The 141,134-nt window shown below is 53.1% G+C and overlaps 3 protein-coding genes across 3 annotated transcripts in view; all 3 read right to left on the bottom strand.

The window, feature by feature from the left end:
* Positions 1 to 36,485: 36,485 nt before the first annotated feature.
* Positions 36,486 to 96,958, bottom strand: SLIT1 (slit guidance ligand 1; the record flags this gene model as incomplete). Its single annotated transcript, XM_080348161.1, has 37 exons — positions 36,486 to 36,730; positions 36,809 to 37,020; positions 37,899 to 38,187; positions 38,253 to 38,407; positions 38,503 to 38,633; positions 38,721 to 38,958; positions 39,307 to 39,444; positions 39,606 to 39,699; positions 40,064 to 40,203; positions 41,008 to 41,105; positions 41,324 to 41,448; positions 41,835 to 41,998; positions 43,350 to 43,421; positions 43,730 to 43,801; positions 43,972 to 44,043; positions 44,431 to 44,499; positions 45,552 to 45,684; positions 46,759 to 46,925; positions 47,049 to 47,192; positions 47,445 to 47,588; positions 47,819 to 47,893; positions 48,006 to 48,150; positions 48,621 to 48,644; positions 48,757 to 48,920; positions 49,056 to 49,199; positions 49,321 to 49,392; positions 49,493 to 49,564; positions 49,822 to 49,893; positions 50,400 to 50,547; positions 50,953 to 51,116; positions 51,426 to 51,497; positions 51,894 to 51,965; positions 52,108 to 52,179; positions 83,271 to 83,342; positions 83,980 to 84,051; positions 84,357 to 84,428; positions 96,756 to 96,958. 37 exons carry the CDS (start codon positions 96,956 to 96,958, stop codon positions 36,486 to 36,488), a joined length of 4,617 nt encoding a protein of 1,538 aa, XP_080204287.1.
* A 10,928-nt stretch (positions 96,959 to 107,886) lies between these two features.
* Positions 107,887 to 131,662, bottom strand: ARHGAP19 (Rho GTPase activating protein 19; the record flags this gene model as incomplete). Its single annotated transcript, XM_080348075.1, has 12 exons — positions 107,887 to 107,943; positions 108,430 to 108,498; positions 108,889 to 108,981; positions 109,571 to 109,669; positions 110,400 to 110,588; positions 111,309 to 111,374; positions 112,277 to 112,363; positions 112,903 to 113,129; positions 113,715 to 113,924; positions 114,268 to 114,348; positions 118,545 to 118,810; positions 131,604 to 131,662. 12 exons carry the CDS (start codon positions 131,660 to 131,662, stop codon positions 107,887 to 107,889), a joined length of 1,503 nt encoding a protein of 500 aa, XP_080204201.1.
* A 3,608-nt stretch (positions 131,663 to 135,270) lies between these two features.
* Positions 135,271 to 141,134, bottom strand: part of RRP12 (ribosomal RNA processing 12 homolog) — a gene marked incomplete at its 3' end in the record, with an annotated part of 10,898 nt that continues 5,034 nt past the window's right edge. Inside the window, exons 15-34 of the mRNA XM_080347778.1 lie at positions 141,095 to 141,134; positions 140,887 to 140,951; positions 140,614 to 140,776; positions 140,361 to 140,515; positions 139,916 to 139,983; positions 139,625 to 139,718; positions 139,261 to 139,419; positions 139,080 to 139,160; positions 138,892 to 138,997; positions 138,627 to 138,734; positions 138,368 to 138,525; positions 137,914 to 138,005; positions 137,643 to 137,801; positions 137,350 to 137,522; positions 137,095 to 137,211; positions 136,723 to 136,772; positions 136,376 to 136,454; positions 136,052 to 136,119; positions 135,576 to 135,658; positions 135,271 to 135,373 (exon numbers count right to left, since the gene is read on the bottom strand). The exon at positions 141,095 to 141,134 is cut by the window's right edge and continues 82 nt beyond it. Coding sequence (XP_080203904.1) covers positions 135,271 to 135,373; positions 135,576 to 135,658; positions 136,052 to 136,119; positions 136,376 to 136,454; positions 136,723 to 136,772; positions 137,095 to 137,211; positions 137,350 to 137,522; positions 137,643 to 137,801; positions 137,914 to 138,005; positions 138,368 to 138,525; positions 138,627 to 138,734; positions 138,892 to 138,997; positions 139,080 to 139,160; positions 139,261 to 139,419; positions 139,625 to 139,718; positions 139,916 to 139,983; positions 140,361 to 140,515; positions 140,614 to 140,776; positions 140,887 to 140,951; positions 141,095 to 141,134 — 2,121 coding nt within the window. The remainder of the gene's footprint in view (positions 135,374 to 135,575; positions 135,659 to 136,051; positions 136,120 to 136,375; positions 136,455 to 136,722; positions 136,773 to 137,094; positions 137,212 to 137,349; positions 137,523 to 137,642; positions 137,802 to 137,913; positions 138,006 to 138,367; positions 138,526 to 138,626; positions 138,735 to 138,891; positions 138,998 to 139,079; positions 139,161 to 139,260; positions 139,420 to 139,624; positions 139,719 to 139,915; positions 139,984 to 140,360; positions 140,516 to 140,613; positions 140,777 to 140,886; positions 140,952 to 141,094) is intronic.

Here is a 141,134-nt window from a genome sequence, read left to right as displayed (position 1 = left end):
ATTAAGCGATGTCAGTGATTGAAAGTGGTTTCTCAAAGCTCATGGGAGGGTGGCCTAGATTAGCCCTGGGGATGCTGAATTACTCTGAAACAGCTGATCCTATTCACCTCCCCCCCTCCCCAGCAACTTCATATTTTCAAAGGTTAGGCACACCATTGCTGTCATTTTAAATATGCACTGTTCATTCTTGAAATGGACTGGGCACTTGGCCCCAGTTACGCTTTTTGTTTACTTAATAGATTTTTAGTACTCAAAATCCTGGTTCCTCGTAGCTCTCTAGTTGTCATCTTGGCATTTAAGGCAGTTTAAGCTCAGTAGCAGTATATAAACTCTGCAATACGTTCCAGTTTAGCTGGTGATTGCAATAAAGCTGCAGTTAAACGCGTGGTTTCATCTGCTGTTGGAGGTTATGGTAGAAAGTTTGCTGCAAGTTTAAAAAAAGAATAACACAGTTTTGCTGTTCAGAGAGGTTTAACCTTTTGCAGTTGTCTTTATTTAAGCAACATGAGTTGAGTTTTATAAAACTTGTCATTGTAGTGTTTGTGGAGTGCTCATTTTACTAACCTAAATATTTTGTATGTGTATGTTTAAGTGGGTGACAATCGTGCAGCAGAAGAATGGTGTGCCTACCCTTTAATGCTGCAGTTTTAAAAGAGAATTTGTCTTGTCATTTCAGGCTGTAGGCTAAGAATTGTAAATAGATAGTGAGAAGTTGAGTACTCTTTATTTGCTTTGGTTAGAAAGTGGATTTAAAAGAAAAAAAAAAAGAAAAAGAAAAAAAAAAAGAACAACAAACAACAAACCAAACGTGTAACTTTCTCAGTTTAAATGTCCTGAGACCTGAAGATTGTAATACTCACGTCTGCAAAGCTTTTAAACACAACACTTGATCTGTGATATCTTAATATTCAGGTAATCTTTCTTTTTCGAGAAGCTTTTGAACAACTGCATTTCCTCCAAAGGTCTCTGTTGAAAAAGGAAAAAAAAGAAAAAAGTGTAGATTATTTTTAAGCACTAATTGCATTACGTTGGTAATTGCAATATAAAATAGCCATTATTGTTTTGTGAAGCATGGTTGAGATTAGTTAGTTGTCCCTTTTTAAAATTTCATGAGCCTCTCAAAAAATAAAAACAAGTTTAAAAAAAAAGCTGCTGAATATTCAAAAGATATATATTTTACCTTATTGTAGGTTTTGTAAACTTAGTCTGTAATATTCAGGTGCACCTTTTAACGTTAACTTTTTGTTTCAAAGTCCCATCTAATGTATTTTCTCTGAGGTGATTCATCACGTAAGACTAGTATCACTCTGAGTGCTGCAGTGATCACTGATGTTTTGTTTCATTTTTCACTACATATTTTTTGCAGGCGCTTTCAGTGTAGCTAACTAGTAGTATTTGGGATCATTTAAAATATATTATTGGGATTAATGTTTGTCCATTAGCATGCTTAATTTCCTGCTGACCAGCAGTTTGCATGGCCAAAATCCCTGATTGACCATATTTTGGTGTGGGAAGGTGTGGTTCACTGCTGTCTGTGTAACAAAAGCCTCGTTTCTCATGTTATTTCTGATAAGTGGATGCTTATGTTACTTGGATCACTTGGACAGGAGAGAAGGTTTAAAATCTTTCTCCTGCTGCTCTTTTGAGATCACATTAACGTGTAACATAGACAAACTGCAACCCTGTAAAAATCGAGACGTCGTTAGGAGGAGGCCTTTCGGGTATTTTTCGTCACTAGTTTTCTCTTATTCCCGAGAACGTCCACCCGATGTAGTTATTGGACTTAACAGTATTGTTGTGTACTACGTTGATGTAGCTGAAAAAGCCTGACAGCAAGAAACTGTGAATAATATTTGTGGCAGTCTCTGAAAACTAGTTTTTCAGTCCAAGTATCATGAAGGAGAATCCCTCTCCCCTACCCCATCCTAGAAAAGTAATTTTATATTTTGTGTGTATAAAGTTTTAAGAATCAAGTTTCATATTGTACTGAAGTTTAGGTGTCGCTTGGTAAATCTTTGCTGCAGCATATAATTGAAGATGAGTAAGGCTTAGTGTGGTAGGGGTCCTGGTGTGGAGTTAATTATCGTACAGTTCTGGTGAGAAAGCCCAACATGTATGAAGTGTGTCCTTTTTTTTATTTGGACTTGTAAGATGTAAAAGTGCTTTTTTAGAACTCTGACCTATTACAAACTATTACCTCACTTTCAGCCAGCTGGATCCTCATTCCACAGTGTTGTAGGCATTATCGTGGCCGTAATGCTTGAGCACAGCTATAGAGTTGGACGTTTCCAGTTAGATATTGTAGGGACGCGTTTCTGGACTCGTTTTTATTTCTGTCTAAGTATATTTTATTTTCCAGTCATTCCCCCCCACCTTGTTTTTTTAAAGGCTGAAGACAGCGCTCTTTAGAATTTCTCATTTTTCCCTGTTACGCAGAAGTTGCTGCCTAAGCAATACAGGTTTGCCTTTCTTTTTGTTGCAGAACTCGTGGCTTGTTGGTTGCATTACCAACCCTATTGCTAGACCTGAAGTTGAACTCTGAATTTTCATGGCAATTGGAAAACGTTATTTTTAACAAATGCAGATGTTCAGGTAGAATAGTGCCTCTGGTAAGGGAACACATTCAGCTTCTGCCTTCTCAAGCAACTCCTATATCACCTTTTCTGTAGAGCTTTCCAGTGCTCAAGGATATTCCTAAACATGGAAGGGAGCTGCACGTGTGTTTAGCAGACAAGCCACGGTCTGTGCTTTGTCTTGTGGCAGCCCGACATTTGAGTGTAAATATTTCCTTCATGAGAACCTCAGAGTATGTTGCCTTCCCCTGGAAATTCACAGGAACTGGCAAAGTGATTCAGGGGATTCAGGGATGAGTAAGCTTTGTATAGATTGAAACAACTTTTTAGTTCTGGTTGAATTGCTTTTTATATCATCTGCAACAATTGCGGTACAGGCAAAACTGGGATTATCATGTGGGGTTTTTTCCCATTTACTTTGAAGTAATGCTCTTAGGATGTCCTTGAGTCTTAGGAGAGCAACACAATGTCCAAGGAGTGAAGGGAACATTGTGCTGTTCCCTTGTTTCTCATAAACAATGTGGCTACATCTGTAACATAAAGAGCTCTTTCTTCAGTGAAGACCAAATTTTAACTCTTCAGTGTAAGATTGCATATACTTGTTGCAGTCCAAGCTCTTACGAAGGCAAATGTATTAACCTGTACCGAAAGCTTTGTCACAATATTTGAAATATCTTAAATTCTCTGCCAGATGTTAGAGGTAGAACAGGAAGGGCTGTTTCCCTCTTTTTCATGAAGCTCAGAAACTTCTAGGTTTACCCCACAAATGTTTCAGAAACTAAATGTGATTTCAGTCTAGGTCAATGCTGCTTTTCCTTGGCACCAGTAGATAATATTGACTAAGTATGGCTTTAAAAAGCTGTACCTAAAAAAATTTTGAGACTAGTTTTGGTTTTCACTTGATCTCAAGTTACATAAAAAAACTTTGTAACGAGAACCTTCAGAAACCTCAAAATCGCACTGCTGGTTATATGCGGTTCTGTTGGATGTGGTAAATACAATAGCCGCTACAGCTAATCATTTCTAATCATCCCGTGTATAAACACGATACACTGGTGGTCACTAAGCAGAGAGATATTGTGGACTTCAAATGATCTGTAGATGCATTCTGCATATACCAGAAAAAAACCTGCAAGTAGTTAGTGTTCTGGTGTCCATCTCTCTCCCTCTCTCCTGTTCTTGCTTTGACTGTGGCCAAGTTTCTACACCAGTATTACAGCAGCAGTTTTGGACTTCGTGTCCTGTTGAATTATGCCTAAATTCAGGTATTGTCATGAAAACTTTTGTATTAAGAGAGATTTATTTGATCCTCACAGAAATCTCTTGGCCTGGTCACAAAATCAGTTTTCCTGGGTGAAGTACTAAGAGGAAGGATTTTTTTTTTTGTCTTTTTTGGTCCTGTCCAGGGCATTTAATTCATCTTAAAAATAAACATCCCTGCCCTGTGCTTGTCTCTACTGAATTGGTAAGTATAATGTAGAAGGACTCAACTCTACCCGATGTAACAGGGATTAGGACACAGACTTTATTCTGGCTGGAGCAGGAGAAGTTGGTTAGAAAACAGTTTCTATAGTCATCACCTAGTACAGTCTAACAATGTTTTTTCCTACTCAGAAATAATGAAGACACTACTACAGCTACTAATACAGTTTATCAACTCCTTGGTGCTACATTTCTCAAATATTTTTGCAGATAATATTTTTTATGCCTGCGTGAAAGCATGTAAACTTTATCATCACTATAAAAAGCACTTGTCTGACCTATTCTAAAGTACCAGAAAAGGGATGAATAACTGCAGCACTTTTTCTGTTACAATGCCAGAGTCTTAATTAAATCTGGTCTTCAGGTTATAAGATATTTTAAATGTACAATCTGGGATCATTTACGGCTTTTCAGGTCAGATCACAAGTTCTCTTGGGATAATAATCTGTCTTTTAAAGACTAATACAACAAAATATTCTGGAGTTCAGGCAGGGGATGTATATAGACATGCCTGATATTTTTAACTGATCATTTCAATCGGCCATTTCAGGGCTTGACTCTTGGAATCTGGGATGATGGGTAGGGAAAGGGAAGTTTCCCAAACTGAAAAATCATTTCGGACCATTGCTTAATGTTCAGTTTGAAAACTGTATCACAAGAAAAATGGGTAGGGATTCTTTCTCCCTTATGCCTTCAGGGAATGAGTAGTATTTAGAATCTCTGGCTGAAATTCAAGCCTTTTTACCGTGTAAATTTTTAATATAAACTCATTGACATGCTTTTTACATCTGAGGACTGAAAATGGATCTTAATGTTTAAGTTGTGGAATGGTATATTTCTTAAATGAAGGGGGAACATTTAAAAAAAAAATAGATTAGAATACCAGCATTAGTGAGCTTAAGGAATTTTAGTATGTAATAGCAAAGTATAGCAAAGTATTTGATTAAAAAAATAATCTTGAATTGCTAGTCTGTAACTAGGTGCATTCTAATTTAGCAGGTGAATATTCTTTACTTATTGATATATGATGGGCTTTTTGCAAATAGAAACCTTTATCTGAGTCCCACGTGTTGCTTGTACTGATGGGATGTATGCTTACAGCAGCTTACTGCTGCTTTAAAATGTATAAAATATGTTTTGAGTGTTTGCTCATAACTCTTTCTAACCTCCACTTGTTAAATTGTCAGACATTGGTATTTTATCAGTCCGCAATGTAAGTTTAAACTAATGTTCTTAGGAATCCAACTTGTACACACACTGTTTAAAAACCCTCAGGGACAGTTTACACACTATCCTCACTCAATTCAGGTACTTGTACTCTCTTCTTAAACCTAGCAGTGACTTGTATTTTGTTTTGCTTTTCTTTTGACGTGCTGATAGCACATCCTTGATGAATGTCAACTTAAAACTCAGTTCAGGTATCCAGGTATAACTCAGCCAAACGGATTTTAAAGCTGCATATTTACTCTCCAGCACACAGTGCCTCAGACACTTATAGTGGCATTCTGTATATTCAGTTATTACTACTGAGCAGATCGCGTGGGGGTTCCTGGTATGTATTGTAAGAAATTCCTATGTATATTATATAATATGTATTATATTATATACATATATAGTATATATGTTATCTTAAACTTATATATTTTAAAATGCCACTACTAGCCAGCGCAGCTAAAAATGAATTACATTCCCAACTGCTTCTGTGAAGGGCAGGGGCAGCTTCTCAACGTGGCTCTTGCTTCTCTCTCACCGTAACTACTTCTAACCTCAAGCACGGGCCCTTGGCTGTCTGACCTCTACACTCTAGTTATGCAATGTCCTTCGAGAATTCTGTGCACTGGCCACTGTGATGGAAACCAATGGGCCGGGAGTGCTTTGAGCTTATGAGTAATTGTTCTGCCAAAGTTGGTGTTTGTACGACAAGCGTTGTAAACCTGTCAGATAACGGGCAGAGGTGCAAGCGGGTGACGCTGCACGTGGCCGCTTCCCCCTGCGGGGCAGCACCGCGGCCTCGCCGGTGTCTCCTCTCTGATGCTGAGCACTAAATTCGGGGCGCGTTGGCACTTAACATCTGCAGCGACGGGCCCCGCGCTGCGCGCGAGGAGGCGAAACCTTAACAGTGAAATCTGCTGCTCTGCCCTCGCAGTGATCTGTTGGCAGTCACGAGTCAGCAACGCCTCTGCTTCATTATCTGACACTTTACAGCTCAAAAGTCTTCTCTTTCTATTTATGTAACCCATAGTCTTTGAAGAGTATGGAAAATGGCATTTCTCTCTGACCTCTAGAAGTTCAAGTGTCATGGGAAAAAAAAAAACAGGAACCCCCCCCTTTACTCTTATGGACCTCATTTCAATATACTGTTTACAGTTTGACGGAATTGTATAATTTAATATTTCTCTTGTACTGTAGTTTATATTTATTTACAGATTTTTTTTGTACTGTGTGATTTGAATTTTTTGTTCCTTGCTATGATCAATGTTTTATGTAGTAGAGCACTTATGATCACAAATTAAGGTTTTTGGTTTGATTGCACTACATTAATTTTTTTTAATGCAGTTCTGATTTTTTGACTGGACTAAATAAGCTGTGTCTTAATGTATGTGATAAGTACTTTTAAATTTTTATTTCATGTGGTCCATTTATTTTTTGCATTGTATGTCAAAGCGCTAATTCTCTTGTTGTGCATGTGTAAGATTTAATAGCTCCATTGTATTATTTGACCATGTCATTTTGGAAACACATTCCCAGCTGTAACGTTGTGTATGGTAGTTTTCACTGGATGCTAGACTTTTCAAAACCACTATTCTTCTAATAAATTTTGTTGTGAAAAACTTTAAGGGGTTCCAATTCTGTTGTTCTTAGCGTGCTTTCTAAATGCCGCCACTAATCACCCGGGGTTGTGAGCTGCAAACTCTCAGAAATTGAGAGAAGCAGGGGAGGAAGTGAAAACAGAAGGTAAAACTAATGCCAGCTGAAGGATCGAGCTTTGGGGAGGGTCTTTTTTTTTGTCCTAAATAGGGCTGGTGATGAAGCTGCTTTAGCAGCGGGGTAGGGAGGACCTGTGAAAGCCGAAACGCTGCCTGGTAGCAGCCCGGTCTCCTGAATGCCTGTACGCTAATTTGCTCTTTCCTACCGGCCACCTTCATTTCTTTAATGGTAAATAATTTATCCGGTGAAGAACGAACAGTCTCTCGGGGCAGGGGGTGAAAGAAAAGTGATGTAGTCTTGTTCATGGAGCACTCGGTAACGAGTCACGGCAGGAAAGGCTGTCCTGCCGTCCCCCTGCGTGGGGGCACGCGGCGAATTCGGCGCTGCGCCCTGCTTCCCCGGCCCTCGCTCGAGACCCGCGGCTCTCTTTCTCCCGACTGTACTTTGGGTTGAACTACTTTTGACGTTATGCATTATTGATACTGAAATGCTGAATACTAAAAAGTAGGTTACAGTAAGTGGTGTGTAATGGAACCCACGTGAGTTTCGGCGTTTCTGTGAACCTTCGTGTTCAGTCCTAGGATGATTTTGAGAGTGGTGCATAGGGATTTCCCAGTGTTACGAAAATTTATGGTGGTGTACGCTGTCTAGCCCAGGTTTCTTTTCTCCTGAGAAATTGCCCCTCTCAGCTTGTGCTGTTGAAAAGTAGGTGATTGAGGGTTTGCATTTGCTAACGTGATTTTTTCAGTGTGGTTTTGTGTTTTGATGGGTTTTTGTTTTGTGTTTTTAAGATACTTAACTGTTACATTGCGAACTAACAACTGTGTACTAATACTGGTATTAAAAAGCAAAACAGTCAGGTAGCTGGGTGTTGCCGTTGGTTTAGCTACATTGGGCAAATGTCTTTTGAATAAACTTGGTTTGACTAGAAGCTACATCTTACACTTTTTCAGGAATATTAAACTTGAAAGCCTTGTGCTGTAAACTTGCATTTATCATATTTTTCTGTATGTCGGAATACATCTGTCAAATCTATGAAAATAGCCTTTGAAAGTGATGAACTATATTCCCATCTGCCATTCTTTAGGATATTACATTCTGCAAGCTTTTCCCAGAACATTTTTAATTGACACTCTTAGTCCTGCGATTATGAGAAATACTGAGTTTTTCAGGTTTTCCTGGAGGACTTGCCAATGGTCTCGCACTATTAAGCTGAAGTTGTTCAGACTTAAAGGAACGCAGCCTTGAATTTTTCTTTTAAAGCTGTTTTCTATAATACAAATACATATTGTGACGAGAGTGCACAAAGTGTTACACTCAGAAAAAAGAACCCATGCTGTTGTTGTGGTAGGAAAGAAATCTAATTAACTGTTAGGCAGCTTAAAAACTCTTCTGCTAATTTGCTTCAGCTCATTTCGACTCGGGACGGGTTTTGAGCTGCTCCATTTGTTATTGGAAGAGGCGGCTGCCTCTTGCGAACCTGCAGGAGAGTATCTGGTCACCTTCTGAAGGACCAGTGGACTGTGCCCCTACACAGACCTGGGTGACTTTCTGTGATCCAAATCCTCCAGCAGGTGTGAGACAAGAGGCTCTGCTGGTGGCCGCTTTGCAAACCGTGCGCTGCTGTGAGGGGAAGAGCGGAAAGCGCCGGGTCGCTGCCTGCAGGTGCTGGATTAATAGCAGCCGATGGGCACCTACCTGGAAGCAAGTGACTCCCTGACCTCAGCGTGAGGGATCTGAAACGCTTTTGTGTTGGAAATCAACTGAAGTTTTCTGAGTGAAGCTGATTTTATTAAGGAAGATCCTGAGCTTTATCACAGTTTCACCTTCAGCCAGAACCGAGCCCTCGTGTCGTGGCTGCCCGGGGCACTCTTGGTCAGCCTTGGCGAGGCGGCTCTTCGGCTTTCCTGCCCCAGCCCACGGAGCGCTCTGGTGTCCTAGAGGCCTGGAAAAGTGCGCCTGGAGGAGGAGGGGGATTTAATCCCGATTCAGATATTTCAGCAAATGACTGATTTCTTAACCTGCACACTCTGCTCTGGCGGGTGCCCAGGCACTGGTACTTGCTGAGCTGTGGTTTTGACTGAGGGTGAGTAGCAGAGGCTTGGTTAGGAATTGATTGGACATGGCACTTAGTGCCATGATCTAATAAACGGACTAGAGTTGGACCAAGGGTTGGACTTGATGATCTCTGAGGTCTTTTCCAGCCCAGTCGATTCTGTGATTCTGTGAATGTGATTCACATACAGAGTGTCAGAAGTACAGACCAAAAGCAATCATCTCAAAAACAGAGCTTGAAGTGTTAGCAGCAAATCCAGGATATGGAATTTGATACAATGAAGATGGCAGGGAGATTAAAGTAAAATTTGATATTTCTAATATGGTTATTCTCCATACACTTTGTTACAGTGCTGGAGGGATCCCAGATAACACTGTTTGTGACTTAAAATCCAAGATGTTCTCAATTGTCAAGCAGGAAATTCAGAAGAGGTCTGAATGACTTCACACTTGTGAATTATTAATCAATTAAGTTTCTTCTTGCCTGCCTCCCCAAAAACCCCAGACAATACAACCTTTAGAAGTGCTTTTTTTAGTATTGTGAAGAGAGAGCACAAAACAGTTGCATCTTACTTTTACAGGTCACTTTTAAAGTATCAGAATTTACAGGTCGTGTTTGAAAGAAAACTTGTGAAGTCTTCTCTTGCCTCCTCCTCCTCTGCAGGTGTCGCGCGGCTCCGCAGGAGCTCTGCTGGGTACACGCTTCACTAAAAGGCAGATTTTCCTGTGAGGTGGCTACAGCTCTGATCTCCAGGAACTGTTTAAAAGCTCAGCTAAAAGTAGGAATGCTTAAGGTATATTTCAGAGTGTAGAAGCATAAGCCCTGCTGCCCAAATATGCAAAGGCTGCCTGTATAAAAATACAGCTGGAGTTGTGACCCACCGAGTGCCCATGGGAATGCAGGGAAGGATGGGGCAGAGGCTTCGGCTGCAGCCTGTGTGATCCTGTACTGGATCCGGCTGTATCTCCCTTCTGCCATTACCTGGGCAGTTCTGTGGCTGCCGGCCCGCTGCCTGCCCGCTGCCTGCTGCCTGCCCTCCCAGGGCTCCTGCCTGCAGGTGCTGGTCAGACCTTGTGTTGAAAGGAAGAGTGGTCTGTAAAAATTATGGTGCTAAATAGGCAGTTTTGTTACACCTGCTAAGGTATGGGTTTTGTTTTCTCTTCCTGACATGCACCAATATCCCACCTGTCCAGCTTGTAAAGTGTAGGGCTTGCTCAACTCGTTTTGGAATGACATTCCTAACTTTGAAAGGGGCTTTTATGGTTTCCTTTCTTAAAGCCAAGCCTTTGACTGTGCTTTTCTTCTCACTGAGCATTAGAGAAAGGCCCTGACATTGATTGTTGGAAGTTACTCTGGCTCTGCAGGGGGAAAACTGACACTAGGAGCAGCTGAAGAGCTTCTCCACGTATGTGCAGGGGTTTTCATACACACAGCTGATGGGTGTGCTGGGACCTGCTGGAAACCAAGCTTGAGGTGCTTGCTTGGAGACTCCAGTAGTTTCTACCATGTTCCCCCTTACGTGAAGGTGATAGTATATTTTTCCTTGTTTTCAGATGTGCTGTGGTCACACGTCGTATCTTTGCTGGATTCCTTTCAGGTCTTTAAAGCAAGTAGCCGCTTGGGAGGTGTTAGCAGTGGCTTAAAACAAACTGACTTTGAAAGGAGACTGTAAGAAAAGATACTGTAGGATTCTAGTTTTGCATAAGAAGCTTTTGTATCAAATGTACTCTGCTGGTACATAAATACAAATTTTCTTCTGCTTTCTAGCCATCAAACAGCCCTTTCTCATTGAAGATGAGAAAGCTAAACCTGCTCGCTCTGTACCCAAAGTGTTTGCTAACAACAAAGTTCTCGTTGGCCCATGGTGACAGATGCCTAACTTGACTGCTCGCTAGGAACCTGCATAGCTGTAAGTCAGTGAGCTTTTCTGCTGGTGCATCAAAAGAGTAGATTTTTGCTCCTGTTTCAGGACCTGTGTTGGCTTTTCTCCAATAGGCAGACACAAGTGTGTACAGTAAGGGTGACTGCTCAACTGTTCTTTAATTCCAATCTTCTTGCCTATATCTGTCCTTATGGCAGTGCCTTTACTTTTGTTTGAGTGTAGACTGGATTGCTAATTGATAAAACCAAAACTAACATAACTCAGGATTTAAAAGAAATACACCTTGTGGCTCCTTTAATGAGTTTATTATTAAATTAGGAATAGTAATTTGTAATAAAGCTTAAAATCAACGTAACCTAGCACAAAGTGATGAATATCCTGGTTTAGTGCTGGCAAAGAGCACACTGATGACATTTGGATTTTGGCTGTTTAATCTGTTCTTTTATAGCTCCTGCCCAAAATAAATAAATTTGAAAAATCAAAAAAGGTCTTTCCTTGTGAGATTAATACGTATAGCTAGGGCTCAGCAGGACAACAGGGAATCTATCTGGCACTCAGCCTTTTGTGAGTCAAAAATCCCCACGGCGAATGTCGTTTGGGTTTTGGTGTTGCCACCTGAATGTGCGAGTTGGTCTGAGGAAGATTTTTCGGAGATGGCTTTGCTGTGATTTCTGGGGACGGTCCTATTCTGTATTTCTCTGGTCATACAGCATGTAGTAGAAATGCCAACATCGCGTTAGTGCCGTATTCTCGTTACCACTGTATGGTTAAGCGTCGGTTCATTTCTCTGAGCTTTCAGGGTTTGCGTAGTGCACTTACTGTTAATGCAATAAAAAATGTCTGTGGCGGGGGAGCTCCGTGAGCGCCTGATGGGCAGCGTGTGCTAATGGGTCATTATCGCATTCACTTCCCTTGCGAAGGCTGGGGACTCGTTCTCCTGCTGGTGGGAGCAGATCTGTGAAGGCATCTCGGGGGGATCTGCATCTGTGGTGCTCGCTCCGTCCTCGCCGCGCCTGAGGAGTGATGAGTCACGTCAGCTTTAGCCAAAGGATCTGTTCCTTTGCAGCCATAAGCTGTGGTTCATACATTTTTTTTTCCTCTTTTTTTTATCTTTATGGCAAACCAGCAATTGATGGGTTTTGTCCCCAGTATAAAGAAACAAACAATACCTATCGTTATGCTGCGGGAAGGAAAATTGCACAGATATAAAGCACATTTTAACTGCAGCATCCAATTACAAAGGGGAAACCACCAAAATCAAGGATGCTTTAAATATGGTAAATAGCTCTAAAGAAAACTGGGTCTGTTGGTGATGACATGTTGCGTCCTAAGCAAGGTGTAGTTCCCTGCCTCAGTTTGCCATGTAGCTGGACAAGTACTGGATGTGTGGGGAGATGGGACCATTTTTAGCAGACATTTGCCGTGGTCAGACAAGCTTTATTTGTTAGTCTTCCTTTAGCACTGAGATGTGTGATGATCCAAATGAAGGAGGAAAATAACTGTGGGCCAGGATACCAAGGTGAATTTTTGATAGGAGAATCGACTGTCTTAAGAGAAGGAGGAAGGACAATAGTGTGTAATGACAAGGGTTAAAAAAAGAAGAGAGATGTGATGTGAGAGATGTGCAGAAATGGAAGGATGAGAGGTTTGAGCTGAAGGGGAGGATGTGCATTAGCGCAGAGGAAACCTCTCCCCCCCGGCACGCATACAGACATTTCCTGCCTTGTGTTTTGGTTTCTTAATAGTTATCTGACTATAAAATTAACCTCCATCATTTAATGGTAGTTGAATGGCAGTTAAATTAACCCACTTTCAAAATAGAGCCTACCTAGCCCGTCAGCTCTGAGACAGCCTGGTCCCAGGCGTGTGGGGCTGCCAGCCTCCCTCCCTCTGCCTTAGCCCAGTTCGCAGGTAGGCGGCCCAAGCGCTGCCTCGGCAGCGGGTTTGCTGCTCAGCCCGGCTGTGGCAGAGGACACAGACACAAATCACACCGCTAATTCTTATTTCACCAGGCATTTTTGTGTGAGGAGGTACAGCATCGGCACGTGGGGAACGCTGCCGTTAGGAGTTGCGGTACTGTTTCTATTAACAGCATGGCCTTAATTATCTGAGGCCCAATTATCTGTATCTCCAGGTTATCTGAAATGGGGTCATATCCCCCAATGTCTGTTAATTATACCCAAGATACCCTCTGCTCTCCAAATGTCTTCCACAGCCCACCCCCCAGCTCTGGCTTTTGGCTGACTGTGTTTGACTCTAGCAAGCGCTCTACCTAGTTGCTGGATTTGGTTTTTCATATCCACATTGGAAAAAAAAATAGCCTGGATATCTGCAGGCTTTTAAAAGCCTTGAAGACCTCTAGAAGTAGACAGTGTCTGTCTGCGTGTGGCAATGTGGCTGTTGGGGCTGGGACCAGCGATGTCTGCAGACAGGGCATCTGATGCATTTGGGTTTTCTTCCCCCTGCGGTGTGGGTACAGGTGGGATTTGTCACAGCGCAGCACGAACCTGCACGTGTGTGCATTTCCGCGGGGTTCGCCTGGCGCTGAACCTCTGCGGTTGCAGTGGCTGCAGCTGACCCATGGATGTGTGCCCTAGGGCTGGGCAGGGAGAGCTTTGGTTTACTGTGGGGTGGACGGGAACCAACAGCGACGGGCTTGGGAGCGGGAGAGGCCACGCACACCTGGCTCACCGCGGGTCCGGAGCAGCGTGTGCTCCCAACTCGTGCCCGGAATGCTGTAATAAAGACACTCAGGGCAGCCCTCCCCACTCAGACCGGTCCCTGCGGTTTGTCCTCCCTTGCCTTAGCTGGGTGCTGCTTCTTTTAAAACATGTGCAAAGCTGTGAAAATCCTTGTAAGAACTTCTTTCTTTCTATTTTCTTTTTTTTTTTTTTTTCCTCTCTGCATGCTTTGTTATCATTCCTGTGGTGCTGTCCGTTTTTCCATCTACTCTGGTCCTCCGGTGCTATCTGTTCTTCTGGAGCACCTGGCCCAGGGAAGATGCTGAGTCCCGTCTCAGAGACAAACACCTCTGGTAATTTTATATTTTCCTTAAAGGGAAGATCCCAGATGTCCTTGATAATTAGAAAAATTAGCAAGGACAATTCTGGAAAGGCTTTGAAAACTGGTATGTAGAATAATGTTTCCAACATGATAAATTTCCCTTGGTTTTAAAGCAATAGCTCAGTGGCAAGGTTTTTAATTAGTCATTAAATATTGTATTAGAAGTATCACAAGTGATGCTAAACTACTATAGGATATAGTTAGATTAGTTACTTGGGGAAGGTGGGAGTTGAGGAAGCTATGACAGGAATATAAAAAAGATAAACTTATTTGAGGTTGCTATTTTTTTTTTAATGTAAACTTCAGTTTGTTTGATTTTTATTTGGCTACAGGTGGGGAGAAGGTGATTTTTAATGTTTAACTACTTTAAAAATAAAGAAATAAAAGACACTACTCTGAAGGGTTAAAAGTGTGAATCTGTAATGGATGTCTGTTGTTTATCCAGTCAGTTGACTTATTGTACAACCTGGATACCTTGAGGAATACATGCGGCTGACAAAAACCCCAACCAAACAAACCCCATCTATAACTTGTTTCTTCCTGCTTTTCAGTTGAAATGCAAGTTCCATTCGTCTCCACGCACGTCACCAAGGACGGCGTAAATTCAGGGGCCTTGAGAACCCGGCAGCAATATTTCCATAGTTATTTTGGCTACGCTTTGCACAACTTCAGCTTTTAATTTAGAGAACAAAAATGCCTTTTCTCCTTCCTAGCTATTGTGTGAAGCCTCAGCTCTCTCTGTGCTGCTTTTCTGGGTTTTTTTCAGTGCAGCGAGAGAGAATTACTGTAGCACCCACAGAGGTGTGAAGGGACTCATTCATCTGTGTGGGGAGTGTTAGGTGCCAGGCATATTTCTGAGGATTGAAATGCAGGCATTTAAACTGGTACATCCAGTGTCAGCCTTTAACTCGGGCTTTGAGAGATGAGCTCCAGAAAATCCCGCTGCAGTGGCTTTATGTGATCCATGCCCAGGGCTGTTTTGCCCGTCCCCTGCGAGGGATGGCCGTGCCCCAGCGCGGGGCCAGCAGAAGGAAACGTGTCCCTGCAGCACCTCCGCTTCTCAAAGCCACGAGGTCTTTGCCACAGCTGTGAGCCGACATGAGTTTGAGCACAATACCATGTGTCAAACGGGGCAGGGAAGGTGCAACGTGGGTTGCCTTTGCTGCTCTGGGTTAATAATTTCTGGCGGTGAGCTGGTGATAGCCGCGGCTTCGTGTCCGCTGCGGTGACAGGTGTGGGCTGCCTCTGAAAGACACGCTGCCACCTCCTGCCTTGCTCCAGGGTCTTTCCCTGGTGGCGTTTGCTTTTGCACAGCCGGCCTGGGACGGGCAGAGAATTCACCCTGGTATGGCTCTGCATGCAGCCCCCCAGCACTGGGGCAAGCAAGCGTGCCCTTGGCAACCCACAGCTGCTTCCAAGCACACATATAGCACGCGGGATTGACAGCATCCCTAGGGCTGGGGTCGGCTCACCCAACTGCCGGCAGTGAATGAGCTACTTTTAAGAGGCTGCTCCTCCTTTGCAATCCCTCAAAATGGTATTTCCACTTGCCCTGAAAAATAAATTAAATGTCTGAAACCAGCAGGGCTGGAGGTGGCACCCAAGGGTGGCAAGACACGCTGCCTTGGACCTTGGCATCAGAGCAGGCTTTGAGTTCAGCTGATGGAGAGCATCACTTACAAGTTAGGCTTTCTTCTTAGTCATCCATGTTTCTCAAATCTTCTCTTTAGCCAGGTTTCCAAGGCACCCTTCAGCTGGGTGGGGTGCTCCAGGGGTACCTCTGGTTTTGGGTGGTGCGAGGCGGCTCCACGGTCTGGCACAGAGTCAGCTGTTTGGTAGCAGGAGAGGGAGGGGATAGGTCATCCCACATAAAAATACTAAATTGGATTTTATAAGTTTGTAGCTATGCTTTGTTTCTTTTACAGAACTATAATCCTGGTGCTTAAAGTGGTCTGAAAGGAACAGAAACACTTAGCCTTGAACTTTTGTTCTGCTGCTGCTTCTTGTGCCTCTGAGGCACAAAACATACCTGTAAACTTATAATCAATCATACCGCTGTTCAAGGGCTAAAAAAAAGAAACCCAAAAAGAGCACAGGCTTCATGTTCAATAGCGAGAAACTTGGGGTGGGCAAACCAGAAGATTGTAGTTGGCAATTGGTAGGTTTTCAGAGGCCAGCTTCCCAGGCAGGTTGGTGTGAACCAGTTGATTTCTTTCTCCCTCTCTTTCCTCTCCCCCTTACTCCCCAAACAAAATACACTCTTGAACCAGAGGTAGGCTGGGCTGTCCCTAAAGCTCTGCTTCTGGCATTCACAAGCAGAACAAGCACAGTGTCACGCTGGTGCAGCTGGAAAAGGGGAGATGTGGCAACCCCACCAGTGGGTTGGGGACACTGCAAAGCTCCTTGGGCTGCGTAAGCTGAAATCCAGATAACTTGGCCTTTCCTTCCCATACTGTAAATCTTATACCTGGGCAGTCTATAGGTGTTATCGACAGACAAACCCCTGCCTTCCCCCAGCCCCATCGTCCCCAGCCACGTGGCCTTTGTTGGAAGCCATGGGTCTCCCCCAGCAAGAGCTGGGGGAGGGTTGACTTCAAACTCCACTAAACAGTAGAGGCACAATGCAAACAAATGTGTTGCAGCACGCAGCTATGCAAATAGCTTTAGAGCACAGCACGTTTTCGCCAGCGTTAATTGCTGCACTGCCGGGGTTGCGTAGCAACAGCTCGGTTTGTGTCTCTGACAGCTCCTGCCCCTTGATGCCTCTGACACCTTCTTCAGCAGGCGGGGAAGGAGAAGAGAACAGGGCTGCCCTGGGAGAGCTAGAAGGGCCAGCAGGCAGCAAGGAGCTCAGGTGATAAGATTTGCTTAGGATGCTGGGGCGTCTTCTGGCATGGGGTGACACGTGCAGCAGGCCTGGATTGGCGGCACTGTGGCACAGGAGCAGAGGACCCCTGCAGCCACAGCCTTGTGTAGACAGATTTTGAGTTGGTGGCCAGAAAGGGCAGACTTGCCATCTCCCATACTCTGCAGGAAAGCGCCCTGGCAGGTGGGTTGTCTCTCTCACTGCAGCGAATCCTTCTGGGTACCCCATACGGGTTTGTGGCTGCACTTGCAGCTTGGCTCTAGGCATAGAAGGTCCCTGGTAAATCACCTCTCCCCAGCCATGGAGCTGCAGGAGGCTTGTGGCTCCTCTGGCCCTTGAGAGAGTTGACCTTGCTCATGCACATCCAAAGCTAAGACAAGGCCTGTGGGAAGGGGTGAGCATGGGCACAGGGGAGAGGCTGCAGACGGTATGGGATGCCCCGGGCTCCCTTGCTTGTCTGCTGAGCCCAGCTGCTTCTGTTTCTCCCAAAAGGCAGGCTCTTCAGCGACAGGGTGACTGCCTCGGGAGAGCAATTCTTCCTCCTGTTTAAAACCACGTTCCCAGTTCCCATCCTCTGTGTTCACCAGTCAGTCTTCAGCTCCTGCTGTGCCTTTGCCAGCAGGGTTGAGCAACCTGTTGGTAGCTGGTACCTTCCCCTGGGAAGGCACTTCAGCTCTGCAATCAGCTCACCTCTCCTCTCTGATAAGCCACATAAATAGTTTCTCTGCAGCAGTTGACACAAACCATAAGCAACCCCGCCTGAAGCCATGGGGCACTTGAAATAAACTCTTTTATTATACTTGAGCATGAAACAAGCTCTTCTCTGAAACTGCCTTAAGTAGTGAGGACCCAGGCAATCCTGCATCCATCACCCACCGGGCAAGAGAATGGCCATGGGCATGTTTTGTTTGGTACTAATAGCTTAGACAGACGGGAATGGTGGGAAATGCTGTGCAGGTACCACGGGGAGCAGATAACTGGGTCCCAGGGAGCACAGAGCTGTGTCTGGGAGATGTGGGGATGGAGAGGCACAGGCTGCGCCTCAGCACCCCGGGGCATGAGGAGAGGAAGGACCGAGGTGGGATCCAGCCATGCTCGAAGCTTGACTGCAGATGCCAGGGTGAGCTGTGCCTCGGGGTTACCCTTTGAAACCGAGAAAAAGGGGATATTGCCTGCAGGACCCAAATGGGGATGGGCTGGAGAAGGAACAGGTGAGCTCAAGGTGAGAAGTTGCAGCCTTTGAGCCAAAGTGATGTGGAAGCAGAAGATCTTGAATGCAGTGTGCCAACAGAAGGTGGTGAACTGTGTCACTGAGCATGAGATGGGTCTTCTAAGGACAAAGGGCATCAAGGCTGAATTGATTTATTTCCTTTATCAAGCAGGAGAAAGATTTATCTCTGTTTTTTAAATTTACAGCTTGACAAGGTGTGTATATCTCATATTGACTCCTTGGAGTACAGTGAGGCAAATAAGGTGAAAATGAGCACTGTAGCCTCAGATACACTTCAGAGGAAGAAACTAGTCAAAGGCAAGGCAGAGTGCTGCCAGGAGCCTTTAGTACCAGGGATCCCAGGTCCCCTCTGCCATACAAGCGGGACATGAGTCTTTTCCAGCCCTGTGCACCCATGCAAAGTAGGCATGACCTGCGGCCAGCTGTGTTCAGCATCCTTACTGCAAGGTGAGGAAGGACTGTGGCCGAGCACTTTGGTCCCTTCTCTCAAATCAGGGACTCTGTACACAGACCCACAATCTCCTCCCTCACCCAGCCTGTAGCTTACCTCTTCCTCCCCATCACCCACCGCGTTGCCCATGCCACGGGCTCTTCCTTCGCAGCTGTGTGTGTATGGCACCCAAAAGTGCCCTGGCAAGGAGGGACTAGGCTGTTTTGGCACCATAACCTTGCTGAGGTTGCCCTGGGGAGTGTGGCAGCAGAGTGGGCCGGGGCAGGGCCACACCTCTGCTGCCGCCCGTATAAATTCAGGCTGGCTGGGGAAAGATGGCTGCTGCTCTTAGGAGCTGCTCTGACGAGCAGGTAAGAGGAAAGCAACCACCCTCTTTGCAAAAGGTGGAGAAAAAAACCCCAACCTGTGCTGAGCTCTGCCTCTTTGCAAAGCCCCCTGCTCCAAGCTCTCCTCTTGCAGAGGGGGGGCAAAAGGTTTTTTTTAATCCCCTTTGTTATTCAGCAGGGCAAGGGGAGGAGCTGGGCTGTGTAAGAGATCCTGGCTGACAACCCTCCCCTACCGGGCTTTGGAGAGGGGCCAGGTTGTACCTGAGCATTTTTATTTGAATTAATCGCAGGCATGGCAAATCGAAAGTCATCACAGCGCTAGGTAGAAACAGAGACTGTTGCTGGAGGGTGTTTTTCTTGCCTGGGTGTAGTAAAGCAGTCTTGAGGTACGTTGTTTATCACTAGACCTGGGAGCATGTTCTGGAGGTGCTGGAGCACATTCAGCGAGCAGAGCTTGCTCAGCCTTCTTGGCCAGTTTTGGGAGAGCCTTGCCCAAGAAGCCTTTAAGGAAACTGAGCAGCTATGATTGAGAGGCAAAGCCTCATTACACTTAAATATTTGAGCAAACTGGAAAGCAAAGGGCTGGCTAGCAGGTGCTCAGGGCAGGCTTGGTTGCAGCCGAGCATTGCTGGGCGAAGGGGAGACCAGGTGCCACCTGGCCAGCCTGCAGCCTGAAGTGGCCCCTGGGCACCTTTTTCTGCCCTTTGCCGAGCCTGGGAGCAGACCCACGGCAGGGGGAAGCACTTGCCAGGCCAAAGCGAGCGGTAGGTGAGCAGCAGGTGAGGCTGCCTGGGCTGGCTCCGGCACAGCACCACCACCCAGCACGGCCGGCTCCGCTCCCCAGCTTTCCCTCCTCCTCCTCTCTGCCCAGGGCTCCTCCAAGCTGGGGCTCTCCCTCCTTGTCCACCCGTCGGTCCCTGCGCCTGGCAGTGTGGGGAGGGAAAACACACTCCAGAAAAAGCTGCTTTTCCTCACCCTGGACCAGAACCCTGCGATAAGCATTGCCGCCTTCAGTCCAGCTGAGTGAGAGAGGTCAACATGTGATGCTGGGGGAAAAGAGCAAGACTGTAGAGATGGGGGAAAGACTTTCACTCCTCCAGTACAAGGCCAGGAGGTGCAAAGTGCAACTGTTACTGCAAAGCAACCCGGTGTTGCTGGCAAAGGTCCCGTGCCAGGCAGTGTGGGTGCCATGGTGTGCAGCCCCCTCGGGGTGGCCAGGACTGAGTGGGAATCACCTGCGCTGCCGCTGGGAACAGATATGGTCTCGATAACAGCACCTGGCCTGGCACTCCTGAGGAGTCCATGCAAACACTGGGTCATTATCCCTTAGCCTCTCCACTAGTAAGTCCTGATTAATTGCCTCTGCCAAGGAGGTAAATGGTAATTGCCTCAGTTTGAGACCTAGCGAGTGGCAGTGCTCTGGTGCTGCAGAATCACACCCTTCTGAGTGACCATTGCTAGTTGACAGCCCTGCAGCTGCAGAGCTGCTTTATTAAATGGCAGTAAATCACGGGTCAGTGCAAATGGCAAGGCACCACACCACACAGGGCGCATTGCTGCCTGCATGTCCTGCAGGCTGGGAGCTCGCCAAAATTTCTGCACCTATTAGAGAGGAGGCTCGGATCTGCTCCGTTTGCCCTAGGCCCATCTTCTGCCACCGAGGCATAAGCAGGATTTGAAGACTTACAGTATTTCTGGCATGTGGCTGCCCAGCTGGGATGCTGCTCTGCTCCCAGCCAGCCTGGCTGTGCGGATGGAGCATGCAGAGGTGTGCAGTCGTCCTGGTGGGCCCCAGAAGTGCTGGGCCTTCTACACTGGAAAATTTAGGTTTGCTTTGAACATGTCACATGGTGCCCGCACACCTGGATGTCCAAGGCAGAAGGGTAATTATGGGTGCTCTGGCAGTGGGAGACAAACAAAACTACAGTCTGTGTCCTGCCAGCAGTATGCCTATATAAGTGTGCCTGCTGGGGACCGAGGGGATAGCTGCCAGCCCTGTGACAACAGAGGGCTTGATCTCACCTGGAAGTCGGGCAAGTGATAGGCCAGACTGGGAGGAGAAGGGTTATTCCAGTTTTGCAGCATAACCTTTTATTTCTTGGTACATGTTACTGATTGCTTCTCTCTTTGTCTCTCTAGTGAGGATGCAGCAGAGGCCTTAGCAATAGACTCTAACAATCAGCCGAAGTCTCCACTGGAGAAGTTTATGGTCAGACTGTGTACACATCACCAGAAGCAATTCATTCGTGTGCTAAACGACATATACACTGAAGTACAACCAGACTCTGAAGGCCAGCAGTTGTCTGAATCCGAGAGCATGGAGGCATCTACTTGTGGCTCTGGTTGTAGCCAACGAAGCACTGAAAATCAGGACAAGGGTGCTACTTGTACTGAATCAAAGCCCCCTTCTTCCTCGGACCCAGGACAGTCGGGGTCCGATGGCCTCCTGCATGTTATGGGACAAGGCCCGAAGCAGCCAGTGGAGCTGAAGTCTCTGGACAGAGCAGAGAGCTCCAGTCCTGCTTTGAGAAGGGACTTGTCTGAGCTCCCCATGACCAGGCTTCGTTCTGCTAGTCCAAAGGATAGTTCCACCCAAGGATACCTCAGCACATTGAATTCTTCCTCTTTGAATTTCCATCATGCTGCAAAGAGCCTGGAAGGGCAGCAAGCTGCTGGACACGAGCAAGAAGCTGGTGTCAGAAAGTGTGAGGACAATAAAGAGCAGCTAGCAGGTAAGACTCTCGTGGAAGGTTATATCTCGGTCAAAGTGGCAAACGTGAACAGCAGCGAGGACAGCTTAGACAGCTGTCTGGGGCCCCAAAAGAGCTCTTTCAGAGCTCTGCCAGAAGAGTCCTGGGATCCTGGCTTTGCGGTGACCCCGCCTCGCAGAGCTGACAAAGAGAACACTTTGCAATGCAGCTCAAAAGCATCTTTGCACCAGGACTTAGAGGCAAAAGAACAAGATGCGAGACCAAAGCAAGAAAACCACCTGCATGCCGTGGCCAAGGGCAAGGCAGGCTGCCCCCTGCTTCCGGCCGACAAGGGCCCGCTGGACAAGTCCAAAGAGGGCTGGCTGCCCACCGGCACCACGCCAACCACCCACCGGACCCCTGGCGGGCACCCCCGCGCCAAGGCAGCCACCCTCCGATCCACTCGGAAGAGCAAGAAGGCGTCAGGGCTGAGGATCAATGACTACGACAACCAGTGTGACGTGGTCTACATCAGCCAGCCCATCACCGAGTGCCATTTTGAGAGCCAGCGGTCGGTATCATCCCGCAAGACAGCGAGGAAGAGCACCCGGGGTTACTACTTCAACGGGGAGTGCTGCGAGCTCCCCACCGTCCGCACGCTGGTGAAGAGCTCCCGGGGAGAGGAGCTGGCCCTGCGGACAGAGACCCTCGTCAGTGCTAAGCCGCCCCTGGTGCTCTCCGTGGCGGGGTCTGCAGGGGCAGGACGGGAAGGTGAGAAAAGGGTTTCCCTGAGGCTGCTGGCTAAAGGGGCACCAACTGGCCGAGAAGTGAGAGAGAGAGCTGAGGTGGGCACTGTGCAGCCCCGGGATACCCGGGCGCTGCGGTCAAGGGAAGCTGCCATGGCTGTGCCCTTCTTCTCCCTCTCTGCTCCACCCAGCCCGCAGAAAGAGGACAGCTCCACCGGCTTGCTGCCCCCTGGCTCCCCTCCTGCTGAAGCAGGGAATACGAGAGGGGGAGGCACCGTTCCTGAGGAGGGTGGCAGCAGCCTGGGCTCCTCCAAGGACAGCAGCAGCGATGGGCAGGCTGCCGATATTGCTGCGCTTCCCATCTCAGAAGCACCCGGTGAGGAGGAAGGTTGCTCAGGCTGTGATGTACAAACTGATCCGGACCTTCCCACCAGCCCGGAGCCAAAGTCCTCCTCACACCCCCCTGCCACTGCGGACACGGCACTCCTGGCCCCTGATGGTGCTGACGATCCTGTCCAGCCTACAGGTGCGGGAGACACAGAGCCCTGCGGGCCGTGCCCGGCAGAGCCCTCCCCAAGCTCTTCAGATCAGCAGGCTCCTGATGAGCCACCTGCCACCACGGACAGGGAGAGCCCCCCAGAGCCACCTGCCGCCTTGCAGCGCATGGATGTGAACAAAAGCATCGATGCTGAACCAGAAGCTGAGTTATTGGGCGTGGCAGGTGAGCAAGAGGAGGCTGTGCCAGCCAGCACAGCCCTCCCTGAAATCTCAGAAGGGGAGACAGTGCAGAATAGCAGCCCAGCAGGTGAAAAAGAGCCTGTTGAAGGGGAAATGCCACCTGGACACCACAGCTCAGATGCTGCAGGGAAAGACTCCACCTCTTCCAAAGACAGTCTAGACAAGAAACGAAAGAAAGGCAGGAGAGTTCTTGTGGCATCGGACCGCCGTCTCCGAAGCCAGCAATCCCAGTCACCTGCCGAGGGCAATGCTGAGGATGCTCGTTCTTCCAGCTCTGTGCAGCTTCCGTGCCTGCAGATCAAATTCTCCAAGACCTCTGGCGCTAAGCGGTTCAAGAGAGAAGTGCAGCTGGATGGGGCAGCATCCGTGCACTTCCCAAACAACTGCTTCCCCAACGTACTGCTCAAATCCAGCAAGGGGCTGGACACCAGCCGGGCACCAGAGAGCATCACTGAGCAGCAGCCAGCCGAGGAGAATGGGGTCACTACCAGACAGACCCATAAAAGCATCTTAGCGGAAGAAACTGCAGCAGAGGGAGAAAATTCCTCTAAAGACGACCCCCCTGCTAATGGCAGCCAAAGTCAACTGGGTGAGATGCTGGAAATCTGCATCAAGGCTGATTCTGAGAAGCAAAGCATTCTCCTCCCTCTGGAGACCAGTGTACTTGCAAATGATGCCGAGCAAGTGGATGAGAAACCAGCCGATGGCAGTGCAAAAGATGAGAAGGGCTCTGACATGGGCAAGCTGGAGAACTCCGAGCTGGTGGCCAATTCACCTCCGTGTCCCAGCAGCAGAGGAGGAAGCAAGCATCTTCCAGCAAAGGCTGCGAAGCATAAAAAGGTTGCCCTGCAGTTTTATAACTTAAGACATGCACCTGCACCTGTAGACACTGCAAAAAAGAGCACACAAGGGAAGGAGTCTATGCAAGCGATCCCCAAACTGAGGGATGAATACAGTTCAGGGAAAGACAACTCCCCAGCACTGGAGGACATGGACATGGCTGACAGCAAACCAAAGTTCATGGAGTGGTGTGCTGAAGAGGACACCCAGGAGCTCATTGCTGAGTTCAATGCCCAGTACATGAAAGTTCAGAAGGGCTGGATTCAGCTGGAGAAGGAGGTGCAGCCAGCCCCCAAGGTAAAGAACAAAGCCGACAAGCTGAAAGAGATTTGGAAAAGCAAGAAAAGGACACGGAAAAGTAGAGGGTCGCTAGAAGTGCAAAAGCTTTCTCCTGTCCAGATGCTGTTTATGAAGGCCTTTAAGCTGTCTGACATCTGCCAGTGGTTTATGGAGACAACTGAAACCAGGTCTCTAGTGATCGTGAAGAAACTCAACACCCGCCTCCCGGGGGAGATCCCCCCCATCAAAGTCCCCATGCAGAAATACTCCTCCTCCAGTCTTTATCCCAGCTCACTGCAAGCCGAACGTTTGAAAAAACACCTCAAAAAGTTTGCTGCCACTACCCCGGCTCGGAATAACCTGAAGAACCAAAAGCTTTGGGCCAAAATTCGGGAGAATGCTGATAAAGTGGAGGCTGAAGAAGCCACCGCTCCCAGCCAGATGTCTCCGGTTGACGCCAGCACCGAGGACTTGAGTGAAGACAAAACCATCCAGCCTGCCCCCAGCTTGCCCACACAGGCCAGCACCAGGATCCTGCGCAAGTACTCCAACCTACGGGGCAAGCTGCGAGCCCAGCACCGCCTAGTGAAGGCGGAGAAGAAGAGCGATGGCTCAGGGGACCACCCACCCCTGGAGAGCAAGCAGAACCGGAAGAGCGTGTGCATCAACCCACTGATGTCTCCAAAACTGGCCTTGCAGATCAAAGCAGATGCCTTTCCTGCAAAGTCTCTGTCAGTGGATGGGATGGGAAAGGGCCGGAAGGGGAAGGGCAGGTCCCAGGAGGACCCCTCGCCCAAAGCTGACCTCCAGCTCAGCAGGAAGAAGAGGACGCTGAAGGAGAGCGGGAGCGCCCAGGAGCGGTCTGGCTGCTCCACCAAGGACAAGCTGCCTGCCAAGAAGGCCAGTAAAATAAAGCATTCAGAGGTCAGCACGAAAGCTCCTGCCACCCGAAAGCAGGCTGTCATGGAAAGGAGCAATAAACTGTCTAGAAAAATGTCTTTGAAAGAGAAGAGAGCCCCGAAAAGGCAGCTGGAGAAGCTGCGGCTCCCCACACGAAAGGGCAAGGAGAACACGAGCAGACGGGCCGTGCTGGCCCTCAGCCACGACGAGCTGGCCACGTCCCCGAAGCAGAAGCCCCTGGGGGAGTCCTCCACGCGGTCGCAAAAGATGGCCAACAAGAAACCGAGCGGTGGGAAGACCCTGACAAGGTCCATGAAGAAGATGCAGGAGAGCAACGGGTCTCAGGGCAAGAGGAAGCTGAGGGCGAAAGTGGACTGTTCGCACAGCAAGCGCTCGCGCCTGGACCCGAAATAGCAAAGAACCGGTAGCCATGTACAAAACTGATGTATAGTAGTAACCCTTTACCATGCATTAACTAAAGCTGCTTTTATAAGCTGTAGCAAGCCTTTAAAAATCCGCAGTTTTAAAGGATAACGCCCGTGATTTTAGGCATCGGCAGATGTGTCTTGGACAGAGAAGAGGTCGGCCTGTCTGGCTCTGCTGTTCAGAAGGAAGTTTCTGCAGCTGGAAAGTTCCTTGGGTTTTTTTAAACTTGGAACCAGGCAGTTTTAGTTAAAAGTACAGTGCCTTATTTATCACTTTAAAAATAAAAATAAGAAGCTCGTCTGTGTGATTTGGAGGCTTGCGTTTTATACTTGAGGCACAAGCACTTGTACTGTAGCAGAAAGAAAACCACCTTCGTGCACATGAAGTAGCTTTTGGCAGCCTTTGGGTGCACGCAAACATTTCCCTTTCCTTCAGAGTCCTCCTTCTGTCTGTCTTCTTAGTGGCATTTAAAGCAAAACCAAAACCATTTCCCATCAGTGAGGGAGAGAAAGGCAAATCTGTCTTTTGTCGGTTCGTTAGTAGCAGCTGCTGGTGTCCCATACCATTACCTGCACAAAAGTGTTAATTAGCTACTGGTGTGTGTACTGCTGATGGGGGGCTGTCCCGCTCCCCAGTTGCACAGCCCAAGGGGTGGGGAGGTCCCACTCAGGCAGAGGTGATGCTGCTGCAGGTTCCAGGCTGCTGCATCCACCGCTGCCGGGTGGGCACACTGGGCTGTATCTGTCTTTCTTTCTTGCTGGCTTCAGGGATGAATCGGTCCTGCCGTACCCTGCTTTTGGACAGACCTCCTGCTCCCATTGTGCTGTGCTCATGGTGATTTCTGTGGTCTCTGATGGCAAAGCAGTTTCCACAGCACTTCGCTGAAGGCTGAATCTCCTTTTTTACAGACTCGAGCTCCTGATGTTGGTGCTCTGCAGCAGGAGAGCCCTGGCCATTGCTCTGTGCTCTTGTACATGATGTCTTGTCTAGCACCCTCCTAAGCCAGGATTTGCAGTTGGAATAGAGTTAAGAGAAGGGACTGACTTAAGTTTATTATTTTACTGTAATTTGCATTTTGTCCTTTTACTAGCAGGTTGCGGTTGGTTTGTCCCTGCTTGTGCATGGTGCTGTGGAGTCTGAAAGTGGCCAAGCCTCTCCCCTGTCCTGCACGAGCCCTCTGCAGGGCTCCTCTGCAAGCCCCTGTGGCACATTTAAAAGCCAGCTGAGGGTCTGCAGTGGCAGAACAGGATCATAGTGCCCAGCAACTCTGAGAAAACCCTGTTAGAGGGGCAGAGAGCAGGTGGCTGTGCTGGCTGTGCTGGCTGTGCTGGGCAGGGATGCGTGTTGGCTGAGAAGGGACTGTTGGGTCTGTGGTCGGGGATGAGACTCTCCTCAGCCATTGCACCTCCATGATTTCACTTTCGTGTCACTGCACAAAGTCCGTGCGCGTGAATCCTGATGGTGCAGAAAGCACCGGTGCCCAAGAGGGCACTGTGTGGGCTCTGGGGTCACCCAGCCTTTAACAGCCACTTGCTGGTCTTTGCTCAGCTCCTTGTCCCTGCTCAGGGCCAGGCTGCAGGCCAGGCCACCGCTGGAGAGATGCCTGCCCTGGGGGCAGAGGCTCGAGAGGGCTCTGCTGCAATAGGAATTGCTTTTCGTGGTTGGCATTGAAGCCCAGATCCCAAAACCTGTGGACTGAAGGTGGAAAGCAGATAATTGTCTTTGAATCTTTCATTGTACTTATTTAGTACAGAGGATGAAAGAAGGCGGTTGAGGTTTGCACGCCCTTCACAGAGCACCTCTGGCTCTCTCGCAGGTATTCCCTTCCCCCAGCGCTGACGCACATGAAGCTGCAGCACATTTTTCTCTTACTATGAAATGGCTGATTTAAAAAAGAAAAATTCTTTACCTTTCCTTTGAATCATGCTAGAATAAGTTAACTCTCTGAACAGCTAGGAAGTGATTAAATCTAGCCTGTCAGTCCCTGTACAGATTAATATAAAGTTATCTATTACTTTAATTTTTACTGCATGCATTGAATATGTCAAACATTCCATCAGAAAAGATTTAAAAGCATTTCAGGAGAGGTGTGAGGCAGGAGGCCACTGATGGCAATTAAATGACTGAGCTGTACCTTTCCTACAGGTTGTCTTTCCCTGTTGTTTCTCCACCCATACTTTCGGTCCCCCCTCCTTCCTCTAGGCTGGAGCTCCTGATGCTGCTCCCCAGCAGCCAACCTCCTTTTTCCCATCCTTCCCAGCTTCACCAGTCCTTCACCATCGCTCCTGCAGCACGTGTGGGGCACCAGGTGCTCCTTGGGGCTTTGTCTCTCCCTTTCTCTCTAATTTTTTAGCTGCTGGTAAATGCAGGCTGCTCTGCCCTCCATCTTCTCCGCTTCTGGGAGTGGGAACCTAATTAGGATAAAGACCTAGACAAAGCAAGTGGAGAGAGGCTTTCTGTTTGGGGTGCGGCTGCTCCAGCCTCCCGCCTGTCTTCCCATGCCCTGGGGCTCCTCCAGCACCTGTTGGCCCATCGTGGCAAGGCTGGGAGACAGTGGGCACCACACTGGTGTGGGAGAGGAGCATCTGTTCCAGTTCGGTGTGCGCTGCTTGGCTTAGGTGGTTCCCGGCAGTGTCCCTGCCAGCTCCGGAGAGGAATGGCCAGGACCCGTCATGAGGAGGAATCAGAGATGCTTAAAGGGCAACTGCGTTCCTCCCACCCCTTTGAATTCCCGGGATCAGCCTGTAGTTTTCTGCCAAACTGCTGTGTTTCAGCTTGGTTGGATGGAGATCTCCTGTACTGAAGGCAGGTCCCTATGGGACTAAGCCCTGTCAGCAGACGCTGTAGGAATCGCAGGGCTTTGGGAGGGATTGAGGTGGTCTTGGCCACTCTGGGCAGCGTGAAGGCAACGTGGCCTGAGGCACAAAGCGCTTGCAGGTTGTCCCAGGCTCCCATCACCTTCAGCCAGCAGCTGTGTTCCTCCTGGGGCGATGCTAGGGGTGCTCAGCAATCTCTGACTTTCCCACATCAGCTCCAGTGTGCTCTGTGCAAAGAGTAACACTCGTGAAATCTGTGCAAGGAGCCTACTGACTTTTAATGGGAACTGGGCAGTGCCTCATAGATGTACATCTGATTTTCTGCTCCCTTTAATGAGAAAAGGTAGAAGGTGTGCTTTGTGTCAGGATGGGTTGAAACAAGGGGTCTAAGCTTGGCTGTTACTCTTATCTTTGGAAATCAAATGAAGAGAAAGCAAATAATTCTGAGGTTTTTTTTCAAAGAAAACCATTTTTAAATACAATTGCCTCGGACTACTGCCTGAGAGCAGCCCAGACCAGGTGTGTGCTGCATTGTCGCACGTGGGCGCTTGGCCCCGGTGGGCAGATGAGCAGCACTGTGGGCACCTGCAGGGACAGGGAGCAGGGGCTTGCAGGAGGTACCAAGGTGGGGGTGACTTGATCTGGGGTCTTGTCAGCAGGGACCCCTCCCAGCTCCCTGCTCAGAGCTGCTCTGTTCCCCACCTTCTCTTTTTCTCCCAAGAGCTCCCCTTTATTTAAAAATTACAGTTTTGAGGAGAACCGGAATGATCTGTCTCTCCATCGTGCTGCTTGCGAGGAGCCAGCAGGAACGTTTCCTCCCACAGCTGCTGCTCTGGGTGGTGGGTTTAATTCATGCAAGTGGTTTTTACAGAGAGGAGGCTTGTTTGTCAAGGGATGGGTAGGGTGAAGCCATCACCTGTGGCTGAGTTATTGCAGGGAGCACGTGGGGCATGCCCTCGCCAGCCCACCTCCCAGTGGGCATATTGGTGCTTTATTATAAATTCTCTGAATTTCAGATTTGTGCAGTCCTTTGGATCGCCCCAGGGGTGAGGTAGACCAGGGGTGGTCATCCTGTCTAGAAAAGCATTAAGAATTTCTGCTCTGAGGAAACCTCCAGCTCCTTGCCGGGCTGCTTTCCCTGCTGTCACTGCTCTGGGAGATGCTGTTTGTGGCCCCTTGGCCTCCCCTGTGTGCATTCTCCATTTAACACCAGTAGGAGCTGCCAGCAGCTGCTTTTAATGTGCTTCACACTTACTTTTGTGAGAGCTTTACTTTGGGACAGGAAGGAGGAATGCTGTAATTTGCTAATTAATTAAAGGGTCTGCATGTGAGGTGACTGCCTGGCAGGGTGGCATTTCCTGGGTAGCTCTGTTTTCTTTATCAGTGCTCAGATGTTTGAATTTTTTCCTTTTCTTCTTTTCCTAATCAGTCCTCATGTTGCATTACTCCCTTCCCAATTTACTTCTCAATTTTCCCTCTCCATGCAGCCATGTTTCAGCTAGAAGAGTACACAAGAGGCACAGAAATATGTAGAGGTAATAGCATATATAACCTGTTGCTCTTTGTTATTGACTTGGGACATACACTGCTTGTTTCTGTTTGTTCTGCAGCGAGGCAGTGGTGAGGTGTGCTGCTGGGGCACGGCCCCTGCTTCACAGCAGCCTGTTTGCAGTAAGTGCAGCTTCTACGCCATGCAAGGGATGCACAGGGAGCTGCAGCTGATCTTAATGAATGGAAGGAAATCAGCAACATGCTTTATTGCCTTGTTCCACATAGCCTTCAGAGCGTTTCTGCTTGCTGTGGTGCACTGCTGCCCACTGGCACTACCACAGTGCCATCATCAGCTCTGCAGCCTCATTGCGCTCCTCCTCTTCCTCCTTCTCCTCTTCCTCAGCCACCCCACAGCTCCCTGCTCTGCATCCTCAGCCCCCATTTCAGCACAAGTGCTGTGTCCCTCATAACAGTCCTCTCATTTTGCTGTTACTTTGGCTTTCCTTGCTGGCCACTTTCTCATCCTATTCTTGAAACTGTAATAGTCTCCATCCCAGCTCCTGTGGTCCATCTACCAGGAGCAGCATCTTTTTAGCTCTGCACCTCCACAGATGTCCTCACTGTCCCTTTGCTGCCAGACCTCCCCCCCTCATTTGCATGGTTACCTTTTCCTCTTTCACCTTGTCATTGGCAGCTCAGGGTCTTCTCGTGATCAGGAACCATCCATCTTATCTGACCTCCAGGAGGGGCTGGGTTTGCTGAGCTCAGAGTCAACATTTATCTGCCTGGGGGGTGAGGGCTACAGCAAGAGCAACTGGAGCCCAGGATGGCTGCTTCTATCTGCAGCTGTTTGGTTCTTGTCTAGCAATGCGTGCCCTGGAATGGGTGTGTTGGCTGATGGCGTGTGTGCAGTATATCCAAGGTGTGCATGTGTTTGTATTCATCACTAATAATTCATCACTGATGAGGTACTTGCTTGTGTTTGCTGTGTGTTGTGGTCTTTCTGTGTTCAGTTGCCCACATATCAGTGAGACGCATTTGAGGAAACGTCCTCCAAAGCGCTGGGTCGCTGGTGCTGACGCTTCCAGCTGCATTGCTGATCATCCTTCATGAGCTGGGACAGTGAGATGAACTTGTCTCCACTGCTCTCTGTGTCCCCGGCCCGGGAGGGGTGGGGAGAGCCGTGCGGTGCTGGACCTAGTGCGCTGACAGGCATCTGGAGCTGCTTCGTGCTGGTGCGTGGATGAGCAAAGCTGCAGCCCAGCCCGTGTCCCAGCCACTTGCACAGCACGTTTGGAAATGCTGATGTTTCTGAAAGCTCTGCTAGCCCCTTGTAACCTCCCGGGAAATAGACACGCGATCTCAGAAGGACGCAGATGTACTGCTGCCCTGCTTTTAAGAATTGTTGATGGACAGTTTCTCCCTCCAGTCTGTATTCTTTCAGCCTGACAACTGCATTCCCTGTTGAAGGTGACTGGGAAGGCTGTGGTGCTCAGCCTCCCATGGGCACCGGCAGTGCCTGGGGCAGCAGGGAGCTATGGGCTGTTGTCTGTCTGGCACGGGCTCTCGCCTTTGCACCGTCGGTTGTTGCACCAGGGGAAGAGGGCTGAGCCCCAGCCACGGCATCCTGGGGTCTGCATCCTCGGGCTGTGTGCCTGGACGGCCCGGGAGCAGGGTGGGGGAACCTCCCCCCTGCCAGGGAATGCCACTGCAGCTTTTCTTGTAGCAGTAGGTGTTTTTGAGCAAACCACAAGGCTACGACATCCCTGCATCACCCGTGTTTCCCCCCAACCCCATGTATCGTAGCATCCATTCAGCCCATCCTTTAGCTTGGTGGTTGTGAAATGAATCCATCTGTTCTAAGATGTTCTCAGGAGTTCTTGTTTGTATTAAGCTCACCCCTAGGCTTAGCAGAAATCACGGTCCCCGTCCCTCCTCCTCCCCTCCCTGTGGACAAGCCCTTTCTTTCACGAGCACTTCCACCCCCTCCCTGAAGGATGGCGGGGGGCAGCTGGCAGTTTCGATTCAGGGCAGGTTGGCAGCTTGGGGGCAGCCGGAGGAGCTGGGATGCAGCCGGCCGGCGTTCGCGGCGTGGCGTGGGTCCAGAGGCCGGGACAGCCAGTCCCTTGGGATATGTTGCTAACTAATGTTTTCTAAGTCTGTTTGTAAGAGTACCTAATTTTAAAATGAAATGTGAATATATATTATGTGTAGGTGCCATGTAAGATAGTGTTGTGCTAGGCGGCAGGATGCTAACCTACTTTTTAAGCTTTTTGGGGCAGGAAAAAGCATTTTTTCTCTCAATTCATGCTCACAGATCTAATATTGTAAATAGTCTTTTTTTAATATTTATTTCATGGGCTTTCCACAGATTCTTGTTCTGACTGGTATGTCGGTTGGTGGGACTGTATCACCCCAGCGTGCCGCAACCAAAGGGCTGGCTATGGCGTGGGGGGACGGGATGGGAATGGGGTGGGGGGCGGTGGTGGTGTTTGGTTTTTTATGTCATGTCGAAGTTGAAGCATTAACTCATCTCATTGTGATGATGTCAGACCTGGTCAATGGCCACGGTCCCCAGGGGGACAGTGATCTCCCGTGGCCAATGGGACGGCCATTCCCCAGGAGGGGGGCACTGCAAGCAATAAGATTTGTAGTAATAATGCCTGCCTTGATGGCAGGGGCTCTCGGGCTCAGGGCCAGCTGGGAATGACCCCACTCCCAGCAGGGGCTTGGTCCAGCGTGGGATGGGGGGGTCTCTTGACCTGGGGATGCCTAAGGAGGTGTCCCCAGGGATGTGGGAAGTGGGAGCTGCTGTGACCCGCAGGGAATCCCCGCTAAAATGGCCAGGGTAGGGTAGGTAGTTACTGATAGCAAACTCCCACTAGTGAATTACTGCAGCGAGCAGCTGCCTTTCGGGGCTCCTGCGCGTCCTGCGGGTCTAGGTGACCCCCAGGACAGCGCCACAGTCGCCCTTAAAACCCCAGTGCTGGTTCCAGAAGGTCGTTTGCTTACTTACTGTTCTGCAATTTCTATTCTTCTTCCAGGGGGTCTGAGGTAATTTGGTCGTTCTTTTTTCCTAGGTGTGTTTGCTTTTTTCTTCTGTGGTTTTGTTTGTTTGTTTGTTTCTATTGTGTGTGTGTCTTTTTGTGGGGTTTTTACCCCTTTTTTGCTGGAAGTGTTTGCTGGCTGTGCCCCCCACCCTGGCTGTCTATGTGGGGCAGTGTCAGCAGGATCATTGCTGCTTTTATGGTGATGGGTCCCCGATTTTGGAGGGTGGAGCAGGGAGTGCTGCTGGGTCCTGGCCCCACAGGACCCCTTGGCAGCCCCATGCTTCCCTCACCCTTGGAACAGGTGTGTAAAAAAGAAAAAAAAAAAAAAATAGAAAATAAAGACAGAAAAGGGAAAAAAGGCAACGACAACCCAGCAGTTTTTTTCTTAAGATGCTCAAGGTTTAAATATTATCTCCACCTTGATGGCCAATGTTTTTCCTTCATCTGTGTCTGCTTCCCTGGGAGAGTTTTGTTTCTCTGTTTGTTTCTATATGAATTGTAGACACTGAGCTGAAAAGTCCTCCTGTCCGGTACTGTATGTTTGAGCCTAAGCAATGTGAACTGTACAGACCAGCGGTGGGAACTGGGGGCCTGGGAGAGCCGTGGCTTGGGCCGGCATTCCCGGTTGCTCTGGGGAGCAGGACGCACTGCGTCACGAGTTGGGAAAATGAACTGTCTGCTGTGAATTCTCGGTTGGAAATGTGGAGAGGGGTTTCCATTAGATAATGTTTACATACCTCACCTGACGAACCTTTGAAAGTGTATATAAAAAAAAAAAAAAGAAAATAAAATTATATTAAGTTGCTTTAAATCAATATGTATAGCTATAAGAGCTGGGTCATTTGAACTTTGAATATGTATCGACTCTCTAAATGTTGACATTTTGTGAACTCTGTGCTCCTGTCTTTTATTTCATCTTAGCCTATGGAAGAATTTGTGTTCTTGTTCCAGGTAAAAGGTCCCTGACTCAGATCTGAACTCCTCAAGGATTCCCACCACCTTCTTTTCTTTTCTTTGCTGTCGATATTCACCCTATGAGCTTTCTAAAGGTCCGTATTTTATTGCAGCTTATTAAACATTTCTTTGATATCAACATTTGTTTGGTGCAATAACTGGGGAAGGGCGAAGGTGAGTGAGTGCACGAGGCGGGCAGTAAGCTGGCACCCTCCGGGTGGGATGGGACTCCCACTCTCTGGAGAGGGGGTGTAAATGCCCAGGTGGGATTTGAGTGCACCCACACCTGAGCTGGTGGTGCCACCTTCCATGGCACAAAAGGTGCAATCCTTTCATGCTAGCCAGGTCCCCTCTCCCATTCCCATAGTTACGCGTGTCCTGTTTCCCCTTCAGCCGTCTCATCCTCACAAGGGACACCTGGCCCTTTGCCTTCTCACGCTGCCCCACGCACGCCCCGGGCAGCAATGGTTCCTTCTGCAAGGTGGTGCAGAGATAACACCGGCTTTCCTGGGAGATGAGCCCTTAACCCCGGGGCTGCACGTCCCTGCACCGTGTGAGCGATGCTCTGGCCAGAAGAGGTGGCTGGGGCTGCTCCAGGAGTAGCAGGTCAGCACCCATGGTAAGACCAAGTATCATCTCCCCAGCAGCTCTTGAGCACCAGCTGGCCCCTTCTCCCCTCCAGGAAAGAAGAGGCCAAGCCTCTGACTGAATAAATGTCATGTTCACATGGAAGACAACATAGACAATACCAAACATCTCCTAGAACAATACAGCCTCTGCCAGCGGAAGGATGCTCAGTACCTCCCTCACCAGCCTAGTACAAACCAGCGTCTTCAACAGTGACACACACAAACCCCACGGGCCAAACAAAGCCACTGTCATTTTCCTGCCCAGTAGCATCTGTAAACAAAAAGAAAACATCATTTGTTGACCCCAAACATATAAAAATACTATAACAAAATGAAATACAAATATATATTAGAATCTGTAAGTATTCTGTATAAAGAGATACTTTAGCGGTTAGCTTACAGCAAGAACAGAAACACAACACAATCAAGCCTCGGCCAGGCCACGAGTAAAATGAGACACATCCCAGCTACTCTGTGCGGCAGAGGGGGCTCCCGTGGAGAGGACATTTGTGGCAGAAACACATTCCCGTGGTGGTGGGAATGTCCTGGGTGCCGGTGGTGAGCAGGGATGGCGATGGCACCCACGGAGCCAGGTGCACCCGGCAGAGATGCCCGGGGCCCGGCCACAGCTGGCAGTGCAGACCTGAAGCCGATGCGCTGGAATGGTGAGATGAAGGGACCTGGGGTTGCTGTCCTGGGGTGAGTTGGTCCACCTGGGTGATGTGGTGACACATTCTCCAGCTGCGCGTAGTGTCCCAGGTCGGGCCTCCACCATCCTTGGTGCCCACGGGCGTAGAAGTGATGCTGTGGAGGTCAGGTGTGTGCGGTTCCCCGGCACGGGCTCTTCTGTCTGCCCCTGCTCCTGTGCAGCCGCTGCAGGCTCTGAGGGGGCTGCCTGGGCGTCCACATCAAGTCCACGACCTCATAGTACCTGCCCTGGCAGCAGTGTCAGCTCCAGGCTTGCGTCTTCAAATAGGCGCCGGCACCCACAAGGCTGACGCCCTGGTGATGGTCACAGCAAACGCACACCCTGGCTGTCCCAGCAGCCTCCTGCCCCGGCTGGCTGGGCCAGTGGGACTTCGAGAACCCAGCTGCAGAGCTCCCCCAGGGTCAAGCCTGTAGGAAAGGGGTTCCCATGCAGCTCCCAGCTCTGGAACAGAGCCACCTGCCTGTCCTGGCAGCATTTGGGGCCCCCTCCAAATAAATAGCACAGTGCTGGACCTCATGGAACATGGCAGGGGTGGTGCTGGGACACTCCCCTCCCCAGATACCTGTGCCCCACTGCTTGCACCCTTGCTCAGCATGCCTGAGACCAGCCTGGCCCCGCTCCACCTGGCATGACCCTGATGCCACTGCAGTGTCTGGAGCTGTGTCCCATGCAACTCAGAGCCTAGCCAGTGAGCACAGCTCAGAAGTACCACCAGTGGATCAGGCTGCAGCTGTGGAGCTGGTTGCACTATTTAGGGCACTCTGGGCTCCAGCACCCCAGCCAGGGCACTGGGGAACCGCTCGCTGCAGGGAGCCAGTGTTTGGGCTTGCCGGGACCACGGGACACCAGCTGCACCATGCAGCCCTCTGCAAGCCCCTGCTTGCCACAGTCTGTGAGGCTCTGCAACCTCAGGTCCCCCTGCTCCAGCCCCAGGAGTTGGAAAAGCCCCCAGCTCACCTGGATGGATACAAGGAATTGGACTGCTGGGGAGGGGACACACAGAGGGACACAGGCGCTGCCCTCCATGGCTGCAGGGCTGTGCCAGGGAAAGGCAGAGTGCCACAGGGAGCAGGCAGGGAGCAGCTGGCCAGAGCGCCCACCCCATATCCACACATCTGTGCAGCTGCAGTTCTTAAAAATCCTCTATCTACACATTTGCTTTGTTTCTGGTTTTTTTGTTTGTTTGTTTTTTTCCCCAAACCTCTAGATGCAACAGCTCTACCCTCCGTCAGGCTTCCCCGATGCAGATGCAGTTCGGAAACACCCGGACAGTAGCACCACAGCTGCAGGGCAAAGCAAAGTCCTTGGCTCCGGGGGCGCTCCCCACCAGCCCCCAAGCTCTCCAGGGCCAGTGGCCGCTCAGAGGCACTGGCTGCAGCCGCACTTGCTGGGCTTCTCCACCTCCTCCACGAAGGTTGAGCCGTTGCTGCATTCGAAGGCGTATTTCCTGCGCCGGAGCCGCAGCCCAGTGCAGCAGCCAGTTCCAGGGCTGCTGCAGGCCCCCCGGCATTCCACCCAGGCCACCGGCCGTGTCGTCTGGCAGATGGCATAGCCCCGCTGCACCTGGTGGTAGTCCCGCACCGGCTCCCCATGGCACTCGGGCTCTGTGGGACAGCAATGCTCAGCCTCGTTGTCCCAGTGCGGGGCTGCTCCCCCTGGGCACCCACCTCCCCCGCACCTACCTTGGTCACAGAGGGCTCCGGTGTATCCGCTGTGGCACTCGCAGGTGGGTTGGCCCCCTGGGGCGAGGCGGCAGTGGCCATGGACACAGGGCCAGTGGTGACAGGGGTCAGGCGGCTCGGCAGGCTGGTTGCAGAGGGCACCCTGGTAGCCCTCGTGGCACTGGCAGCTGTAGGAGAGGGCGTCGAGGGGCAGGCACAGCCCATGCACACACCTGTGGGCACCCAGCACTGTCAGGCACATGCCAGCATGGCAACAACATGCATGGCCCACCAGCACAGAGCATGGCGGGGCTCAGCACCAGCGTGGCGCCAACACAGCATCGCACAGGGCACTGCCACAGTACAGCACTGCTATGGCACATCTCTAGTCACTACCACTTAAAAGAATGAACCCTGTCGGCAGTTGCTAACCTAAAGATATGTAAATCCTCTCAGTTTTAGGTCAGTCTGCTCCTCTAATGAAGATAAGAGTGACTTGCAAAACAGCTAATCAGAAACTACATAGACCACTGACCTTTGCAGCTTTAGAAATTCTGGAGCCCATACAATTAGTTGAGTCTTGTTTTAAGATATATGTCAAGACTGTTGGATAAAATGTCCTTGAGCTGAACATTGCTCATTATACGCTAAAATGACTATGTAACCAATATGCAAATATGTAAACAATTGGCTCTTTAGGGCTGCCCTGAGTCTGTGAATGTAGTGATAAGATTTCATATATAATAGTTGTTACTTTTCTTTCTGGTGTGCTCGCTTTATTCCAGCATCCAGACTTGCGCAACTCTGTAATAAGCAATATCTCGTTGCTGTGTGCTAAATTTGGCTCACATGCATGCACACCAGGCAGAAAGAACCCTGGCTTGGGGACAACACAGCCATGGTGGCACAGCACAGCCACAGCGCTGGTGCGGCTCTGGCACAGCACCACGGGCACAGTGCAACCCCGACACGACTGTGCTAGTGGCATGGCATGACACCACCACAGCACAGCGCAGCCACCACGGCACAGCACCGCCACGGCATGGCTGGACAGACAATGGGAGGAGCGGGCAGGGCCATTGCTGTGTGGCAGCGATGTGGGGACACTCACTTGTGCCCCTGGCAGGGGCCCCCGCGGGGCTGGTCACAGTGGGGCCCATCCCAGCCGGGCTCGCAATGGCAGACCGGGCCCTGGGCGCCGGCAGGCTGGCAGATGCCGTGCAGGCAGTAGAGCTTGCGGCAGGGCTCGCAGCCTGGCACCACCCCGGGCGTCATCCGCGTCTTGGTGAAGTCCTGCAGCTCATTGTTGATGTAGAGGTTGCGGATGCAGCCATGGAAGCTGGTGCCATTGAGGAGCTGCCAGAGGCGGAAGGCAGCTGAGTTGACGTCCACAGGCATCCCTGGGGAGAATAGGGCTGTCAGCATGTCTGGCTGCCACCCACCAGCCCCCCAGCCCCTCTCCTACCTCCCACATAGAGGGGGGCCTCGCTGTTCAGCGTGTAGTGCTTGCCCGAGTTGTCCATGGTCATGGGGCTGCCACCATCGATGGAGAGGTTCACCATCTGGTCAAAGGTCACGAGCTCCACGGTGTGGAACTGCCCGTCATTGATGGTCTCGGCGCTGGTGAGGAGCGCTGGTGAGGAGGGCTGAGGACCCCCCAAGCCCACACAATGGGGTTGGCAGTCCCCAGTGAGCAGGGAAGGGGTGGCAGGTACCTGTATATGGCCGAGCTGGGGTGAGTGCTGGGGTCATAGCTGACTCTGACATGACCCTGGTACAGCTCCACAGCCATGTGGTCACTGTCACCATTGTAAAGCAGGATGCCATTGCCTTCAGCTGTGGAGACCTGGCAGGGGGAGAAGGGAGAGCACAAATCCCTGGGGCTACACCCCTGATGCCATCCCCCAATGCCGCCACACCCCCCACCGCTCACCTGCAGCGTGATGTTGGCCCGCGGCCAGTCCTGCAGGTCGGTGAACTGCAGGTACGTGTCACGGTCCACAAAGTTGACACTCAGCAGCTTCTCACACTTGGGGCCACCAAAGCCAGGCAGGCACTGGCAGAGGGCACGGGTGCCCCGCTCCACACATGGGGCCCCATTCTGGCACTCAGCTCGCTCACAGAGACCAGGCTGGCCGGTGGCACGGGGTGGCATCTCGCAGAGCTGGCCACTGCAGGGTCAAGGGTGTTGCGAGGCACAGGGGTGGGATGGCACCCTACCTGCTGCCCACTGCCCCATGGGGCTCTGATAGCACTCCGCTTTGGGGTCCCCAGGGAGACTCTCCAGCCAGTGGTGTCAGAAGGATGCCTGGATGCTGAGTCCTGTCCTGGGGTCTCTCCCCAGGGTTGCTGGCTCCCTTCAGCCTTTACCCATGAGGACATACACCCCTAGCCCCACACCCTCCTCTTGCACTGGGATGGATGGATGGATGTGGTAGCCAGGGCTGGTCCCTCCTGCTCAGTGACATGTAACCTTCCCCATTATCCTCTCAGAGCACCCCCCATCTCCCTGGCAGTACCTGTAGCCCTCGGTGCAGAGGCAGGAGTAGCCATTCACCTCATCCAGGCAGCGGGCGTTATTCTGGCACCGGTGGTCCTGGCAGTCATTGAAGTCCTCACTGCAGTTGCTCCCCACGTAGCCAGGCGCACATTCACACCTGGAGCAGGTGAGAGGCTCACAGCCGCCTCTTCCCTTCCCACCTCTCCCTCCTGGTGTCACCCTCCCCGTGACCCTTGCCAGCCCATAACCTGCAGCTGCCCAGACCTAATCTTCCCCACCACACAGCTGGGAGAAAGCAGTGTGGGGAGGGGTTCTCACCTGGGCCCCTGGCTGGTGGAGATGCAGGTGGAGCCATGCTGGCATGGGCTGAGCTCAGCTGAGCAGAAATCCGGTGGCTGCTCACAGAAATCCCCTGCAGGGCAGACAAGGGGGTGCCAGGGGGTGTCCATCAGCTCTGGGACTGGAGGGACAGCCCTGGCCCCCGTGGGGCAGGGGAAGCCCCCGGGGCTCAGCTCAAGGCAGGGAGCTGTGGAGCCCGCGGCTCACACTGCCATGGGTGCAGGCCTTTGCCGGAGGCAGCTCTTGCCCCAGACAGGTAGTGAGGGCACCCCAGGGGATGGGGACTCAGCCAGATGTACCCAAACTTCAGGTGGCTGGTCCCAGAGGCTGTGGTGATGGGCACTGAGACAGCAGGCAGAGAAGCTATTAGCATTCATCAGTGGGAAGAGAGAAGCACTGGGCACATCCCCTTGACAGGCAGGTGTGTAGCGCCCTACCTGTGTAGCGGGCAGGGCACAGGCAGGTGTAGTTGGCGGCACCGGGCACGCAGGAGCCCCCGTTCTCACAGCTGTGTTCCCTGCAGGGGTCGCTGGCAGTGTGGCAGTTTGGGCCCTCGAAGCCCACTGGGCACAGGCACCTGCCGCAGGGCATAGGGCATCATCAGGGGTGGGAAATAGAGTGTTTTGGGGTGATCCCCCCCAAAATGGCAACACAGGACCTTGGCAAGGAGCACACAGGCATGCCGAGAGACTCTGGGAAGCAGACTCTGGTGCCCCCCTGCCGAACACCAGGCACAGAGAGGAGGGTGGCAGCACGCAGCCCCACACAGAGCACACAGTGAGGAGGATGCTGAGTTGCCACGACAACAGGCTGAGAGGCCACTCAGCCCAGGGGTCCAGGCAGTTGTGCAGCCCACGTCCTCGCCCCCAGCCTCCTGTCTATTTTCAGCCACTAATTGGGCCCTGGTTCCCAGAAAGGGCTGAAGCATTCAGGGTATAAAGGGTTGCATGGGGGCACGGCAGCCCCGCAGGGAGCAGCAGCAGCCCCAGGGCTGCATCCTGCCCTGTCCTGCACAGACCCCCCTGCTGTGGCAGCCAGACCCAGCCCAAATCCTCATTGCCCTCTGCCTCCCCACACCTCCTGTGGCAGTGGGACCCTCTCTGTCCCCTGCCCTCAGCACAGGAGTCTGCAGGGCTTGGAGGCGTGGGGAAGCAGAGCCAGTGCTCATCCCTGCTGGTGTTTGCTGGTAGGAGCTGCAGGCAGGGCTGCAGAGAGCAGGCACCACGGGCTGGAGCTGCTGCATGAATGCAACAGCCCAGCTATACACCCAAGGGAGCACATGGGCAGGGAAGGAAGCATCAGACTATGGCTCTGTGGGATGCCAGGGCTCCATGCCACTGCCCAAACACCCATCTTTCATGGGTCCCCATCCAGTACTCACCTGAACCCAAGTCCTTCCCCCTCCTGGGGCTGGCAGGTTCCCCCATTGGCACAGGGGTTGGAGGAGCAGCCACTGAGTGCCACCTCACAGTCCCTGCCCTGGGGATAGAGGGAGATGTGGGAGCGAGGAGGGTGCCACAGCACTGTGTCCTGCTCCCCCTGCCCTGTCCCACTCAGCAGGGCACTGAGGTGTGCAGGGAGGGGGAATGGTCCTGCAGGCAGCGAGCCCTGGGGGCATGGCAGACCCCCCCACACTGCCCCTTTCCCCTCTGCAGGGACAGGTCCTCCCACACTGGGAACCCCTAGAACCATGGTACCTTGTAGCCACTGGGGCAGGCACAGCGGTAGGAGCCGAGGGAGTCGTTTTGGCAGGTGCCCTGGTTCTGACAGGGGCTGGAGAGGCATGGGTTGCACTTCGCCTGGACACTCAGGGCCGGTGGGCCTGCAGGACAGGAGGTGAGGAGATGACCACCAGTGTGGGGAGTGATGGGGAAGTGTCCATTTGGGGGCACCAACACAGGAGGCAGAGCCTCAGCAGTGTCTGGGAGCAGAGCCTGCCCGACTGAGGGGCTGTGTGCCAGGCAATGGGACAGGCACGTGCTCCACTTGGTCATGAGGGACATGCCACCAGTCAGGTAAGGGGACAGAAGCATCCCGGTCCCCGTTTTCCACAAGGCAGCTCAACAGATGAAATGCTGGAGTCTGCCAGACTCACAGAGCATCTCTCTGCTGGGCATGGGGCAGGAGGCAGCCTGTTTCCCCATGACACCTGCTGCCCTGCCTGAGGAGCACACGGATGGCCAGACAGACAGCGCGGGCGCCTCTCACCTTGGCACTCGAACTTCTTGGCGGGGGTGGTGAGCAGCAGCTTGCCTTCCATGTCAGGGGGCCCAGCGCAGCGGGCAATGCCTGGCTCCTTGTATCCTGTCTTGACCCAGCTGGAGAGCCAGCGCAGGTTGCAGCTGCAGTACAGGGGGTTGGCCCCGATGGCTCTACAGGGGAAGAAAGGGCAAAACTGCACCTGCTGCCCTGCAGAGGGAGCTGGGTTTGCAGACCTTGGTACACGACAGGACTTGGTCTCTTGGCTGGGCTGCCACATGAGGGGGGAACCCAGTGTTTCTCTATTTCCAGACCAAACAGAGAAAACAGAAACAACAGGACTGTTGTACAAGAGCTGTGGGGCCAGCCTAGGCTCTGCCACACAAACCTGCAGAGCAGGAACATGGGAATGGGCTGCTGAGAACAACCAGAAGGTCATGGCTGGAGCTCGTGGGGACAGCATTGGGAGACAGCAAGTAATTGCTCTAAGAGAGGAGGAGGAGGGAGGGCTGCTCTGCTCCACAGCAGAGCGGGGCAGGGAGCAGCAGATGTGGTGGGAGGCTGAGGGGCTGGATGCCTCTTTGCATCCTCCGTCACTGTGAAGGTCAGCAGTGATGAAGGGCTGGCGTGACCGACGGCTGTGACGAAAGAAGGAGACAGCAGCCCAGAAGGCAGGCAGCAGGGACAGCAGATCCACTGGGGATGACAAAGCTGGTCCTACTGCACCAACAGCGCCGGCTGGTGACACAGCTCAGCCCTGCGGGAACTGGCAGCACTGGCTGGCAGCAGCAAAGGCAACAGCAAGGGAAATTGGTGAAGAGGCAGAGAAGACCAGACCAAATAGTGCTGCTCCCAAACACATAGAGAAGCCAAGACTGGAAATCAAGATGCTGGAGGAACAGCCTGAGACCCCTAGGATGCCAGGAGCAGGACCAGCTACCAGCAGGCAGGTGGGAACAGCTCAGCGGGGACAGGGAAGGGACTGAAAAGTCACCATGAACAAAGCTGAACTTCTGCCCTGGGCAGTGGGTACAGGACTGTGCTCCTGGGGTACAGGCTCCCTCAGAGAGGGGCTGAAACACCTCCACCATCAGGAGGATGCTTGATGTCAGATTTGGGGGAGCTGCTGCAGGGAAGCACCCTGGCAGGAGGCTAACGACACACTGGCATGGGTCAGAACAGCTCCTGCCAACCCATGGCCATGCCAACACCTTGCATGGCTTGACCTCTGTGCTAGGGGACCCCAGGGACCTGGTGGGGTGTGGGAGATGCCACACCACCTCCAGCAAGGACCACAAGGCTATCCCAGCAGCACTGGGGGCTCGGTTACACACCTAGACCTGAGGTCTGAGCACAAGGAGAGCAGGCACAGCACTACCCCACAAACACTGTTCCAAATATCAGCCCAGAGAAGAGGAGAGGAGGCTGCTCAGGTCCCAGAGAAGCTGAGCTCAGTCCTGTGGTTTTTAAAGGTTTCCTGAGCCTGCATCCAGCCCTGGGCCCTGCAGAGCAGGAGATACTCACAGGTGGGACAGGGAGGTGACATCTGCGAATATGCCCTCAGGGAGGCTGGAGATGTCATTGCCATGGAGAGACCTGCAGAGAACAGAGGGTCCTGTGATCTCTGCAGCTCCAAGGTGGGCAGCAAGGGCCATTGCCAGCTGGGCTGCACCCACGCCATGGATGCAGGCATGGGTGACAGAGCTGGACCCCACCGCACTGTCACTTTTGCAAATGCACCATCAGCTCCAAGAAGCCGATGCATCTCCCCTTGCTCCTGCAGCTTGTACCCTGCCTGCCTGTCTGCACCCCACTCCAAGCAGGCACAGGGGACACAGGGATACAGGCAGCAGCAGAGAAGCAGATGAGTGGGGCTGGGAGCAGGGCTACAGGCAGGTACTTACAGCAGCCGGAGGGAGCGGAGGCCCTCGAAGGCCAGAGGAGGGATGCACTGCAGGGAGTTGTAGCTGAGGATCCTGCAGAAGGGAAGCAGGAGGAAACACAGCACCGGCAGCAACGCCACAGGCATCACTGCACATCCCCTCAGCCAACCCCACAACCCCACACCACCTCCACCTTAGGAACAACACCCCACAGCTCAGCCGGGTGGCAGCCTGGTGTGGCATGCCGCAGGGACCACACTTACAGGGTGGTGAGCTGGCTCATGTTGGTGAAGGAGGAGTTGCTTAGGGAGCTGATCTTGTTGTTGCTCAGATCGCTGGAAAACAGAAACCCCAGGGATTGGAGCCAGCCAGGCCCTTTTTCCCCCTCACTGCTCCTCTACCTGCTCAGCTGCAACGGGGCACTAACAGCAGCATGGCACCAAGGGACCAGCAGGGCTGTCACACAGGGTGATGGTAGCAATACCACTGTCACCCCTTGGCCCTATGCCCAGCACCAGCAGAGGCTGTGAGCACCCAGGGGCTGAGCATCCCTGCCAGCCAGCTGTGTACTGGTATGGAGGGGGGACAGAGAGGGATGTTGGGGGTCCCTGCACACCGCCAGGCCCCTTTTTGGGATCATGCACCACAGGGGCAGCCCTGTTCTCATCCACAGGTCCCAGCAGCAGGACTCACTGCCTGGGCTCCTGCTCCCTTCTACTTACACAAGCTGCAGGTACTTGAAGGTGGAGAGCTGCCCTGGGACCTGAGTAAACTGGTTTCCATCCAGGTAGCTGCAAGGGAGAATGAAAATACCTCAAGGTGGCTGAGGAGCAGGAGGTTCCTACCTCCACTCTCCCATTTCTCCTGCACAGACACCCCTATGGACTTCAGGCTGTGAGGACCATCTCCAGCATCACATCCCTCCTGGCACTCAGGGCCCATGGGGCTCTTGGGGGACCCCTAGGTTGCTGTGGGAGCTGGCATGCACTAGCACACCCAGGGGCTCTGTGTGCGGGTCCCCAGGGACAGTCTCCCAGCAGCCTGCATGTGTGAGCACAGCCAGCCACGTGCTGTGTTTGCACATCTGATGTGAATGTGGGCAGCTGTAACCATTCCCAAGGCATGTGTGAGAGAGACCGCAGGATGCAGAGAGGAGGGGTGTGCGAGACAGCACAGGGGTATGAGGGGGTGGTTCACATATGTAGGTGCATAGCCAGTGCTGACACCCCCTGCATAGAATGTGCCCCCGTCCCCCATCCCAGACAGGTGCAGAGCCCATTTTGCAGTGAAGGGCATCACAGTGCCCACGCATCCAGACTTGGCACGGCTGCTTGGGTATCTCCCTGACACCCACAGTGACGGGTGGCTGAGCCCAGGCAAACTACATCCCGTGTGCTCAGAGCTGGGTCTGCCCAGAGCATCCCCACAGCTGTGATGAGAGGTGATGGCAAGAGGGGCTGGGGAGGTGGCAGTGGCAGGGTGGCCCCGTCCCTGTCACTGATGTCAGGCTGGTGGGCACTGCAGCTGCAGGAGGTGTCTGTCCTGCACTGTGCCCTCCCAAGGGCCAAAGAGCAGGGACCCAGCTGCTGTGATGACACCCCTTGCACGTCACTCTTGGCAGCCCAGAGTCAGCAGAAAGGCTCTTGCTGAGTCCCTTGCTGGGATCAGGGCTGGAGAGGGTCCCATGGCTGGGTGGGGGTCCTGTTTCCATTACTGGACTGGGGCTGGGATGCGTGCATGGGATGGCATGACACCTGCAACTCCACAGCAGAGACTCCCCCACCTAGAGCTGCAAAGTCGCTGGCAGTTGAGGGGAGATCCTGGGCACTCGCCCACCACTCACAGCTCTGTGACGTTCTTGGGGATCCCCTTTGGCAGGGCCTTGAGGTGCTTGTTGCTGCAGCGGACAACGGTGTCGAGGCAGGTGCACTCCTGCGGGCACTGGGGCCGGGGGATGCAGCTGGTCTCCTCCTGACCTGCATCGAGCATAGAGAGTCACAAAGTCACCGGGACCCGGCTCTTGGACACCATCTGTGCCTGGGCTCAATGCCTTGTGCCCACCTGCCATGCAGCCCGTCTCCTCTTGCACCCAGAGCAGGGTGCTGCAGGCAGCCTGCTTGTGGGCAACAGCCACAGTGCGGCTGAGAGCAGCGCAAGGATGGCTCCTGCACCCAGAAACTGCTTGTCCCACCAGGATGGATGCAATCAGTCGGCTCAAGGCTGCTCTGATTTTCACCATTTTCAAGTAAAAATGCAGTCCCAGGGACAGCATGGAAGAAGGAGCTCAGCCCTGCAAATCCTCCTGAAATATTCTCCTTCACTCATCTCTCAGACACGGGCTAGAAGGAGAGATGCCTGCACCGAGCAGACGGAGGAGCCAGTATTGCTCCCCTCTCCCTGCTGCGGCGCTGGGCTCCTGCAGGAGAGGCGTCCCTGGGACAACCGTATGTTATCTCGCACTGTCAGGAAAGGCGCAGGATGCAACCCTTCAGTCTTTGACGTGGTGGAGGAGGGAAAGCAGAAGAAACGATGATTTGTTTGTAAATATTTTCCAGAGGGCTCAAAAGCTGTTCTAAATTTAAAATTTTTTTTAAGAGGCTTTTCTCTCCAACATGCACGCTCCCCGCCTGCTCCGTCTGCCCAGCTCCAGTGCGTGTGTGGGGCTGAGAAGAGAAGGAACAGGATGAATCCTGGTGGCTTTTGCCCTCTCATCTTCTCTTGACAGCACCCAGGGCACAGCATTTGCCAGCATGGACCTGCCCACGTACAAAGGCCACCCAGTGCAGTGGGTGCAAATTCCTCCACTGGCTTCGGAGCAGCTCGTGGGTATTTGAGTGCAGCCCTAGGGCTGGGTACCAGGAAGAGAAACTTGTGCATCATTAGGGGAGGATGCTAATGGGCTCAGGGACCCCCTGAGCTACTGGCTTGCTGTGGGACACTGCCGAACATCCCAGGAGCAGGGATGGTGCTGGGACAGGGAGCGCAGTGCCAGCTTGGGAGGAGCAGCCTGGTCTCCCCTCACCCTCAGCATCGCAGGGCCCGTGAGTTACCTTCCTCACACCTGAAGTCGGGGAAAGCCACGTCCTGGAGTGGGATCTGCCGAAGGAAGTCAGGGTTTTGGCACCGTGGGTTTCCCGTCACAATCTTCCTCTTGCGCAGCCAGTCCCCCAGCCAGGCCAGCTGGCAGTTGCAGTTGAAGGGGTTGGCAAGCAGGTTCCTGCACATGGGAGGGAACACAAGGGCATCACTTGAGCAGCCCCTGGGCAAAGGGACTCCCTGCAGCCCGACAGTGCAACGGGGACAGCCTGGGAGCACCCTCCCCTGGGGCCCTGAGACATACAGCGTGGAGAGGGACTGCAGCGTGTCAAAGGCACCCGGTGCAATGGTGCTAATCTGGTTGTCGTACAGGGAGAGCAGGCGGACGTTGCGCAGCCCTGTGAAGCTGTCGTTGTGGATGCAGCTGATGCGGTTGTTCCTCAGCATCCTGCAGAGGGAAGGGGATGAGGGCATCTAACGACCCGGGTGGGTACCATGGGGGAAATGCACCTCAGCAGTGCCCAGGCTGTGCCCACCTCGCAGTAAAAACCTGTCCCCCAGCTCTGGATATGGCCAGCAGATGGGTAACGCACTCCTGAGCTGGCCCCATAGTGATGCAGACAGCACCAGCCTGGCAGCACAGGGGACCGAGGAGCAGGGATGTCCCTGTCCCTGTGCCTATGGTGGAGGGGGAACTCACAGGGTCCTCAGCCCGTCCAGGCCCCTGAACATGCCGCTCCGCACTGACTCCAGCTGATTGACGGTGAGGTGCAGCTCACTGACAGAGGATGCTCCCTCAAATGCCCCGTCCTCGATCTCTGACACTTTGTTGTTGCTGAGGTTGCTGCAGAGAGGGGAAAGCAGGCTGGGATGGGGGGGCTCTGCCCCGACCTCATCCTGAACCCCGCCTCCCCAGGTCCCACCAAATAACCTGTGATGCCCAGGCCCCTCGGGAACCCTTGTGTCAGGACATGGCCCCAGTTCCATGCCCCAGGCTGCCCTGGCATCAGGACCCCCACGTGCGTTCCCAGCTCCTGGGCACTTCTAACAGGTCTGTGCCTGCCCAATACTCACATTTTCTTCAGATGTGGGAGTTTCTTGAAGATACCAGTAGCTTCCAGGATGGTAATTTCATTGTTGTTCAGGCGCCTGGGGTGGGTAGCAGGGAAAAGAGCTCAGGAGATAGCTGTGAAGGGCCTGTCACAAACCCAACGCAGCACTGACAATGGTCTGGTTGCAGAAGGGAGGAGGAGGTTCTTACAGCTCAGCTGTGGACTGTGGGATGCGCTCCGGGATCTTGGTGAGCTTCAGGTTGGAGCACTCGACCACACCAGATTCGCAGCGGCACTTCGGGGGGCAGATCACGTCGCTGTTGCACTCGCTGTTCAACTGGTAATCCTCCGTCCCTGCACGCCGGTGAGGGCAGCGTGGGCTCCCATGGGCAGCTGCCCTCCCCTCCTCTGATCCTCCCACAACCCCAGCTGGGCTCCATCTCTTCCCCAGCTCCTCTCATCCCAGTCACTGAGCACATATTATTACTCTCCATGCCCAAAGCAGCTTTTCTACCGGGATATTTATCCTGAGTAAGTGGAATGCTGTGGCGTCCACCACCCTCTCCCCTCTTGCAGCCAGAGCTGAACCCTGGGGATGTCCCTGTGCTCGTCTGGGTAATGGCACAATGGGAGATAACTGCAACACACCCTGGTACCCAGCGCTTTATCACCGCAGCACCTGAGAACTCAGCAACCAGAAATGATGGGCAATGCAGGGTGTTCCTGCTGGGCCAGACTATGGGGCTCTGGCACAACCACCCATGGATGCAGCCTGGTCCAAAGGGCATCACACACCCACATACACATGTGGGTCTTCCTCTTACCTGGGATGAAATACTGCTCTTTGGCTGCAGAGAGAAAAGCACATCAGCACCCTGAGCACACAGCCACCAGGCTGGGGCAAGGCTGAGGACAGCTGTGCTGCAGGGTGCCTGTGGCAGGGACAGGGACGGCTCTCACCCGAGCAGCGGAACTTCTTGCTCTTGATCTGGCCGATGCGCTTGTTGGCCAGGCGCCGGGGGCTGGCGCAGCGGGCACCACTGGTCTCAATGGGGTTGGCACGGAGAAAATCTGCCAGCCACTTGAGGTTGCAGTCACAGACAAAGGGGTTCTGCGCCAGGTGCCTGTGCCGGGGACACTGGGTGACCCACCGCTGGGGACAGCGGGTGACAGCCAGCTCTAACCCTGTCTACTCGCTGAGATGATTTTTCCCCCAAGCACCCAACCATCCGGGTGTTGGAGGTGGCATGGGCACTCACAGGGTCTGGATGGCCCGTAGGGATGTGAAGGTGCCCTTAGCCAGGCTCTGGATCTTGTTGTCATAGAGTGAGAGCAGCGACAGGTTCTGCAGGTCCTGGAAGGTGTCTGCCCGCACACAGTTGATCTTGTTGGCATTGAGGAGCCTGGCAGGAAGGGAGGGAGGTGAGGCTGGGGATCCCCTTCACTGCACCATGGGCGCTGGGGACCTCTGCCCCACTTCCCGATGTCCCCACAGAGCATCCCACCCAGCCACCAGGGCCTTACAGCAGCTGCAGGGCGAAAAGTCCCCCAAAGACACCCTTGGGGAGGTCTGTGATCTTGTTGCCGTACAGCACCCTGGGAGAGAAAGGCTGGTGTGAGAGAGATAGAGGAGCAGTGGGGGACACGGTTCAGGAGGTGCAGTGTCCACCCCACACACCCCAGCGTGGGCACTTACAGGGAGTTCAGGGAGCGCAGTCCCTGGAAGGCATCAGGAGCAATTTCTGAGATCTGGTTGTTGCTCAGGTCTCTGAAAAACAAAGGGAGAAGGTGGCCTGGTCCCCTTTTCTCTTGCCCACACCCCTATCCTCCTGCTGGGTCCATGAGATGACCCCCAGCACCTAGCATACAGAGCTGGGAGTACCCAAGATCCCATCTCAGTGCTGCAGTGTGGGTCACCCCTGTGGCCTATGCCTGTTCTTGTGGGGGGCTACAGGCTCACAGCAGTGGCCAGCAGGGTGAAGGGTCCTGGAGTTTGGGGTGAGCTGGTAGGGGCTGCACACTTACATCCTCCGCAGCTTCTTGTAGGGGGAGAAGGCACCTGGGGGGATTGACTTGATACCATTGAGCTCCAGGCGTCTGCAAAGAGAAGGGGGAGAGATTAGGGCTGTAGGGTTGGCTGAGCCCCAGCACCCCATTGACAGCGTTGGAGGGCTGCAAAACCCCCAGGCTTGCAGTAAGTTACCCCACTGGAGTGGCACCATTCACCCCAGGGACAACTTGCAGCCTGTGCTCAGGGCTTTCTCCATCAGGGAGCGGTGGCATGTTTTGGGGAGGGCCGTGCTGGTTGGGGTGGGGGCATCACCTCCTTCGCCTCAGCACCCTGGGTCTGGGGGTGCCTGCTGCCTCCCATGTGCTTTGCATGCTGAGCCAACAGGGGCTTTGCAACATAATTGGATTTCTCTAAGGAGATTATTTCTCTATTTACATTTTTAATGCAGCTAAATCCAGGGCTAAATCTGGGCAACGTGGGAGAAGGGCAAGGAAGGCCTGCTGCCCCATGCAGTGGCTGAGCCCTGGGGCCTGCCCCCCATGTCCCCATTGCTTCAAGCCACCCAGCAGGGTCAGTGCTGGGCTGTACTCACATTTCTGTCATGGTCTCGGGCAGGTTGGCAGGGATGGCTGTCAGCCCCTTGCCCCGACAGTCCACGATGCCATTGCTGCAAGTGCACATGGCCGGGCAAGAGCCAGAGGACAAGCTGCAGAGCTGGGCACGTGCCAAGTCCGTTTGTCCTGCCAAGGAAACAGCCAGCATGGAGTTGCAAAGAGCTGGGCCAGGCGGGTGGGTAGCAGCACCCCAAGGAAGGGACCCTGGTGACAGCTTGGCGTGCCAGTACAGCCTGTGGCACCCTTGAGTGGGTGCACAAGGTCCTGGTGTGCCCCAACCCCATGCAAAAGACACATAGCTCCAAGGGCATTGACTGATGTGCCCTTTGTCACACTGATACGGTGGTGTTGTCCCCATGCTGTCCCTGCTGCATGGACGGTGTCATCCTGAGGCAAGCCCACAGTGTGCATCCAGGCTCTGAACTGTGGCTCACGGCAGGGAGTGGAGGTGGGCTGCCTCGATGGGACAGGCTTTGTCCCCCCTACCTTTATCCCTGCCCTGGCACCCATCGCCTCACCCATCCCACTCACCAGAGCAGCTGAACTCGTTCTTCTGGACCTCGGCCACGTTGAGGCCGCGGAGCTGGGCTGGAGCAGCACACTGGGTGAAGAGCCCGATGGTGGGACGCTGGCGCAGCCACTGTGAGAGCCAGGCCAGGTGGCAGTCGCAGAAGAGGTGGTTGGAATGCAGGCGGCTGTGGGCGGACAGGGCAGTTGGTGGCGAGGGGATGGCTCCTGCCCACCCCCTGCCCCCTGGCTGCCCCAGCCTGGCTCATCCCAATGGCTGTGGGTGTATAGCAGGGGACATGCAGGAGCCTGAGAGCTTCTGCACTGGTTGCTCAGGCTACCTTGCTTGGCAGTGCTTGCAGACACACTGAAAGGGTGTCCCCTCCATCCCCTCCCCATGGTGCTGTCCTGGCACTGCTGAGCCACCAGCACCAGAGCCGGGGACATCCCACTCCAGCCCAGGGGGTCCTTCCCATCCCTGCTGCCCTGGCACTCACAATGTCCGCAGCTTGGGCATGTGGTTGAAGCTGGACACAGGTATGGAAGTGATATTGTTGTTATTCAGGGTCCTGCAGGAAGGCAGAGGGGAGCAGATCAGGGCAGCCAGGCCGTAAATGGGAGCATGAGATGGTCCAGGTGGCATCAGACCCCTGAAAGCAACAGTACCCACCCACCCCCTGGCACAGGGTGGATAGATGGAGAGATGAGGGGTAGGGACAGCCCAAACCCCCGGTAGGGCCTGCTGCCCTTTCCAGGCTTCTCCCCCAGGGTCAGGATCAGGCCCTGGAGCACAGCTCCGCAACAGTGGTACCAGACCCCTGCTCGGCCTCTCCTCAGGGCCAGGGAGAGGTGGCACGCTGGGGATGTCCCTGCAGCACCTTGGTGAGTGGGGAGCACCCGGGGATACTCGCAGCCCCACATGGGGATTGCAGGCTGGAGGCTCCAGCCAGCCCCCAGCCACTTACAGGACCTCCAGCCCCCGCAGGGCGCGGAAAGCCCCATCCTCGATACAGCTGATCTGGTTCTTGTCCAGCTGCCTGTGGGAAAAAGTTGGAGGGAGCATTACTGGGACAGCCCAAGCGGAGAACAACTAGTTGCTCCTGATGCTCCTGCCACCAGACCCAACCCCAAATTCCCTCGGGCCACCCATGCCCATCCCTGCTGGGACTCACGACTCACAGATTCTTGAGGTCAGTGGCCCCACGGAAAGCTTTCCTGGGGATGGCCTGGATGAAGTTCTCACTCAGATCCCTGCAGAAGAAAGAGACAGGAAGGAAAATGAGCAGTGCCTGCAAAGCACAATGCTCCGTGGGACGAGGGCGTCCACAGGCAGAGGCACAGCCCAGCACTCAGCAATCCCCAAGAGGCTCTGGGAAGCTGTAATTTGGCAACCAAGGACTTGCAGCCCCAAGGCGAGTCTGGCTCCATCCATCCTGACTGCAAGTGGCTGGGGGTCCCCAGGCACTGGTGTCCCCAGCTTTGATAAGTACAGCAGCAGGACACAGCTCTGGAAAAACCCTCTGTACTTAAATACCCTGTGACTGCTATAATTACAGGTCCCTGCTGATTAACTGGTAATTACACTTAGTGGATCCAGTAGGCATTCCCATGGAGCCTGCCCTGCACTTTAGAGGGCACAAATAATTGGGTCATTAATTACTTCATCACTACACCGCACTGTCTGCACCACTCTGCACTGCCGGGGCATGCTGGGCCAGCATGGGCTCTGTGTTTGCAGGGCTGGCAGCACGTCAGATCCCGCACTGTGCCTGGGCTGGCTTTTAACAACCATGAAGGCAAAAAAATCTCACTGCAAAGTCTGGGTGGACTGGCTCAGCTCACCCTGTCCTCAGGGGACCTGCCTATTGTATTTGTGCCTCACAGCTCACACGCTGCCATTACCTCTCTCACCCCAAAAGCCAGAAGCTCCTCTGAGCTCAGCAGGCACCTACATTGCCAGCCCCCAGCCCCATGGTAGAACAGCCCTGCTCCAGCCACCCATGGGGCAGAAGGCCAAGTCCCAAGCTCCCTCCTGCAGCAGGGAAACTGAGGCACGTCAGAGCATTTGTCCTGTGCAGCAAGTCCATGGGTGAGTGAGGAGCTGGACCAGGGCAACCTGCATGGACTAAGCTCCCCACAGCATTACACAGGCCACGCAGACACCCGCATCCCATCCCTGAGAGGTGGCTTGGGTTGTCCCTGAATATCAACATTTCACACTCGGTTCTCACCAGCTCCATTTCAACATAATGAAGCCTTTTCACTACTGATATCCCAGGGCAGTTGGGCTGGGTCAGGATGGAGGCACAGCATCCACACTCTGCCCCATGCCCCAATTTCCTCCAGAAAATGGGCTCAGTGTGGCCCACCAACTGCTTGTAAAAGACCTAGAGGTCTCCGAATTTTTTCTTCACTCCAGCCAAAAACTTCACTGCCATGATGGGAAAAAGTTGCCAGAGGGAAGCACCAGCATTACTTGCACGGATGTATGAGGAGAAGGAAAACCCAAGGACAGTGGGCTTGCCTAGCCCTCTGGTGATATGCCAAGCCACCAAGGAGATGCCATATGGTGCTGGAGCAATGCACACTTTGTCTGCAGCAGGCAAGGGCTGGTGCATTGCTCTGGTACTGTATACAGGGAGCAGGGGCTTGTGCATCATGCTGGGTTGTTCCTGGGGAACCAAACCCAGCTGACAAAGTGCCGTTGCTGGGCAGAGGAAGGGAGATGCTGCTCCTGGAGGGGTCCAGCCTCACAGAGAGGATAAAGCCCAGCTCCCCGGCCAGCAGCCGGAGCGCAGCAGGCGCAGTTCCACCGCTCCCCGCACGGCGGCACTGCCAGGCTGCCCTGCCTGCGCTGCCCAGGCTGCTCAAGCTCTTCCCAGGGGTCCAGACCAACCCCCCGCGAAGGCATCGAGGTCGCCTGGCATTCTCTAGAGGGGAAGGACCCGACACCCCAGCACCCCTTCAGATGTAAATGCCCCCTCTTCATCCTCTGATGGGGATGCGATGATCCCGGGGACCTCTAGGAATTGCAATGAGCTTTCTGAAATGCAGCATTGACCCAAATCTCCTTTTCTCTTTTGGCTCCTAGAAGAAGGAATCCCCTAGAAAATCCTCCAGAAACCCCTAGACGAAGTTCACCACTCTTCCTAGCAATGCATTCAATGCATCTAGCTCTCCCCTGGCAGTTCCCTGTCCTCCAACGTTAAATCGGTCGCAGTGGGGCCAAACATGGGAGCACCCACCATGCTTCAGCGCCCTGTACCTGTCCCGCCAGCTCCGGCACTGCCTGCCCGGGCAGCCCTTCCTGCAGCTTGTTTGGTTCCCTCATGGAAACCTTGCTTGCGTTTCTCCACTCACAGCACATGGGACTCTCAGCGCGCCCGGGGAGCAAACCCAGGCGTCTGTCTGCAAGCTGCTCACTTACAGCTCGCGAGGGAAATGCTGCTAGAAGGTTGCAGCTGACTCTGCAAGGCTTCTCCCCTTCACAGCTTTTTGTGACAGTCACTGATGAAGTGCTGCCTTTGGGGGTACGGTACCAAAGCTAAGAGGGACAGACACTGGATGCGAAGCTTTCAGCGAGGTCCCAGCACTGGGCTTACATTGTTGGCACAGTTACACCGTTGACTGACACCAGGACAAACACATGCTTTGCCTGAGGGATACGTGGCCCGGGCATTGGAACAAGGCACGGCCCCTTCCCTCCTGGTGTTTCATAGCTCCCAGCTATGTTTGCTTTACACTTTGGCACCAAAGAAACAGCAGATGGCATGGCTTCTCCTCACTCCATCACATGGCTTGCAGCACCCTTGGTGGCTGTGTCGGTGCCACCTCGCACCACCAAACACAAATGTGTTGCTGCCATCACACGTGGAGCACCATCAGTGACCATGAGCATTGACATGTCCAACAACACTGTTGGGGACTGGCCAGCTGACAAACACGGACAAAAGAGGGGGAAAGAAGGCAACTCCCCTGCCATTGTCACTACCACCCTTTCTGCCTTTTTGCTTCCAGATATTTTCCTCCAGTTCCAAATCTCCTGGTTACTGAATCCGGGGGATGTCGAAGCAGTTATCCCACCCATGCCACTGTTCTCTTCCCGTCCCCATGCCGCAGGGACCATGCAGCTGGAGTTTCTCCCTGCATGTCACAGAGTGCAGAGGGCTCCAGTAGTCCTGGGGGTGCAAAAGGAGAAGGATGACGAAGGGTGAGCAGGTGACAGGGGACACACAGCCTCCTCCCTGTGAGTGCCAGAGGACAGCACCAGGCAGACCCTGCAGAGAGACTGTAGCACACCTGCATGCCCCAATGGGAAGCCCTCAGCAGCCTGTCTGCAAAGCAGGACCCCCACATGCTCCCCAGGAACCCACTGCATTTCCATCCCTTCCTGGCCTAAGGCTCCCCTCCCAGAGGGGTTTCTGGCCCAGCAGATGCCTATTAATTAGCAGCAGCCAGCTCCAACCCATAGCTGTGCCATGGGGAGAAGGAGGGCACTTGCTTTCCTTCAATGTCCCCCAAAAGCCTTATGGTCAAGCTACGTCCATGCAGTCCCCTCCAGACTGGGCAGCATGGAGGATGGCAATAGTCAGGGACTGGGATTTTTGAAACTCCCTTGCTCAGATCCTACGCCCCACTGTGTGCACTATCGTTGCCGGTGCAATCCGTATGGTGGGTCGGGAGGTGCTCCCGGCACTGGCTCTCCTGGCAGCCAGCAGCCCCTGCCCCACCGCCGCGGGTCCCCAGGGACCCTCGGCGAGGAGCCAGCCGCAGGGCACAGCTCCCTCGGGCTGGCAGGGACTTGGAGGCGGGAGCCAACCCCCCGGTGTGCCGCCCTGCCCGGCACTTAGCGGGGCATCCGAGCAAAACTGTTCGACATGGCTTCCCAGTGGGGAGCCCACTCAGGCAAACAAACTCCAGCAGTCTTAATCTCCCCAGCAAGAGCCCGGCGGGCTGGAGGGCGGCTGGGAGGGAGGGGGCCGCAGCGGGGCTGTGGCAGCCGGGCGGTGAGGCTGGGGCTATTACCACGCTCTCATTCTTTCGGCTAATCCTGACTTCACACTTTAACCTGATTGAGCCTTGTTTGGCGAGCCGGCTCCTGGCGCGCTGTGTGAGGGGATTAGGGCCGGACGCAGCAGGGAGGTAATTGCTTCCCAGCGGCGCTGGCGCTGGCCCCGCGTCCTCCCTCCGAGCCCCCCACTGCCTGCCAAGCGCACCAGGGCGGCCTGGCAGCCCTCCGGCATGGCACTCTCCTCACCAGGCAGCCTGGCTTGGCGGCGGCCGCGGGGCTGGCCCTGCTAGTGGTGCAGGGGTCCATCTCACCCAGCACCAGTGGTCACCGGGGCACCTCTGTCCAGGCAAAAGTTGCAGCCGGTGTCATGCCCCAGCCATGCCAGAAAAGGCTGGGGGACATAGCATGGCAGGTGAGTGGTTTTCTGCCCCAGCAGTGCCCATACACCCAGGAGATGCCACTGGCTCCAGGCAGGTGAAGCGAAGGGGGTTGCTCCTGTCTTAAATATGTTTTCTCCTCAGCTTTCACACTGGAAACTCGTTACCATCCAGTGGGCTCCCAGACTCTCGCACATCAAAGGCACTGACCTTTCTCAGCTGCTACCAGGCTGCTGCTCCCACGATGAAAATGCACTACAGGTCCCCCTGCTCACAGGTTGGACGCTTCCCCCAGTATCCCCACTCAGCCAGCATTGAAACCAGCCACTGCAGGCACCAGCTAGCCCACAATAGCCATCCACCAAGTCTCAAGCAGACAAGGCAGGTGCCTTCATAACCAAAGCCACACAGCCCTGGGCAGCACCAGCGTTTTGGGCTGGGACAGGTGGTCCCTGGATCCCAGCCTCACCTCACTGGCGCTGTGCCAGAGAAGGCTGTGCCAGGGTACAGCCAGCATTTGCCCAAGCCAAAGGGCCTGCCAGGGACTAAACAGCAAGGACCACAGTACCAGAAGCTATTAAGCAGCCTGGTGTACCTCGGGTCACTCTGCACATGCTGTTTGTCCCATCACAGCCTGCCCAAGGCAGAGGGACAGGCAGGGACGTGGCTACCCAGCCAGCACGGCTGTTCATGCTGTCAGCTCCGTTGCCTGACAGGTGACACTGGTAAGCACAAAGGGACAGTAAGACTCCTGCATTATGAGAGATCAATAGATTAATCAGCACTTGCATTAGCGATCGACGGCCCAGGGTCCCCCCGAGGGGTTTCGCATGCCTGTTTCTCGCTGCAGGGGAGGTGCGGCTGCATCCACTGCTTGTGCTGGCAGCAGCACCCACAGCCCTGCACTGGGGGAAACAAGTGTCACCCATATGTCCCAGCCACACAAGCCACTCAAGGTGATGGTCATGAGTCCCTGATGCTGCAAGGACGCTGTGTGTGAGGAGGGGTGTCCTGGAGGGCTCTGTCCTCCCCAGGCAAGGGCTTGCTGGAGGCTGAGGGCAGCTGCCTTGCTGCTGCATTAGCAGGGTGCTGGGTTAACAAGGCAGGGTTTCATTCACCACGTCACCTGCCCAGGCCCCCAGCGCGGGCAGGGACCTGCAGTCCCGTCTCAGGTTCAGGCTCCTGCCGCACACCCCCAGCATTACGTCAGGCTGTTTGATTTTTAATGGGCTTCGCTGGCCCAGCTGCTGTCACTGCTCCATCCTGACTGAGGGGGACGAGACAGACCTCCCACCCCCTCCACCCCTGCCTCACTTCGCCATCCCAAGGTCACCAGGAGCCCGCATGCTGCCTGCTGCTGCCTGCTACCCACTGTGACCCCGGCCCCTGGGGCTGATGGCATTTGCACAGGGCAAGGTGGGATGGCAGAGCTTGGTGTATACGTGCAAACAAGACAGGGTGGGCTTAGCGTGTCCCCTGCCACTCAGGGAGGAGATCATGGGGTCTCTGGAAATACCACCTTGGCAGAGGCCAGAAAGGGAAAAGGGACGGGATGGGACAGAGTCCAAAGCAGAATGGTGACAAGAGAGTGAACATTGTTTGCTGTTTTTCACAACACCAGAACAAGAGATGACCAGCACAACTACCAGGCTTAAAATCACAGGAAAGAGTGACTCCTCCAAATGAGGGACAGTTAGTCCATAGGACGCCCAGCTACAATCAGCTCAAAAGTGGAATAGAAGACACGCACAGAGATGCACCTGCAATGCCATGCTGCAGCGAGAAATACCTGCAGGTGGATGCTCAGGAGATGGCTCCTGCTGCCAGTAAGCTGGCTGGGCACATCCCAGTGGCCACTGTGCTGCCCGGTGCAGGCTGCCAGGCATGGCTGAGGGCACAGCCGGCAGGGACTGTCACCCACCAGGAGTCACTTCTCCTGTCAGCCTGTCTTAGCAGCAGGTGGAGACGCACAACCCTTCTGCTCCCAGAGCAGCATGGGGGATGTCAGCCTGGAGTCAGCCTGGTGCCAGCTGCGTGCCAGAGTCCCTGCTCAAATCTCTGCCTGCCACTCTTGTCCCTGACCCTCCTGGAGTGGGGGAAGGGAACCGTGAATGGGAGGGCTGCTCCTGCGGTGGTTCAAGGGGGAACAGCTGGTGCCTGTGAGGAGCATCCCAGGCTGGGCGGCACGGCACAGCCCTCCCCGCTGGCAGCCAGAGCGAGTGCTTCATCAGGCAGCCTCAGCCGCCAACAATTACGTGCTGAGTAAATCGATGGGATATAATTGGACTATTAAGATCTCATTATCCTCCTGGCTCCGGGTGCTGCAGCCCGCAGTGTTCTGGAGGAGACCACAGCCTGCAGCCACAGAAACTGCTTCGCATCCCAGACAGCCTTGGTGGATACTGGGGACAAGGTGCAAGGAGCAGGGATGGTACAGACAAAGGAGACAAGGATGGTGGCAGCAACCTGTTTTCAGCACAAGGAGACATCTCTGTGGCACAGTGAAGTGCTGTGTGAAGGCAGAGAGGTGTCTCTACAGGGGCCTTAGAAATGAGAAAGCCCAGGCATCCTTCTTCTAGCCACCACAGCAACCTGAAAGCCACTGCTGGCCTCTCCTGCCCTGTGTAGGGCTCTTTGCTCCTGGGTGGCATGGGGAGTTTGGACTCTATATGCACTTTCATGCATGCCTCTACCCCAGCCCAGCTGAACAGGGAGGCTCATGTCCCCACCTGTGAGTTGCAGTGTCCCCATGCTCTGAGTCACACGGGCTGCCTGGCCCTGGGGTCCCCCCTCCCCTGTGCAAGAGCCACATACCCATCACGTCCATCACCTGCTCGCACCTCAGCCATGGGGGGCAGGGGTGTGATTTCTGGCCATGGGACAGTCCTCCTGAAGTGACCAGAGTCCTCAGCACCTCTTGGCAGGCAGGATGGCACACCAGGTCACGTCCACCAAGGTCCAAGCAACAACAGGAGAGCTGCCCCCATCCCCACCTGAGGTTTTTGCTGTAATATTTCTTGTTATCTCAGCATCAGTGAAAGCAATGTGTCAGAGCTCATGTCTACCAGGCTCATTTATATAAGGACAAAACAACCCTTTGCTGGAGCAAGGCAACACACAGCTAGACATCATGATGTTGTGCCAAGTGTTTCAGACCACAGATCTCAGTGGCACAAGCCAAATCAACAAATTCTGCCTGTCCACTATGTACACATAGCAAAGAGTAAAGGTGAACACTGCCAGACCGGGCACAATTCTTCATACCACTCCTCTGCCAGGAAAGGCTTCCCGAAGTGCTGTGCTGACCCCAGGCTCTGGCCCGAGCCCCTTCTCTCCCCAGAGATGCAGATGCTTTCCCCAAACATAAGAGCTGGGGATGTTCGCTGCTTGTACAGCTGAGCAGAGCATGTGTAAATGCAACATATGCTCACGGCAACAGTTAGTGAGAAGAGTCCCAGCCCCAGAGCCATGGTGCTGACATAGCAAAACATTTCAGCGCACACATAAATCTCAGCGGGACACTTCAAAGGGACACTGCTGACCCACGTCATGACCCAGACCACTGTCCTCATGGGAGCATCAGTGACTGACACCAGCTGGTGTCGCCCAGTAGTGCCACTATGGTGCCTGTGTATGCCAAGGAGGTGCACTGGGGATGTTGAGGTACATGGGTGCATGCACCACAGGTGACACCAGCAGCCCCATGTTTGGGCATGGGAGTAGTCAGGGACATGTGATGCCTCTTGCAAGTGGGATGATCTGCACAAGGATGGCATTTGCAGGACGTAGGCTTTGCTGGGTGGCTCCCTGCACAGAGCAGCGCCTGTGCGGCAGCTCCAGTCCAGCTCTGGCAAGGAGCAGCTCCGTGTGGGCTGTGCTGCAGAGCCAGAGCCGGGGGACTCGGCCTCAGTGGGAAGGGGGATGCTGCGAGAACAAGGGGAGCTGGCCAAGGAAAAGAGGGGAGGGTGGGAAAGGAGGGGGAATAAAGCATCTGCCACCCACCCTGGAGCCTCTTCAGAGGCTGAAAAAAGTTAAAAGCAGCAGCTTTAATGGAAACACAAGTGAAATAACAAGCTGCAAACCCCGTGCGCCTGTCGCCACTCCCTCCCCACGCTGTCCCTTTGTTCCTGAAACCTGCAGTAAGGAAAGGCAAAGGCATTGCCACTCACTCCCCAGCATGCCAAAGTGCCTCCAGAGAGCCACAGCATGCACCATGCCCAGCGCCCTGTGGTCTAGCAGAGGCCGGGCTGGGCAGCGGGTGCCCTGCAGCACACACTGGTGAGCAGCCAACCTCCTGTCTGCAAAGGGACCCACTGTGTGGCTGTCACGTCTTCCTCAGCTCCCACAGCATGAGGGCTCGGCCCCTCCAGCAACTGTCTGGCTGGACACCTGGCTGCTAAAACTGCACCTTCCCAGCTCACAGCCTCATGTCTCACTGTCACCAGGAGCCAAGGCATGCCGCTGCACCCAGCCAGTGGCCCCATAGCTGCATGACTTCCTGCTTCTCTCCATCCCTGCTTTTCAACACCTTCAAGTCCCCTCCATTCTGGTATTCAGCAAGCTTGTTCTCTTCCCTCCTTTCATGTTTTTACTTCCGTCTTGCCCTAACGTAGCAGGAAATCCCTATGAAACCCTCCATGAAAGCATGTTTTCTTTCCAGCTCCCACACTGCCCTCCAGCCTCCACACCTACCTGCTTCACGTTTGCATCGCTCGGCTCATTTCCAGCATGTTCCTGACATGCTGCATCTAAAAGGTGAGGAGCTGTCCCAGTCCCCAGAGCTGCACACCAGGCCCCCCAGCCCCCCAGCCTCCTCCCATGCTCTCTTCTGGCTCACTGCCCACAGCAGAGCACCCAGCACTCACGGACCCGGCACATCCCGGAGTGCCCGGCAATCGGGTACTGCAGCCCGGCAGCTGCGGAGCTTGGGGCAGAGCAACCTGACAAGGAGGCAATGGGGATTTGCTGGACCACACGTGGTTGTATCTCTGGCAGACAGCAGAGTGCTGCTGTGAGACCCTCTCACACAGCCCTGTGATGGTTAAGGACAAGGTCAGTTTCCCCCTCAACCCACCATGACTGCATGCACGGAGAGCTCTGCTGGGTGACGGTGCTGTGCCATGCTGGGAGAGGTGCCAGGCTCCAGCCCTGCATGCTGGGAGCCCTTGCACCCTTCAGCACGCAGTGTCTGGTCCCTGCCCGGCAGCTCGCACCCAAGAAGACACCTTGAACTCCAGGTAGCAATACTCATCCAAGGTGCAAATGAAAAAGCAAATAGCTCTTCTGGCAAGGCAGCCCTGAGCCCTGTGGGGAGCTGGTTGTGCCTTCCAGGCTCTGAGGCTTTTAATTGCTAATAAGTGTGAAGCCAGGCCTGCCGGCCCTCCTGGATTCCGCTGAGGTGTGAATGAGGCTGAGCCAAGCTAAGAATTGCATCCTGGCTGTCCCAGATCTGGCACAGGCTGGTGAGCCAAGGGGCGATGCTGCGGATCTGCCACACTGCTTCTCAGCTTTACAGCCCTGGGATAGCGACTCTAAACCCTGATTCTAGCTTTGGGAAGGGCTAAGGCAAACTCCAGCCTGGACGGTGCTCTGAAACCAATGCTGAACCTTGCAAGACCCAGCTGGAATTATCTGGCAAGATGCTGTGGCATGACTGAGTCCTTCAGGCTGCTCATGCTCAGCCGTAGCACTAAGAGGGGCAAAACTCACCCCAGCAGTGGCTGCATTTCACAGCCTCGCTTTCTGAAAGCACCTGGGAGGCACCACAGAGCTGGTGGTGGGATGCAAGTTTGGAGACACATCACAGGGTGAAAAGCATCAGCCCCCATTGTCAGCCAGGGTGGAGCCAGCAGGGCATCTCAAATCCAGCCCAGCAGCTGCAAAAAGATATGTGATTTTACACAGGCCTGGAAGGAAACAGCACTGATAGAAGAAGGGTCCGAAGGGAAAGTAGCCTGGGAAATGGGATGCCCAAGCATAAGAACGAAGCGCAGCGGCGTGCAGCAGGGAAAACCCAACAGACAGATAAAAGAGACTCCATCCCGAGTGGTACACATCAAAGCCATGATAAAAAACTGCTGGCAGGGCAGCAAAGTCTTACCAGAAGGCTGGGTCCAAGCTGTAACATCACTCCTGAGAGGGTCTGGGTGAGCAGCACCCAGTCGTGTCCGTGCCACGGGGGAGCTGTACCCCTGCCCACGGGGCCGTGCCGGCTTTTCCCCGCAAAAGAGCTCTTTGAAGAACCCCCAGCACAAAACCACACCGCAAGTCTGGGGAAGCCTCTCCCCGTAGGCAGTTAGTACAGCTGCAGACCCACAGCCACAAAACACTGCCACCCACAGGCCTCGCCTGTGCTGGGGATCAACAGCTCCTCCTTGTTTTGGGGAAGCAGAAATGAGTTGCTAGAAGTGCGCCTGGGTGCTCCTCCTGCCCTTCTCTGACCTGTGCGTGGAGCCTCAGAGGAGCCGTGAGCTCAGCTGCAGTACCTGACTGTAGGGGACAGACTGGGGAGCCCTGACCCCGAGTGCATGGGTGCTTGGAGGTCTTGCACAGACCTTCAGCCTCCACATTAAAGCTCCAGCGATGGCACAGCCCCACATCCCTTTGCAAGCTGCCCTGAAGTTAATTACCTTTGATGTTAACAATGCACCTCCTGTCTCAGCTCCAAGCTCATCTCACATCAGGTGGGGACATCAGCTCTGTGACCCTGACATCCCACAGCTGATCTTGCCCTGTGGATATGCCTGAATATCCACAGGCTGTGTTATCCATGTGTCCACACATCTCCTGCCACAGCCTGGCTGAGCTGGGAAGGGGAGGTCATGCATTTCCCAGGAGGTAGCTACAGTCACAGGTGTTTTCACGAAGGCTGAGCATCTTGTCACAATCACCCACACTATGACAGAGGAAAAAACACGCACACCAGAAGCAGCTCAGCCCTGCGCCCTTCTCCCATGCTATGCTCTTCCATTTAAAACTCAGCTCAAGCCCAGCCAGTACTGCAGCAGGGATTCCCACTAAGGGAGAGCCAGGGTGCATCTGCGGAGAAGGGACAGGGCCCTGCACACTGTCCAGCTCGAGGTGACACTTCTCACAGCTCCAGGCTGGCCGGGGCTGGACCTGCCAACATTGCGGGCAGCCTCCAGCGCGGCTGCTTGGGTGGCTGGAGCTCTCAGCACGGCTGCAGCTCATGCTCTAGGACCCGGGGAGAGGAGCCGTCGAGGCTGATTACCCCCACCAAAGCAGGCCTGGCAGGTTTATTTTTAACAGTTCTGATTGAAGCTGGTTTCCTGCTGACATTTACACTCCTTCATCATTATCGGCTCCCCAGCTTCCAACTGCCAAGATTAAAGGGGGGATGAAATCTCCTGAACAGTGGAGTCCTGGTTGCAAATCCCACAAAGGGGGAGAGACCCACATAGGCGCAGCCGGGCAGATAACAGCCCCCTCGGAGGGAGGTGGCTGGCCAGGGAGCCTTGGCTCACAGTGGGGGGGGCATCACAGGATGGGACCACGCCATAGGAGGCAGCAGGAACCATCTCAGGGCGGCCTGGGGAGGGATGTGTGCCATCCGTCACTGGCATGTGTGCAAGAACATGGCAATGGTCAGGCTCCACGTGCAACTAGGGGTGCTGGTGTCTCCAGAGACAACCCTGCTCCTGGGAGTGCCCCAATTGTGACCAGCTCCAGGTGTCATTACCCTGAGCCATGGCTGCTGGACCAGGCCAGCAGAAGAGTGAGCAGCCAACCCCCAGTTGCATGCATGTGCACATCCCAGCACCCCAGATCTCCAGGGGGTGGGCACAGGGCAGGGCTCAGACCCCCAGCACAGTCCTCTGCAAAGGTGGGGACAAGCAGGGGCTGTGCAGCACAGCCTGACTCTCATCCTCCTTCCCACGCTGCTGGAAACCTTTATTTTCAAGGTGGACAACGCACTGCAGAGCTCGTAGCAGCATTCCCAGCATGGCCAGAACTAAGCACTCAGATCTGAAAAACCTCTTTTTTTTTTTTTTTTCCTAAGAAACAGTTGAATTCCAACACGTGCAGGCTAAAAATATACCCCAGTCTGCCAGGGACTCTGACACTCTTACATCGCTTGGATAATTCATATTTTGTCAGATCCCAACTCAGTTTCAAGTTTAAAAATACTAGGTTGGGTAGACACTATGTCATGGACCCAATATGTCAGAGCCCCGTGAGGGGTGGCCGGAGACCCAACTGTGATGGGAGATGTCCTGCTCCATTCCTTCACAGATGGAACAGGAGAGCCTAGCAGCAGCCCTGGATGGGCTCCAAGGTCTGCTCCAAGGTCAGACAACCAGCATCAACCCTTCTGCACCCCAGAGCAGCTCCAAATTGGGGTGGATGCACACATGGGATCTTGCCTCCCGCTTTTAAGTAACTTAATTATCTTCATGGGTATGAAATCGTCAATAACTAATTATACCAGTACCGTTTCTGTCTTGTATGTCAAAAGCTGTTTCCTAATTAAATATTATAGGAATTTTAAAGCATCACTGACAACATATTAAATATGTAAAATACTGCAAATTAGCCAGCTCCCCCACCGAAATCCTGCCTGGGAACAATGCAGCATCCTGGCTGAGCAGAAATCCGGAACATCTTTTCAAGTAAATTGGGAGAAGGGCCCATTCTTCTGGTAAGAAGGGTTTTTTCTGAGGGTCTGAGATTCCCCAAGCACAAAGGAGGCAGCCCAGAAATGCCTCTGCCAGGCTCACCGCCCCCACGAGCCCCACAACAAAGGCGGGTGGGATGTAAGAGGGCTCTCGGTTAGTTAAGTAAACGTTAATGCAAATTGTCAGTGAGCCCGGAGATGCGAGCCCCAAGATGTGATCCCAGGCACCACAGCTCAGAGGGGAGCAGGCGCTTCCTCATTTTATCAACACATCCACCCAGCGAGGGGGGAGCAGGAGTGGGGAGCTGCTCGGCACCAGAAGAAAGGAACTCTGAGAGCCAATTTCCACCCGACTGCAGCGCATTTGATGTCTTGTGAAGTCGAGTTCACACACGCTGTCTTGCCTCTGCTTCACGCAGGGAAGGGGCCAGATCCTCCCCGTGCACACACAGCCCCAGCTGAGTAGAAGAGCATCCCTGAGATCCAGGGTGGGATGAGGCATCCCCACTGCACCTCTCCAGGCAGAAGACCACTGGAGAGAAAAGACCTTGGGTTTGGTCTTGTCCTCATGTCTCAGCTCTGAATGGGCCAAAGCACGGCTGCCTTTTTTGCCCCCCCCGCACGGAAAGAATCTGTGCCTCCACCCTCGACACCTGCTTGGTGTAAGAGCCAAATTCTGTGCTGAGACGGAGCCATGGGGACCATGCAGCATCCCCCCCACCATAACTTGCAGGCAGGATCCCAGCCCGATGCAGCTCACGGCTGCTCCGGTGCCAGGCTCTTCCCCTCTTTACTGTGCCTTTAGCACAGTAAAGAGCAGGTGGTTTGCAGGGAGAAAGGCTGGGAGTGAAGGCAAGGAACACCACCAGGTAATTACCTGCAAACTCAACCCGGCTTGCAAGCAGGAGCCACACCACCGGGCTTTGAACAGGGCTGTTTCATGTGCCGGGTGCTCCTGCCACTCTCCTTGCCTCCCATCAAACACCAGAGAGGGGATGTGGACAGTGAGTGTTTGAAATTCACACTTCAAAGTTGATATCCAAGTGGCCAGGCCTGTATTTGCTGCACAACTGGCGGCACGTCAGGGAGCAGAAGGGTGAGCAGGGAGATGAGGGCTCACACTCCCAGAGCCTTTAATGCTGGGATCAATCATGTGCTCAGGGACGCTCTGCGATAGCAGAGGAACCCTACTCACCCCTTCCTTGCTACAGCTCCCGTCCTGTAGCTGTACATGGGGGTATTGCTGCCTGACCCTGAGGTCCCTTCCAATCCCAAACATACTGTGATACTGTGAGTACTCTGGGGAGGCTGGGCAGGGAGGAAGACAGAAATCAGCAACTGGGAGTAATTCTCCTACTGCAGTGTGCAACTAAAATCAGTATCCAAAACATTCAGGCCAGACAGAAAGGGACAGTGGCAGTGCCAACACTGAGGAACAGCATGAGTCATCCAGCTCCCCCACTAGTGCTCACAACCACCCTACACCACCACCTTCCCCAGGAGACCCAGCAAGGGAACCACAGAGATTGGTGGCTCATGGGAATCCTCCTAGCCCCAGAGCCACTACTGCAAGCCACAAATGGGGCAAGAAGTGGGTAGCAGTGCAGCCCAGGTAGCCCAGCCATGGCCCAGGCTGTGGCAGGTGATGGGCAGGGGCTGCTCTGCCTCCCAGGCACTGCTGTATCTTCAAAAATAACAGCACATCCTGCATCTCTGGAGTCTAGGACGTCAGATTCAGACACACTTTTGGGAAAGCAACACCTGATATCAGTGCGTGGCAGGTCTGGGCAGCCACTTCCTGGGCAGGGGTGGTGCTGCTGGAGTGGGTCTCTGTGCAAGGGAGGAGGGCTCCTCATCCCGGCTGGGCTCCCCCCAGACTCTCGCTGTCCCCAGGGTGGGTGCAGCACCCTGGTGCCCCATCACCCAGCCCAGGGACACAGATGTGTAGCCCCAAATTGAGACAGTCTTCACACACTAATGCCCTCTCCTGCTAATGCTCTCCCCGCAAAACACAGCAGGATTGAGTCTAAGTACCTCAAAGCCAGGCTTTAAACTGGCTTAAAGAGGCACCCTGATTTTAATCAGACTGCCAAAGCAACTGACAAGATCCCCCCAAGCCATCTGCACCCTCCTGTGTGGCATCCCAGAGCCTCGCAAAATGCAGCCGAAGCTCAGACGCAGCAGAGCTGGCGGAGCCAGGGGCTCTTTGGGACAGGCTCTCACCTCTGCAGCTCAGGGGATGGATGCACTGAGCTGCTCTGCTCAGCTCTCAACTAAAGGACAGCTCTGAACCAGGGGGACAGACCCCTTTCCAGGGCTGCCACCTGTTTTCCAGGGACTTATCAGCCTCACTGACAGATCAGAGCACAGGGACAGTGCATATCAGTGGCCATAAAGCCAAGGACCACTCTTCCTCCTCCCGTCCATGGAGACCTCCCAAGCCTCTCCCAGGCTAAACCCATCTGCTCACTGGAGCCACAGCGTCTGCAGGGCCCAGTGATACTTGCCCCTTCCCCACTACAGCACTGCAGGGCGGGCAGCTGTCCCGTAGAGCTGGGACATCCCTGCTCACCCTGCAGCCAGCTGCCGGAGCGAGCAACCCCTGCCCCAGGGAGGCTGCAGGCAGCACGGGGCTGGGGAGACAGGGCAGCTGCCCGCGTCCCCCGGGGAAGGCAGTGGGTAGGCAGGAGGGGACAGGCGCCAGGCAGACCCACGCCGAGAGAGGAGCCACTATGCACAAAGGCAGCCTGGTGTGGCCACACGCTGCTAAGGGCTGGCGTAGTCAGCTGGCAGATGGGGGGCACAGGAACCGGGTCCCACCACCCATTTTGCCCCTGGAGAAGAGGGCTTGCAGCAGCGCCTGCCCCACCAGGCTGCAAACAGCCTGTCCCCCTCATTATTTTTTCACTGCAAGAACTATCTTATACCTTATCAATAATTCACAGGTACAAACGATAACGTTCGCTGTCATGGTCCAGGAGCCACATGTTCCTGGCGAGGGGGAAGGGGCCGGTTGCCTTTGCTATTGTTAATGCCTGCGGAGTCGGGAGGGAGGCGAGGAGGATAAATATTTAACACTGCGTCTCCAAGCAAATGTCCATGACCGAGGGCTGAACATGGGTTTTACACAGAGTTGCTCCTGCCCTTGAGAGGGTCATTAGCATGTTAAAAGCCATCAGAGCGGGTCTGATGGAAGGGCTTCGCTGGAGGGACCCCCCCAGCGTTCTGCCCAGGAACATGAGGAGGCTTTTTTTGCTGCTGCGAGAACGTGGCAATCTCCATCCTGCCCAAATTTCCTCTTTTCCAAGCACAAAGACCGCACTCTTGGCTGACTAGTGAGGAGCATCCCCAGCTCTACCCGCTGCTGCATCAGGGAGCACAGCAGATGGGGCACCTGGGGTACCCCAGGGCTGGTGGGTGGCCTGGGCAGTTCATTGTGCAGAGGAATTACAAAGGGGACACAAAGAGCCACACACCACATTTTGTGTGTGCTTCCTCTCCCGGGCCGCCCAGGCCTTTCTTCTGCTGCGTTGAGGGTGAGCTTTCTGTGTAAATCCCTGGGGCGCAGAGGGAGAATAGGTGTCTTTGTGAAAGAGGCTGGAAAAAAAAGAAAAAAGGAAAAAAAAAAGAAGCAAAAGCACAAAACCCAAGCCCAGCAGCGGCAGGCTGCAAGGACAGGAGAACAGAGATTCCCAGAGCACGTAAAGACATTCCTACAACCAGGGGATCAGGGGTCAGCAGGCTGCAAGGATACATGTGTTTGTACACACCATCCCACTCACAGGAATAGTCAGCTTTTGCCTTCCCACTGTCCCAGGCACAATTTCAGGGGACTGGCAGCCAGGAAAACCCCATGGCTGGACAACCCGGCAGTGCTTTGTTTTGGACTTGCTGTTACAGTCACTGCTGGTGTCTCTGTGAAGGGATGGGAACAGGAGAGGGGCAGATCCTGCCCAGCTTCACAGAGATGGGGGCACTGGAGGAAGAGCAGTTGTGATGGGCGAGGGAGCGACATAGGGGAGAGACAGCATCTTCAACTGCCAGCACTATTTGTCCTCTGAACTCCAAACCAGAGCCCTTGCAAAGCTCAGCCAGCACCTCACCAGGCAAGGTACTTTGTAGCTCATAAATTAAAGCAAAGCCATCTTTCCCTTTTACTGCACTTGTAAAATATAACTCTGTCTAAGATGCTCAGACAGGATTGCAGCTCAGGGGTTGGGAAGGCCACGGCTGAGCATCCCCCAGGGAAAGTGTGGGAAGACCGGCGCCAGCAGATGGCCCCCAGACCACTGAGAGCAGTGGGGGCAGCCTGGGAGCACCCCCCAACAGTACCAGCCCCATCCCCACCAGCAGATGTGCCTGCTCAGATATCGCCTCACATCGTCTGGGATGGAGATGAGCGTCCAGAGATGGCTTTGCTCAGCCAGTTCTGGGGAGCAGGGGTGCTCAGGGGCTTTGTGAGCAATTAAGGTCCTGGCCTGGGATGGAGGAGCTGGACTGACTTCCCAAGTGCCCAGAGAAGGGCATCCATCACCCAGAAGGGGACATTTTATCACTGGGACACCTCTGTGCACTGGGTCAAGACACAGAGCCCTCCCAGGGGTTCCTGCTCCAACCCTGTCCCTTCCCGTTTTCACCATCTGGGAAAGAAGTACGGTCTCCTTCACAGCTTCAAAGGACATCCAGTCCACCTCTTCCCACCTGAGTGCTCAATGGTTAACTGCTCTCTGTGGTGAAAAAGCCACATTTAATTCTAGTCTGAATTTGTCTGGTTTCAGCCTCCAGCTATTGAATGATTTTATGCTTTTTCTCTTTTTCTTTTCTTTTTTTACAAAATTAATGAGGTGCCTACAATCAGGCTTCTCCCCATGCAGGTACACAGAGACAGGGATCAAATCCCTCCTAGCTTCCTCTTGCATACACTAAATAGGCTGAGCTTTTTAATTCTTTTCACTACAAGGCAGGTTTTCTAGATCTCCAATTATCCTGCATTTCCTCTCTGAGCACTTTCTAATTTCCCAGCGTCTCTCTAAACTGTGGGCTCTGAAGCAGAAACTATGCTCAGCAGAGGCTTTCCCCCTGCCCCCCAAAACAGCAACCCCGCCCAGCTGCTGGTACCCAGAGCTGCTCTGCTCATCCATCACCCCGAGCTGCAGCACTGGAAGCCCGCATCCCAAAGCGTGCTGCCGTGACGGCTGCTAAGTCCTTTTCAGTGTAACCACGTCCCCAGATGCTGTTCCCTGTCTTGTAGCTGTGACCTACATTTTTTTTCTCCCCAGCTGCATGACCTTGCATGAGGATGTGTTCCAGCGCAGGTGTTTCAGGCGGAGCATCCCGCCAGCAGCACCAGCCCCACTCTTTTTATCTATCAGTTTGTGTTTCCTTCCAAATTGTGCTCTGTGATGGTGCAGGTGGCTTTTTCCCCAGGTACATCACCTACACGACCCAGCTCACTGCTCACCCTTGGCTGGAGCACGGCAAGAGAAGGAGGCAATGAGAGGTCAGGAGGCTTGGGGGGGTTGGTAAAAGTCAATATTGCCACTAAAGATTCCAAGACGACCACGGCTCTGCGGACATGGTGAACATCAGTTCATCACTATCAGAGCGCCACTGCACCCTGCCAGAAAGGCGACCACGGCAGTTCCTGCAGGAAGTCTACCAGTGAAGCACATTGTCAGAAATGCTACAGTGATTTTTGCAGAATATTAATGTTTTCATGGCAATATCCTCCAGGCAAGAGTAAAATGACTTGCAGAAGTCTCAGTATATCATGTCACCACAGTTGCTACTTATCAACCCAATTTGTCAGCTCATAAAAAAAAATGATATCACATTTGTTTGACGAGAGCAATTTTCCATGTGGATTGGCATTAATTATCCTTTAATTCATCCCTGATTGCTGTCCATATCATTATTGGTAGCGGGGATCGCTGTCAAACTGGAGGCAGAGCAGTCGGCTGCTACCCGTGCGGAGGTGTCACAGAGACGCTCCATTTTCACTCATGGCAACTCAGCCCAGCCAGTGCTACAGGGGTTAACAACCTCGGTGTCACTCTGGAGGTGGCAATATGACAGATGCATGGGAAGTGTCACAGCCCTCCCTGCACAGCCCAAGTCCTGGCCAGGGGCAGTTGCTAAGAGACAAGACCAGGATGGAGAAAGTGAGGAAGGATGGGGGAGAGTGAGGACATGCCATGCTGGACCCTGCTGGGCTCAGATCCTGCCCTGGAGTGCTGAGGGCTCGTAAAGGCTCCCATCACCAACCGGCTCCCATTCCCTGTGCTTCATGGAGCAGCTCCTGGGCCACAAAGCCCCCTACATAGCTGATGGGGACCGGGAGCAGCTCAGCCGAAAGGCGCGGACACCAGCAGCGTGGAGCTCATGCCATCATCACTGCACAAGCTCCCCATGCCATGGGGCAGCCACGAGGCCTTTCCAGCCACGTGCTTTCCGTTCTCTGAGGCACAGGAGAGTGCTCAGGTGTAGATGCAATAGGCAGAGGGGCAGTCAGCTCTGGCAGCACACCGGCTGTACCCCCAGCCCACCACAGCCAATGCCCAGCACAGGCTGACCCTCCAGCTCATCACATATGGGGCTTTGCCTCTCCTCACTGAGCTGGGGCACCTCCTGCCCCGAGGAGTAGGCTCAGACCACAGCGGGGACATTTTGCTACCTGAGCAAAGAGCCAGGTTTGAGCAACCACCCCTGCCAGGGATGGAGACCTGCCCACCCCGCAAGCACCTTTCCCTGCGCAAGAGACAGCCCTGGCCGCAGGCTGGGGCAGACCCTGGAGCAGCCAATATTTGTTTTCCCTCTGGTTAACCCTCAGGCTGAGGAATGTGGGGTCACCACCTGTGCAGCTCCCCAGGGAGGCAGTTGTGTGTGGAGGGATGCGAGGACGTCCCTTTTCAGCCACGCTATTTATTTTCTTAATATTCGTAGAAGGAAACAAGAGCTGGGGGGAAGATGTGAGGCCAAGAACGGGCCAGGAGGGCTGGCAGAAAGCATTGGCCGAGGGTCAGCAGATGAAGGAGGCTGGCCATCGCTTCCCAACCTCCTCATGCACCTCCCTGACACCCTGCCTGAACCTCCCTCAGGCCCCACCTTCTGCTGCAGCCTCTCTGGATGGGGAACACAGGGGTGAGTCTCCTTTCCTGTCCCTTGTCTCATTCCCCAGCTCGGCTATCTGCTTGGATGCAGCTGGATGTGCTGGTGCAAACAGTTGCATTCACAAAAAGCCACTGCAGGACACGTGGACTCACTCCCACCAGGAGCAGGACTTTTCTAGCTGTCAGTGCCAAAAAGTACCACTTGATACAGGCTCTCGTTAAACCAAATCAATTCTTCTGCAGCCCATTCGCCTAAGAAGCTTAAATTCCCCTCTAAACTATAAGACATCCTACAACATGGGTGATATTCCCAGCAGCCACCTGGCTTGCAGCTTATGTCCTGTTCCCACTCTCAGCCCTTAATAAAACTCAAAAGCAACGACTCTGCTGGCAGCCCTGTGGTCCCGGCAGCGACACCACTCCCCAGCAGTCCTTCGCTCCTGCACGCTTCATCTTGCTTGGGACTGATGGGCTTCCAGTCTGGGTGCTGCCACCAGACACACTGTGAACAGGCAGGCAGCCCTGGCACCATGTAGCAGGTCTGGAGGAGAAATCTGGCCATCGGTGGGAAGCACAGCCCTGGGAGAGTCAGGGAGGGCCATCACCACATCTCAAATCCCTACAGGTATGGACAGGGCCACGCAAGCAATTTAGCTCATGTCTCTGGGACTCAGTTTTCCAGCTGTAAATAAGAAAAAGCATGATGATGTCTGCAGCAGCGGGGATGTCAGACTGAGAGAGCACCCCAAGGTACCCTAAAGCCCAGGGGGAGGGCATTGAAGACTAAATATTATCATTCCTCACATTGCAACCAAGACTGCTGAGCAGAAACTGCCACTCCTGCAGGCTGTATTTGCATTGTCAGTTAATGCTGGAGCTGAGGCACCTCTGAAAGCTGGACTCACACGCAGCTGGGGTTGTCCCCAGCCCCGTGTCCCCAGAGCCTGTGATACTTGGAGCGGGGAGAGCAGAGCCTGCTGCACACTGTGCTCCCTACCAGCTAGGGCAGGTGGCTCCGGCGGTGCATCTGTCTGCTTGCCCCAGGCAGAGCTGGGCCGTGCAGAGGCACCCAGCACCCCAGGAGCCCACGAGCACCCCAGTCCCACAGGAAAAGGCTCAGAGCAGCCACGCTGCTGCAGGAGAGCCAGGCAGCCACCCACCGTAGCATCCCAGCTCTCAGCCCTGAGCTCCTTGCCAGCAGCCTCTGGCTGGGGTTGGGGTTGCGGGGGTGTTTCCCAGTCCGTGATGCCCATCTGGAACCCATTAGGCACCTTTAATCCCCCTCATCCATTCTGGTGCTGTCTGAGCTCCCCCCCACCAACACACACAAACGCTGCCATTCAAGCAGTTAATTTAAACAAATTCTGCCCAGCCGCCACCTCGAGAAGTGATGAAAAAGCCAAATGAAGCAGCTCAAAGACAAGGGGGGAGTAGAGAAGAAAAAAAAAAAAAAAGAAAAGAAAAAAGAAAGAAAGAAAACCACTCGGCACGGCAGGGCTGATACCCAGAAAGACCAGCTGCAACCTCCCATCCCAGCCAGCCCCAGTCCTCCCCTCTTGCAGGCAATCAGATACCATGCGGGCTGTGTAATTGGATGGCAAAGGATAGAGAGAGACATCTTAAAGCTTGGGTCTAATCTCATTAACACCCGGCTGCGGGGATGCTGTGAAATCATAGGATGCAGGAATGAGCAACACGCTGTGCCCGTGGGTAAGAGAACAAGCAAGCCGAAGCGGGACAGCAACACCAGGAGGTAGAAATGCCTCTGGTCAGACAGCAAGAGCTGGAAACACCACCAAGTCCTGGGAATGCAGCCAGCCTGCCTGCTTGCTCCCATTTACCCCACAAGCACAGATCGTCCCCCAACCCACCACACTGCCCTGACTTTGTCCCTGTGATTAGTAATTAATAGTGCTGGCAGTAATCACCAGGCAGTAATAGCCTGGCTGTGCAATGCAGAGAACCTGCAACGGAGCATCCCTGAGGTGAAACCCTGGCGCCAGGTACCTGCACCCTGACCTGACGCCCTATGCCACACATGCACCAATCTTGCATTTCCACTGTACTTGCCATGAAGCAGCACGTACCCAGCAAACTGCATGGCTGCATGTTTTGCTGGGTACATGCCAGTCCATGGCAAACAGGATCACCAGTCCCCAGGCAATCATGCCGAAAGTGTCCCATGACTGGGTCAACCTCCAACCCGCATCCCCAGGCCCCGGTTGCCAAGGTGACCCACAAGCCCGCATCCCATAGCGACAGGCCAACTGCAGCCCCTGGGAAAAAGCATCCCAGCCCAAGGGTAAGGGAGGGGGGATGAAGCGCCCACCCACCTGTGGGGCTTGGAGCTGGACAAAAGCTCCTTTGAGTGCTGTACCAGGGATGGGAAGCCAGGGGGGATGCAGGGCCAGGACTCCTGGGTCCCCTTCCCAATTCTGCCACAGGATGGTGTGGAGATGGAGGACTTCACAGCTCCAGGATGAGAGGCACTTTTTAGGAGCTTTTCCTGTACTTTCCACATTTAATACTCTGCCTGTGCAATGGGGCTAACAACCTTCACTCCCCTTTCATAAGATCCTGAAATTACAATTTCCCAAGCACTCAAGAGGATAGTCAAGCTCTTCCCACCTGCACATCCGAGAGGAACATCTATCCTCCAGCCCCAGGGCCTGGAAAAAGTCTGAGCAACTTCTCCCTAAGCAGCTCTGTCACAAACGCCATCCCCTATCAGAGGGGCAGTGGGGACCAGACAAAGAGAAGAAGGGTGAGGAAACCATTTCAAACCATCCCTGCCATTTCCTGCCTCTCAGTTTACAGAACATAAGACAACGAGATGTCTTCGGTTACCAACAGCTCCCTTGGGAGCAGTAAAAATTAATCCAGCTTTTCCTGTCCTGAAGGGAAACACAGACACAAACGGGGACTGAAGCCTCCGGGGGAGAAGGGGGTTGCAAGAACCATGAAGGGGCCAGAGGAGGCAGCCGGTAAGACTCCCTAATCCATACACTGCTTAGCTCTGGCCAGGCAGCGGGGGTCCCAACCACAGACGTCTGCGTCTTGCTGGTTAAGTGAGGATAAGCTTGGGAGAATAATTAATTTAACACAGATGAGAATCTGGGAAATGAATCCCCACCTCCCCAAACCCACCCCCAGCATGCTGTCAGATGGGCTTTTGTGCAGGCAGCTGCCCTGCGCTTGTGCCCAAATGCCAATTGCAAGCACAGGGAAATAGGGGTCTCCAAACCGAGATGCCCCCAGCCCACAGCTTTCCTCCGTAATGTCTACAAGCCCTGCCATACCAGGAAACCCCCCAGGAGTGAGAAGGGGCATCTTCCCCACTCACATACATTTGGTCTTTACAGCACTTTAGCATGGGGAAAATTACCCACCTACGGCAGTGAGAAAAATCAACCAGCAAAACCAGATTAATTATCTGGCTCTGCACATTAACACACCTGTGGGATACATGTGCAGGGGTACCAAGTTATAAATTACCCTAAAATCACCATGTAAGACTTTTTTCTTCTACATCCTGGAAGTCTAATTACCAAAGGCTCATTCTGCTCACGATTCTTTAAAATTACTTTGAACCTTTCTACTATCCAAGCTGTGAAAACAGGAGAAAGGAAATGCCTTTATTCTGCTCCCAAAACGCATGGACAAAGGGATCGGCTTCTCGGAATGCACTTTTAACTCTTTCAGGGAACCAAAGGTGGCCAACGGGTGAATGTGGCACAATGCAGTCAATGAGCTGCGAGGGAGAGGGAATAAATAATTTCATCATGTTTAACAGCTGTGTAATTAGCACCACTGCCCAGCATTAGGAAGACCTAGCCTTGATTTTCTGTCACTTTTTCCTGTGGGTTGCAAATTCCCATTTGCTGGTGCGACAGGGTTCGCTGGGGAGGTGGGCAGGGCTGTCCTGCACAATGGCTCGTGGAGGGGGGCACTTTGCCAAAAGGGGCAGGGGTCTTGAAGCTGCACCTCACTACAGACCCAGACTCTTTTGGTCTAATAATGTTATGAAAGTCAAATTCAAGCCTGGACCCAAAGCAAGACGGAGTGTGTGTCCAGTGGTTCTGGTGACTCAAGCAGGGCACCCCGGGAGCAGAGCTTGACCCCACGCATTGCCAGGGAAACCCTGGAAGCAGCTCAATGCCCAGAAAGCCAGAGCCGGCCCTGAGTCAGGACCACAACGGGGCGCATGGGGAGATGGGGCACCCCCGTGTAGGGTCTGTACCATCACCCCGGTGGGAGGAGGCCCAGGTTGGTGGGAAGCAAAGGGGGAGACTTCTTGGTGGCAGGTCGGGGCACTGCTGTGACCCTCGCCCTGGTACTCCTGTGCCTCCAGTGACTGTGAGTCAGGTATCAAAAAGTTTATGGAAGCACCTAAATCTAAAAAGGTCTTTAAAAATCGTTTAACTCATGAGGCTCTGAGGCTGGGCTGTACTCAGGACTCCCCAGGGAAGCTCTTTGGGGTCCTGGAAAAACAAAAAAAAACCCCTGAGGTCTGTGGCACGTCAATGGTGGAGGAAGAAGGGGGAGAGCAAGCAGGCAGCAAGCAGGCAGCAAGCAGCTCCTTGCACAACGGCGCCACTTCCCTGGAGGGGACACCCAGCACAAAAGCCCAGAGGTGCCCTTACTGCACCCATAAGGATGTTGTCCCCAGCAGGGACAGCAGCGCAAGGACATGCAAACCCACCTCAGCCTGGCCTCACTGCAGTCCCCCGAGCGCCCCGAGGCTGGGGGTGCCAGCCCCAGCCCCTTGCCGCCTGCCAGCCCGCTGGGGAAGGGGCTGGCTGCCCGCCCAGCAGCATCTTTTCCAAGGTAACCTCCCCACCTATTAGTGGCACATTTGTTTTCCTGCGTTTCCTTAGAGCTGTCATGAGCCACACTGACTCTTTGTTCCTGGGGGCTGCTGCAAGGCCACACTTCCCCCTCCCCATCCCCCCCACCAGTGTGGGGGGCGTCACAGCGTGCAGAACCCACAGTCTCCCCCCCAGCTGACAGGATAAACATGCTCCTCCTCCTGATTGGTATTCGGGGGACACATCTCAGCCCGCCCCTTCCCCAGCCCCACTCCATCACCAACAGAAGAGGCTTTGTTGGGGAGCGCGAGGGGGTACAGCACCCTGAGTAGAGGAGACAACAGCTAAAACGTGGGCACGGTGACAGCGAGGACACTTGGCCTTTGCCTGGCAAGAGGAGGGGGATGCTGTTGGAGGGGCAAACTGGGAGAGAAATGCAGGATGATGCTGGGGAAGCAGGGAGGTTTGCTCCGAGGGGAGCTGTTCTCTGCTCTGACCTTGGCACTCAGCTCTTAGACTGTGGATCTCTGTGCAGGGACACCAGCATGTATGGATCTGTGCAAAGAGCAAAGGGGCAAGTGCCTGGGGACCTGAAGTGACCGTGCTCCGGCACAGAAAGATGAAAACACGACACTGTGCCCAAAGCTTCCTTCCCACATCAGCGGCTGCAGGCTCCCAGGCGCATGCCAAGCACATAGTCTGCAGAACAAGCACAAAACCTCTGTGGGGGTAGTGAACCTCAGCCAAAGCCCCAACAGGAGTGGCCATGGGAAGACAGGTGAGTGACAGGCACAGGAGAGCCGGTGCACAGCCAGAACCAGCATACCACCACAGCAGGATTTCCAGAAGCCAACACACAGGTAGGCACCAAAGATTCCCCCATCAGATCAAAACCAGGGCTCACGCAGGTGAGTCCCTCCAGCTGGGAGGGGAGCAGAGCTGCAGCACCCACATCCCCCAGCAAGCATCCCCCCCCCGCACTCACACTTCCCCCCCAGCACAGCCACCCACCGCAGGGACACGGGAACGCTCCCCCACCCAGCCACCACCAAGCATGCATTTTTGTTCCATCATTTCTTCATCTCTCCCTTTCCTATCTGGGGGTTTTCCCAGTGCAGCACCAAGAGGGATGGTCACTGGTACAGTCTTGCAAGCAACACCTCCCACACGCAGCCAGCCCCATCCGAGCAGGGCCTGGTTTGTTATTCCTTTCTCCGACAGCTCCTTTTTCACTTGTCACTCTGTTTTGCTACTACTCAGCTCACAGCTTCCTTCTGCCTGGTTGTGGTCCTCTCTTTCTTGAAGGATGCGATTTGCATTTTCTCAGGTTATTTAGCACTGCTCCATTTTTCCCCTGCCTGCTTTTCTAAAGGCAATTGGGGCTGGGTTTAGCCAGATGCAGGGATGGTGTGAGGAACCTGCCCCAGAGCTCACTGGAATGCAACCTCTCCTGCCTGGGCATAAACACCTTAGGTGTGTTTTGCAACTCAGCTCAGAAGTTCCTCATCACCCAGATCTTTAAATATCAGCCCCTGGTCTCTGTCTCAGCTCCCAGACAGAAGCAAGCAGAGAAGCATCACCACTCCTCTGCAGGCTCCAGCTGCATGAGGAAAGTCTCACAGGAGCGTGACAATCCCCCCAGCTCCTACAGCATTTCTCATGTCCCTGGCTCAGAAAGCCACTGGTCCTGATTGAGATGTTAATGCTGTTTCCAGAGAGCCCCTGCCCTTACAGATGGAGAGCAGCACCGCCGGCCCTTCCCCCGTGGGCTTGGCTGCCAGCTTGGATGCAGCACAGTCTTCTCCACCATTTTTGCTGGAACGGGTCCGACAATAACCAATGGGCCACAGCCCATGTATTAAATCTTACTCCTTCTGGAGACAAGACCTTTTTCCCCCTACTCTCTGCTCATCCTCTCCCAGTTGCCACTCTGTGAGCATAGAGCGGCCGCTGTAGCTTTTGGTGAGGGAAACCTCTGGGCAGCCACAGGGATACATCCAGCTGAGACCACCCGTCCCCTTAGAGAGTATCTATCTCCACAGGGCTCCCCACAGCCAAACACCCACCACTCCTCTCTTTCCTCACACCAGCTCAGCTTCTCTTGGAGAAAACTGTTTATTTATAGCCATCCTGGCTGCCTTTAGCACATTTCGACAGCCCACGTCTTTGCCTCCCTGACGATGTTCCTGCAGGGTTTCTGTTCTCACGCTGCTGCTACGGCCATCCCGCCTCCTCTGTCCTCCTCACCTCACCCACCCAGCACTCCCAAAGGGGCTTAGAAACAGCTTCAGGAGGAGGTTTTAAGGGAAGGTAGGGAGAGAAGGGAGACAGGGCTACAAAATTCCTCTCCCATCCTTCCCAAGGGAGTGGAGAGAAACACAAGGGCTTTGGTCCCTGCTCCCAAGGGAATCCCAAGGGGAATAAACAACTCCTGACAACTCAGGAGAGATGCTGAAGTGAGGTCTGTCAGCATCCCCCCTGGCTCCTGGCACGCCACAGGCTGCACCAGGGCACTGGTGCTGAGCCCAGGTGTGCGCAGCTGCAGGGCACCGGGGCACCAGTGCTGGGCAGCACAAGAGCAGAGGTCATCTTCTTGCCTGGGTGATTTTCCTCAATGTAAGGAAAGATCCATGTTTTTTCCTCAGCTCTCCACCTCGCAGGGGATGCGCTCTTCCCCAGTGAGCTGTGGGGGGGACCCCAGCCCCCCCCCAAAGCCCATGACGCTTTGTTCTTTCATCCAGTGCTGACAGTTTAATTAAACTCAGTTTGAGATGGGGTCGCTGGGGTCACACATTCTCCAGCGAAACCTCAGATCAGCACCATTTCCAGCCACCAGGACTGCTTAATGAGTTATCCGCTCCTTGCAGCAGATATAAGGGAGACCACGTGGAGAGTCCTCCTGCCAAGGTACTGGCACGGCTGCCCCACATTCACCATCTCAGACCAAGAGGGGCTCTGGGCAGGCGTCAGCTCAATATTCCCAAATACCAAGGGGAAAACATTCCTCTCCAGCCATCTCACCTCCCCCACGCCCTCACCCGAGGTTTGCTTTCCGCTGGCCCTTTCCTGCCATTCCCCAGTTTATTTAAGCCCTGACGGATCAGGTTTAACTCCAACCCTTTCCATTATCCCAATGCACAAATGCTCTTTATAGCCAAGATCTGAGTAACTAATTGCAGCTCGAGCCGGGCTGGGAGACCACAAAGCACCACCAAGGTGGATTAAGCTTTGACACTCAGACCCATGAGGCAGACAAACAGCTCTCTATCCTGACCCCAGCCCAAGGCCCTCCTCCCTGTGCTTGTGAGATATTTCCATAAGGCTCAAGGTACAGTGGAAAACTGCTCTGTGGGTATCACATACCCCACATTCAATAGACTTGCCTTAACCTGCTGCTGTGTTACTAAAGATGCACCAAGACTAAGGCTGGAAGAGGCTGGAGCATTTAGGCCAGCACCCAGCTACCCATCTAAGCAACCCCCACTGGTCCCACACCTGGCTTTCTGCCTCAGTTGCCACCCACCTGCCAAACCCAGCAGCCTCATTTCTCACATAAACAAATCTCAGCCCAACTTGCTCAGCTAGTTTCGGCTAATTCAGGACCTCCCAGTATTACAGTGCAAGAGCCCCTAGCAGGCACCTCAGAAGCTCCAGAAGCACACAGTGGGGAACCACAGTGGGCAGGGCAAGGAGAAGCCTGCACAGGAACTGCTTGCTGGAAATGATCTGGAGACCAGGGTCTACAAGAGCATAATGCTGTAAGAGCTCTCTCTTCCCACCCCATCGTCCCAGCCTGACTCTAGGGCAGAGGGGGGCACTGAGCAGTGAGGCCACTGCAGATCCATTTCAGCAGTTAAATAAGTGCAAAGCCTGGTGGAAAGGCTCCAATTTCAGTTCAAGGCAAGCTGATTTCAATTTAGCTTAAACGTGTTCCCCACTGACTCATATCCCCGTAGCCTGAGCCAGGTTTGCAGAAATTTAAGAGGATCGTCATGACCTCCTACACCAGCTGGACTAGCATGGGTCAAGATCTCACCTCCAGCTAAGCCAGCATGATGGTGTGGCTAGACAAGCTGTGCCCTGGGCACTCCCTGCCCTGTTGTCCACCCCAAACCACCCTTGGGCACCTCAGCAATGAGCAGTTGTGAGGAGATGGAGCAGAGGGTCATCTGTGGTGCTTTGCTGCCCAAATACAGCACCCAAGGCTCTTCCAGGGCAGCAGCTCCTGATGTGCTCCCTGGGCAGCCCCAGCACTGCACCCCTGCTGTCACTCATGCAGGCAGCAGGTGGGCTGCAGAGCAGGATGGCAGGAGGTTCAGTGTGTGTCCCCTCCCTCACCCCAAAGCACGTCCCAGGGACCCTCTGCTCTGAGGATGCACCAAAGATCCCCAAGACGCAGCGCTGCCTACAGCTGAAGAGCTGCAAAAATCTGAGCCCACTCGCACAGCCCTGGGTTGCACAAGAAAAGCTCAGGGTGCTGGTGTACAGGTAGTGGTTGTCACAGCAGAGATGGCCAGAAAACAGTTTTAGGGCAGGGGAAAATTGGTTCAAAACAACCACCACATTGCAGGAAGTGACAGTAAAGCAACAGGCAGAGGTTGAAACACACCTGTGCATAGGGTGGCTGCAAGGAGCATCTTGCACACCTCTTCTCATCCACAGCAGTACACACCACCCCATGCACACACCGTGGGGGTACACACAGCCCCATGCACACTGTGGCACAGCCCCAGCTCCACAGGAGCCCAGGGGCTGCAGAGGGTCACATCATACAGCCCACCTGGGAAGGTGCCCTTCTGCATCTCCCTGATGAATTGTTGGGTTTTGTTTTTTGAAAGACCATGGTATTCAAATCTAGAGAAGATTAAAAGGGAAACATTAATGTTTGTACACTTATTCTCTTGGCCATGTTTTTTTTATGCACAGGGTGGCTAGAGGAGGATGGGCCCTTGCTGGCACCACAACATGGCACAGCTGAGCTCAACAAATGCCATTTGATAATTAATTGAACGCCTGTGCTATCAGCTGCCATTACCTAGGCCCATCTTTGGCACTGGTCCACCATTTCACACATCCCACGCTGGCAACCCACATGGTGTTTTAACCCTTCATTACACCGCCTGGGGCTGGACGCCGGGACTGAGTCCCTGGCTGTGTCAGAGAAACCAGCATCAGTGCTGAGCAAAACAGCTCAGCCACAGCCTGCCTGTGCGGGCAGTGCTGTCTGGCCCTGACATGGCCATGCCTTTCCTGACAATTTCTCAGCCCATTCAGTTATTTCATCCACTCCTGACCTGCTCCAGCAGGGATCTGGCATCCTCATTTCACAACTGAGAAATAGAGATACAAGATAGACCTTGTGTCCCAGCCACAGCCTCCCAACTCCTATCCACTGCAAATCAGCCACAGGCTGTAAGCATCCTCTCTGAGCAATGCAGAGCACCCAACCTCAGTTTGGCAAGCACCCTCTGCTCCTCACAGCCCCCTTCCCGATGTGCATCGTGCCTGACATAGCTGAGTGCCAGTAAATGCTTTGTTAAGAGGATTTCCTGCAGTTTGAACAATGCTGGCAGTGCCAATGGCACTGTTGCCCAACCAAAACAGCCCCAGGCAAGGGAAAGGCAATATGGAAAAGAGAACATTTATCAAAAACCCACAGCCCTCCCCAGGCAGCCTGCTGCTGCACGGACAGAAGAAGAGCACAGGGATCTGCAGAGTTGGGGCTTGCATGACAGGTGATGGGCCCTGTGGGTGTTTCTGCAGGTGTAGGGGGACAGGAAGGGATAGAGGCAGGCAGAGCTGTGTGGGGAGGGAGCAGCAGGAGTGAGGGGCTGGATCTGCCCCAGGCAGGGCTTTCCCCTCCTTCCCCAGGCTGCCCCAGACAACAGCAGAAAGGCAGCTCTAGAGTGGGGCCATCGGGCTCTCTGGGCCCTGCTGAGGTCTCTGGGCAGGATGTGACCCCCCAGGGACATCCTCTTTCACCCTCCCTTTGTGACAACCCAATCCAAAGCCTATGACCTGCACCCAGAGAGGAAGCTGCATGGCTCACAGTGCCTCTGCAACCAGCACCATGCAGGCACAGCCCAGCTCCGCAACACCAGCCCCAGCCCAAACCACCAGCACCTCCTGCCACATTCTCACGCACTGCAAGGGCTTCTAACACCAACTTTAACAGTACCGGTCTCAGGGCTTCTGCCAGGCAAAGCCAATTCCTGGCCGTGCTGCACACTCGATCTCAGAAACGGGGTGCATTCCTCTGCCACACACCGGGTGCTCACTGAGACCAAACACCAGTAACCACAAGCACAAACCCCCAGAAGGAGCACCCTCTGGGATGCCAGTGCCGCCCCAAATCCCTCAGCGGTCCCACAAGCAACCCCCACGGGCACGAAAGGTACTCACAGCCGTGACAGCGCCTGGTTGTTCTGGAAGAGGAGCTCAGGCAGGGTGTGGAGCTGATTGCGGTTCAGCCGTCTGCGGGGAAGGAAGAAAGGGTCAGGGTTTCGGGGGCAAAGCAATCATCCTGCCTGCAGCCCAGCTGGCAGCTCTGGGCTCAGCTGGGGCTCTTTGGCTCACTCAGAGGGGCCATTAAAGCAGAGCATCCCACCTGCTGAGGACACCCCTGTCCTGCTCACATACTCCGAGGCAGGGGCAACCAACAGGGTATTAATAGATTTACAATATTGTAATTACATGTAGACAGGACTCTGAGCTGTTAACTGCTGACTGCTACTTAACTGTGCTGTTAGCCTGCCGCTTGTTCAGCTCCTTATATTTGCATGAGCAGCTCAGGATTTTTAAACTGCTGAGCTATTTTACTGAGTACTGGACTGGAACTTACAGCTTTCTCACTAAGGTACAGGACACAGCTGATAGCAGTGAGAGTGATTTGTGTTTAACCTGCCCCTCACCTCAAAAGCATTAGAAAGGACTTTAGGATCTATAGAAACAGAAATAGGTTTGCTTCCCACACTATAAAATACCAGCAGAGAAGCTGTTTGAAGTCAGGCAGCACCGATACATTATGGTTTAAGGGAAAAAAAGAAAGGATGCTCTCTGCAACTAAACCCGGCTGCCTCTTGCCGACCTGCCTCCATGCCCAGGCACTCACAGCCGCTCCAGCTCCTTCATGTCGTCAAACGCCCCACGCTCCACCGTGCTGATCTGGTTTTCCATTAGCTGCCTGTGGAGAGAAGGGGTCAGCTTTCTGGAAAGGTGGTCACCCAGTGCCCTTGGCTCACTGGTGGTGTCCCCAATGCTCTTGCAGACCCAGGGCCACCTCACTCCCACCAACCCCCCAGTAAAACCTGGACTTTTTCTCCCCCCTGCCCCACTGGTGGGAAGCCCACCATGCTCAGCCCAAAGCAGATGCCCTCCAGCCCCACCAGCAAAGGGCTCAGCATCATCTCTACCAGCCCCATGAGTGGCTGCGAGCTGAGCACAGCGCCCACCAAGGTCGGGGCGACTGGCCCCTCACTGGGAACTCACAGGACGCGGAGCTGCTTCAGCCCAGCGAAGTCATTCTTGTTGATCCGTGTGATATTGTTGCCGTTGAGCTCCCTGCAGAGAGAAGAGACAGAGATGAGCGAGGAAGCACTCAGGAGGTGGCCAGGCACTGGGGCTCCCCAATAGCTTCTCACAAAGGGCAGACAAAGCCCAAAGGACTGCAGTGGCTGCTGCATTTCTGTGCTCCTCACCAGGAATGGCAGAGCTGCCTGCTGGCTCCAGAGAGGACCTCATCCTCAATGACCAGCAGTGCTGGACACACGGAAGTCTGGCTGGCCAGGAATGGGTAAGCTGGCATCTTTCATGGACCATAAAGTAGCAAGGGGCAGGGGCTGCCCGTCTCCCCCATCTCCCTGTCCCCACATTGAATGCCTCCCTTTGGACAGAAGCCACAGAGCCATCAGCAGTGTAATAAGCAGCCCAGCGACACCAGCAGCTGCCTGGCTGGATGCACATTACCCTGCTCTGGAAATGCAGCAAACACCTGGTAGGGTCATCCTAAACACACAGAGCAGCTTACAGAGGGCAGGGTTAATAAGAAAGCAAACAACCATCTCCAGAAAGCAGGATCCCTCCAGACACCCAGCTGCTGGTCACCCACATGCATTACAACTAGTTCAGTGCACAGCCATCTCACACCTGCCAGGAGAATAAGCAACACTTCAAGTTTCACCTGCCAAGAGACACTTGTACATGACAGGCTGCTTCTCCTGACACTGCTCTCTCATGCAAAAGCCCTGGATGACTGCAGGGAAAGGCACTCCAGCCAGAAGGGAGATGCTGTCCCAGCTTGCTCACCCCACTGGTGGAAATAAGGGGAGGGGGCAGCCCGTGGGGTGTCTACACCAACCCCATGGCTGCTGTCCTGCTCAGGTTCTGCTTTGCACCAGCGTAAGGTGTTCCCCACTGCTGGACCCACACCTGGCACGGACCCTTCTCCCAGCCTGACAGCTACTCCTGCCACGCTCTCCAACGTGCCCCTGCTAGGATTATCCTGCTTTAAAATGCAGAGATTTTTGCCCCACAGCCTCAGCTTTGCAGTGCCTTTCCTTATTATGGGTTGTGAGCACTGTAGGGAAAGGTGGACCATCAGCTCTGGGACTCACAGCCTGCAGAACTGGAGGTCCCTGTGCAGCACCTCATGGCAGGACACAGCCAATCTGCCCACAGCATGTCTTGAGGATGAATGATGCTCGTGCCAACGCACAGCCCAGGGAGGGCTCCCATGCTGGACCCCTGCTACCTGCACTGAATGCAGACACATAAAGATGAAGCAAACTACAGGAGGGGGTGGCAGTCAAGGGAAGGACGAGCTGCTGGAGCCAGGGCAGGGGAGGGGCAGGAGGCTGTCCCCCTGGAGCAGGTTGCAGTGCCCAGACAGGACACTAGCACCCAGGGCTCTACAGTCCCCCAGCCCCGGCAGCGGGAATGCCCCACGACACACAAAGAGCTGAATACAAAGTCCATCACTACCATCCAGAGCCAAAGGCCCCTTTCCCCGGGCTCTTCGGCCATGCGAGGGGCCGAGGGCAGCGGCGGGCTGGCCCTGGAGCCGCCGAGCAGCGTGCGGGGCCACCGAGCGCAGCCGCGCACCCCGGGGTGCTGTCATTGTCCTGCTGAAACGGCTGATAATGGCTAATGAGTTCCAGCTCGCCATCATAGCCTCGTAATTACACTGCTATTCAGCGCCCGAGATTGCCGGGCTCCTGCCATTATCCAGCCGTGTGTGCCTGTGCTGAGAAGGAGCGGGGGAGAGCACGTTACTAGGACACAGATGAATGCAAGCGGGGAATGAATAGCGGCTTCTCAGCCCCTGCGATTAAACGGAAACCCACACTCCGGCTCTGCAGCCCCCCGGCTCGCCCGGCTCCCTGTCCGGCCAGCGAGCACATCTGGCTCCCGCGGATGGGGCTCCAGCCCACAAAGTTGCACCCTGAGGGGCTCCCTCCTGCCCCTCTTCCAGGGAGCAAAACCCACAGCCAAGCTGTAAATCCCGAGGTGCTGGAGTGGGTCATGCATTTTAGGGGCATCTGTCATCACAGGAGGAGTGCCTTGGTATAGAATCGTAGAATAGTTTGGGTTGGAAGGCACCTTCAAAGCTCATCTATTCCAACCCCCCTGCCACAAGCAGGGACATTTTCAAACAGATCATGTTGCTCAAAGTCCCATCCAGCCTGGCCTTGAATGTTTCCAGGGATGGAGTATCTACCACCACGCTGGGCAACCTGTGTCAGTGTTCCACCACACTCATCGTAGAAAATCTCTTCCTTTTGTCTACTCTGGATCTTCCCCCTTTTAGTTTGAAACCATTACCCCTTGTTCTATTGCTACAGGTGCTACTAAAAAGTCTGTTCCTGTCTTTCTTATAACCTCCTTTTAAGTATTGAAAGGATTACACATAGACATGTGCCCACCTTGTGATGGACCACAGCTTTGGGGACAGCTAAGGGCAGGGAGAAACCTCAGCTTCAGGTGTTTTTCCCCAAGTGTCCTGAAGAGTCCTTGCAAAAGCAGAATGCCTGGGAGCTTCCCATGGCTGGGCTGGAGGCCAAACTGGAGGTAACAGCACCCATCCGAGCTCCTGGCAAGGGAGGGTCCCTGGCAGGCCTCCTATATCACCTTCTTTTAAACATACATAGCATTACTCTGGCTGCAATATGTAAGTGGAAGTTAGGAAATCTCTAGTTCTGCAGAGGGACAGAGCAGAGAAGCTTGATTTAAAAACTGCTTGACCTGAAAGCCAAGATTTATACCTCAGCCTGCAAAGCCCAAAGTGGGGCTTGGGGTCCTCTGAGCATCAGCACCCCAGAGGGAGAACACAGGCAAAGCAGCGTGGAGACACACAGAAACACCAAACAGCCATGGACTAGACATGGCCAATCCCCCCACATGACAAAACCAGGCTCTGCTCTCTCTCCCAGGCACCTTCTGGGACAGCGCAGCCTGAACCCAAAGACTTTCCAGCACAACAAGGTACAGGCAGGATGCAACTGTGCTGCCCACCCCAGGCTCTTTTCACTGAGCATCCTCAGGGTGTGCCAGCACTGGGGCTGGTGGCTGTCCGTGGGCAGGGCAGTGTCCCAGGGCCCCTTTGCAGCCTCACTCCTTCAGGGACTGGCCCTGTGTCCTCCCTGACAACTGCTCTCAGCATCCCCCCTTGCCTTTGTTCGGGTAAATGATGGCCTTTGCAACCAAGATGGAAACGAACAGCAGGTAAAGCTAATTTGTAAGGATGCCGAGGCAACACTGCTATTTAACTTCGTGACATTTTCTCCCCTCTAAATCCCCTTCAGTTTCTCATGGAGATAAATTACAGTCTACTGTGCCCAGAAAGCTGGATCCCTGCTGCTCAGCTCCTCACCCGCTGCCTCCATGCCCTTTCCTAGTGAAGCGAAACACCCTGCCCTGCCCCGCACAGCAGAGCTTCAATAGGACTGATGTGTCTGGGGAGCTGCCTGGCAGATTGGTTGCATTTCTGGATTGTGATTTGAAAGCAGAGATGTAGGACGTGCTCTTCCTCCGTTAATCCATAGGTTTTAACGCCAGAAAGCACTATCATGTTCATTCAGGCTGCCCTCCTCTGCCCCTCTGCACCCCACATCTCACACTGCCACTGGAGAGGCAGTGACTTCTCATTTGCAACCTTCAAGTTTCAGAAACAACCCTCCCATTTCTCCTTGGGAAGAGGAAAGCCGTTAAAACAAGCAGTCCCTATGCTCCTTTGCTTGTGGATCATCCCACTCCCAGATGGGATGTCTGTGCTGCAGCAGGGTTCGTTAGACTGGATTTGCATAGTCTGCGTTTATATTTGGTTTCTAGCTTTGGATGGCTTATTCCATTCCCAAGGGGTCTGATGCGTCTTTTCCTTTTGCAGGGTTTGGAGCTACACTAACTCAGTAACAACCTCAGAGAGCGCAAATGCTGAGAGGTAATTTATTAAATACAGCCAACATGAGTGATATTTCCCTGGGCGCTGATTTATCAGGAGCGGGAAGGGGAAGGAGCAGACAGCACAATCCTGCTATCCATACTCCGTTGCAAAGCATCAGCTATTTGGCACACATGTGACTCCTGTCCTTGTGTTCTGCTCTGCTCTGCTCTCCCACCAAGGCACAAATCCTAACCACTGTGCTCCCCAGACTCCCGCTTTTAAGAACAGAGAGGGAAAGTCTGTGGTGCAAAACCCTGCATTTGCACGTACAAGTAGAGAAACTTGTCCCAGCCCCACCAGCACCAGCACAGAGCATCACCCACAGCACCCAGGCAGGGGCTGGCATAGGAGGGGTCGGTGCCAGCAACGCCTCCAGCCGTCTGGGCTCCTGCGGGCCCTGCTCTGAGGGCTGACGCTGGCCCGGTGCCTGGTGAGGCCAGCAGTGGCACCGCTGGTGCAATGCATCCCTCCCTCCATGGTCCTCATCACCCTGCTCTTGGCTCAGAGCACCAGCCCTTAGGGACTCGGCTCCCCTCCCAGCAGCTCCATAAGCCCTTGTCTCAGAGCCCTGACCCCAGCTGGAGCCACCAGTGCCAGATAATAATCAGAGAAGCGGGGAAATGAAGGCTGCAAGGTCACAGACCCCACAGCAGTGTCTCTGCAGCCCTCCATCAATCCTGACAGACCGGTACACAGATCCTTCAGGGACAGGGACTGACACTCCCTGTGCCCTACTCCAGTGTGTCACTGCTCCTGCCTCAAGGACCATTTCCAAAACTCCGACTTGAACCCTTCTCACTGCAGATGAACCCCATCCCTGTCTGGTCACCACAGGGCAGAGACGGGGCTGCTCCCTTGCCCATGTCAGTCCCCCCTCCCTGCCTCATTCCCCTCAGTGAGCCCCCAGCCCCAGGGGTGCAGCCCTCCCCCAGGGCCTCTCTGCCTTGCTGGGGCAGGACCTGCTCAGCTCACGCTCCCAGCCCACATCCATGCTGTTGGTGATTCTCTCCCATCAAACCCCTTCCTTGAGTTCCCAGGCAACAGCAACATTTTTGTCGGCCCATTCCTCCTGTTCACCAAGCCCACTGTGAAATTTCAGCCTGTCCTTCAGCCCTCTTGCATCTCTCCCAGCCTGATGGCATCTGCCAATGCCATAAGAAGATCATGTCCCATCACACAGACTGCTAATGGAAACAGACGAGGCTCAGACCCTGGACTGACCCCCTGCACTCAGCACTGGGGGACAGAGCAGCTGCAACCTTTCATCTTATACTTTTATTGCATTTTTCAAGTCTTCTGAAGATTTCACCCAGCTGCTTGAACATAACTGAGTCCCGGCACAGGCTCGTGGGGAGCTGCCCAAGCAGGGACAGGCAGGGCAGAGCCCTTCCCAGTCCAGGGAGAGCTGATCCCCTCCAGCACCAGCATGGAGGGATGCTCAGCACATCTGCCGGGGTGAATGCCCTGCCAGCACTCCCCGTACCAGATACCTGCAGGGTGTTGTGTCCAAAAAGGAGAGCTCCAAAAGCAGTTATGTGCTATTTGGGGTCATCTCAGAATAACTGCCCTTAGCCAAAGGGAACTCAGCCCCCAGCACAGCATTGGCCCCCAGAGCATGGGATGCTCTGTAAGCTTTTATGAGGTACTAAAGCAGGTTAGCATCACAATAAATTTTTAAGCGTTACAAACAGCATCGATTGTGCGAGTAACGGTGAGGATCTGGAAGGCTTTCTGCTCTTCCTAACTTCTCTCTGGGGTTTTCATGCCACAACCATTAGCTGCTCTCACTTAGGGAGTGCTATACACTCCTGCAGCATTGTCATGTGTCACTTTCAGGTCAAAAATAAATAAAAAACCTTGCTCAACCCCGATGTGAGAGAGAAAAGGCAGCAGTTTGTTTCTGTTTCATAAATGCAGAAACTGAGACTCAGATTTACCTGGATAGCCTCAAAATTGGGCTTTTTTGTGCTGTGCTGACTGACCTGGCAAGGAGGATGGCTGATCCTATGGCTCCTCTGCTTCCCAGGGCAGGGGAGGCAGCCCAGCCCTCAGGCTTCGTCCTGCCACTCAGCAGATCGAGGTCCAATCCACCCTGCATCTTCCTAGCAAATCCTCTTTGCTCATCCCTCCTGGATCAACTCACAGCAGGAACAGGAGGACAAGTGCACCCAAACGGCTCAGTTACAGGCTGCCCGCTCAACCCCAGACCAGCTGGATCTCCTGGAACATCCCATTTTAGAGCTGGAGCTTCCTCCCAATGAGAAATATCCGGAGCCTTGAGCTTGCATCTCCCCCACTCTTGGTGCCCAGGGCTGCTCCTCAGCTGCATCGCTTAAAAAATTAATCTTCCCATTTTTCTGATCTTTCTCCTCCTAGCAGCCTCTCTCCCCCATAGGACACTTGCCTCCACTATTTTGAGCAGCAAATGCATCCAAAATGCATGGCAGGAAAACAGCTACTCAGCACAGCTTCAGAAGCTCTATGTGACAGGGAGGCCTGAGGTGGTGCCGGGGGGGTGAAACCTGGGACCAACCCTTCACCGATGCCACAGAGAAAGACTTTCCATCCCACCTCATTCCCTTCGTGCTTCCAGCAGCACCTCAAACCTAATGACCAGGCTGCAAACAATCCCTTCTCACTGCCCACATTGCTAATTGCAGCCTGGCACCACAGCAGGAAAACCGCTCGCCGCTGCAGCCATCCCTGGCTGTCTCCTGTGTGGGGACAGGGACCAGCTGCTGGATGTGACCTTGGCATTACCCGTGCTGGAAGCCTGCTGGGGAGCAGTGATCTGGGTCTGACATCCCCTGGGACGGTGCCATTTGCTAACACACAACTGGTTTTTATTGCCTTTCAGAAAAATATCCACAGAAGCATCACTTTGCCTTTCAGGTTTTATGAAAGGTTATTTTGGTAGCAATAAAGATAAAGGGGATGCGTTCACAGCACTAAGTACCTCTGAAGCAGGCACGGAACCATGAAGGGCTCAGATGCAAGACAAAGACAACTCCTGGGTTGCCCCCCTCGCCCTCCCGTGCATGCACACACGAACACACGTACACATGCACACACGCACATACACACATATGCACACGTCCTGCTCCAGCGTTTGCCTTGCCTGCCCACATCAGCTCCCTGGGGAGAAAATGGGAGCAAGAATGGAGAAAGGGCCCCTCTCACCACCGGGTCATGTGTCATACACTTTTCCCTGGACAGGACACCCTTCCCTTGCCCACACTGCCCCGGTGGTACCCTGAGTCCAGTTTGTTCCCCTGGGCTGTGGGCTCTGCTCCCCCACAGGGGTCTCTTGAGTATCCTTTCCATTTCACAGCTGCCTCACTCCTTTGCTGGCTGGAGGTTCAGTAGGAAACAATGAAGCAGGGGAGCATGAAACTCAAAGCAAATGCGGGTTCCGTAATGAGTCGGCTAGACAGTTTATATGTGTGTGTGTGTGCGCACCAGGTGCTCTCCTGCATCAGCACCGCTGCCACCATGCCCAGCACATGGCTGCAGCAGCACCGGTGTTTGAAAGTGCACATGAGGGACTCACAATTATAGCCAGGAGCAATTCCCCGTCCTCTCTCCTAGTGAGGTGAGGAATTGCCAGCGGCACAATGCATCACCCCCGAGGAACAAAGTGGCAACACATTTAAGGCAAAAATATCTATTTTAAAAGATGCAATAAAACAGAGCCAGGGAAGGGTTTATAGGGAAGCAATTGCTGTGCAGGGTGAGAAGTGGTCACCAGAGGCCAATCTACCTGGCTTTATTGCCTGTACCGGTGACTTTTCCCAAGCAGGGCACAATAGATCCTCTGCTATCAGCCTCAGCTCCAGTTAATACAAACACAACACAGTTTTTTAAACTAATATTTTTCCAGCATGCAATTCCATGGAGAGCAAGAACGCAGTGTTACCATGGCGATATATAGACAGCATCTGCCTTGGACGTAGCTGAAGGGAAAAATTGGAATAGAATTGCAAATTTCCTCTGTCCGCTAAGGCTCCCAAGGAAGCCACTGCAGCAGGCTGAGTGGGCTGCCTTCCCCAGCCAGCCCACATCCTCCCAGTGCCCAGCACTAGCTCTCCAGAGAGCCAAAGGCAGCAGGGCCAGCCAAGCACTGCCCTGGCTGGAAATCAGTCCTGCATCCCACTCCAGGGCTTTGCAGAGCCTGCACGCTCCCTCACTGCCCCTGCAGCCAGTCTGCTCAGTTGCAACACCAAACACTTGCCCAGGTACCCCTGGAGAGGGACAGGTTGCCCCTCCCAAGGTACTTCCTAAGAATTAATGTTCCCCGAAGCACCACCAGGAGACACAGAGCAATAACTGGTGTCAAATACACGAGCACTGCTGTGATACACCAGCTTTGCTGCTGCAAGGCATTTTGATCAACCAGCTAGAGGGAGATGCATGTGCATGAATTAAACACACGCTGAACAAGAGCTGGCTGCTGTAATTTCGGCAGAGGATGGTTAGGCAGTGCACGAGTGTGCCTCTGGTGTGGCTGCCCTGGCATCGAGCTCCTGTAGCCAAGGGCTAGAGGTCAGCACCCCTTCTTCCCCCTGCCAAGAGGCTGGGTGTAAGAGCACACAGGCAGGGGAGACAGCAGAGCTGGCTGCAGTCTGGATGAGGCCCATTTTAGCACAGGCAAATCCCAGGTTGGGGAAACAAGGCTAATGGGAGCCACGTGTGATGCTGAACCCAGGGACTCTGGAAGGGAGAAGAGGGAGACGAGGGGTTACAGCAATATGGACTCCCAAACCCAGGTCTGCTGCCGCCCATGTAAGGGGAGAGTGGCATAGCACAGCCAATAGTGAGATGGGTGTTGTTCAGCCCACCACAGTGGAGACAAAATGGGTGAGTGGGACAATTATCAGCTATGAGTTGAGAACTTCAAAAGTAGGGCGAATGCAACACCATCCAGCTCAATTCATCTCCCACAAGCAAAGAGCTGGGCTGGAAGCAGCCACTTGAAAGTGGCAAATTTGCACCGATCCTGTCAGCATGGGGAGAGTGACCCAGTGCCCCAACGGGACAGACTGCTCTTCAGAGGAACCTTCAAAGAAAGAGAAGGAAAGGAGAGAAGGGAAGGGAAGGGAAGGGAAGGGAAGGGAAGGGAAGGGAAGGAAACAGGGAAGGAAACAGGGAAGGAAACAGGGAAGGAAACAGGGAAGGAAACAGGGAAGGAAACAGGGAAGGAAACTGTTCCCTTCTCCCACAGCTCACCTTCAGCATCTGAGACCTGAGTTACTCCTGAGAGCAAATAACACTGAAGTGCTGGAGGATTATCACCCTGTCCTGCCTACCATGCCTCCAGGACCTGCATTATCACATTTGCCGGAGGCATAGGCAGGAGCACAGGCAGCCGTGCAAAGCACCCAGAGATGTTGCTGCTTCCTCCCTTGCTGCAGCATAAGCCTCTCCACTCTGTGCCTGATCCAGGCTGAGGGGGGATGTGAGCACCCCTTGGTATTTACATCAGGTTGCAGACTAGAAGGCACTTAGGGAACAATGTGCTGTGCTTTGGTGCAAGGAAAGAGGGTTTCGCTGTTCCCCCCCACCCATTCATTCTCCTAGACACATCTCCAGCCCTTACCCTGTACCAAGAGCACAGCACTGGGGAGACATCACAGGGGAAACCTTCGAGCAGCAAACAAGATAATTTCACCCCAGCCCATGATTCTCCAAAATTGCAGTGGTTCTACAAGGGAAATAATTCCCTCTTCTTCAAAGGAAAACAGTGGTTTTCAAAAGCAATGGAGCTTAGACCTTGCCACAGGATGCTGCTGTCCGAGTCCCTGTGATAACTCTGGCACTGTCAGCACATGTGGCCACAACAGCAGTGCTGCCCCATCCTGGAGTTCAAAACCCTATCACCATGGGGCTAAGCCAGCTGGAAGACTGGCACTGTGGGACACAAGGTGAGCTCAGCATCACTCATGTTGCATATCCTGGGGCTTGGGGAAAGAGCTGAGCAGCGAAGGGCAGCAGTAAGGGTCTGCTGGGTTCCCAAAGAAAGTCATCCCTTGGAGAGAGCAAATTCCAAGCACAGACTCTGCTGCAAGCTCCCCTGCAGCTGCTTGCTCTGTCAAGGAGTGAGAAGATGGAGATGGGGAGGTTGCAGCCTCTTTACAGGGAACTCAAACTCACAAACTGTTACAGCAGGAAAATCACTGCTCAGTGATAGACCTGCTCTGCACTGATGTCTTCAAGCACCTGCAAGGGTGCGCAACACAGCGGGAAGTAGTTATCCAGCAGCCAACACCCATGAGAGAGCAGCATGTCTAGCTCGACCCAGCCAGCACATCCAGATGCATAACTATACAGAAAACCCAACATCACCGAGTGGCAGCAGCCACAGAGGACAGGCTCAGTGGAGGCAGAACAGGAGCCTGCAGAAGGACCTGCTCTCAGAGGGGCAGAGATGTCCTGCGGGACAGGAGTGAGACACCCACCCTAGGGCATCCTCTGTCAGTCTAGTCCAGCATCATCTCATCTGAGCGGTGCTGAGCACCTGCCTAGTGGGCAGAGGTGGTGGCTTGCTATCTGTGTTCCCTAATGCCCTGCACCTGGGTGTGTGGAAAGCAAATGCTGTGGAGCCCACCAAGCTCCCCAAGGGGCATAAAGGGCCAGTGCACACAGGAGTGGCCGTGCGCAAATCTTCCTCTCCATCCTGGGCATGGAGGAAAGGTGGATTCTGTCTCTGAGCTCAAAAACCAGCTCTATGGGACTGCAGCTCACAGCAGCCTGGCTGTTGTGCTGGGTAATAATCATTTGTATGAGGATAATTATGGCGGGAGAAGGAAAACTACACTTAAAGCAGTGTCCCACAGAGCTCCCAGTGCTGCATGCTGGGTGCAGCCCTGGCAGCTGCCAGACTGCCTGCAGTCCCTGCCCATGGGGCCTCTCCCCAGCTGCAGCCAAAGGGCACATTCACACCCCAGTAGCCAGAGGCAGAGGAGCACAGGGGCAGGAGGAGCCCCATGTGTGTGACTGTCCCAGGTCGCACGCTGCCCTGAGGAAGAAGCAGCCCAACACTGCCCTGTGTTGCACGGGGGATGTTGGGCAGCCTGGCTGCATGGCTGGGGCTGGAGGGGACTACTGTGCTAACAGGCTCCACTGCAGTCCCTGGGATGGGGCACCCCCTGCCCTTGAGTGGAGGGGAAAGACTGGGGACAGCTCAGCTCTCCTCCCAGGACTGGGGACACCAGCAGCAGTTTGAACACATTCAGCTCATGACCCTTGCACCAGAGCAGGGACCTGCTGCAGCTAGAGGACCCTGAAGCAGGGAGACATGCCTACAGCAGAGGGGAACCCTGCTCAGGGGAGCTCAGCGCACACTGTAGCACTCTTGCAGCTGGCTGAACCACGACTGTGCTCCATGGGAGAAAGCTTTCATTATGGGGTTCAGCTGAGAGACCCAAGGACTAGCCCCAATACCCCCGAGGATGTGGCAGGGGCTGTGATGAGCAAGGAGGTGCAGGGACAGGAGACTGGCAGGGCTAGGTGAGCTGTGCGCACAGCTGGAGGTTGGTCACACCAAGAGGATCCCAAGCAGATTCCCAGCACAACATCCCCAGGAGGGCTCACCAGGGACAAAGGGGTGCCCATCATGGGCTCAGGGTGGTGGGGAGCCACAGGCAATCCCTCCAGCTGTGCGGGTGCCCCATGACAAGTAACAGCAGGAGCAGCCACACACCTGCCTGTGGGTGCCATGGGATATGCAGCCCCACACATGCAGCCCATTCCGGGCTGCCCCAGTGCAAATGCCCCCAACCGAGCAACCCACCCCCTTGGGCAGAGCTCTAATCCCAGCCCCACTTCGAGTGCTTACACACTCACTGACACACACAAGCTCATACACACGCAGCACCCCTTGCACACCCCTCCCACAGATGAAGGGCTGCACACGCACCCCGCCCCAGCGGGCTCTTGTATACGCACCATTCCCCTTCTCAACGGGCTATTGCACCCACTTCATGGAGGGGATGATGCACACGCACCCACCCGATAGGCTCTTGCACACGCGTCCCCTGGATGGGCACTTTTACACACACACAACTTACCTGCTGAACAGGACGCTGCATATGCACCCACCCCCCCCAGGTTGTTGCACAAGCACCTTTTGGGCAGGCTTTTGCACATGCCCCCCCGGGCATTTGCGCAAGTACTCCCCTTTACAGACATAAGCAACCCCCTTGGATAGGCATTTGCACACCCCCCAGACAGGCTGTCGCAAACACACACCTCTACGGACAGACTCTTGCGCACGCATCCCCTGACGGGCTCTTAAACACGCATACCCCCGCCGGGCACTCCCCACACTCCTCACACGCTTTTGAACGCGCACCCCTCAGGACGAGCCCTTGCACCCCGACGCGGGCCGTTGCACACCCGAGCGGCGGCCGCTCCCACCCGCGCCGCTCCGGACAAAGCCCGGCGGTACTCACAGGCGCTCGGTGCCGCGGGGGATGCTCTTGGGCACGGCGCGCAGGGCCATGCCGTGACAGTCCACCGTGGTGCCGCTGCAGGCGCAAAGCGGCGGGCAGGCGGCGGCGCGGCCCCGGCACAGCGCGGCGCACACCAGCAGCCAGGCAGCGGCCCGCAGCCCCGCCGGGACCCCCGCCGCGCCCCCGGGGGTCGGGGCCGCCATGGCAGCGGACAGCGGGGTTAGGCGGCGGGGTCACTAAGCATCACCGGGGAGCGGGGCTGGGTTCGGCACGGCTCGGGTACGGTTTGGCTGCGGGGCGAAGAGCCCCGTCGGCGCACGCACACCCACCCTCTCGCCCGCCCTCACTGCCGCCCCATCCCGCAGCCCAGGCACAGCCTCCGCGCTGGCTCCTCCCTCCCGCCCTGCCCGCCCCGACGGGCCCCCCCGCCGCCACCACCGCCCCTCCCCGCGCCCCCGGCTCCGGGCGAGGCGCCGGCACCCGGAGCCGTCGGGGCTGTGAACGGGCCCGGCCGGGCAGCAAGGTGGGCTCCGGCTCGGTGTCCCCACCCGGGACTGCGACGTTGGCCCGCGGGGCAACCGACCCCCGCCCCCCCCGCGAGATGACTGCAGGATGTCGGGGTGCAACAAGGCGGGCGGGGAGCGTGTGGGCAGAGGCACCCCGGGGGCTGGCAGAGACCGGAGAAACACCTGCGAACGGAGCGGCGGCAGGCAGAGCATTGCCGCCCTCTCCTCGGAGGGTGCCAGAAGCTTTTGCATCCCCCGGTGTGCTCCAGGCACGCCCAGCCTCTCCCACCCGGCAGCCTGGACCCCCAGCCCCACCATGCAGAACCCAGGTGAGGCACAGAGTCGCAGCAGATCACGGGGACCACACAGCGGGCTGGCACTGGTCAGCTGGGATGTTCTGCTCATGGGAACCCTGCAGCCAAGCACCCCAGCACGCAGGGAGCATTTGGAGATGAAACTCTGCTTTGCTCTTTCCCTCCCTGACACAGACAGCAGGTTCTGGAGTTCTGGCTGTGGCATTAGCTATGTGCTTTCCCGCTTCAGTGGAATATCATAATATCAAAGACACCAAAATGTTTTTGTGGCTAACCCACACAGAAGTATGAGGCAAAATATACCTATTTCAATACAAGAAAAAAAGCGAAGCCAAGAAATCATGTGAGCTTGGCCCCCAATGTGACATCTCAGAAATGAGAGCCTTTCATTCATTTTATTACCTACCATTTTCTCCTGAGGTCTGCAAATGCAAAGCAGGAGGGTGTAACCAGGAGGGCTGGTCACCTGTTTTATTAATGACACCCAAAACACTTATAACCCCATGGCTCCAAGAGCTGAGTCCTTCAGAAAAACAACATCTGAGGTGCCCAACAGAGCCCTGGCTGCAGGTAGCAACTGCTGCCAATGTCCTCCTCGGAGAGGGAACCCATGGAAGGAGGGCAGGTGGGAGCCTGTCACATCACTCTGGTAGCAGGAGGAGAGGTGTGTGAGCATAGGCGTTCCACTGTGCACTCATTTCCCCAGCCAGCAGGATATTTGCAGGGACGGTGGCAGGTCCTGCAGGCAGGAATGCCTCTTAAATCAATGGCCCCTGCACAGGGAGCTCCACAAGCTCCTCAGTCAGGGCAAGAAGGAAATGTTTGCACAGGGTCTCACTCCAGCAAGAGCTCCAGGTCCACTTCACAGCCAGGGTTGCACCAGCTTGGCCCAGATCAGCAGCCCTTTCCCATTCCAAATGCAGACTCCCATCATCTGTCTGCATTTTTGTGACATCTCCTTCCTCTGGCCGAAATCCCAGGAGGAAGCTGTGCCTGAGATGGATGAAAGGGGTTTGTTCCTCGTTGCTACTCAGCTGTCCTGACAGCGAGGAAGATGAGCTGCTTCCCAGGACTCTGGGAGCCAACTCCTCACTGGCATGGCTTCAGCAGAGGTGGCCCTGCAGCCTGACCTGGGGCTCCCAGGGACACCCCAGTGGCCGTGGCACCACAGAGAACCCCAAGGGGCCCTGTGTCAAAGACCTCCGCTGGATTTCTACGGGTGAAAGTTGTTTCCTAGTGGCTTTGTGTACCCCAGGCTGGCCGCTACTGGTATGATGCTGACAGCTCCCTTTCTTTCCACCCAAAATCCCCCTTGGCCAGCAGAGCAGAGCTGGGTCTTCCTAACCTGCCCTTTACCTCTGATGCTGGCAGGGAAGCAGGAATGGGATGAGGGATCTTGTTTCCTCCCTTTTGCAGGCACTTGCCCCAGGCAAATCCTTGTGATTTGCAGAATAAATAGGCTCCCTCTGTCTCTGTGTCCAGCTGCAGAAACATCGAGTCACTTTACAGCTGGGGTTGTGGTCTCAGTGGTGGGTGTACCTGGCAGGGGGCTGCCTGGAGGTCACCATTGCCTGCTCCAGCTCCAGTGGAAGTACAGGGCTGGGAGGCTGAAAACCCCGTTTCAGGACAACATCCACATTTTCTCCTGCAGGTACCTCAACTGCTGCTCTCCTGTGGGAGCTCCTTGCTACCACCTGCCTAACAGCCAGTGCCCCAGCACCATGGAGGATCCCTCTGAGCTGGGCTGCAGTGGACCCCTCTGCAGCTGCTCTGGTTGCAAAAGCAACCCCCTTCCAGGGCTGCCAACACAGCAAGGACCAAGTGATCCTGGGGAGCCAGGACAGCAGGGTGAGGGGACAGGCTGTGAGCCAAGAGCTCCCTCCCACACCTCATTCCCCGGTGCGTTTGGGTGATCCCAAATTTCCCAGGCATGCTGCATGTGGTGATGCGGGCCTTAGAGAGCAACAGCTGCCCGGGAAAGGCACAGGATGCCTCTGAATATGGATGAGGAGCAGGGAGAAAAATAAAACCCAAACTTTTCTTTATCGGGGGAGGCCTGGTCCTGCCGTCTGCCACCGGGATTTGGGCCAAACTCCTTGATAGAGAGAGAGACCATCTGGATCGTCTGATGGGCTCTGGGTTTAGTTAAAATGAAGCAGAAGCTTTTTCTGCAGGAAAGGGGTTTTCATGGAAAGATCCAGGGAAAGATTCCAGGGTATGCGCCAGACCTGTCGTGCAAAGAGATACGAAGCAGCTACAAAGCTTCAAACAAAAATTGCTGCCAGTTTTAAGCCAAGACCCCCAGGGCAGCACCCAGGCATTTCCACCCACCCTGGGATGGGTCACAGCCTGCCCCTGTTAGCTCTTCCACAGTCTAGGCAGGCGCTGGGTCCCCATCGGAGCGACCAGCAGCTGGTAGCACCTTCCAGCACACCTGAGCTTCGAGGCCACCACACTGCACTGCTGCAGCCCGTGCTTCGGTGTGAAGGGGAGGAGACAGCATGTCCCAGACCATGCTTGCTATGGCATTTACATGGCACTTTGGGGCCACGTCATGGCTTCCACTGGCCCACAGCAGCATCCAACCCTTCTTAGGGTAGGACTAGGCACTGGTGCAGAGCAGAAGCATCAGCGACATGGTTTAGTGCCTGTGTCAGGTTAATGATTGGACTCAATGGTCTTGAGGGTCTCTTCCAACCAAAATGATTCTATGAAAACACGGTCAATAGCATGCATGCATGCATGCTGCCTGCTCCAACTCTCCTGCTGAAGAGCATTGCCAGCAGCAGGATCTGGTTCCTCCTGCACCAGGGCTGTGCTTCCAACCCTTATTCCCACCAACAACATCTCTCACACACCTGGTTTGGGAGCAGCAGCCACAAGTCCCAGCTGGAGACATGCCAGGAGCAGAGTGGCTGTGACCTCTGGCTGCCCACTGTCCCTCAGAGACCCCACACAGGGCAGGCTGCCCCTCCGCTGGCCGGGGCCACATCTGTCACGCTTGGCCAGCTTGGCTCGTGCTGGACAGCCAGGCTGCCTTTGTCCCACCAGACATGCTCAGCTTTGGAGAGTGAGACATTGTGTGGGAGCAGGCTGGCGTGTCAGTCCCATTAGGGCACCTGTTGGGCTTGTGCAGTGTGACAATGCCCTTGATGGGTCTATTATGGAGTGGTGCGGGCGGCTGAGGCCACTGGGATCACAGTAAATCTCGCCTGGTTAGCAGCAGCAGCAGCAGGCAGGGCTGGGATGCGCTCTTTCTGGTGCCTCTCCAGGGACAAGCTCTACCTTGCTGGCAAACAGCAAAAGCATCACTCTGCAAACATTGCAAGCATTGCCCTGCAAACATGGCCAGCATGACCCTGTAGACATCACTAGCAACACCCTGCAAACACTGCCAGCATCTCCCGGCAAACACTGCCAGTTTTTCCCTGTGAACATCACCAGCCTCACCTGGTGAACATGGCCAGCATCATTCTGTGCCAGCATCACCCTGCAGACATGGCTGGCACCTCTTGATGAGCATGGCCCTGCTGGCTGCAGGAGAGAGAGGCAGCTCCACTGCCTGGGTACCTCCCCACTGGGACTGAGTAAAGGGAGCAGCATCAGTCAGGTCCTCCAGGATGGTGTGGGAGATGGTGGGGCTTCCAAGCAGGTGAATTTTGCCCCAACCTCACACAACAGGGACTATCTGAGCAGGAGGCGCTCAGCCTGTCCTGCTGCCTTGAACAATTGCAGAACAGCAAGAAGAGGACAATCGACAAGACGCTGCATCCCTGCTTCATTGCACAGCTGAGCAGAGGGGCCGAGCCCCACACCCTGGGTTCCCAAAACCAGCTCTAGTCCACGAGGAAAATATTTCCACTAAGCAGCCCAGACGCAGATGGGGAGATGCTGTTCCCAGCATGGCTGGACACAACAACCCTCTGGGAGCTCTGTGGTGCAGCACAAGCTGGTTTGAATGAACCACACGTGAGGAGGTATTTGTGAAGCACCTTGCATGTGGAAAATCTGTTGTTGGTGCAGTGTGGGATCAGGGGCTCGGGGGTCCCCAGATGTAGCAATCGTTCCACATCTGCACTGTACATACATAGTCTTGCCTGCTCACTCTGCCTGGAGCCACTCATTAACCCTCCTCAATGGAGGTGCATTGGAAGGATAATTTACTGTTTAATAGATTATCTTTCCATTTGCCAAGCACAGCTAACATATTTCTCCATAAATTGCCGCTCCTCTGCTATAAAACCCTGACTCCAATAGGAGCAGGTGGCTTTTCAAGATTCAGCTGATGACCTCAACCATGGGGTGAACAGATACACCAGGCTTTGTTTTTAGAAGAACAGGGCTTGTTCCTACCAACCCCTTCTACTTATTGCGATCCTCGTTGCACTGACATCCCCGAGCTAGGAAACCATCTAACCTGAGAAATAAGGAGCGCCTCAGCCTGATGGATGAGGGAGGCAGTGGCTCTGTCCTGATTTTGTTAATGAAGATGCCCTATATGGAGATGAGGTTCTATATTTATGGCTAGCAGGCAGCTGGTCCCATGCTGGGATATAATCGATAAGCTGTGTGCCTGCTTGGGCTCATTGTGCTTCTGCAGTCACGGGCAGCCTTTCTGTGCCTTGCTGGTCCCTCAGTGCGTGACTCTGTATCCTCGCTCCTCCTTCCCCAGCCCTTACAGGGTAACAAGCTCCTAGAGGCTGGAAGAAAGTCAGATCCTGCACAACGAGGGAAGGTGGTGCCAGTGCCACTTTGCCTTCATCACCCAAATTCCCACACCGCAGAGGAGGCACTTTCAAGGTGCAGGCGCTGCTGGAAGGAGCAACAGCCCCACGGGCACAAGCCCAAGTGAGTGGCTGCTGGAGTCTGGCTCTGAAGGATGGCAAGAAGATGCCAGTAGCCAAAAACAACTTGAAAAGGAGAGTGAAAGGGTTTAGCTTGCCCTGTGACACCTCTGCTCAGCCCCAGATGCGGGCAGGGACTCTCACTGGAGCTAGAGGACCACACTAAGGACTACCTGCAGAGCTGATTTCCATCCTTTGCAATAAGTTGTTCCTCCCCAGCCTCTTCCCTCAGGCTTCTCTCTGCTCTTTATGTTCTTATTTACCTTATTTATACCCTCAGATTCCTATCCGCTCCATCCCCCAGATGCAGGCAGGAAGGAAGAACCAGGCATCTCCAGTCCTGCTCCCCCCTACTCAGCACATCTGACCCTGGGGCCCTCAGTGCTGCCGGGCAGGCAGGGGGTCCCATCCTGCAGTGTGTGCTGCCAGCCCCCTCTTGTGCTGCTGCTGCAGAATGGCCTTAGTGAGGCACAATGGAGCCAGAGGATTTTATGCAAGAAGTTGCTGAGATCCTGCTCCCCTGGGGAGCTTTGCTCCTGGCCTGGCATCCTTCCCATCCTCTCGCCCCAGGGGAGCAAGGCTCAGCCTTTGTAAGTGAAAAGGTTAGAAGAAACAAACCCTAAAACAGCCTCAGGCCAAGGCAAACACCCCCACATCATAAAGCTGTGCATGCACCCAGTTGCACTCAGTCACAATGGCCAACGTGGGCTTACACCTCCATTCATCCCAATCCTCAGCCCCAGCAGCACAGGAGCTTCAGCCAGAAGCAGAGGGGATGAAGTGGGACCCAGTTCTCTCTGGTGCAGAAGAAGCCAGGCTTAAAATCACATAATGCATCATTAGGGAGCTGGGAGGTGGATTATTAAATCCTTCCCAGCAGCAAGTCAGGGGAGGATGGTTTAGCTTGGAAGAGGACCCCAGTTTAATCCAGGAGAGGTGAGACTGGGGAGGAGACATGGCAATGCCCACCCCAGCTGGGACTCAGCAGGGAAGGGAAAGCTCTGCTCCCCCGGACTGGAATCAGCACCTTGAAGGCTGGTCCTGGGAAGTATCTGAACCTCATCCTGTGATGTACAGCTGGGTACAGTTTCTCCTTGCATCAAGACATGAGAGCCCAGAAACAACCCCCACGGCATTCCTCACGTGTGGGCACTTCCCAGGAGCAAAGCTGGGCCCAAGAGCTGGTGCCAGCAGAGACCCCACCCTGGTCTACAGCACAAGTGGATGGTCAGTGCAGGACCCAGCACAGAGCTCTTGCCATCTACGTGCCTGTACAATTTATGAGCTTCAGCACAAAACCCTCACTGAGGGGATGAGCAAACAGAACTAAACATGGTAATTTATTCGCTCCACAAAAAAATATTAGTTAATCCAAGCCAATGAGATTGTAAAGCCTGATAAGTGGTCTGGCTGGTGCCAACATCTATCGCTAGCAGTACTCATGTTTTTTGTCTACACTGTTGCCCTAGGCAGTGAGATGCAGTAGCAGCATGACAGCTCTCAGCCACACAATTTAAGAGAGAAAAAAATATCTTATTTCAACTCTAAACCAGGGCAGAGCAGTTTAAAACAAAAAAAAAAGACAACTTGCAAAAATTGATTTAGATAGCAGTGACACTCTACAGAACTTATTTGCAAGTCTGTACTGTGCAATTTGAGATAAAAACTGTTTAATGAAAAGAAGGATGAGCTCTGCTTGTTTGTTTTGTAACGCTACTGCTGTGCAGGAATAACAGCAGGCCAAAGCAAACACACTGAAAGCTGAGCAATCCATCTCTAAATATGTACCTTCACCCAGTGTTTGGTCCCAATGACTGCTGCCCTTTCAGTTGCAGCCAAGCGTAAGTGCTTGGGTTCTGGCTTCAGGGGCTAAAAACTATTCATTTTTTAAAATTATGTAAGCCATACAAAGCTGTCACTTTGAACCACAGCTTCTCAGGGAGGTGATATTTGGGTTTGCAGTATTCAAAATAGTTATAGTGAGTTTTTGCATTCCTTTGTTCACCATGTTCAAGAACAGAAATGTCTCTCTGGACTCCCGTGCCTACTTTCAAGTGCAGAGAGGCTCATCCCCTCCCGCTCCCCGAGCCCTGGGGAGATGGGGCACACCAGTCCCATGACACCTGGCTGACACCCGCTTGAAGCTCACCCTGCAGGAAGGCAGCGCTGGTTTCAAACGTACCGAGCCCGCTTGCTTCTCCTGCTTGTTTTTCAATTGCATGGCAAGGATGCTAATGAGTGTCTGAGCCACGGCAGGCAAGCCCAGGGCATTTCAAACGTGGAAGAACTTCACAGAGAAATAATCTGCATAAAATCTGAGGCGCCATTATTAAGAAGGAGGAAAAGAAAATGCAAGCAGAAACCATCCTCCCTCGGCAGCCAAGAGTGGCAAGAGAAGAATGGTCCTGCAGACAAAAATGTATTCATTTGATCCATTATTGATATAAAGTGTTCTTTGTAAATCGCATTTCCCATCACCCTGGATGACAGCAGGGGGGAGACAGGAAAAGAAGAGGTCTAACTTCATACCAAGGGAAAGACAGCCCTTCTGGGCACCCGGCACCTCACCAGGATCCCAGAGACGGAACAAGCCCCAGAGCCATGGGAAGCTGGTGCCGTCCCCACGGGTGCCACACCAAGCACCCCCACACTTCAGCGCAGGGGCTCTGGGGTTCTGAGCAGATGTTTCCTTCCTTTTGAAGGTGAATGCACCACCAAGTCCTCGCTCTCCCAATGAAACTGCTTAAACCCCTGAACAAAACCACTAAAAATAAAAGCATTTAATATGGGGTTTTCACATGAACACACAGAAAGGCAACAGTCTGAAACAGTACATACATAGCATACATAAATAAGCACAGAGAATAAGAATACTTTGGAAATGACAGACTCTGGGAACAGTTAGTGGCTGCTCTGGGAGGAAGCATCCTTGTGAGTCATCACACAGGGCAGACAAATGAGGCACATCCAAGCATGACTGAAACTCTCTCTCACCTGTGAGACAGTGTGAATGCATCGAGACTGCAACAGCCAAGAATCCTAGAGGTTGAATCCATCAGCCACCATCATCCTCAGCACAGGGAGGACAGCACCATGGGCTAAAGCCCAGGGCACCAAATGCCTCCTGGGACTACCCTGCCTGGAGACTGCACCCCCACTTTGGCAGGCAGAGCATCTGAGACGTGGAGAACATTGGGCTAAAGCCTCATAAATAATTTTTCTTAGAGCAAAGCAAATCTCAGCTGTGCCAGAAGCCAGACAGAGTCCCTGAGCTAAAGCCATCAGTAAGGGGCGACAGTGGAGAGAAGAGTTATATTTCTCTCATCTATACAGGAGCAGTGTATTCAGTCTGAGGAACAAAACTGACTTGCCAAGCAGACACCCATACAGAGATACATGCCCAAGTAAGCTAGGGGAAATGGAGAGAGGAGGAACAGGATGAGCAAATGCTTTACTCAGCAGCTGCCCCCAATGTAAACAAAAGCAGAGGCAGCAGGACCAGACGCAGCTCTCAGTGTGCTGCCTCAACCTCCAGCTCTGCCTCACCTCTGCTCAGAGGCAAAGCTGAGATCACCAGGTCTCTGCTAACAGCGAACTGCAGGGGCAGGGTAGAAGTGCAGTCAGCAAAACATGCCATGCCCTCCAGAGAAGAGCACATAGACAGCTTTAGCCTCCAGAGGGAAGGACTACAGACACATCCAAACAGCACATACTACTACCACAGCAAACAGCCTCTGCCCTTCCTCACAGCATCCTTGCCTGCCCAGTCCCTGAAGAACCAGAGCTCTTTCTTTGCTGCGACAGAGGCTCCTAACACCAGCAGCTCCTAACTCACACATTTACTGTCTCGCTACCTCCTACATTTTCAAGGCAGCTCCTACAATTTGGGGTCAGACTGGGGACAGGCACCCCCAATAAACTACCAGCAACATCCCTTTAGACAGAATAGTGTGAGGTACATAGCTCTGTTCCTCCAAAAAAAAAAAGTGACAAATTCCAGCTAAGCTGCACAGGGCTCTGATGCCCTGGTTTGACAGCTCTAGCCAGTTGACTGAACTCCCTGCTCACACCCCGATATTCACACCTCCTGCCATGACTTGTCTCTGAAAGCTGTCAAGGACAGATCTCTAACTCCTGCTGGCTGTTGGTTCTTAAAGATTAGAAGACAACTATAATTGGATTCCAGAGATTATTTGCTTCACTGAGAAGGGCTGAGAAGTGTTGAGATGGTTCCCCAGCTGATTAAATCTTTATTTCAGAGTAGTGACCTGGTGTGTTTACTGCCATAGACTGCTTGCAGACAGGTATTATACTCGGCAAGACTGGCTTATTTGAGCATTTTAGCTTAACAAGGCAGCTGACATTGGCCAGCTGTGATGAGGGTTTATCCCATATCTAGGTGGTTTCATCTCATTTCTGCAGCTCAGGCCAAAGAGCTGAATCCAGCTCCAGTCCTTTCCCCCCAGTTTAATGGCTAATCAGCCATCCAGCTATCTTGAGCCAAAGGCTTTGGCACCATCTGCAGCAGATCACACATGGCCAGAGCCCTTCCTCACCTCTCACGCTGCTGATGCTGTTCCTACACTGCACACAGAGCTGCCGGCTTTTGCCTGCCCCAGGCACCCCAGCTTCCAGCGCCTGGGCTGTCCTGCCCCAGACAGCCTCTGCCAGCCGCCTGCCCTGCTCGGCTCAGCCTCCCTGCGGGAACACGAAGCAGAGACACTCCTTGCTCACCAGGCAGAGCCTGGCAGCCACACTGTGCCATGGAAACACAAAGGCAGCAAGCAAGGGCTGCCTCCAGTTCACCTGAAATAGAGGAATACATTTATTGGGGAAGTAGCTTTTGTCTGGGCCCAGTTGAAATTATGGCACCCAGAGCCTCTTCTTTTGCCCAGGCACAGCCTGTGCTCTGTACCGTTTGTGCACTCCAGATCTTTGGGGACAGCAGGACAAAATGGGACCCAGAGGAAGCAGAGGAGAGGAGAGGACAGCTCCAGAGGAGGCCTGGAGGTAAGCTTAGCTGTCAGGATGTGGCTAAAGGCTGGAGTCCATCATTCTTACTGCTAACAGAGGAGATGGAGCAAAAACAAGCCAACATGTTAAAACTTCAGAGCAGAAAAACAAAGAAATACAGCCTAGCAACACTGCAGAGAAAGCTGAGAGTGCAAACAATCACACAATACACAGGGTTCTCCTTGTAAGCAAGCACTCCAGCTCTTCCCAGAGCCAGCAGGTCAGACATGCTGCACAAGTTTTGGTTAGATAGTGGTTTGCCCCATAGTAGAATGAAATATAATTTATATACAGAAAGAAACAAGTCCCTGCAGTCTTTGCAAAGGTCCGGTTTCAAGAGCACTGCCGTGTTGGTGAGGGTTGCTGTGAGCCTGCAGCACTCCTCTCAGTGCAGCACATTATTCACAACTTTCGAAGCTGGGCATTCCCCACACGTGTGTTGGTGCGAGGTGATTCAGAGGGATGACGAATCCTTGGAAAGCAGGTGGGCTCGCATGCGTCTGCAGGATTCCTGGAGCAGAGAATTAGAGCAACTGAATACTTGAGACACAGAATGTCATGCAAGAAAAGGCTAAGGTGCTGTCTTGCCCCTGCAAAGGACTCCCTACTGGAATCTGCCTCTCACGCCTTTTACCAAAGCAGAGGACTAGACAAGAGGCAGCGAGCAGATGGGGACAAACACAGCAGTCGGTCTTGGGCTGTACAAACCTCTTGTCCCACTGCCACCTTGACAGGCTGCTAGCACTACCCCATGACAACAGCTTCCCTCTTCTTGCAGTGACAGCCACAGGCAGAAGGGCTGTACACACCTGCTCAGGTGAAGCCCTTCAAGCCCAGGCTTCCAGTGGCTTGGCACGGAGCAGACTGCTACAATCCAGGGGACCACAACTGTCACAGAGCCTGAGACAGAGCCTTGTGTGCACACCATTGCCTCAGCAGGTCTCTAAGCCCAGCAGGACAGGTTTCCCACAGGAAGGACAATGGGCATGTGTCTCACCTCTTTTCGGCCCTCCAAAGATTTCAGCTTTGCCTGGGACATGTGAGCTGGAGATCCACATTTCTGTAACTGGAAAGAGAGAGCAATAGGAGTAGAGAGCAGGGGAATGAAGCAGCATCCACAGCCCTCCCTGGGAGCAGCCTGTGCCACCGGGGAGCGGCTACTACCCAAATCCACTCTCAGTTTGTCTGGGCTGTGGGACAGCCTTGCTACTCACAGGCAGCAGGCTGTGTACAGCTTATTGAGGGGAATGGGAGAGAGCAAAGGGGGCACAAGCCAGTGTTCCAGGGCAGAGGCACAGATAAGTCAGAGGGACAAGGCTGGAATGGAGGCCCAGTGCTGCCACCCCTGTCCTAATGCTGCCCCCACCATCTGCTGTGGTGTCGCCAGAGCAGCTTCCAAAGATTTTATCTGATCATACAGAAGAAACTTGGAAACCTTGTCTTAAGCAGCCCTTACCAAGTGGATGTTCTCTTTGCTGACTCGCTCAGGCTCTGGTGTGGCATCCCTGCTCTTCCTCTCCAGGATAACTGGGGTTCCCAAAACCTTCCGCTGCCATAAGAAGAGAGGGCGGTTGGCTAGTGCTTAGAGTGCAAAGTGAAAAAGAAGGGGAAGGAGCAGGATGCATTGCTGGTAAGCAGTTGGATGCTGGGAAAGAAAAAAGGAAGCCAAGCTTGGACAAAGATTGCAAAGCAGAATCAACAGAAATACCTCAGCACTAGGTAGAGCCTACCTGAGTGTAAACGGTTTGGGAGCTGACCTGAGGCCTGGTCAGGAGCCCAGCCTGTCAGAAGCAGGTATATACTGCTGAGGGGCAGCCTACAGTGTGTTAACACCTGTGCTAACGGGCCAGACTACATGACCAGCTCCCTGTCAGTCCTCATCTCAGTAAGCAGCCAGTCCTTCAGAAAGATGCATAATATCCTACAGTCACACATTTCATAGATAATTACACTTTATACTAGCAAGGCTTATTCTCACCATGCTGCCTTTTCTGTCCCCAGTGGATCTGTGTTCTTCAGCACCTAATACTTTGAACAGTCCCTACCTCTGAGGGCCTCATTCAAACCAGGGCAAGGCAGAAGCAGAGAGCAACATCAGAAACTCACAGCAGAGACCATGGGTCAGAAGCCGCCTTTACCTTAATGAGGCCGCTGAAGGAACGTGAGCGGGTGCGTCGCGGTGCTGGGGATGTGGGTACATCAGAGCCAGGAGTGAGAGCTGTAGGATGTTTATTAAACTAGGAGGAAATATGAGGGCAGTGTGTTAGCACAGCTACTGTTACAGTTAAACCAGTCCCTTGCTGCTGTGTGCTGCTTTACCTGCTGCCCTCTGCCTAGACCTCAGTTTGGCTCTTTCGCACTCCAAAAGAGAACAGCAGCTCAGAGTTGCAGGCATAAGAAAGCAGATGAAGGCCACGTCTCCCACACAGGATTATGGGGAACTTAGGTAAGAGGCTGCTTTGTGCTGGCTACCAGGTTAGCCAAAATCAACAGCTGTTGGATCAGAAAGGGCTTTGGGCAGCAGCTGGAGTCTGGCAGCCAGGACCAGTGCTGACCACGCCACCCAGTCTCTCTGGAGCAGCAGGTTGGCTGGGAATGCTCACTGGACCAAGAGGAAACAATTGTCCACTCCCCTGCAGGCAAGAGGGAAAAGGATTTTCCCTTTCTGAGCAATGAAGCTCAAACAGTGCCATAATCAGGACTGGGGAACTGCTAGCTGGCAAGTCCCTGACTTGGAAAACAGAGCTCAAAGCACAGCTTGGTGCAGCAAGCTCCACTGTCAGCCACATCCATGGCAGGCCTCCTCCTCCCCTCTTACAGCTCTGCCCCTTACACAGCCCAAAACCCACTCTTCTCCCCAGCCTGCCCAGAGCTAGGAGCAGCTCTCAAGCAGGCCCTGCCTTTAGCCCTGTGCACAGGATTGTGCTGACAAGCACACCCCAAAAATATCTTTCCTTCCCACACTACCTGCCGGATAAGCTTCTTCTTCTTTGCAGAGTCAGGCATATTGTGGACGTGGCGGAAGAGCTCCTTCAGTGCTTCCTCTGTGCGCTGCTGGGTCTCCTCCTGGTTGCAAGTGTCCAGTCGGCTTCGCTTCTGAGACCTGAGGGGCTGTAGTTCCTTAGAGGCAGGAGCTGTCAGCAAATCCAGATCGTCCTGGGAAAGTGGAGACAGCAGCTGCTTGCCATTCTTTAATCCAAACGAGCCACCCATCTGAGCCAGGCTGGGAAGAGTGTCTTGAGCTGCCTCACCCCCAGTGAATGCACAGAACTGTGTTTTCCCTACCCATCTGCAGCAGCACTGCACCAGCAGGCCGTGTGCCAGGAAGAGGTGATAGCAATACAAAGGTGACCCCATTGCTTCTTCCCTCCCCTCCTGGATGCCAGCTGCAGAAGCCCTTCCAGACTTGAGAAGGGTCAGTGCAGCTCCTTGCAATGCACCTTCCTTCCCTCTTCTGCAGCTATACGAGGCAGGGAAGCATTTGCTGGCAAGACACAGACAGATCTTATCCCAGTGGCAGCAAGCAGCCTTTAATCCCAGCCCCTCTTCCAAGCAGCCTTGCCATGGCAGCAGGCACGTCTGTCTGTTTGGAAGGCACAAGCCCATGAAGGAGCAGGTGCTGCATGTGCTGGGCACAGGGAGCAGGTTTGCTGCTAAACAGGGGCTAGTAGCTTTCGCTGGGCTTGTGATTAACAGGTGCTTCAACTCTGCCCAGTTTCCCTAATACAGCCACCTGCACTACCATACCACACGGTTCCCTCACTCCTGCTCTCTGACAGATGCTCTTTTGTAACTTGGTTTGTTTCCAGCTTCTTTCACTCACAAGGATCTCCTCATAGTATCACAGCCTCTGCCTTTTTCATTTGCTGGTCTTACCTTTGATGTGTAGGCTCTGGGTCCCAGATAGTGCAGCCTGGCACACTCCCGGATGTACGCTGGTGCCTGTGACAATGAGCAGAGAAAAGGCCAAACATATGTTTAGTATGTTTGGCCCTGGGGCAAGAGTGACCCCAGCAAGAGTTGCCCTTCAACAATACCACAAAAACCACTTCCATGGAGACTCAGCAGTTCAGGGCAGACAAAGCAGTGGGATTGCATGTCCCCAGTGCAATCCATGATCACAGTTTCCCTTTGGTGCAGGCAACCAGCACAGAGTAGGAGCAATGTTCCACAGAAGCTTTTTTCCAAGTAATTCCCCAACCTCTGAGCTGGCCAAACAAGAGCCTGATGAAGAAGGCAGAAGGGGAACTTTCTGTGGGAGGACTCTGCAGGGATCAGATGCCTACAGTGACCAGGAAGGTCCCAAGAAGTCAAGAGACTGGCTGTTGCAGAAACACTTATTTGGAGGAACCTATAAAGCCTCACACACCCTTAACTGTCCTACTGCAACACCCCATTGTGAGATGGACAGAGGCCCAAGGCTGTGCCTGTAACAGCAGTGGGTTGACTACGACCTGCAGAAAAGTTCACAACAAAACAACCTGTCATATTAGGTATTCAGCTTTTGGCAGCACTCACCCAGAATAAGTCCCTTCAGTTTCCTTACCTTGCCAGAACCCAAGGGGAACCCAGTTGCTACCCATCTCCAAGCACCAAGTTTCCCAGCCAGGGTGTAGAGGGTGGCAGCACACTGCTGCTGACCTGCCAGGCAAAGCCACCTCTGGGGCTGCCTGCCCAGAAAAGATCTCCTCCCTTGTCACTAAAGAAACAGTTTCTTGTAGAAATCTTCTTTATCCTTCCGCAGAAGGAGCATGCAGAATATACACATGACAATCTGTGTGGACAAGGGGCATTCAGTCTCCTGCTGAAGGGCAAAGGAGAGCAAGTCCTCAAAGCACACTTACCTTGAAGAGTTTCTGAGAGTGTTTAATCATGAAGGTCACTCCATTGTTTAGCTTCGTGATATTCTCCTGAAGGTCATTTGCCGTCACCTAGCAAGGGGACACAGCCAAAGATGCAGCAGTTAGAAAGGGAGGAGGAAGGGTCTCTGCTGCCCTTGCTGTCTCTGGGACATAGATACACACAGTGCCTTGGCAGGAGGCTGGCTCTGAGGAGATGGGCAACAGGGTTCACAGCACACCAACAAGCAGAGCTCATGGAGCCAAAGCTGCTCTGAGAGGAGAACTACAGAATTCTGGGGTCAAACTTCTCACCGGCAGCACAGGAGGCCATGCAGCGAGATCTGCAGGGTTTGTCCAGAGCTGCCCTTCTTAAAAGAAGGACTGTGCTGTCATTTCAATTTTACTGAAAAAGATAAAGCGTCAGTTGCAAATGAGACCTATGGCAGGCCTGGACTGAACACTAGGAGGGAGTCCTGCCAGGAAGCTCTACCTGACCATCCCAGCCTCCAACCTTCACATCACTCTATCAATATTTAATCTTCCCATATTGATTCTTCTCCCATATGCCTGCCAAGTCTCTGCCTTCTACCTTGCAATATCCCACCCACAAATACTGAAGCACTGCTCACATTTCTGGGCCATAGGATGTGGGGTGCAAACATGAGGGCAAGATTGTGGGCAGACATCTTGTTCTTGTCCTGCTTTTTGGCGGTCTGGTAGAGCAGGTCCAGCAGCAGTTTGAGCAGGCTGCGGTTGGGTGCCGGAAGGATCAAAAACAGCAGCTGGAGGGCTTCAATTTGGCGCTCTTTGTCTGGAGTGCTGGTCTTATTCCCCTTCTCATCAAACAGCGTCAAGTCTGCCAAATTACAAGGCAGAACATGAGGAACATCCATTACCTTCCTTAACAGCAGGCCTATTGACACTGGTTACCCTTCCCTCTTTACGTGCAGATCTCTTCCAAACTCCTGCACAGCTCTTAAGCCTTCATCTCTCTCCCCCCAGCCCTCAAGCTCCGCACCTGATGGGTACTCATCCCACAGGACAACACAGCTGCTAAGAGTTGTAATAGGTTGAAGGCAAGGTGGAAGTTCACATAAAGTAGTTCAGCAATGGTTATTAAGTACATAAACCCCACACCCAGCTCAGCAGACACCCAGGCTTAAAACAGATGGAAACCCAATGTGGGCTCCACTCCTGTAGGCATCTGTTTACGTCTGCTGTTGGAGAGAGAAGACTGGGCTAGACAGACTTGGTCTGATACCTTAGGACTTTCAGCTCCAGTCTTTCCATCATGAGGCTGAGATAGCAGGAAGATTCTTTCTTAATCTGCCTTCAGGCTTGCACTTCCAAAGCCTAGTGTGCAGTTCTGTAGTATTACCAGCTTTCTAGGAAGCTGGCTCAATTTCCTCTGCTCGTTGCTGCCTCTTGTTGCTTTACTCACCTGCAATTTTGAGGTGGGCATGGAAGTGCTTGTGTGTCAGCAGCGGCTCTGGCAATTCACCCAGGAACATCTTAAGCAGGGTGGCCACATCATTGGAATGAAAATCCCCAGAGTCCAGGTCAATATCTGTACCGCTGTTCAGAGCATCCTTTAGAATCTGTTGCCTGATGCTGTTGCCTGGCACCCGAAACAAACCTTCTGCTCGTAGATCTGCTCAGCAAAATGGTGAAAAGAACCCACTGATTAATCGGAGGCTGATTCCCGTATTCTTACTAAAGCAGTTCCTTCCCATTTCCAGATTTTGACAGCAAGCCTCAGTGAACTGTGTTCAGAGACATGACTCCAAGCTGGTTCCCACTAGTGGAAAGAGTCCATGCTCAGAGGGAAAGAGATCAACTTATCTGCTAGGCAATTCTGGGAAACAGTTGTCTAGTCCAGCCCCAAACTTCTGCTGCTAGAGACCTCAGAGCTTTTCCCTCTGTCTGCACCACAGACCTGAGGGGCCAGACAGATACCCCTTGGGATAGGAAGACAGCAAGACAGAGTCACTTACTTTTATGCAGATATTCAATTAGCTGGGAGACCTGTGCAATGCCTTCTTCTGTCAGTGGCGAGCCAAACACCACTCCTTTCTCTGCAGAACAGAAGATAATGTGTTCAGACAGTGCAGAGCCCAGCAGTCACAGAGATGAGTGGTCCCCAAAGAATGGCATCTCAGCATGCAAAGATCAGTGTCCCAAAATGTTAAGGGTGAAGGTCACAAGGCTCCCCCAGAGACGTGAGATATCACAAGCACTAATAAAGTCACTTCATCTCACCATGCTGTACTTACAAGGGCTTCATCATCTTGCTTCCTACTTCAGCTTAATTACAGTTTTTATCAGCTAAAGGAAATAATCTCTAGCTCCTGAAAAGAAAACACCACCAGAACAGATGCTTCAGTTTAAAGGGCACATCATCTGCAAGCCTGGACCTTATGGAAACAGCAAAGCCAGAAGGGCAGATGTGACAGCCTGGGCTGCCCAGATGCTGCCACATTGGCATATTCCACACCTGGGAAAGAAAGTCCAGATTAATCCTCACTGAGGCTTGACATGGAGTGGAGCAGAAAGAAGCAGTTCAGCCATGAGACTGGCAGAGCAGAACAAGCACTACTGGGGAGAGCAGACATCATCCAACTGGCTCACACTGGTCTCCTTTTCAGGGATGGATAATCCCTAAAATCCCCTGATCCCAGTGAATCTCTCTTCCATCAGCTGGAAGAGATACAGGCTACAGTCTCGAAAGAAGATAGAAGCAATGGAGCTGAAAGGAAGGAGATCCCTGCATAGGAGGAAACGTTAGATGAAAATCCCATTTAACTGAAAGGCACTTGTTGAACCAATGCAGAAAACTATTCTTGTCTAGAGATGGACTTCCCAGGTAAGACAGTGGTTATCCAGCAGGACAGTATTTTCTATTAAGTGCAGTCTTACTAATGAATGTCTTTTCCCAAACACACACAGCCAGCACATTCTGTCCCTCAGAAAGCTGAGGCAACTCCCAGGGACATCACTAGCACCAACCAGAGCCCTGAGCACCACTTCTTCCCTCAGGTGCGTGTAGGTTTTGGCTACAGCCAGGGACAAGATGCTGGATAGGCCATACTGCAACATGCTGACTGGGACTGACAACTGGAACCAGGTACAGAGCTGGTTTGTCCTGCCCTTGCACTTAGGCTTCAAAGAGCCAATGGATTTAGGAAAAGAATATTCCTCCCTTCTCTGTGACCTCACTGCCAGGAGCATGGGCCACTTCTGAGGGCAAGCTGGGCATTTGCATCCCAGCTTTCTGTGGCTGAAGATTTCTCCCCCTTATTGTTACAGCTGACAGCCCTGTAATCCAAGCAGTGCGTTGGCTGGTATGATAAAAGTTATCTCCTTCGCAAGTTTTCTCTTGCCCTTTTTCCCCATCATCATAGCACATTTTGATTTGACTAGCTTTTGGTCTGTTGTACTACAGATCTTACTCTTCTGTAGTGCTGACGCTCACAGCATGTGGGAAAGACTTGGTTAACCCTGTGCACTTCTGTAGCAGCCTCCCCATGCAACTAAATTTTTCCGCCTGAAGAATGTTCTACTTTCTTCCAGGACTTCTGAAATATATAGTAAGCCACCAGGAACTCCAGCCTCCTGTTAAATCAAGAACTTTCTGACCTCTTTCTGAGAAAGTGCATGCTTCAGTCTTGCACGAGAAAGGAGGAAAATGTGACCTTTTGATCCACACATAAGATCTGAAAAGCTTGAATGCAAAGGCAGAGAACAGTTGGCAAAAGATTCTCATCCTTGAAGAAAACTAAACTCGTTAGACATTCAACAGATAGAATAGTGGCCAGAAAGAGAAGAGGAAAACACATTTTCTTGAGACATGCAGGGCCTGACAAATTCGATTTACTTTTTAAGTCAGAAGTTGATATCTGAATGAGAATTTGATTCTCAAAGAAACTTGAAAGACATGTTTGGAAAATTGATGCTGACTTAGGAAGGCTTAGATGTTATTGTACAATTGCTTCTGAAACTAAGCAGCAGCATGAAATTGAATTTCCTAACACTCAAAGAAGTTGTAAGTATTTGCAGTTTGATCAGCTCTGAGTTCTGTGGTCCCTGGCCTCTGGCTTTGAAGAAATAAAACCTGTTTGTTCTAGCTGGTCTGTAACACAAAGGAAAACAAATGATGGCTCCAAGATGAAACACACAGTACATGAAACTGATTTTCTCTATAGGCACAAACTACTTTTTCTCAGGGTTTGGCCAAAGAGTTCACAGACAGTGCCTGTCAGCACAGGGAGACGCTGCCATTGCAGCCTGGGAGAGCAGCCAGCAGGCTCGCAAACATCTGCTAGCTGGAGCTGTGGTGAGACACACAGCCATGGAAACATCTGAATGGGGGAAGGTGGAACTCTTGGGGAAGAGAGCTGGCGGGAGACAGCAGATCTGATAAGAGCAGTGCTCCAGCAGAGTACAGATAATTTAAGATTAAAAAAAAAAAAAAAAAAGAGTTAGAAAAGGCTCACAAGACCCTGCCAGAAGGTTTTGTGAAAAACAGGGAAGTTTCCATACATGCTAAGAAAACACTTTTAGCTTGGTTACCCACTCGCTTCTGTTTGTCAGGTGGCAAGCGTCTGAATTTAAGGTGTCCTGCTACCCTCCTTGAACTGAGGCAGGAGCAATGACAGGCATGAACACAGTCTAACTACATTTTGGGGGCTATGTGAAGACCTGTGATTATGGAACAGCATGGTAGGTCATGGCAATATTGAATAATTCTCACCTAAGGATGCTAAAGGACTTGATTTACCCCTGCAGTGCTGTCCAGGCAGAAGTGAGTGCACCTACCAGGGTTCCCACTGGGTGAGCCAGGAGTGGAGAGCTGAAGCCAGCACCAGACAATTTAGCCTGAGCAGTGGGGCTGCAGGGCTTGTCCTTATGAAACACAGTGGACAAATAGGTTTGATAGAATCAGAAACCCTTAGAGAAACTATATAAAAGTTGAAGACTGAAAAAGACAGACATCATGACAGCTCCCTTCTCAGAGGTACTCACCACAGCAGAATTGCTCAAAGGAAGGGAGGACTAATTAGAAGAGTTCAACCTCAGGCTGCCAACATCTGAAGGCAGCTCCCCACAGCCTCTCTGGCAGCAGCCAGCCAGTCTAGCTAGGAAACCAGAGCTGATGAGGCATGCGAGAGGTGTCCAGATAGAGGCAGTTTCTCTCTAGATCAGTGAGAAGGTTTAACTGAACTTACCAGGAGAACCAGGTTTCCCCTGAATGTGGGCAGAGGTGGGAGAGAGCACACACCCTTCTAGTTACAACAAAACACACTGGTAAATGCCACCCAGTGAAGAGGAGAGGATCTGAGCACAACTGTGCTCAAAAGTAAGTCTCAGACTTGCAAGAAGGTGCCTGAGGCTAATGTTTCATAACCAAGACAGCTGAACTTGAAAGAGAAGATAAGAATTATCCATTTGCTAGAAGAAAGTTTCAGATGAATGCTCATCTCAGAGCAAAAGAGAAATACATAATTTGCCCCAGTTGAATCTGTGCTTGAGCAGAGTCAGTCTGCAGAGTTTTGTCACTGACTCACTGGACTGGGGTGTGGATCAAAGTGACACTGGCATTTGGAGGGGAGAAGCTTACAGATTTCTGAGCTGCACAGACAAGACCTTCCAGAATGCTGGGACAGCTACTGTATGAAACAGTGGGCACTGAGTGAAGTCAGTTGTGCAGAAAACCTGGGCATTATTGTTCTTCATGGAACCTGATGGTCTCAGCCTTTACTGACATTCTATCACTTATACGGAAAGTTAATGAGCTAAGGAAAACAGAGCATGGACTGCTATGGACGGGAACAAGCAGAGACAAAGACACCTTGGTGTGTATTGGAAGAACTTGCAGGTTGTTTGGGCACCTCTCTCCAGCTCAGTGCTATCCACAGAGTCAGACCAGAAACACCCAAGGACCACAGCAATATCTCTGTGGTGTGCGCTGCACTGAGCACAGAGAGTAGCTAACCCACCAAGGCCAACCTGACATAGACCACAGCAATAACCTCGGAAGAAGGTACTCTATTACAAAAGTGGCAGGGCATTTCCTGGGTGAACCTCCTGGCCTCTGTTTTGCTCCTTTCTAGAGGTGGCATCCCAAGATTACAAACCTACAGTATTAAGCATTCAACATCAACTCAAAACAACAGTCATACACTGAAAGCTTTGTAAACAACACCTAACAGATGATGACAGTCAGCATCACCCTCAAGGTGGGCACCAGACATCATGCCATACTCATACTCACCCTTGCGCTTCAGAGACATCAATGAACGAAAAAATCCAGAGGCTGTGCTGTTTGCTCCAGGCAGCTTTGGGTCCTCCTCTCCCATGAGCTGGGCCAGCTCTGCCCCTGGCAGGTCAATGAGCCTGGTAATGTTGCTGACAACCAGCTCGGTGAACACCTCTGGTTTTTCATGGCGCAGCTTTTCCACAAAGAAGTCAGGATTGAAAATGATCGGCTGGCTGTGGAGGGAGGAGTCATTGCAAATGACAAAATTGCAGATGGCATCACTGCAAAAAAAAGGAAGGAGAAAAAAAAAAAATAAAGTAACTCCGCATTACTTTTTTTTTTTAACAGCCAGCTGGCATGCCCTGAAGGAGACATCTGCTGACACCGGAGCTACCAGTCTACACCAACAGCACTGTCTTTGGTGAGTGTTCAGCACAGTGAAGTTACATTTCCCTTTGGAGCAAAAACATTTCTGGCCCATTTGTACAACACAGCCCAAGACTAGCACTCTATGGCCTGATGGTAACATACGTGACATGTGGCAGCACCCAACTAAGACTTGCACTGTGTTAACGACCTACTAGCTGAGGCAGATACGACACCAAATATTTTACATTACCTTACCACACTCAGTCATAAATAAGTTTGGTTCTGTCTCACTGCCCTTAAACTCACTCCCAGTGGCCTGAAAGTCTCAATCCCAACCTAAATTTCTTCACGGCCAGCTTATACTCATCAGTTGCCATTGCCATTCCATCATCCCTATCTTCCTATCAACAAACAGATAGTTCCCACGCCTTGGGACTTTGTTTTTAAGATTATACACATGCAACGACACTGGCCCACCTTTCTGCTAAGGATGTGGCCAAACACTCCCAGATGACAAGCTGCCAAACTCTTTGGCTAAGCACTCCGAGTCTGGAGCGAGTGTGAACTCATCAGTAGTAGCACGAGTCATGCAAGATCAGGCCTTGAGGAACCCCCACTAACCTTTCTTCTAGAACATCTCATTTTGGCTCATCCAATTCTTGTGTCTCCTTCAGGCTGTCCTTTACCCAACCTCCCTATCCTCTGCTGATGCCTACTTTCTTTGTTTCATAGCTTCTCATGTGGAACGTGAAAAAGGGATGCACCCAAGACACTGTTCTACTAGAAGTTATCTGTAAAATATACTTAGCCCTTCCAGAGGCTAGATAAGCTACACTTACCATGTCTAAAATAAAAATGAAGAGCTATCTCAGGTTAATCAGTGTTCTTAATGCTCATGCTTAAAGCTTATCCCAATTTCCATCTACCTCTAGGTCTTCCATTACAGTCTTCCCACCCTTGTTTCAAACACACACTTCTCAAGTCAAGCCCACAGGGTAGAGTTGCCTAGCTTGCTTCTCCTGTTCCTCTTTTACTTAAATGTGAGGATTAGTGTCATTATTCTCCAGTCACAAGCTACTGCCCCAATGTCATGCTCTGGCCCTGCGAGTTGGAGTGCCAGTTCTCCCAGGGCTCTGGGTGAAGGCTGCCTGCCCACCCAGCCTGCACACCCTGCCTGACATTCCCCAACCCTTAATCATTCTTGGGCTCTTACACAATGCTTTCCCTTGTCCCAACACCCCTCCTCAGCACTCTGAGCTCCCACCAAACACCATGTTCCAAGAACAGCTGCCAGGCACACAGGTAACAGCAAGGCTGTGCTCCCGCCCCAGGGATCACTCAGTCCCTCCATGATGTGGTACCCAGGGGATGCATAAGCTCTGCCTGTCTCCCCCCAGGCCACCAAAGGCTTTCTCTTCAAAGCAGGCTTTCCCACAGAAAACCAGAGCACCCTGACCTTCCTCTCTGCAGAGGGGTAAAGGCCACATCAGTGTTTGGACCACGCTGGGCATCTGTGCTCACTGCTGAGCACTCCTGCCACCGACAACATGTGCAGCGCACCAGACCTGACATCCATTAGTTCAAGCAGCAGAGCACTTCAGCTACTAGCTCAGAGATCTCAGCGACTTACTGTTCTGATGTAAATCAACAGTAGCTAACGAAGGGTAGGACAACAAGGCACATACTGGCAGTTCACCTGAACTCCAGCCTGCCTCCACACAGCACCTGTGAACCCAACAGTTATCTGAGCTGCTGCTGTACATCTTTGACCTGAAAGACCATTTTGGTGTGATTTCCAGGTTGTGTGATCAGAATAAGAGAATAAAAGCAAGAACTCAGGCTCCACAAGGAGAAGAATGCTCTCTGAAATCAGAAGAAAGAAGGCTCTCAGGGACACTTGCAGTGTGAGAATCTGTACGAAACCCTCTCCCCCCTTCTACTGCTCTCCGTGGATGTCAAAGCCTCCTTCAAGAGGATGGAGAGGAGGAAGGTCTGCAAGGCAGACTGTAAGGCAATCTGCCAGGTCATCTAAAATTTTAGAAAGCTCTTAAAGGCTCCCAGCTGCATCTCTCAGAGTGGCCCAGCAAGCATGCTGCGGATTCCAAATGGGGGCCATATTTTTCTGAGTACCTCCCAGTCTGTTTTTCAGCAGTTTGTTATCTGCAATAAATCAAGACTGAAACACAACGACTTGGTATCAGCTGCCAAAAAGCAACTGCCAATCGATCTGATCATATTCGCATTTCATTGCACTGAGCTACAATACACAAACAAATGCCAGCTCTGCCCATAATGTGGAGCAAGCCCTTTGCCTGAAACCCATGACAACTCATTCTGTGGCAATACAGATCCTGAGAAGGGTTAATAGCAAATGTATAGGCCCAGTGACCCTGCCTGCAATGATCCGTGCACTGTTATTCACTCACTAGCAGTTTTGTTTCCCCACAGAGGAGATATGCAAATACTTTGCAGCAGTTACATCAAGCATCACAGATTATCTGCTCCATCTGACAATTAGATGTCTAGATTCAGAGAAAGAAAATTAAACGATTCTGTCAACTAGAACTGACTGACATAACTTCTCGGCACAGCCAGCGTTACAAGTTGCACGAAGTTTAACAACATTTAATGCAAAAATAAATAGATAAAAAGTAAATTTCTTACATGAGTGCCGAGAGCTTTTGGAGAGGCATTAGGAAGCGGAGACAGGGAAAAGAACTTGCTCCTTGTTTCCAGCAACAAAAGAAACCTGCCTGTCCCAGCACAGCCTATGCAAATTCCACGCATGCTACGAGACACAAGGGCGCATTATTGGGGCTGAAAGGCCCCCTTGGCACACACTGGGCATCAGCCTTCACACAGAGACAAAACAGAAAAGAAAAGCTGGACAAATTGATTCATGTCTCTTGCCAAAGGCTGCGTAGCTGGAGTTTAACGGCAAATAATTCCTACATAGAAACCAAGGTTTTGAATCAGGACTAGCATGGTATTAAGTGCTCTCCACCTGTATCCAAGAGGAATCCATAAAATAGCCCCAAATCCACACGGTGTTTACCATGGGTAAAGCCATGCAAACACATTCCCAACAGCATCCAAGCACAACCAATGTTAAGGCGCGGGCAGGACCATAACCCAGTCCCTTAACTGCGCATCCCATGCCCAGGAACCTTGCTAGAAACACTCTCTGTCTCTGTCTTTCACACTTTTAGATCCTTTCCAAGAACAAGCGCATAGATCAACCCCCCCTGAACTGGAAACAGCATCTGGCCATTGCCCTTTGCTACCAGCACTGTGCCACCGTGTGCTGTTCATCCACCTCAGGCTTCCCGTTCCACATTTCTCTGGATTCCTGTCCAGTTTCCCCGCCTGCCGCAGCTGGTTCCAGCCTTGTATACTCTTATTGTGGTACGGCACTTCAATGAGCTACTTAATTTTGAAAGGTCACTTTATTAGCAGCTCTTCCTCGCTCAGAAAATTTGCCTTTGTATCATTATTGCTAATCAAAATGGAAATGTGAAGCAAACCCCTATTTCTGAGCAAAGATAAAGCCCCCACTGGCTTTACACACAATAACCCTGCCAATCCTCGCTGCTGCACACACTATAACCTTCAGAAAAAAACATGTGCCCCATCTGCTGTTTTCGTGTTAAGAAAAGAAGATGGATGTACTCTACCTACACTCACAGTTTATATCACAGCAGCAAAGGGAAGACAAACATGTATTCAGGGAGTTTGTTGCCTTTTTTTTTTTCTTTGCTTGCAATTACAGTTGTATTTTCTATATGCTATGATCTCAGATTGCTTTACAGCACCTCAAAAGACATTAAAATAAAGGAATAAATAGCTTCCTCTCTGATCCCATGAATAAAATAAAATCCCAATGAATAATAAAACCTTGTACTAATAGGGCTGTGATTAAGACAGCAGATTAAAAAAAATGGGTCCTATATTGTGCTGAGATTCTTGCCATTCTAGTATCTTTTAGAAGCGAAGCCTGTGATCCCAGCCAAGTCACAAAGAAAGCTGTCTGTCACACACTACGTTCTTGCTTCAGGCATGACAGCCTCATGATTTCATGGGGAGTGGATGGTGCAGGAGGTCAAAATCATGATGGATCAATTAATCCCTAAGGTAACTAGAACCAGGCCAGTGAAATGCCTTGGAAACGAAGACAAAAATGAAACTTTAACTGGCAAAACCTGGTGATTGAACCTGTGGTGCAAGGGCTCTGCAAGCCAGCGGATTTAGCTCACGTGGCAGCAAGCTTGCAGACAGGTGAGACCTGACTGGTTTGGTGGCTTTTACAGATTTTTATATTGTTCTAACTCCACCTATGTGAAGGTAGAAAGAGGGTCCAGCAAGATGAAACAGACATAAGGAGAATAAAAGTAAGCCAAGAAAGAGGAGGAAGGGAAGAGGAGGAAGAAGAGGTACCTTTGGGGCTGTGTTTGCCTAGCTGGGAAAGTGGAAAAGCTGGAAACTGCAGATTTTGAAGGAGTCTGATGTACCCCATTCAGTGAGCAAAATCCACCTCTGGTGCCATTTTACGCACTTCATACGTTGTTGGTAAAGAGCTAACACTTCAGACACACCACAGTAGATGAGTCTTACCATAGGGGAGTAAAAGGATTAAAAAGCTTTTGAAAATAAGGCAGATAATGGAAGAAAAATCTCCTTCTATAATAACAAAATCTTTAGACTGTGAGAAACAGCCAGGCTATTACCAAATACTGAGAGCAGAGTGATTAGCTGCAATGCTAAAGGACACAAAACCTGAGCGATTCTTTGCCTGGCTAGGCACAAAGGGAGATGGGACAGATGCACACAGGCTCGCGTTTCCCCAGGGAGAGAGAAGCAGCATCATTTCCGATGTTGTGCCAGAGTAAGGAATCAATTAATGAGGATGTCTGAAGACCGTATTTGCAGAGCCAGATAGGAGCCATTCCAGATTTTGCAAAGAGATGAAAGAACCATGACGGAATTATGTGGAATCATTTTAAGTACAAGAGCACTAGAAGACAAAGTATTTTATAGATTAAAAAACTGTATATGTACAAAGAATTCTAATGGGAATGGACCACAGAGACATTAGAAGTGACTTCAGAGTTAAGGTTGCTTTAAGGACTGTACTTCAGATTGACACTATTGTACAACAACGTAACAAAGATCACATTCAGGCCTCAGATTTGGCACAGTGACTCTTCATAGAATGACTGATTTGCCTCTGAAAAATGTGAAGAAAAAGACGCAGAAATTTTTGCCTAGTGTTATACTTATAAGGTCTTTAGAGGCAGAGTCCTTTTGTGATGAGTACACAGAGCCCCGTGCAGTGGATGCCAATCCTTGCCTGCTGTCTCTAGACTTGATACATGCAAGCCATACTAGATAACACTGCCTTTTAAATTTTTGCTTTGCTTTCTTCACATTTAAACAGCTAACACAGAGTGCTTCAAGTCATTTAGCTATGTGAACCAGATAATAATATGCAGCAAGGAGCTGGGAAAGAAAGCTGCTATTATTTGATGGCAGCCTGTGCTGGACAACCTGGAACTAATGTAACACCTGGCCATCTTTTGGACACCAGGTAAAGAGGATATCCAAGTTGCTGCTGTAACCTATGAATTCAAATTCTGTCCCAGTAAAGGACTCAAAGCAGACCTCTGCAATATCAGTTACACATCTGTCATGTGAACCTGGAGACAGACCTATCTGGGAAGATAAAAGGGTTAGAAGGGGGAGAGAAGTTCGCTTTGGAAGAAACTGAAAATGCAACATATTACCAGTGTAAAAGAAAACTGCAATAGCAAGACAGTTCAATTTGTGTGAAACATCAAGAGATTTGCATTTCAGTATGAACTTCTCAAGTTTGACCTCAGTGAATTCTTCTATGATATCTTTAATAATAGCCACTGGAATATTTTGAAGTCAACAAAGCAATACTTCAATCAGCCATGTCCACAACATCAGAGCATCCAGATGCCTTCTTGTGCTAGCAGGATGAAAAGAGGCGCCTTAGCGAGGAGCTGCACGTTCATGGCGATGTTCCTCGCCAAGTCTCCTTCCCAGCACCACCAGCACAGCTCTGGATGATCCCACGCTGTGCAATGGCTCAGCCTCCTACCCAAGGCTCTGTAAAAAAACACAGGAGCACAGCTACTGCCAGAAACCCGCTAACTTTACATTAAAGATCTGCAAGCTCATATGCCTGCCTTCATATCAGAATAACACAGTGTAACAGCATTAAATAACGATGCTGCTCCAATTTTCATGACTTCCAATGCAGTCTAAAGTTTGTGTCTTTATTTTAATATAAACCCCTACTGGGAGTAGCAATAGAAGAGGAGCCTTAGATGCAATCTTGATTTCACTGAAACCAGCACCAAAACTGAATCTTTTTAGATGGCAGCAGCTGCCTCTTCTCGTTACTGATCTATTCACTTTTATCACTGTGGCACTGGGAACCTTGGTCACAGCTGGGGACTCCACTGTGCTCCATGCTGTACAAACACAGAACAAAGGCAATTCCCTGTCTTTAGAGGGCTGATAGCTAAATCTGAAATGAATGCTGGAGAGACAGAAAAGAGGAGGAATCCCAAGAGAAGAGGCAGCACTATCAGTCAGCATGACTGATACAACTGAATTCTGCCAGCTTTTCTGTAGACATTATTAAAAAGGAGGGCAAGGAAGGACAAGAAAAATAATCAGGTCACACTGCAGACATTGAGGAAATCCAGCTTCTGCGTGAGGGGCGACATGGGACCGAGCACAAAGGAGCTGGTTTGAAAGCTATCAGGCAGGGACGGCTGGGACGTGGGGCTGAGGAGGCAGGAGCTGAGCTCCACGTGAGGCAGAGACAAGACGCCAGCAGTGCTAGGGAGCCAGGGGGGACCCAGCAGCACCCCAGAGCACCTCAGGGCCCCATCCAGATCCCTGCACAGGGTGGGAGAGTCACAGCCCGAGGAAGCCCTGCAGCTGCTTCGCACCACCTAGAACACACTGGGCACGCTGCCTCCCTCAGGAGAAGGTTACCAGGGCCTGGGGTTAGTCTGTATAGAAACTGAATTGGTGTATTTTCCTTGCCCCAGTCATATAGTTGTGATCATGATGAAACAATGCATCTTTTTTGCTTTGTTTTACTAGTCTAAGCCAATTGCTTTGTGAATAATGTACCACAGATCTGAGATGCTCAGGGGGTCAGGTGGTATCTGCCCTGAGCGCTGTGTCCCATGTCTAGGACACAGATTTGGGGCATTTTTTCCCCATGTCCTGCAGAATTACCCACCAAAACCTTTGACTATGGATCAAACTAACAAACTGCAAGGACACCTCCACTTTTCAGGAACCCTGACACCTTTCTTGTGTAATCTACAGTTCTTTACTGAATGCCTGTCCATGGACTCTGGCCAACTGACTGCTCTTCAGCTTTATTCACACCCCAGGTAGGAATATTCTTCCCACTTTTGCCCATTTGGTCCTTAGCTGGGTGGACTGCAAGGTCCGCGCCTGTCTGTATCCTCAGAGTGTGCATGGGTACTTTCCAGTTGCCAACAATGATAGCATTCCCTTACTATCCTCATTTTAAAGAGTCTTTAACTTCTTTACTTCCCCATTTTGAGTGAATCAGGAGTCAAGGAGAGGCACAGGCCAGTCCTACCTTTATTTCCTTGGCCTCTAGCACTCAGAAACTGCTGCATGCACCTCTGATTGTCATCCTTACACTTGAAGATAAGAGCCCTAGGGCATCCTTCAGAGGCAGGGGAAGATGCAGTTCAGAGACTAGCAAGGAGGAGAAGATGCTTCTCAGGCCAGTAGCTCCAAGCCAGTGTCTGGGTCAGACCAGAATTACCAGCTATAAAGAGGAGCCTCCACAACAATCAGGTTTACTTCTGATCTGAAAAATCAAGCAATCACACAAAAACAGCACAGCAAAATTAACAAGCCATTGTAGCAACTAGAATGGGAACTCTGAGCAAACCAGCAAGGAAGGAAGGGTGCTTTCCTCTAGCCCTCCCACAGGGTGATAATCATCCCAAATTGGTGGCCCCAACTCACACCCAGAACACATTTGGGAATCTCATCCCACCATCAGCTGTCAGTGCTCAAGTAAAGCATCACAATGCAAATATCCTGTGCTGTAGCACTCACAGGTTCACTCCACTAGTGTTGTTTTTTCTCGACCGAGGGGATACCAAGACCTGGGTCTGGACCCACAGCCAGCTCTTCGGTAAGATTTCATGGTCACAGACTGGCAAGTACAAAGGACAAAGGTACTTGAGAAGTCACAGCTCTCGTTTTTGTCCATTACACTTTTGTAATTCCACAATGCTCCTTCACTCTGGAGGTGCAATGGGCAAGATGCAGCCTTGCATCTGTATTTTGTATCGTGGTGTCTGCAAGGGATGAGAGCACATCAACCCCCTTCTCATCAGCAATCCTCTCCAGACACCGCTGAGTGTGTCAGAGGCCACATCCCATGTTCCAGATGTGTAAACTCTCACAAGCTGGAATTGCAATGAGGCACACCTGGATGCATGCCAGCATTTAAATAAGCTGGTGACATCTGGTCAGGGCTGCTGAAGCACACAGATAAACAGGCTAGGACAGCCGCAGAGCAGCACAGCATGCAGCACTGGAGAGACAGAGATGCACAAAGCAGACCAATTAACTCACCAAATTGAACAGAACGGGGGCCCAGTGCTTTTGAAGGGGATTTGGGCATGGCAGGATATCAAAAACAGGAGCACTGTACACAGATACCAGAATTCATATGACAATAACCCATACTGTCACTTAATGCAACTCTCCCATACTGATCAGAAAATGCTTCTCTTCCCATCCTGCCTGACAGGTCACGTCTGCCTGATTCACCTGGTTTTTCTGCAGAGCTCAGGGAGCAGAGATATATATCATATATATATATACACATATATATGTGCTGCTTAGGGGGCGGCTCAGGAGGATGCAGAGCAGCACGTGTGTGAAAGGGGAGCCCTAGGCACCGGAGAGCTCCTGAAGGACATTCCCTGAAAGGATTCCCGCTCTCTGCAGCATGGCCAGCCCTGGCATGCTTGTCTCCTGCTATGTGACAGCTCGTGAGCAGGGCTGTAGGAATGCCCATATGGAACTCCCAAACCATAAAGCTATGCTCCCAAACCATAAAGCTGAGACACTGAGTCTCAGCTCTAGCAAAACAAAAAGAGAAACTAATGCCGGCTCCCCCGAGAGCTCCTGCCTCTGAAAATCAGAGCCACCACACCACCACTCAAGAAGAAAGGATGTTTTGGCCAGATTCCAAATTACTAGAGCTTTATAGGCCAAAAGCAAACACATTAAAAGTTCTGATAAGCCAGCTGGCAGGCAATTATTTAAGCAGCTTATCACGTTCCCCACTATCTACAGTTTCTGAAAAAATTTATGAGGAAACTCTAGATAGCTTAACTGCAATTACCTAGCGTAGAGGTGAGAAAGGCCAAGGGCCAGGAGTGAGTCTGTTGCACCCTGGAGAAAAGGACTGAATGCTCTTGTCGATCACAACAGTGAGTGTAATGTGGCACCAGGATGAGAGGCCAGGACACACCAGACCTGTGAAGCTCTGAAACAAAGAGTCAGCCAAATTTATCACACCATGGGGCCATAGTTCCCCCCATCTCTCTCCCCAGGCTAGCTGCAAGACCTCACAGTGTCAGCCCCCAGGATCACAGCACAGGTTTGGTGAGAGCCTCCTGATTCTGCCCAAAAGCAGCGGAGTAGGTCAGTGCCTAAATCCAGCAGAGCACAGGCTAAAGAAAGGGCCTCACCACCCTGCTCTTGCCTCCAGCTAAACAAGTGAAAATGAGATCCTACAGAACAAGCTAACTCTGAAACAAGTTGAAAACACAAGGTCTCAGCTGTGACCAGGAGCCAAACCCAGCTTACAAAGGGACAGTATTTCCAACAGGAACATGACTTCAGTGCAACCATTAGATATTAGCCAACATTTCCATGCTGCCCTATCTCTGTTCCATCTGTTCATGCCACTTATTAAATCAACACACACTGAAGACTTTTGACCTTTAGGACAAGGAATTTGATTTCCTAGCACAGCATCCAGCGCTCCAGTTTCAGACTGAACCGAGTGCCCAGGCACCTTTAAAGGAGCGTTAATGAAGCCCAGTGACATTTTCATACGCATGTAAATGTGCACACAGCAACAAGGCACTGGCTAGGCTGGCAAGGAGACCCAGACGCTGCTTTGGGCTATGTGGGCAAGCAATGCTCCCCCTTCATGCAAACAGACAATAAACTGAAGCGCAGCAGAACAAGGATCCTGTTGTCCAAGGCCCTGGATGGGAACAGGGCAGGGTGTTACATGCAAACATACAAACATACTGCAAATGCAACACAGAATTGAGTTCAGGTCTGGATGTGCACCTGATGGGGCTTGGGCTGAGTAGGGGGTGATGCAAGTCTAGGTCTCAAAGATGAAGAATTGTGGAGAAGGAAACATTTGAATAAAATCATTCCCTACTCCAGGCTATCTTCAGACAAAAGTAGCCACGCTTTCAGACATGGCTTTAACTCTGAAATCAACCGTTTTTTCTGCATGACTCTCTGCAAGTCACTTTCACTTTTTCCCATTAACTCATGCTTACAGTGGATGTTTTCCTATTTGCAGCAAAACATAGATGGCAACTGTGTCTCCTTTCATTGCCTGCTTATGATGTGAGCTCTTGATGTCCAGTTGTGCAGTAACACTCAAGCCATTTTAGCCAAATGCCTTTTTTCAGCACATCCTGCCTTCCAGATCCACGGTGTTTTCCCTTCCATTTATGCCACCCTTGCCATAGCAAATGGCCAACGTGAACACTGAGTGCCTAGCAAAGCATTTAGGTGCTGCTTGAATCAAATATTAAATGCATTCATTAAACAGACAGATGTTTCTCTTTTGAAATTGAGCACTCGGGTACACTGCAATCATAATTCATGGTTATGAAGAGCCAGGCAGAGGTTAGAGAGACCACAAACTGAAGAGAGAGCCACACAAATAATCTTTTGTCGCATTCAGTAACATTTGGTAAGGAGGTTAAGACAAACAGCTTTCATTTCCAATCTTTAAGTCAGCAGGCTGTAAGACCACACGCGCAGCATGCCAGCTTTACTAGCTAACTTGCACTTCTCTCCAGACGAGAGGCAATGGGCAAAAGCAGAGTCACAGCACATATTTGGGGAAAAAAAAAAAAGGCAAGCTTTGTGGTGATAGACCTGCAAAGTAAGACATCAGTTTGCTAGCACTACGTGTGGGTGACAAGGAGCATTAGAGTAAAACTTACACTTCAGGCTGTGCTTTAACACAATCATTTGCAGGAAGGGGGAGTGAGTGGGTGGGTAAAATAACTGGGGAATTACATCCTAAGGACAACTGTCAGCATAAAACAAATTCAGTCACTTGAACTGATGCAGGCCACGTTTAAAGCACTTTATCTAAAAGAGTGTTTTAAGTCTCAACTGCATAAAGCATACTCATCCCTTTACCAGGTCCAGCATTTTCGACAATCCCTGTTCAAACGTGCCACACTGAGCACCATCTCTTCACCTCTCCTCAAGCAACACTCTGCCCCAGCCCAGGCACTGCAGCAGTTCTCAGAGTGCCATCAAGCTGGGTTCGGCTCAGCAGCGAGCAGGACAGCACCACTATGAATCAGGCTGGGTTTGAGGCATCAACCCTCAACTGTATTTAGTTTGCAAGTACACAAGAATTACCACTTAAAGGATACTCAGTTTGCAGCTCCACACTACGCATGTGGGAAAAAAAAAAAAAAAAAAAAAGAAGGAAGAGATATTACAGCTTTTTAGCAGTAATCCAGTCCAAAACAACTGTTCTAGTGAGGTGCTCATATGGTCTCTGCTGTTTTATTGGCAGCAGTCATAGAACGGTTATGTATGGGCTAAAGATGAAGGATGTGAAGCTCACAGCGTACGCACATTTGGAAAGCAAGAATAACGCATGTGGAGCGGACAAAGCCGGGGAGAAAGCGCTGGATGCGAAGCAAGTCTGTATAGTGCCATCACCCTACCAAACCCTGCAACTGCCAAGCGCCCGGCGGTCGGTCTCACTGCGGCTGCGGAGCTGCGCGAGCACAGTGCTGTCTCCCCCGGCCCTCCGCGGGCAGCGAGCGGCCGCGCCGGGGCAGAAGGGCGGGCAGGCACCCCTCGGGGCTAGACCGGGCGTGGGGACACGCTTCTCGGCGGAGCAGCTCCCTGACCGGGGCGGGCAGCTCGGAGCAGCCGCTGTCTCCTGGCCGGAGCGGCGGGCGGTGCTTCCCCCGCAATGCAGCACAGGGGGCCGCGGCGAGCGGTCACCGTTAGCCGGGGCCGAGCCCGCGGGGCGGGTGGACCGCGGCAAAGCAGCACGGAGCTGCCCGCAGGGTGCTGCCTCCATCCCCCGGAGCTGCCCGGTGACATGGTCGGCAGGAGACCAGGGACCCCGGCCGGAGGAGCAGCTGCCCCGCCGCAGCGGGACGGAGCCAGCCAGGCTCGCAGGGTAAATGCCGCAATGGGCGGGCCGGGCCGCTACAGAGGTGCGCCGGCTGGTGCCTGCCGCAGCAGCATGCTGCGGGCGGGTGCGGAGTGCCCGCAGTCGGCCGTAAGGCAGCGAGGGCTGGGGAAGGCTCCCAGGTGCCCCGCGAAAGCGATCGGGGTGCCGGCCCCGGAGAGCCCCGCTCCTACCTGCCGCCGGACGCCGGTGCTCCCGCCGCCATCTCATACCTGCCGCTCCGCCTCCCCATTGGTCCGCCGCACTACCCGACCTCGGCTCCGCCCTGCCCGGGACGCGCACCGCCATTGGCTGAGGCCGGCACCGCCCCATCGCCATTGGCCGATTCGAACGGGCAACAGTCGATCCGCTCGCACGGCGGAGCGGGGGAACGGCCGCCCCCACCGCGCGCAGCATGCTGGGAGTTGTAGGCGGAGGGGCCGAGGAGCGGGGTCCCTCCCCGGGGCGCTGCGGCAGCGGCCGGGAGCCGGCGCCGTGCGGGGCCTGGCCGGCACGGACCCGCTGCTGGGGGACAGGAAGGGGCCTGTGCCACTTTCCCCTCGCTGGAGCATCCTTCATATGGCAGGAGCACCGCAGCTCCTGGCATGGAAGAAAAGAAGGGCCAATGCCGGCTTGACCAGCACACGGGGACAGGGGTACAGGGACAGAGCTGTGGAAGTTCTTGTGGCCTTTCAGAGTCTTGTGCACATCTGACACTCTGAGCCTTAACGTTCAGTAGAAGAATAACAGTTGTAGCCATTTTATTTCGAGGAAACCTTTAATTTGTGGCTTATAGGTAACCGATGCAGCAGGGTCTGCCTGAGCCCCAGAGACCACATGGAGTGCTCCAAGAAGCAGGAGTTACACCATAAACCCCAACTTGCATCCCTGCTTGAAGATCTGTTAACTTTGCTCACCATCATGGAAAAATTAGAGGAACAGAGACACTGGGAAAGTTTTCTTTCTTTGTTTCCTATCTGGTTTTGTTTGTTTGTTTATTCCTTTGTGCATGAAAACACCTGCCTTGGCCCAAGCTGCCCCGTGCCCCTGCACACTGCCTGCACCAGATTTGCACAGAGCTTTCAGGTAGCAACCAAGAAAAGAAAGACAACTTTTTAGAAACAATAAGCTAAACTGTAGGTTAGAGTGCTGGTGGGACTAGGAATTAATCTGACATTTTTTTTAATTGACTATATTTCAGCTGGAGTGGTCCCTTGCCATTTTAAGCCTCAACACTTAATTATCTTACTGCCAATCATTTTAGCATATAAACACCAAGGCTCTTCTTACACTGCTGCCCTGAGGAGGGTTTGTCCATCCCTTGGTGTGTGCCCAATCCTGGCTTTGAATTGGTGTTAGGGAATAGACTGTCTCAGCTTATTGCCATCCTTAACAACTGGGGAGCCCCAGAGGTGCTACAGCATGCCTGGAGAAGGTGGTGGTGGCCACAGCCCCATGGGGCACATGCACTCCCCTCAGCAGCACATCACAGCGGACACAACCCAGGCAGGCAGCTTCTAGGGGAAGGAAACAATGAAGTTGTCCTTCTCCTCCTGATTTTAAGCTTTAAAATTCAATGTGGGCATCCGCAACTGTCCCAGCCAGCCCAGGGAGCCTGTTAGTCCTGTCAGTCTCTCCTCAAGCGAGCCCAGGACACCTGCAGGCCACAGCTCGCAGACCTGCTTTGCAGCTATCTGCAAGGTTAAGAGCCCCTCGTGACAGTTTCCTGCAAAAGCACAGCTGAACACAGGGACACTGTCATTGCCCGCTGTCACCTGCAGAAAGGAGTTGCATGGTTTAACAGCATGCTAGGTGAAGAAATTGCCTCCAGCCACCCTCCAGCTTGAGCAACAAAAACCAGGCATTGCTCCAGGTGCCTGTCTTGTTCTCCTCTGCAGGTAACCACAAAATATTTGTGGCTGGTATCTGCAGGAGGTAGGACGCCCCCCCACCCCTCACCCTGCCCCGTAGCAGAGAGCTGTGCTCCGGCTCCAGCGAGCCCCTGAGCTGCAGCTCCGCTCCCCAGCAGGGACAGCTGCTGTGGGGAGCAGGCTTGACTCGCAGCCAGCCTCTCTGGGCAGGATGACGTCTCGTCTCCACGGGTTTCTACTGCGTTACATGATTAATTAGCTGATTAACAAGATGCTGTTGCAGAAGAATCTGTTCTCTGGACACCGGCTCTGGCGAACACCATCTTCTGTGCTAATGAAACTCTTCTGTTCCACACAGGCGTGCACTAATTTAAGCAACAACATGCAAATGAAGAACAATACAGTGAGTAATCTGTAGCTTTTAAATGAATTAGCTACAGCCTTCTCCAGGCTCTGTCTCCAAGGAGAGAAGAGAAAAAGCAGTAACAGATAGCTCTGGTAAGCCTGGAGCCACTTGTGACAGGTGTTGGGGCTCAGAAGGTGACAGCTGCCTGTCTCCCCCTATCCTTCTCAGGGGACGGAGGGCATCAGGCCAAGGCTGCAGGCAGCAAGAGGTGCATGTAGCTCCTGCTGACTGAACATGGTCAGGAGATGCCTGTCCTATAAGCCAGGCTGTGGGCTACCTTCTGGTGGCATTAGAGCAGCACCTCAACGTGGCCCTGGGGCTCGAGGGTTCAAGTGAGACCTCTGGGTGGGGAAGCAGGAAGGGGACAGTGTTCCTGACAATGCAGGACCAATACCAGTACAAGAGCTCGTACTCCATCCCCAGGCTTTTAAAAGGACCTTGGAAAAAATCAAAAAGCATGTAAGAGGCACAAAACTGGATTTGCAGCCTCCAGAAAGAAGCCTGCAGTAACAAGCTGAACAAGCACAATCCCTTTAGCTTATTAGAAGACTGAGAAGCGTTGCAATTCCAGCATGTAAGCTACCACAGTAGGAAATGGCAAAGACTAAAGGGTTTTTCATGTAGAAGAGGAAGGGAAAGCCAGCTCTGTTCACAAATACATGTTATTTGCAATGTGAGCAACTGAACCTGTGTCCACTACCCTCAGCTCCATCCTCTTCAGTGTGCTTTGGCCAAACATCATCTTTTGGGCTCAGTGCAGAAGTAACTGAGCAAAACCAGATGCTTATGTCAACCTGAGATGGTTGGACAGCTAAAAAGGTCCAGGATTATTTGAGCTGCTCAGGTCCAGTTGGCAGATGGTCAGAGCAGAGGAAAGGGCTCCTCTCAGCTCTCATGAGTATGGGAAAGGGCAAGGCATAGAGTTTGCAGGAGAAGTTTTCTAGCCAATTTGAAGAAATTTGCAGTGAACCATTCTGCTCTACAGCCAGGCATGACTGATAATAGAAAAGCAGAGGCAAGACAGAAACCAGGGGCAGCCAAATGGCAGACATCCCCCCATGGCAGAGATCCCCTGGCCCACAGCTTAGGGCTGAGACCCTGTTCATCCAGAAGATCCTGCCAAGAGGGAGGTTCTATAAGGAAGCTGGTTGTAAGCAAAGAACTTCACAACCCCTCTGGTTTCTTTCTTTGGTCAGCCCCACGACTCAGCCCTATGCACGTCTGCCAGACGAGCACAGGACATGGGCTCTGCCTTGCTGCACAGCATGCAGGCAGTGCACAGCTTTTCAGGGAATGACAGGAGGAATCTGGGCTGGGTAGGAACTGTGGGTATTTATCAACATAAAGAATTCATTATGCTTTCCTTGCTTTCACACACCGCCCCTGCCCCGCACCAGGCTACCCCACACCTCCAGGCACAGGAAGGCAGGGCTGGGGCCACGAGTCTGTAATGCAATGGGGTGGCTTCCCAGGGAGTCCCAAACAGATGCAGGCCACTGTCTGCTCCACTCAGCAAGCCTCTGTCCAGAGGCCACGGAGTGTTGTCCATCCTTGTGCAGGTGCAGACCGAGCACCCAGGGCTCCTCAGGGGCGCTGGGCCTTCAGACGGTTCCTGCGGCCGGCTTTAGCCCCACGCTGGGCACCCTTCATCAGCCCCTCGAACTGGCCCTGCATTTTCGCCTGCTTCCTGGGGAGAGGGAGGAGGAGGCTGGGTTAGTGTGGGCGCTGGGCACAGCTGACAGGCAGGGAAGCTCCAAGCTCTGCAAGGAGCGGCACAGAGGCTGGCAGGGAGTTCCCAGACCCACAAAAACAACACAACAACAAAACACAGGATCAAAGGCAGATTTTGGCCCTGTTTGCCATCCTGTGCCCTTCCTGGCCAGCCTCACCTTCTGTTGAGTTTAGCTCTGTTCAGGGGGATGTAGGCATAGGGGTCAAGCTGGCCCTTCTTCTTCACATCACCTTTGCCTTTCTGTGGGAGAAAGTGACATGGGAGAAGATTCAGCACCAGGGGAGATGCAAGTGCCCTGTTCTGGTGCAACCCTGGCACCTGGACACCCCAAAGACTATGTCACAGCAGGATGCCAGCTGAGCATATGGCCCTTGGAGTTGATTTTCCACCCAGATGCTGCTACAGACACCTGCTTTGAGCAGCGCGCAGGAACTGGTCAAGATGGGCTGGAAACATTCATGGGCACCAAGCATTCGGCAGCTCAGAGCGCAGAGTCCCCCCAGCCTGACACTGCTGGACCAGACCCTCAGCAAACAACCGGTGCTTCCCAAACCCCAGACCAGAAGCAGCCCTGCCCCAGCAGAACCCCAGGCATCCCCATACCCAAACCCTGCCACCTCCCAGGTCCCTGACCTTGGATCTGTACTCCGCACCAAAGGCTGGCTGCTTGTCCAGCTGCCGGTGGATCCCAGAGCCTCCAGCTGGAAAACAGGGAATGTGTGTTGAAAAGGGGCCCCAGGACTCCCTATTCCCATTTCCTATGGCAGAATGCACCAGGGCTGGGGAAGCTGTTCCTGTTTTTGCCTTCAGCTCTTGGCTGTGAGGACAGCAGAGAAGGATGACCATTTCCCATGAGCAAAGATCTCTGCTTCAGCTGCCCTGGAGCAGCCCTGCAAGACAGGTATGTGGTTCTGCCCCCCTGGGGAGCCCCAGACTGGGAACAGGCAGAGAACAAACCTCTGTACTGAGGGTAGGTCCCAGACTCAGGTTCCTCATCTTCCTGCTCCTCTCTGAACCGACGCTTCTGGCTTTTCTTCTGCAGATGAAAGCAGCGGAGAGCCTGCAGCTAGCTGGTCCTCCCATGTAACCCTGACCTCCTGCTTCCTCCCGTGGGGGCCCAGAGACCTTCCAAGACTGCCTGAGCATGTCCTCTGTCCCCAGCAAGCCTCCCACATCCCTCCAAGCATCTGGCACTTGCCTGGTGTACCCACTGGCCTCTGGGGCACAGCTGCAGCTGCTGTGCCCCAGGCACGACTGTGCCAAGCCCCCCCACGGCTCCTCAGGAGCATGAGCCCCATACTCACACTGCGGAGGCCTACATCTTGCAGCACATCTTTCATCTCCTCGTCCACTCCTATAGCACAGGACAAGAGGGTTAGTGTAGGATGGGGGTGCAGGTGAGCCCCGGTACCGTGCTAGCCAGTGTGCTGCGGGAGCGGGGTGCCCCTGCCGAACCAGCACAGGTGGCTGTGTCTCACCCAGCACCCTCCTGGTGATGAAGTGGGCCACCTCCCCTGGATGGCAGTGGCCCAAATGAGAGCCACTGAGTGTGACACCAGGACACACTAACCCCTGCTGCTTCCACTCACATTCCCCCAAGCTCCCACATTTGGGTGCCACAAAGAAAACAGAGTACCAAAGCAAGTCTGATGTGACCCCGGCCAGCCAGGCAGTACCTTTGGATTCAGCATCATCCATCTCCTCCTCCTCTTCATGGATGATCAGGCGCCCATCCTCAGACATCTGGAAGTCATGGCTCACTCCTCTGGACCGCCTGGGGCCTGGCTTGGTGGCTGCTCACAAAGAGGGTGGTCAGAACCTAGGGAAGGACCTACTCCTGGGAGCAGTCGTACCCCCAGGGACACTGTGCATCACACCAGCTTCCACCCCATCCATTCCACCCCAGCCACATCCCAAGATCTGCTCCTCACCCAGCACCCGCTGGGACACATTGGGGTCCAGAAAGTTGAGAGGCTCATCCTCTTCCCCTTCCTTCAGCCAGGCCTGGCCCTTCTGCCGTGCTTGCTTCCTCCGCTCCTTGCTCTGCTGCCGTTCCTCCTCTTCCTCCTCCTCATCCTCCGAGTCAGCCAGGATCTCCTCCATGCTGGTCAAAAGGCAGGCAGGATGATGGAATCAGACCCCAGAGGTGTCCCCAGCATCTCTAGAGGCACCAGCTGAGCAGATCCAACAGCACTGTTCCTTCTTCACCCTGGCCCATCTTTACCTGTCTCCTCTGGGCTGTGCTGGTGGTGCCTCCTCTTCATCAGTATCCGCAGCCGCCTGCCTCAGGGCGCGCTGCTTGCGGCTCCGGGCTTCAGCCTTGCGGATGTTCACCAGCACCTTGTGGTACTCGACCGGCAGCAGCCCCTTCACCAGCTCGAAGCTGAGGAGCACACCGAGAGTCATCAGTGCCCACCTCCTCCCACAGTGCTTCCCAGGGACCTCCCTTCCTGCCCCAGTGCGGCTCCAGCACAACCCAGGAGTCCCCAGCTCACCCGAATTTGCGGATGAACTTGGTGAAGAGATTTCGCAGCTTCATGCGGAAATGGCGTCTCATGTCGTCCGAAAGGTTCCCCAAGGCCTCCAGCTGTCAGGAAAGAGAGACCCTTGAGAGCAGAGCACCCCTGCCCTGGGCACCCAGCCTCCCCCCACTCCTCTGCACAGCCACCCAGCTCATCCTGCTGCCATCTCATAGAATCATTTTGGTTGGAAGAGACCCTCAAGATCATTGACTACAGCCATAACGTAACTAGCACTAAACCATCTCCCCATACCCAACCCTGGCAGGGCTGTGGTGAAGTCTTCCTGCTTGGCAGGACTGGTTCACAGGGTTTCTCTGGCTGGTCATGCCAGCATTCAGGAGAGAGGCCTCCTCACTTCTTTCTAAGCCACCAAGACCAAGGTTGTGCCTCATCATGCCCCATGGGTCACCCCACAGTGGGATCTTACCATGACCTGGACATGCTTGGCCAGCAGCTTGGTGTCCACTAGCAGCAGCACAACTTTGAGGAAGCCCAGGGCCGCCTTCACCACATCCCGTGTGCGGGAGGCCAGCAGTAGGCAGACGTTCTGCAGGAGCTGCTCCACCACGCTCAGCTCCAGGTGATCTGCAACCACAGCAGGGCTCAGCCACAGCCAGTCTCCGCCTTCCCTGAGGGGCCTGCCTCGTCCCCCTGTGCTGTCCTTGGCCCCCAGCCCTCCTGCTCACCTTTGAACTCGAAGAACAGTCGGGTCAGCGCCAGCACCGTGCAGCTGATCATGGTGACTGAGCCCGTAAGCCCTGCGTAGACCAGCAGCAGGAACCTCTCCATGGCCTCTGCAGGAGGGGAAGGACTCAGGACCACACTCACCCCCTGCCCAGCAACATCCCTGGGCATGGGTCTGACTCCTGTTTCAGCAGAGTGCTGGACATGGGTCCAATTCCCCCAGGGACAAAGCAGCCGTGGGGCTGAGCAAGTGGAGCTGGAGCTCACCTTGCGGGGTGGGCCCGAAGGAGATGAAGGCATGCCCCATCTCCACGAGCAGCGCAAAAGCATTCTTGCGGGCCCCCACCGACACCTCCTTGATGCACAGGATGACCTGGAGGCACACGAACATGTCACATCACTGTTGCCACCCCCATGGCCAGAACCAGCCATGTCCCCACAGGGACCATGCTCACCTCTGGGACTAGGGCAGTGATGAAGGGCTCATGCTCTGCAGAGAGCTGCTTCACAATGTGGAACAGGCACTTCAGCCGGGGCTGGGGAAAGAAACGGCCCAGTGTTGGTACACCCAGAGACACACGCCTTGCTGTCCTGCTGCCCACGGCTGAGCTCAGCCACCGCAGCCCTTGCTCTCACCCTCTTGGCCGGGGACGCTGCGCTCTTGAGCGAGTCCAGCAGCACCGTCTGCAGATCCCGCAGGTGGGAGCGGACAAAGGCCTGGCAGGGACCATGTGGAGCGGCACACACCTCCTCCAGCACGCGATACGCCTTCTTCTGCATGCTGTGCTCCTTGCTCTGCAGGGACAGCCAATGTGCCCCTGCTGTCAGGCCAGCCACTCGCCACAGTGTCTGGAAAGACCCCCCAGCACCCCACGCCACCCAACAGAGACCTGTCCCCTACAGCAGCTGCTCAGCCCCCCACAGCGTGGGTCTGAGTTGGCAGCAAGCAGAAGGTGCCCCACTGCACCCCCTGCACCTGTGGGGCTGGGGGCTGATTCACCTGGAGGGAAGGTTGGATGGTGCGGTACAGGGAGTCCAGAGACGGCTCATTGGCATAGGGAGCCATTGCCACTACCAGGTCCAGGATGGAAAGCCTGCAGCAGAGAGGGACAAGCAGGTGGGTGACTGCAGGGTCACTAACACTCCTCTAACCAAGCTGGGATTCCAGCTGCGAGTCTCATGGGACACATAAAAGCGGCACATTCTACATGGGAGAGCACAAATGCCTCAGTGCTGCTCACCAGGAGGAAGGTGGCAGCTCTACCCGTTAGCACCAGCCCCCAGGTGTTACCTGGTAAACTCGGAGCTCTCAGGACTGGTCAGCTTCTCACTGGCTTTCTGCAGGAACCCGCACACCATCTGCAGGATAGGCACACAGGGCAGGATCAGAACTGAATGAAAGGAGCACTTCTACAAGAGTTTGCAATCCAGGGGGCAAACGCCTTGGGACAGAACTTTGCAGAGACCAGAAGCACCGGTGGGTCCACAAAGAACAGGGCATATTCCCAAAGGGCTTGTGAGCAATGTGCCAGGCACAGCTGCAAGACTGGGAAATCCCAAACCACTGGCTGGGAAGGGGTCCCTTCCCATGAGGGCAGGGAAGGGCTGCTTTCGGCCCAGCATCTTTCCTCCTGTCCTCTCCACTCAGGCACCCACCACAGCCCCATCAAACTGGCTATGGCTGGGAGATGCTGTTCTGGGCCAGCACAGCCTGCCCCACTGCCCCAGGCCCTCACCTCGGGGTCGGTGATGGTCAAGTAAGCACGGACAGTGTCCAGCACGGAGCGGCGCTGAGCGTTGCTGCCTGCATCCTCCTCAGCCTGGCTGTACACGTTGAACAGAATGGGCAGGAAATTTTTAGCAAATCGACCCACTTCTGCCCGCTCCGCATCTAGGGAGAGAATGACAAAGGGGTGCAGATCAGCATCTCCCCTTTCTGGGTCACCACAGGGGACAGGGACCCATCACGAGGGTCTGTCCCCCCGCAACCTGTCTGGCATCCTTTGTGGATGAGGGTGCGCAAGGCCTGGCACACGGTGGGGCGCAGGTCCGGGCGCTCGCTGATGGCCATGCCCAGGGTGCGGGCCAGCCCCTTGAAGGCCCCCAGCACGTCTGTGGGGCGGGTGCAGAAGCCAGGCAGCAGAGTCCAGACCTGGAAGGCAAAGAGAGACATGGGAGACCAGCCCCTTTCGCCCAAGTCACCGCTCTCCAGCCTGGCGCCACGGGAATGCCACAGCAGGGCTCCTAGGCACCCCTCTTGACCTGCCACTGCAGCGTGTCGTAGATCTTGGCCTCCACACTCTTTCCAGCCTGGGTAAACTCCACGGCTGCAGAAGAGAAGAGGGAGATGAGCTGAGCAGCAGAGATGGCAGAAACCTGTTCGGCTCCAGGGGAGGGATGGAAGGTCCCTGGAGCTCCCAGGAGTGCAGGACCTCAGCTGCTGGAACCCCCACTGTGTCACCCTGCTCACCTCTGCTTTTCAGGGTGGCCGCCAAGGGCAAGAAGTAGCT

Source organism: Nesoenas mayeri (genome assembly GCF_963082525.1).
Source record: "Nesoenas mayeri genome assembly, chromosome: 7".
Lineage (NCBI taxonomy): Eukaryota > Metazoa > Chordata > Aves > Columbiformes > Columbidae > Nesoenas > Nesoenas mayeri.
Note: the sequence above shows the minus strand (reverse complement) of the source record. Positions and strands in the feature narration are given on the sequence as shown.